Here is a 144,179-nt window from a genome sequence, read left to right as displayed (position 1 = left end):
ATATATGATATATGATATATATGAATATATAGAATATATGATATATAATATGATAAATATTTATGTTCAGTATTCTATTCATAATCTGTGTGTTGGTCAAATAATATCAACATTACGTTTAGAACAGAATTGCACTCCAGAAATTGTATTATGCTGTTGTCCCAACAGTTTGTCTAAAGAACACACAATTTTTTTGGGCACCCTACCATTTGTTAGTCAAGTGATTTTTATTTAAACAATAACAGGTCGTATTGAGTAATATACTACTGACACGTTTAATACCAAGGATGCGCACTTAAATGCATACACATAGATGCTGGCCATCCTAGCATCCAGCGTGCATCCTGATGGCAGGGTGTACACCATATTACAAGGATGATGAGTACATGCAACTCAGCTAGCTGGTAAATCATTAAATGAAGGAGCACACTTCTAATGCCTGATGGGCTGATTGCTACAATGTATGTGTGAGTATATATATATATATATATATATATACATATTGTATCATATTATTTACGCATTATATATATGCATACATATATACAGTTAGTGTATATATGCGTGTATATATATATATATATATATATATATACACGCATCCCATACAGTGATCATATATATGATATATAATATATATGAATATATAGAATATATGAATATATAGAATTATAGAATAATTCTTTGTTCCCCCTCTTTCTCTCTCCCTTCTCTCAACATATGATGCACCACGCGCTACCCCGGGGTATCGTAGTAACCCGGGGTACCACGTTGTGTAGCGCCATCTCACGTTCACTCGAGTACAACCGCAGAGTTACTGCGTTACGTATGCGCACTGTACTGACCCGTGGTACGGTGCGATACTCAGTATAGCGCTTCATGCACTGACTACAAGCACTATTATAATAGCCCGCTAGCTGTGCCAAAGTTACGATCCCGTAATTTTGTAAGCTTTGTGCACTTTGTGCCGAACAAAATATCCTTTCGCAATTAGCATTAGTACACAAGATAGCTATTTCATGGGGAATCAATATAAATAATAATACAGGGTGTACAAGTATCATAACAGCATGAAACAATATCAATGATACACTGTAAAATAGTTACTCATAACGTTAACAAGGGATTAATTGAGAAAACTACAGGATGAAGAGGGTTTTTTTTACAAGAACAATGGCCATAATTGAATGTTGAAGAATTAATCACACACAAAAAAATTAATTTCCCACTTTTTGGTAACCCAGGGTACAGCCCTAGAAAAAAAAAAAAATAATTCAACAAAATGGCCGATTTTTTTCTGGTACCCCAGGGTACCATTTATGTCATCATATTCTCATCTCTCCTCTACTTACCCTTCCTTCGAGAGATTATAATGTTCTTTCTCCATTGATTCCGCATTCCACAGCCACACTATTCACCGACTTCGTTCTTCTCTTGGTTTCATGAATCTTCACTTCTCTCCCCTATCTCCATGATTCTCCAACATTCAACTCCTTCCTCTTCCTCTTTCCTTCTATTTCATCTTTCCCCTTCTAACAATGTCCGAATGTCTTACTTGATTCTCACACTATTCTTCCTTACCACTCTCTCTGTTCCTTTCTCTACCGTCTCCACTAGTGCAACTTCAACTCCTAGCCCATTACTGTCCCCCACTCTTCACTTTTTGCCCTCCTTACAACCCCCATATGTCGCTTCCCTCTTCATTTCTCCTCTTTCTAGGCTCTTCTGCCAAACAACGATCTGGTTAAGGACTACATACACCTGGTGTCACCGCAAATCTTTCTCCCTTGAATATATGATATATAATATAAATATTTATGTTCAGTATTCTATTCATAATCCGTGTGTTGGTCAAATAATATCAACATTACGTTTAGAACAGAATTGCACTACAGAAATTGTATTATGCTGTTGTCCCAACAGTTTGTCTAAAGAACACACAATTTTTTGGGCACCCTACCATTTGTTAGTCAAGTGATTTTTATTTAAACAATAACAGGTCGTAATGAGTAATATACTACTGACACGTTTAATACCAAGGATGCGGACTTAAAGGTAGGGAATCCCATTTGCATGCCTTAAATGAAGAGTTGTATAAATACAGTGGTATGTTGAAGAGAGTATCATTTTAGAAACTCCCATAAAGTATTGAAAGTGGAAGGTAACATTTAGTACATTTTTATTGACTTTATTGAATTTTTTTCGGGGCTCACCGTAAATTCCAGTACATTACTAGGCTACCTTTGCAGACCCATGCACTGCATGTGTGTCCATCATGTATATTTTGTGAAGAAAGTTCATCAAAACTTACAAACATTTCTATATACATTCTTGCCACACACTCTATATGTTATTACATCAGCTCTTATACTTTTAAATTTGTGTTTATAGATAAAAAAAAATACAGAAGACTGCAACAAAAAGGCTTACATAAGTGTGGCTGACACACAGAACTACTGAGTAGTTGAGTTTTGTGCATTATTCAAATTGTAGATAACTGTTGACTTCCAAATTTCTCAGCAGTGGCCTAAACAACTCCCCTGAGGTTCATATTTAATGTTTTGCTGCATTTTTTGAGGTCTGTAAAAGGTATCCCCTACCTTTAAATGCATACGCATAGATGCTGGCCATCCTAGCATCCAGCGTGCATCCTGGTGGCAGGGTTTACACCATATTACAAGGATAATGAGTACATGCAACTCGGCTAGCTGGTAAATCATTAAATGAAAGAGCACACTTCTAATGCCTGATGGGCTGATTGCTATGTGTGGGTATATATTGTAAGAGTGTGAATTGTGTGTCCCTTGTCGGGTGATGTAGCGTGGTACAATCACAACTCTTACGTTCAGACGCGAAGGAAAACCAGGTTCATACCATGATATGCAGTTTAGACAAGTGCATATTTATTGGTAATGAACTGTCAATAGAGGAGTCTGAATTACTTACAGAACAAAAGAAAGGATTAAGTATTAAGTTCATTGCGGATCACTAGAGGAAGGAGTATATTGTGAAGGTGGGCTTTTACATGGGAAGTTTGCTTGGTAGTTTGATGACATTGGTAATGAAAGGGTATATAAGAACTATTAAAGTGTGGGAATTGTAAACAGGAGTTTACAGGGAAGTTCAATGACATTGCTAATGAAAAGATATATGAACTTTGAAACTGGGAATTGTAAACAGGGTTTGGGGTGGACTGGATTTCTAAATGAATCAATGTTCAGGGTAGCATCTTTCCGTCTTACATTCGTTTCATCTTTCAAAAACGTCCTCGTTTCATGATTATAAACTGAGGGATATTGATAAGAAATCAGGACATTGCAAATGGGGGAAAAAAAAAACTAAATAGAAAAAAATGATAATCTAAAACCAACATCAACATTAATTTAAATAACATTGTCCATATCATCCTCTACACTTACTACTGGATTGTCTAATCCACATGGTCAATGAATAACATATATACAGCAAATATCAACTTAGAGAAATTAAAACCAACCAAAAGTTGTTTAAACTGGTTTAAACTGGGCAATGAGATGATTTCTGAAAAAAATGCAATATAATATCTAAAATTAAAACGCATGGTGAAAACACATTTAAACAAATACATAGGTGAGTGAACTGTAATCGGAAAATGAACCATATATGAAGCCAACACCCTTTCACTATTACTACTGATAATATATTAAAAAAATGAGGGAGAAAAAAAATCAAGGGAGGGAGAAAAAGATTGGGATTGAGATATACAATAACCAGGTATGCAGAAGGAAAAGTGTGATACGGGGATAAAGAAACGAAAATTATAGGAAAGGTAAACAGATGAGATATAGGGGAAATACAATGCTTATAAAACCCGAAATTACTTTCGAAGATATGAGAAATTAAAATTCAATAAATACATGTCGTGATGAATTAGCAAAGGCTAAAAGCCAGGAGATAGCCATGAGCAATACGAGAGGCCAGTTATGAGTGTACTCTTACAAAAGGTTGTCGATATCACAATGTTAGGTCGTAAACGTTTAGACCATGCTGTTCATGTGTGACACCAAATTAAAGACACAGGCAAATCCAATAAAGGGAATTGTGCTTGAAATATTCACCTCCAAAAGGACTGAACTATTGCGCAATGCAATGATGAACTAAAACAGAAATAACATAATATTCTGAATAGTATAATGATATGCATAACACTCTAAGCCAATACAGAGAATATTGGTACAGTAAAGCAATCAGAAATAGCGAAGCCATAGCATGCACACAAATATCAAATTAAACAGAAGTACAAGAGTCGCATTTGATCATAAAAAAAAAAAAAGATATGAGTATTTGAAGTGAAAACACATTTACAAGCCCATGGCAAATGCAGAATCCTATGATCAAAACATCAGATCAATACACTCAAAAGATGTGCAAACGCTGTAAACAAAGATGTTTACAAAATGATAACCACAGAGATCCCCAAGCATGGAACAATGAAAAAGGAGAATGGTAGGATGTGATGAGAGACATTAATGCAAGGATAACAAACACAGGGTAAAAGAAGAGACTTTAAGTGGTGACACGTGATTAAAAGAGATGTAGAATGTATCGACCATGTGAGAGAGACGGGGTATGCAGAGAATCAAAACAAATGCGTGGTTGAGAACAGGACCCTAAATGCAACGCAAGTCCAGCAAAGAGTCTCATAGGAACTGATGACACCACTGCATCAAGGCAAAGGTGCCATCACCAGAAAAATTAGGAGGGAATCATATAGGGATAAAAGCACCAGGGAGGGAGGGGGAGGTGGAACCAATGTCGGAGTCAGGCATTATTGTGTAGGTGACCAAATAACGTAAGTTACAAAATTACAAAGATAGAAAAAGGCTATGAGAAATAAAACTAAGAAAATGGGAAACAGGGAACTGAAGGAAGATGAGAGGCACGATATACTTTGCAATGCAAAGCTATGAAATTACATGTGAAGCACTTAGTAAAGTGTCTGCCCACAACGCAAGTAGAACAATAATAGAGCGAAAATTTATATGGTAGTATGCAGTAAAAGCAAACTACAAACTAGACGTAACAAAATAGCGCAATCTAACATATATATGATTAAATGTAATTGCGATGATCAAAAAAAAAAATCATAAACATTAAAACTGAAAGTAAATATATACAAAAAATGCAAAAGGACATAAATGTAAAATTAGCTATACTAGAATACACTGTAGATAAACTATATAATTCATATACAATAGTCGATAGACAGATGAAAAATTAGAAGGTAGACTCATCAATTTGAAGAGAAAGAGCAGAAGAACCGGCGGTGGCTCCCACGAAGGCAGGCAGCTTCAAGGCAATATCCGGTAGCACAGATCCAGCTCAAGGATGACCAGGATAACCACAGTTGATGGAAGATGATGAGTTGACTGGAGATCACCCGGTAGAAGCCGAAGGTAGACAGGAAGAAGCCGAAGGTAGACAGGAAGAAGATGAACAGGATCCCAGAAAGTCGATGAGAAGAGATGGCCAGGGGGAGTTGGAACAGTAAACACAGACAGAGTAGACTCGAACACTGACTAACCTGAGTTAGTCAACAGCAGCAGAGCGTTCAAAAATTATTGTACAATTGTACAATAGGCAGGAAACATACCAGGCTCATATAAATTGACGTGGATGTACAGCAGCACGACGAGAAGTCAATCACGCCAACGGGTTGCAGGTCACCGTTTTGCTGCTGCCACCAAGTGTATTATACGTCGAGCGGGTAGATGGCTCCGCTTCACCGCTGCCACCAATTGTAAGAGTGTGAATTGTGTGTCCCTTGTCGGGTGATGTAGCGTGGTACAATCACAACTCTTACGTTCAGATGCGAAGGAAAACTAGGTTCATACCATGATATGCAGTTTAGACAAGTGCACATTTATTGGTAATATCTATAATGTATCCAGCGTAGAATAACAACAAATGTATCCAGCATAGAATAACAACAAGTGTATATTATGCACGCAGACTCCCTTATTTCACTTGGTAGCCATATAGCTACCCATGACGATGGTCATGGGTATGGCTAGGGAGTATCGCCCCTGAGGACTTGTCCCCAAGAGGGGAGAATCCAGAATGATCCATCTAACCATGTGAGGTACTATATAAGAGATGGGTCTTTGATGAAAGAATTACTTTGGTTACAATAATGTAGCAGAACTGGACAAAGGACTGACTGTGGGAACTGTAAATACAGGAGTCTGAATTACTTACAGAACTAAAGAAAGGATTAAGTATTAAGTCCATTGTGGTTTACTAGAGGAAGGAGTATATTGTGATGGTGGGCTTTTACATGGGAAGTTTGCTTGGTAGTTTGATGACATTGGTAATGAAAGGGTATATAAGAACTATTAAAGTGTGGGAATTGTAAACAGGAGTTTACAGGGAAGTTCAATGACATTGCTAATGAAAAGATATAGGAACTTTGAAACTGGGAATTGTAAACAGGGTTTGGGGTGGACTGGATTTCTAAATGAATCAATGTTCAGCGTAGCATCTTTCCGTCTTACATTCGTTTCATCTTTCAAAAAGAAACGTCCTCGTTTCATGATTATAAACTGAGGGATATTGATAAGAAATCAGGACATTGCAAATGGGGAAAAAAAAAACTAAATAGAAAAAAATGATAATCTAAAACCAACATCAACATTAATTTAAATAACATTGTCCATATCATCCTCTACACTTACTACTGGATTGTCTAATCCACATGGTCAATGAATAACATATATACAGCAAATATCAACTTAGAGAAATTAAAACCAACCAAAAGTTGTTTAAACTGGTTTAAACTGGGCAATGAGATGATTTCTAAAAAAAAATACAATATAATATCTAAAATTAAAACGCATGGTGAAAACACATAAACAAATACATAGGTGAGTGAACTATAATCGGAAAATGAACCATATATGAAGCCAACACCCTTTCACTATTACTACTGATAATATATTAAAAAAATGAGGGAGAAAAAAAAATCAAGGGAGGGAGAAAAAGATTGGGATTGAGATATACAATAACCAGGTATGCAGAAGGAAAAGTGTGATATGGGGATGTAAGAAACGAAAATTATAGGAAAGGTAAACAGATGAGATATAGGGGAAATACAAAGCTTATAAAACCCGAAATTGCTTTTGAAGATATGAGAAATTAAAATTCAATAAATACATGTCGTGATGAATTAGCAAAGGCTAAAAGCCAGGAGATAGCCATGAGCAATACGAGAGGCCAGTTATGAGTGTACTCTTACAAAAGGTTGTCGATATCACAATGTTAGGTCGTAAACGTTTAGACCAAGCTGTTCATGTATGACACCAAATTAAAGACACAGGCAAATCCAATAAAGGGAATTGTGCTTGAAATATTCACCTCCAAAAGGACTGAACTATTGTGCAATGCAATGATGAACTAAAACAGAAATAACAGAATATTCTGAATAGTATAATGAAATGCATAACACTCTAAGCCAATACAGAGAATATTGGTACAGGGCAATTCCATGAAAAATGTTACCCGAGGGTGGAAAAATTAAAATCAAGAAACAACTTTGTTTTACCTTGGAAAGTATTCAGGAAGGGTCATATCAAACTGATATGATGAAAAAATTTGGTACAATTTGAAAAAAAAATGTAATTTTTTAGGTATTGAAATCATCAGTTTTTTCTAAGACATTGCAGAAAAATTCAGTATAATTTGCGTGTAATTCTTCTGAAGTAGAAATTTTCCCTTTAAAATGACTTTCAGGCAACCATTTTTATGCTATGATAAAGCTGATGACTCATTGTTACATCATCCTTCTTGGTATCGAAAGAAAATAATTCTTTCTTAAAAGATGAGCATTTCAATTTTTTGAATTTCCACCTCTTTCAAAGTGTAATGTCCGTAACGTTTTAGATGTAAAAGTTCTTGTAACACACTGTGTTTTGGTCTAATTTTGTTCTAAATTCAAACGCAAAGCTAAAATGTGACATCGCACAACATATCCACACAGTTTTTCCGGAACCTGCATAATTCCTTTTAAAAAGCGTTACGGACATTACATAACCAATGTGTTACGGACATTACACATTTTTGCAAAAGTATTAGCTACATATGATTGTTAGGAATAGTTTGGATTCTACCCTACAATAATGATATCTGTCACAATGAATGCCCTAGCCCTTGCATGAAAATTGAGTTGGGACTTTACTCAGCAACAAGTACAGTGCTTCAACAAGGTTTTGACTAATCTTCTGCATTCCTTTACAATCTTCTTTCTTGTGTCTACTTATTTCTACCATGAAATATGTGTACATGGATGCAAGCTATCTTACAGCAACAGCATATCAAGTTGAGTATAATTATACTATGATGGCAAGAATGTATGTTAAAACATTGTCAAAGAAGAGAAACAGTCAAAAACATCTCTGGACAAGGCCTTTTATACAATGTATGGTAAGTTGTGGTCTGACTTGTCTGTTAAGAAAATACAGTACAGTCCAACCTCAATATCTAACCATGTCCTGAACGGTAGCCATCTGGATAAAATGATAATGCTGGATAAGGGAGATATAGATGCTCATGCATGACACTTGTAAGCAAATTGTGTAGGATATTATTAATTGACTATTCAATATTATAATTTACATGAAAATTTCATGTTTTATTATTCAGTAATGTGGAAATCAAATGGAATGTGAATGAAATACACTTTCTCATTATTCCTTCTACCAACAGTATTTTGGTTGGTAGAAATATAATGCTGTACCACAGCGATTAACATTTATGTCCTGAATCACAATTACTTTGTCAAAAATAAAAAAAGTGTTATGTACTTTTAGTAATATTTTGCACCGAATTATGCAAAGAAAATCATGTGCCAGTCCATATAGAGCAATCCATATAGAGCAATCCAGAAAAGTGATTGCTGGATAACTGAGGTTGGACTTTATGTAATGAGGATAGTCCCTCGATTATGAAATTTCTGAAAAGACAAGGATCCATGAATATTTCTTTGAATGTAGTGAAGGAGAGCCATTTTTAGAATAGAATGGAATCATAGTATTAGACCCTCTCCAACAATTGGTCAAGAACACCTTTCTTGCTGCCAAGGTGACTGATTTGGAAGCAGAATAAACAATATTCTCCAAAACAGACTTTTCTGACCCTGGAAAAGACTGCAGTTGTACTTCAACAAACTGTAGAGGAAAAAAAGAAAGTAAAACTAAACAATCATTGTGTTGAAAATACATACTGAGCATTTGTTGAACCATTATTTTATTTTATTTTGATTATGCATTAGTTTTGATTGAATAAAAGTTGTTTATTCATGCAGAGTTATACTCAGTGATGGCTATGTAGATGTGAATAAAAAGTGTAATGTCCGTAACATTTCTTTAAAATTACATTTTGAGTAATTAAAAGTTTGAATATCATAATTTAAAGTCAAAAGGCTCATATGTTATTTATAGATCACAACTGTATTGCAGGCATTAAAAAGTTGATTAAATTCCATTATGATAGAAAAGTCAACAAATTGTTAAAGTAGGGGTCCATACTGACCAAATAGTCCCCAAATTGGCAACTCCTGAAATAAAACATCTCATGAAAGGGCTATAGTAGCATTGTCCAATGTGTATTGATTACCATCCAAGTGAAAAGGATAAAAAATATTAATACTTGCATGTGACTCCTGCCACGAAATGAAAGTGGACAAATCTGTAATGTTCGTAACGCTTAGAATGTAATGTCCGTAACGCCACAATTATGGCTCTAGGAGGTACATGTGCCATCTATTTCACTAAATTTGATTTTATTTTCTTTAAACATTTCATTTCCCTTCAATTTATTCCTGCATTGGTCTAATCATGTGCTTAAACTCACAGACTTTTCAATGATTGTATAGGCATGCAAAAAGTCATGTCCAAAAAATGTAATGTCCGTAACGGCCAACATTTTATGCAGTAAGTGCCATATGGTGTGGTGAAATGGATTGAAATTTTCACTGTTTATGATTTAGCCTCATATGTGAGTGGTTCCACTGTATGAGTTCAGAATGAAAATATTTTGTTATCTTAATGACCTTTTGAAGTTGCAAATTTTGTCTGAAATGTAATGTCCGTAATGCTGGAACTGCCCTACAGTAAAGCAATCAGAAATAGCGAAGCCATAGCATGCACACAAATATCAAATTAAACAGAAGTACAAGAGTCGCATTTGATAATTAAAAAAAAAAGATATGAGTATTTGAAGTGAAAACACATTTACAAGCCCATGGCAAATGCAGAATCCTATGATCAAAACATCAGATCAATACACTCTAAAGATGTGCAAACGCTGTAAACAAAGATGTTTACAAAATGATAACCACAGAGATCCTCAAGCATGGAACAATGAGAAAGGAGAATGGTAGGATGTGATGAGAGACATTAATGCAAGGATAACAAACACAGGGTAAAAGAAGAGACTTTAAGTGGTGACACGTGATTAAAAGAGATGTAGAATGTATCGACCATGTGAGAGAGACGGGGTATGCAGAGAATCGAAACAAATGCGTGGTTGAGAACAGGACCCTAAATGCAACGCAAGTCCAGCAAAGAGTCTCATAGGAACTGATGACACCACTGCATCAAGGCAAAGGTGCCATCACCAGAAAAATTAGGAGGGAATCATATAGGGATAAAAGCACCAGGGAGAGAGGGGGAGGTGGAACCAATGTCGGAGTCAGGCATTATTGTGTAGGTGACCAAATAACGTAAGTTACAAAATTACAAAGATAGAAAAAGGCTATGAGAAATAAAACTTAGAAAATGGGAAACAGGGAACTGAAGGAAGATGAGAGGCACGATATACTTTGCAATGCAAAGCTATGAAATTACATGTGAAGCACTTAGTAAAGTGTCTGCCCACAACACAAGTAGAACAATAATAGAGCGAAAATTTATATGGTAGTATGCAGTAAAAGCAAACTACAAACTAGACGTAACAAAATAGCGCAATCTAATTTATATATGATTAAATGTAATTGCGATGATCAAAAAAAAAATCATTAACATTAAAACTGAAAGTAAATATATACAAAAAATGCAAAAGGACATAAATGTAAAATTAGCTATACTAGAATACACTGTAGATAAACTATATAATTCATATACAATAGTCGATAGACAGATGAAAAATTAGAAGGTAGACTCATCAATTTGAAGAGAAAGAGCAGAACAACCGGCGGTGGCTCCCACGAAGGCAGGCAGCTTCAAGGCAATATCCGGTAGCACAGATCCAGAGACAAGGATGACCAGGATAACCACAGTTGATGGAAGATGATGAGTTGACTGGAGATCACCCGGTAGAAGCCGAAGGTAGACAGGAAGAAGCCGAAGGTAGACAGGAAGAAGCCGAAGGTAGACAGGAAGAAGATGAACAGGATCCCAGAAAGTCGATGAGAAGAGATGGCCAGGGGGAGTTGGAACAGTAAACACAGACAGAGTAGACTCGAACACTGACTAACCTGAGTTAGTCAACAGCAGCAGAGCGTTCAAAAATTATTGTACAATTGTACAATAGGCAGGAAACATACCAGGCTCATATAAATTGACGTGGATGTACAGCAGCACGACGAGAAGTCAATCACGCCAACGGGTTGCAGGTCACCGTTTTGCTGCTGCCACCAAGTGTATTATACGTCGAGCGGGTAGATGGCTCCGCTTCACCGCTGCCACCAATTGTAAGAGTGTGAATTGTGTGTCCCTTGTCGGGTGATGTAGCGTGGTACAATCACAACTCTTACGTTCAGATGCGAAGGAAAACTAGGTTCATACCATGATATGCAGTTTAGACAAGTGCACATTTATTGGTAATATCTATAATGTATCCAGCGTAGAATAACAACAAATGTATCCAGCATAGAATAACAACAAGTGTATATTATGCACGCAGACTCCCTTATTTCACTTGGTAGCCATATAGCTACCCATGACGATGGTCATGGGTATGGCTAGGGAGTATCGCCCCTGAGGACTTGTCCCCAAGAGGGGAGAATCCAGAATGATCCATCTAACCATGTGAGGTACTATATAAGAGATGGGTCTTTGATGAAAGAATTACTTTGGTTACAATAATGTAGCAGAACTGGACAAAGGACTGACTGTGGGAACTGTAAATACAGGAGTCTGAATTACTTACAGAACAAAAGAAAGGATTGAGTATTAAAGGTAGGGATACCTTTTACAGAACTCCTAAAATGCAGCAAAACATTAAATATGAACCTCAGTGGACTTGTTTAGGCCACTGCTTAGAAATTTGGAAGTCAACAGTTATCTACAATTTGAATAATGCACAAAACTCAACTACTCAGTAGTTCTGTGTGTCAGCCACACTTAAGCCTTTTTGTTGCAGTCTTCTGTATTTTTTATCTATAAACACAAATCTAAAAGTATAAGAGCTGATGTAATAACATATAGAGTGTGTGGCAAGAATGTGTATAGAAATGTTTGTAAGTTTTGATGAACTTTCTTCACAAAATATACATGATGGACACACATGCAGTGCATGGGTCTGCAAAGGTAGCCTAGTAATGTACTGGAATCTACGGTGAGCCCCGAAAAAAAATTCAATTCAAAATCTAACGGTCAATAAAAATGTACTAAATGTTACCTTCCAATTTCAATACTTTATGGGAGTTTCTAAAGTGATACTCTCTTCAACATACCACTGTATTTATACAACTCTTCATTTAAGGCATGCAAATGGGATTCCCTACCTTTAAGTTCATTGCGGATTACTAGAGGAAAGAGTATATTGTGATGGAGGGCTTTTACATGGGAAGTTTGCTTGGTAGTTTGATGACATTGTTAATGAAAGGATATAAGAACTATTAAAGTGTGGGAATTGTAAACAGGAGTTTACAGGGAAGTTCAATGACATTGCTAATGAAAAGATATAGGAACTTTGAAACTGGGGGAATTGTGAAGATTATCAATTAACCAGAATGGAAGTTTATGTGTATAAACTTTGTAGGAATTTCCGAGGAAGTATGGTTCTCATATAAATTTTATGTCACAATTGTCCTTTGAATCAGAGTGGCATAGAGTGCATTCAGAAGAAGTACTGTAAAAGTGGAAATTCTCACGTTGTTGAAATTTTTGCTCATTTTGCACAACCAGAATCTAGCACGAAAATAAAAGCATGCGAATATTTTTACTTGCCATGATATGTGCCTGTAGTTGACGTCTGGATTCCGCGGAATTAAAATCACGCGAAACTCTTCTTACCCTGTCGAGCGCGAAAAATTAGTCGCGCGAAACTATCCACTTTTACAGTACAGTTGGTACTATACAGCTGTATGTGTTATATCCTACAATGCCAAGTTGATTATGATATATACGGTACAATAATGCATCCTTCCTTGATGTATCCTAATGAAAAAGCATACTGTGTATTGCATTGTAGGGTAGAATTGCATGGCAAACACTACTATGCATTTTAAATCATGAGAAACAAACCAGTATAGTTAGAAATTAAAAAGTTTTGGTGCTACCTACAATTTGTACAGTGTATTGTTTGTTTGTTTAGAATACATACTGTAAGTAATAAGATTCCTATCAGAAGATTTGAACTAATCACTACAACAATAAACAGTCCAGAATCACCACCCTTCTTAGAAATCATCATCATCATCATCATTTATTACTGTAGCTGATTTAGATAAAGACAAAGAATTGAAAAAAAAAACCCACCCCACACTCCAGTTTTACTATTTACAGGTTTTTGAAACAGGCAGATATTTGACACCATCGCACACACGCATACACATGTTGATTGGTAGTGTGATTAAAAGAGTTCACTTCACCAAATGTTTAGGTGTTTTAATAGATGAAGAACTGAAATGATCTAACAAATCGAAAATGTATGTAAACGTACCCATACAACTAAGCTACAAAAAAATTAAAAAGAGGGCAGCAGGAATAATATTGGACAAAACATATGACACACCGTCGGCTGATTTATTCAAAAGTCTTGAATAGGTGACACTAGACAAACGTTTTGAGTTCAGTCGCATTATGATGATACATAAATGCATTCATAACTTAGCACCTTCTTTTACCTTCAGGTACACTTATTTAGCCTAGTGATGTACATGAACATCACTCAAGACTAATAGACAGTGGAAGTCTACGTGTGCCAAGATTTTGCTCTGATTGTTACAAGTGTAGCCCAATCGTATCTTCTTCACTTGAATGGAACAAACTGGGTTTTTCAATTAGATCAGCTTCTTCCATATATTAAAAGAGATTGTTTAAATAAAGTTGTTATTTGTAAGACACTAAATATATTCTGGGCTAGCTAATCATTCCTGTATAATAGCTTTTTAGTTGTTATATCGGCATTCTGATGAACTCTTGTGGCATGATCAATATACACTGTAAATATTACTTTGCAATGTACAGTATGTATTTACAATGTTATCTTCTGTATATATATTTAAATTGCTATTTGATGTACATTCATTGTATGTTCATCAATATTATTCAGGGCTCCATGGAAGACCGCTATTTATTGGTGAATGCGCTATCTTGACAAAAGATTAGAAATAAATAAATAACTAAATAAATGAATTGGCAGGCCTACAGTGTAATTATATTGAACCTTAAAATCAAGCATTACCAGTACATTGTTGTTTGTTTTGAAATATTTCTTTTGAGAATTGAAAATACGTACACATGTCTTGTACCTGTGGACTTACAGTGTATGCAAGACAATTAGCACAAGATTTCTACCGTTGGAACAAAAAAAAAAAAAAATCATGTTGACATTTGCAATTTTTCTACTTGTAAATGTTGACTTGCAACTGTACATGTACCCCCCCCCCCCCAAAAAAAAAAATCTAAATAGTAATAACATTTATAAGGCAAAGCATATTAATGAAGACTTTTTGAATGTATTGACTTTACATATTATGGATTTCTGTGTGCAAGGTTTACTTTGTCATTGTTCAGGTTAGTACATGAGCATCCCTGCTAATAGGAGTTGGCACTGTTTTTGTACCAGAGCCATTGTGATGTGTGCTTTCATTTCTGTCTTGATTGTAAAAGTTCATACTACATTGTAATATGTCTTCTCTGCAAGATGAATGTAAGATTATGGTGTTTATAATAGATGCATGGTTCACGAGCAGGTTGAAAAATAGCCTCTGATTTATATTGTATTTTGCCAAGTGATATACTTGGATGTGAAATCATTATTTTGTGTGCCGTAGACAAGCAAACAAGTGTATTTGTGAAGCTGTGTATTTGCACCAGGTGACATTTTGTTACTACAGTATGATTCAAAGTTGACTTTGTAAAAAATTTTTGGCCACATGAGAGAGTAAATGGTATCATTTCAAATATGAGAATCTGAGAGGCTCAGTTGATTTCCAGTCATGTATGTGAACAGCCTCTGTGGTAGATTGTATATCCATATTTATACAAAGGAAAATAGTAATGTGTAATTCCAACAGCTATGATGCAGTGCACTCCAATTATAACAAACACAGTTAAAACAAAGCTCTTGTTACAACAAAGTAAAAATTCAGACCCCAAAATTATTGCCTGTATTATCTTTTCTGTACTTATTGTTCATTGTCAATGTAACAAAAGAAAACTGCCAGTCGCGAGGACTTTGTTATAATGGGAGTCACCTGTAGAGACATGTAACGTTCAAAGCTGTATTTACAGTAATTCATGCATTCAAGTCTCAGTTGTAAGAGGGGACTCCCATATCTTCCAATATTGCTCTTTGTCCATCTCTTCCACTTCATCTTTCCTCTGTAATTTTGTTTTTCTGCCTAGTTTGTTGCCTTTGCATATCTTCATGCATTTGCCATGTAATGCAATATCTCTCTCTCTACCTGCATCCCTCTTTGCACTCCTGTCTCCGCAATAACTAGTTCTGCATCCCATTTTTTTTTTCAGGTGCTGTACACTTTTGGATTTCTGTGTCACGAATGAGTCACTCCCTGCAGGGACAACAGACCAGAGGATCTTTGGAAGAGTCCATCACCATGACAACCACCGCACACTCTTGACAGGATTGCTTAGCAGCGCATTAGTTACCTGGTATGATCATGATGGCCATCAAAGAGCTTCACTGTGTGTACAAGTGATAAAGAGATTAAAGTTGTCACTATCTGGGTTGAATTGCTTCCTAGTGAGTAGTGTGACTTGTACGTAAGTGGCAGAGATGATTTCAGTGCCATATAATTCCCACTGGTTGCTACAGATGCAGGGGCACAGGTGTGCTACACACAAACGTGCATATAATTATGCTAATCAAGAACAGGCACACGCAGGTACAAAATATGAGGCATTTTCTGAGTATGCATTGTGTGTCTAAGATAGAAGTGCCAGGAAATAATTAGTTGCCCCTGCATTTGGTCACTTTGGAATCAATTACTTGTGATCTAGGAGTGATGGTTGAGTTATGGCAGCTTTTAGGAGTCCTCAAGGCCATGTTGTGTGAGTAAATGTTATTTTTGTAGTTTTTTTTTTTTTTGGCGACATTTATTTTATATCGAAATATGTATGTTTTTAAAATGATTTTCATTTGCTCTACATGTATATAGATTGATATCAAGACTAGACATCGTATATAAGTTAAAAAAAAAGACTTTGTATGGGGTATCTTGACCCTTACTGTGCCATTGAAACTTGAAGCTGTTGGTCAATTTTGTGTTTCTTGATTTTTTTTCCTATCAACCCATGGAAGTCCCCATTTCTTTTAACATTAAGTTCGCTTAGTTTACCACTAGTGAGTGATAAAAAAAATTTGATTTGTATTTCCCTGTAAGTGCACAGACATCAACATTTTGATGCGTTGTGCAGAGCATGCTGTTCTGCTTTCCTGTTTGCTTGAAGATTGTTATAAAGATGGATGAGTAACAATATGTTTTGAAAACATAATGTGCTTTTCACTATTAGGCCTCTTAAGCTGGTTTATTTTTTTTTCTTCTTATGATTACTAGTAGTGTATCAATGTTATAAGAGGATGAATATCTGATATGTGCTACTTCAAAACAGTTGAAATGTAACAGTGAATTCTAGCCACTTGTGTTTCAATTCTATCACCCCTACATCAAGGTCTCAAAACAAGATTTGACAACATGACTTTCCAATGACTAACACCTGTCATTAATCCTGACTGTGGATGGTGTGTTTTCATGTATAATTGTCACTTACAGCCATGTTTGTTGTTGTTGTTGTTGTTGTTTCCTGCAGGATGTTGCTGTGGTAATTCTGTGGCCTCTCTTCATGGGTTGCAAGCACAGTAGGCCTGGAGTCAGTGCAGGGGTCCATCCAGTGGACAGTATCCCAATCAACAACAACAACTCTGTCAGTCATCATGTCAAGAATGAGCCCATTCTAAAAAACCATTCTGCTCTCCCTGTGGAGAAAGAAGTCAGTGGAAACCGGACAAACAATTCAGTCAAGTCTGTCTCAGATACTGCCATGGCAGGGAGTGGGAAGGCCCAAAGTGCAGCTCCTTCTCATCAGAGGATTCTGCCTGTACTGGAGAAGGATAATGCAGGACATCTTACACCACAACCAGTTCCTTGCCCTGAGGAAGTTGAAGGCTTCATGTCAGTGCAGGAGGTGTACAACTCTATGAACGATGGGCAGCGGTCGCCGTACCTGCACGACCCGTGTTACATGCTCATTCTGGACTGCAGAGATAGGGAAGCTTTCAATGAGCTGCACATCACGACAGCCAGACACAGCAGCGCTGTGGACACTGAGTACGATTGCCTGTTGGCCCAGGGTAGACTGGAGAAGTTCATGATGGTTGTCGTGTATGACGATGCCAGCACCACGCAGAAAGTTGAGCCCGGGCTGGCTGATTTTGTTCAGAGGTTGAAGGGAGCAAACGTGGATGTGCAGATCTTGAGCGGTGGCTTCTGCAGTTTTCACAAACTTTACCCCTTTCTGTGCAACAACCTCACCATTCGCTCAGAACAAGACAGAATGCGGCTGTTCAAGTCCTACCCCTCCATGGTGCTGGATGGGGTCCTGTATCAGGGCAACGTCAAGCACTCCTTGGACGAGGCCATTCTTAAGAACCTGGGCATCACACATGTCCTCAATGTCTCCAAGGAATGCAAGAATGCTTTCCCCAAGAGCTTTGCGTACCTCCAAGTTGCTGTGGAAGATGAGACATCGGCACAGCTGGAGCCAAGACTCCAAAGTTCTGCAAACTTTGTGGGTGAGGCTATCTCTGGTGGAGGTCGGGTCTTTGTGCACTGCGTCCAGGGGAAGAGTCGTAGCTCCACCTGCACCATTGCCTTCCTGATGTCGAACATGGGGTGGACGCTGAAAGACTCTCACGACTACCTCAAGGATCGGCGCTCAATCGCAGCACCCAACAGAGGATTTCTTCTTCAGCTGTCAAAGTTTGAGAAAGCCATTTTTGGGAAGGTTCTATCTTCAGTGGATGATCTGTACTTCTAATATATATTAGAATTATGTGAGAATTGATACTGTAAAACAAGAAACATTCACGGCATGAAACTTTTGCATATTGGAGCTGACAACCTTTTTTGCGGCGTGAAATTTTTGTGAATTGCCAACTAAAAAATTATGAGTATACCTTGTGTGTTCGTAGTAAAGAGATATGTTGAAATTTCCTTGCATTTCATTTTAAATCACAAATCTTGGCTCCTTGCAAAATTTGCCAAAGTTTCATTCTCACAAATATTTCTGGTTTTACAGTACTGTATTGTATATGTGGCAGACTGATATGTGGTATATTCGGTGGCATTTCTATTTTTCATGCAATTCACATGATTAACAACTTACAAAACTATTGCCTCTCAAGACAAAAATGCACTGTATGGGAATCCAAGGTGGAAAATGATGGAGTTTTTATCTGGAAAGGAATGATTCTTATCTTTCTTTCACTCTTGCTCTTGATCACATAAATGTGCTGTAAAATTTAGAATTGCTGTAGTCTTACCGTCCATGAACAAATCCATGAAATAGGTAGTAAGTTTACAATTCCATGTGTATTTGATATCAAGAGTGAAATACATGTATACATAAGGTGTGAAAAACATGTATAGTTTTGATAAAAGATATCCCACATTTTGATATTCATATATGAATGGAATGTGACATCATGATAACTGTTGAGTCTTGATTGATAAACTTGTATTCTAATTTCTTGCTTAGATTTTCTGTACTTAAAGATATGACCCATTTTAGTGCTGACAAAAAGCAAGAAAAGAAAAAAAAATTATAAAAGTTTGATGAGTAAACATGTACGTATCTCTGTTGTGAAAAAAATACTACATGTTTTCCTGACTAGCCGAGACATGATTTTCAGCTGTAGTGAACTCTTTCTGCATGAAGATCCCAATGATGTCTCTAAGTGAGAGCTACACGTACAATCCTGAAATAATTAGTTATATAAACACTAAATGTGTCATGTACAATGTATGTATGCATGCATTGCTATATGATTAGTGCGCTTAGAAACATTGTATTAAGCACATTACAAATGTAATGTATTATTATTATTATTATTGTTATTATTATTATTATTATTATTATTATTATTGTTATCATTATATGTGTATGAATGTGTGGGTGAGTTTGTGGATTAGTATAAAAATGTGGATTTCGGTACAAAATGATTATGCATGTTGTTAGTGAGGGTGGTATTGGTAAGTAGCTTACAAAGAAAGGCATTTGAAATGGATATCCACATTCAGTATGTAGAGATGTGGGCTGGTCACAGCTTGAATGAACTAACATACGCGTATTGTAAAACAATATTTTCGTGACATGAAATTTTCGCTAAATGGAGCTGACAGCCTTCTTGGCAGTGTGAAATTTTCACGAGTTGCCTGTAACATTCAATGCGTATAGCGTAGACAAGAACTTTCACATGCATTTTGATTTCGTGAATCTTGGCTCTCGCAAAATTTGCGAAATTTAAATGTACGCCAACATTCCTTATTTGACAGTATGAAAGTGTAAGCGGCATAGATCTGTATGTGTGGATGTTTGTGTATGTTCGTATGCGTGTGTGTGTGCGTATCTGTGTGTAAGTGCACTAGGCAGTATACATGGCACCTTGTCCATCGTGGCATTTTGAGTGACATTGTTGTGATTTATTTCTTCTGTACCTAAAAATCAGGAAGGCCAGATTGTAAGTAAGTTTTGATTTTTCCACTTTGGACAATACATTGCTTATTAAAAGCAACATTTCATCATCTGTATGAGTTGTACCCTTGGCTGTGAACATGCCATTTTGCTATTCAAGGGCTCAAGTGCTCTTTTATACTTCAGGCGATACATTTATCCTAGTGTGCTTTACCCATATCCAATAAATCTTGCAGTTGACATTCGCTGGATGGGACCATTAAATCATGTTGATGTTGGCAATTTTTTTGACTTATGAATGGTGAGATATGTCAAGAATTTTGAATCAAATGACATCAGGGGAAGATAATGCCTTGATCTCATTGACATAATTATGCTAGGTCAGTAGGCCTATATGATCGATAGGTTTAATGTAACTTAATTGTTTGTTTTCCATGCACACATTATTACCTGCATTTTGCTTCCCCTAGCACACATTTTAAAGCATTATGAGTGCTTATTCTGAAAGATAAGATTAGTCTTAACTGGTAGTGGTGTTGCTGTTTTTTTAATCACATGAATTACTGTCATTGTACTTTTCTTTCCATCCATTCATGTTTTCCTAAAACAAATAATGTCTTTCAAAAATTTCAGTGCTATTTTAAGTTGGTGCAAAGTATACAGATATTTTTATGTTATATGATGAAGGTTGTCACTCTGATTATGCAAGCTTTGATCACGACGTCTGTCAATTTCTTCATTATTATCAAAGTGTATAAAGTAACCATAAAATATTAGTTACGCCCCCCCCCCCCCCTGCAGAATTCCTGGATCCGCCCCTGATATGACATAAAATGCATGTGAAAAATAATTGTGTCTGTACACATATAATAACTTCATAGTAGGTATCACGTTTGTAAATCTAGCAGTGGTTACTTGCAATCTTTTGATTGTAGTGAAATGTTGTTTAAGCAAGCAATTGAATTTGTGTTTAATCTTGTGCACATGTTTTTATGTAACACAAGGTGATGTAGGGAATATTTATCAAGTGATTTAAAGAAAATGGTGTCTCTGAAAGTCATGTCAGGAGTGAAAGAAAAATGGTATTAGAATTAATTCATATACCAGCCTCTAGTTGTACTTATGGGTTTTTTTTTTTGCTTTCTACTTCAGTGTAATTGATTGAGTCTGAGCAAAACAAAAATGCAGAATTGAGCATCATAATGTAGGAAGGTTACTTTGAAGCTCGACAGTTGAATTTGCAATGATTATGAAACTGAAGATTCAGAAAAGAGGACACAATAGAACCCATGTACCTTTCTTATCATTTCATTCATTTAATGTCTGAAAATGGATAAAAGTAATTGCATTCATTCTATTTTAGTGCCTTAATGAATGTCCCAACGTGGCAAATAGTTGTCAATAGTGTGAATTTAACACTTGTATTATGTATCATGTGCACAAGGCTAATAGGTGCGATGTACACTGTAAGCTTAGAACCACCAAAATAATCACCATCTTCCTGCGCAGTTTATTATCTATAATATTGCAGAAGTTGAGGAATATTTTCACTAGGAAATGCAAGTAAATGTATTGTGAACTTTGTTCAGTCCGTGTACCTACCACTGATACAGTAATATAGTATCTAACTTTGTAGCTGAATTACTTCCATGATACTCATATAATGCTTAGTCAAATGTTTTGTGTGGATTGTGTAACAAAGACATCAGGTTCTACAGTCAGGGAAACATATCTGCCTTTCAGTGCTGAATTTTATTACTTTTAGAAGATACCAATTCTACAGATTTTTTTTTTTTCAGAGTTAATGCCCATCTGTTTTGTAAGGAATGAGTAGAAATTCAGTGTACCAGCTGTGAGCCCCACAATATCCAGGAGTTTAAGTATGCTTTTCAAATCTTCACCCCTGATGACATCGACAGTTCAATCATGCAATTATGCATGTCCTACACAATTCATCATGAAATCATGCGAAAGACAATCTTAGCCTGTGTGTCAGTGTATCAATAATGTCATTAATGCTACGTGATGAAAAATCACGAAAATGCAGAGATCATGTATTAAAGGTTTTTTAATGTGATTAGATATGCACATTGTGTGTGGATGTTGTTAATCGCGTTTGCAGTACAACCACCAATTTTACTGTGTTTAGTGTACTTATGTGTATAACCTGCATCAATAAGAGTAATTCTAGCAAATCCATCATTGTTATATTTTCATAGAGGAAGGGGGAGATGTTGAGGTTCTTTGTGCATTCATAATGTGTCTTTTGTTTCAATCCATTTCATTTGTTCTGTCTTTACCAACCTTCTCTCTGTTGAACATATATGATTATATTATTAGTATGAACATTACCATTCCTGCCTCCATTTCTTTGGGCAGGGTGTGACAGGCCTCACAACTGAATATTTATACATCTCTTTACAGTTCACTTCTCTTTACGGTTCACTTCATGTTAGTTCTTGTGTATTGTCACCCAAATGTACAGTACAGGTGTGTTGTTTGTTGGTTTTTTGTGTTGTTGTTTATTTGTTTTTCATTCCAATGCCATTTGACATTACTGGAGACCCAACATTTGCTCCTGCAATAATTGATCTGGTTTTATTTTCTCTAAGTGTAGGGTTAGGGTTGTGATAGGGTTTTATTGTCCCCGCCGAACGAGTTCGAGCAGGGGACTATGAAACGGGCTCCGTACGTGTGTGTGTCCGTGCGTCCGTCCGTCCGTGCGTCCGTGCGTCCGTCCGTGTGTGCGTCCGTGTGTGATCAAAATGCTCAATTTGCTACTTCTCTGTCATTTATGAGCCAATTTTGATTCTGTTTGCTTTATATGATAGCACTACATGGGAGCTTTAAAACTTCTACACAGCATTTCAGTTGTGTCCTTTGACCTTGACCTTTGACCTATATTGTACATTTTGCTACAAAATGCTACTCCTTCGCCATTTCTAACCCGATTTCGATTCCGTTTGCTTTATGTGATGGCACTAGGTGAGGGCTTCAAAACTTCTACACAGAATTTTGACCTTTGACCTTGATTTTTGACCTATATTGTGCATTTTGCTACAAAATGCTACTCCTTCGCCATTTCTAACCCGATTTCGATTCCGTTTGCTTTATGTGATGGCACTAGGTGAGGGCTTCAAAACTTCTACACAGAATTTTGACCTTTGTCTTCTTTGACCTTTGACCTTGATTTTTGACCTATATTGTACATTGGCTACAAAATGCTACTCCTTCGCCATTTCTAACCCAATTTCGATTCCATTTGCTTTATGTGATGGCACTAGGTGAGGGCTTCAAAACTTCTACACAGAATTTTGACCTTTGACCTTGATTTTTTACCTTTATTGCACATTTTGTTACAAAATGCTACTTCCGGCGGGGACATATATTACGCACCGCGTAATTTCTACTTTTCCTTGTGTGTAGTGTGATGAGTGGATTAGGATTAGGGTTACGGCTATGTTTGTGCTTAGGTTTTATGTTTTTCTTAACATGCAGATATTTCATGGGAGCAATTGTCGCAGGAGTGAATGTCATGAATCCAACTTTAGTATTTCTCCAGCGTCCCATTTTGATATACATTGTACACATTGTTATACTTGGAGTCATCTACAGTATATTCAAATGTGCTTTACATTTTGATATCCCTATGAGAGTGTACCAGTATGTGTTTATAAGAGTGCTTCATTAAATTAACTTAATGCACACTGAAATTGTGATACAACTGTATTTAATCAATAAATTTTATGCTTACAATTCACTCAAAAGTTTCTTGCTATATTTTTTATAGGTACAGGATGTATTAAAGAACCCCCCCCCCCCCCCCAATCCTGAGAGAATAAGGCAGCAAGTCATTAGCAGCATTTGTCTTATTTGAATGTCATGAACTGTGTGCAGTGTTGCTAATAATTCTATGCCTTATTCCCGTGGAATGGGGGGGGGGGGGGGGATGTAAGTGGCCATAGACAGCAGGTGGCCACTATAGACGGGCTTGACTGTATACTGTAAAAGTGGAAATTTTCGCGGTGTTGAAATTTTCGTGCATTTCGCGCTACCAGAAACTACCATGAAAATAAAAGCATGCAAATATTTTTACTTGCCATATGTTCCAGTAGTTGATATCTTGATTCTGTGGAATTAAAAACTATCTCTCTCTCTATCTATCTATCTATCTACATGTATTTATCTATCAAGTAATTATCTGTGTTTGCAACAGGGTACCTATTTGCGGCAGGGGGAGTTTCATTCATTGATAAAACAGCTAAAGAGTGTCAAGCGTGCTTAGTCTTACTTAAGAACAAAAGTGGGAGTTGTTCGCAAGTGTTATGGGTAGAGAACTCTTGCACCTGATTTGGCCTTTTCATCAACAAATGAAATGGCCCCTGCTGCAAGTAGGCACACTGTTGCAAACAAGGATGATTATATTTACATCATGTGCAAATATTGATGTGTGAGGTTTTCAACTTGCATCCAAAATTCATTGTGAGATTTATATTACTACATGGTATTGTAGAAATTCAACCTTTGTGCAGGTGAATGCAGTTAAATATAGGATCAATTACAACACAATAAAAAATATAACATTCTAAAAATTTAGATGTGGACCTTTATTTTACAATTCGACTATATACATTATATACATGTGCCATTATGTAACATGAAGATAAAAGAAGTTAGATACTTCATAATTTAGACAACACAATGCACTATTGAAACAGACATTTCAAGGGCCAGCAAAATGAACTGACTCATGTCTTGCATTTCAGAATCAATTGTTTAATTATGACTTAAAAAGAGAAAAAAGGTAATTGAAATGAACTACACATGAATTTTGAATGTCATGTCATGCCATGAAACTCTCACTTACCATGAGGTTAAATTCTCAAATGCTTTATAATAACGTTATGAATACGACTCAAAACATGTAGTATAAACTTCATGAATCATCAAAGACATGGCAAATTGAATGCACATAAATGAATAAGTGAAGAGCAATCCCCTCTAAATCCTTTCCAGCAAGACAGAGAGTCAAACTAAACAAAACTTCTCTCAACAATTATATCATCTATTAGTCCTGCATAACAAATGACTTGATATTCTGTGTTTCCATTATCTACATCAAAGTTGATTATATATAAGCTTGGAGAAGAAATTGAATAATGGCATGACAGAATATAGGAAATTTCTGTGATTTTATTGTCTGGAATTCTTTTCAAGGGACATACACACGTACACTCTACAGCATAATGTTTCTATGCATCTTTGAATATTCAGGAATAAAATAAATGCTGTCACTGGAGTACCAAACACTTCCATCAATTGAGAGGTGAGAAAGGGTGTTATCTCTACAGATGTTCCACTGCTTTACTCCCCTTTTGGCTCTCAACTGACACAGGTCACAGTTCAATATAAATACACCTCTCTGTCCATCCAAATGATTAGATGACTTCGCTGCAGGATTTACTAAGAATGTGTCGAGGAAATGGCTAATAGAAAATAAGTACAGTAAACCTCATGAAAGTTGTTATGTGTGAGACTGTTGAAAATTTGTCAACTTGATGTGAAACTCAACAAAAAATAATGAACAAATAGACAAATTATGGACTTTTCACTGCACTGACACAATGTGTCGACTTATGCAATGTCAACTTTCATGAGAGTTACTGTAATTTGATGAATGCCAGTGTACTACTTTCTTTGGAACATAGGTCTTTCTTTCTGTCAATAGGCCAATGGGCTTTAAACAGTTTTGATCAACAGTGAGAACACTATACAACTGTGTCTGCAAATAGAGTATATTAATATTTTTGGATTCCTTTACAACATAGTGCCATGACATAATGGTAAGACACTCAAATACATGTGTGGGTAAATCATACTTAAGATATACATGTATAATGTATACATGTCCATCCAAGGAAGAAAAAGGATTGAGCACAGCACCCAACCAGATCACTTCAGGCTGAAAAACTTCTGAATATCTCTGTTTGCTTTTGAGATGGCACTCCAGAACCTTGGTTTCATTCCTGAACTCTGCATTCCAGGGTGACACTTATGGATTACATTATCAAGGTCATGATGAGGCAGCAGTTTTCTCTGAACAAAAGTCTCTGTCTCTAACAGTTGTACATCCTTGGTAAGAGAAAGTCTATGGCTCCTCAACAACATATGGCTCATTCACTGTAGGTTTGTTGGGGTTGTTCACAAGCAGCCAGTCAGCCAGCCAGATCTGCACAGGATGTGACAACAGCAGTGCATATATTTCAGCGAGAATTCAGTTATGCAGAGAAATGCTTCTTCCTGACAAGTTTGTGCAAACCCATATAATCACCTCACACATGCATTGCGCAGTGGTAGTTACAGTTCTTACAAATACCCTCCTAATGTCAACAAAATCCATTGTCCATGGAAATTAACATCCACATAACAGTCATCTTATCTAACTGCCTGACTTATTATTTGGCCATGCAATTACAGGTAGTGTAAACTTGCCAAGCACTTAAAAAAAAAAAAAAAAATGCCATTAAATAACTTCTCTTTCCCATCCCCTTAAAAGAAAGAACACAGAGTACTGGTAGGAAGAAGACGAACAACAAAAATATCAATATACAGATAAGTACATGGTACTTGCAAGTTGGATAAACCAAATAAAGCTTCAAATGTCAAAGTGCTACAAGAAGGCCACCATATTCATGCTCAAAAGGCTTAATAGAAAGATAACATCATTATTCTACACTGATACCGTCATCCACACTCATATACATGTACACAAGCACAGCGGAGGGATGCACTGGTCTGCATGCAAAATACAGTAAGGTGTGGTAAGGTTTAGAGAGGATCGTGCTCACTTACCACTGGATCCTTGGGTTTCTTCTTACAGAGTTCTGTGAGTCCCTTGAGGAGTGTTGGGTTCACCACCTTGGCCAGATAGTCTTTTGCTGCTTGGCCAGCAGGTATGGGCTCAATCACACCTGGATAATTTGATAAAGACAGGGTGTTATGGATGGAATTTGAGTCCAAACACTGTTAATTACAATATCTTACATTCATATCTGTCCAACACATTCAGGTACAGTGGCATGAGTACATTCCATATTTTGCTCTTTTTTTTTCTGTTTTCACCTTCTATCTTTTATAATTCTCTCCTCCATCCAATTTTAAACCTTTGTAACCTGTGTATAAAACAAACAAACACACAAACAAACAAACAAACAAACAGCATGCCATAATAATTGCTTGATGATTTCTGTTTGGTTGTCATGGTGTTTTTTGTACAGTTCTCCTTTCTCAGAAAGTAGAAATAAATTCTCAAATTGAAAGCAGAAAGAACTGCCTGTGGTAGATATCAAAATGCTCAACTGTTTGCTTGAAGTTGAAAATACAAAATAAAAACGTTTTTGCTGACTTCCATCATTATGTCTTAGACTGAAAAGGAGAAACAAATCTATGAATGCTTACCTGAAATATTAGCATACTAAGAATCTTATGCCGACTGCTGCTACAAAGAAGGTGCTATTTGCGCTTGTAGGAATTTATCAGTTTTATTTCTTTAGAAGTTAGCTATTGCCTGAATTTATTAGTAATTAATTATCAACAAATAATCATCACCTAAAGACATTTCAATATTATTATTGCATAAAGTGAATGCAGACAGTCTAATAAAAGTCTATAAATGTACTTACTGTCTGGAAACATGAATCGGATTTCCCTCTCTGCACTGTGGTAGCCATCACTGCCATGGACTGCATTTTGCTGGTCATCCACACCATACATTGCACGGATACTAGAAATCATCGATTAAACAGAGTTGGAATACTTCATGTAACTTGTTTGAATCACACACACACACACACACACACACACCCACACAAAGTACTGAAACTGCCGGTATGTGATGACCATGTACAACACTGTCAAAACTTGTATCGTGGTCATGGTAAAACAGGTTGTGGATTCTCTACCCCCCCCCCCACGAAAAAAAAATAATAATAATGATCAATGAATAAATGAATAAATAAATAAATAAATGGATAAATAATAACAATAACAATAATAGCAAAAATAAAAATAGGGGCAATTCATGATAATACATTGTAGCTTGAGAACGAAACAAAACCTGGGAACTCATTATGCAAATTAATGAAAAGCAACTTCTGATACTTTGAGTGAATGCATTACAACAAAACAGCAAAAAGACATGCAAATGTAAACAAATCTTTGAACAAATTACTCATGCAATTATGATGGGATGTTGTACATGTATGTTACCATTATGACAAACAGATTACATGCAACTGTAAATGCGCATTATTCTACTGTGATTTTTAAGACATTCAGCACCCATTCTTTGCAAGATCTAAAGTTCTCTACAGGAAAGAGCAATGAATTATGAATGAAAACCAACTAATCATCCCATTATTATGAAACAGGCACTACTTTTCCAAGATATTGTTACTGCAACCATTCCTTTTCTCGTTTGACAGCATATTTTGGTGGGGGCTAGTCTGTTCTAACTGAAGAGTACCTATGAAAATTTCTGACTTGCAGAATACACAGACAAAGAAATAAAAAGCAAATGAAAAAACAAAACAAAAAAACTTCAAATACAGACCTGTCTGGATGTGTTTCTCTGGCCTTGATACTGTTTGTTGGTCCACAGAGCTCCCTCCAGTACCCAATAGCATTCTCTCTGGCCAGGACCATTGCAATGATTGGACCACTGCTCATGTATGCCACCAGACTTGGGAAGAACATCTTTCCAAAGTGCTCAGCATAGAAATCACTCATCTGTTCTGGTGTCAAATGGACTCTCCTTTTCTGCAGATTGAAAGACCAGTAAGGTGAAACTCTGAGTAATGAGCGCAGTAATAAATGAATAAGGATGCGTAATTGTTTCTGTGGGCAAACACCGAGACAGACAACTGTACTATATAAACTCAACTCAACTCTAATGTCCAGCAATGAGACATTTTCAAGTAACCGGGAATCAAAGTGCACATGATTAACGGCATATTGAATGAATGAAGACGGTTGAGAAATTCAGTTCCTACAACACACAGGCAGACACACACACACAGTGACACACAATTCTGAAGTACGGGTCAATACAGCGCAGCTCCTGGTTACTAGAATCTAGAGCCCTAGCCCGACCAGACACTGTTACGCTATGCGAAAACAGCGTCTGACGCGCACGGCATGCAGCCTCGAAGTGAGGAACCTCAACACAACTACAAAACTTAGGAACATGTATACTTTTCTCCTTTAAACAAAATACTTTACTCACGTTAAATGCATGTTTCTATTACAGAAGAATAGTTCGCCACACTGGGTCCATGGAGACCACTTGCGATAAGTCCGTGGAACAAATAAATGACACTTTCTAGCGCAATTCCTGACCGTCGGGCTTCGTCGTTGCAGGATTCAAAATGGCGCCTTGACTTATGCGCATGCGTGACCGGATGTGCTCCAGAGCGAGCGCGTGTGCGTTGAAAGTGTCGAACAAACCAGTACAGTTTATAGCTGTATACTAGTAACCGTGCGTACGCTGCTTGAAAGGGCATTCACATCACGTGACCACCCGATATCTAAGCTTGGCCTGGCGTGAAAGATTGTGTATGGTGTGGACATGCTGGATATGATGATCAATTTCGGTAAGTTTCATTACGTACATTTGAATATATATAGCATCAGATGTAGAGTAAATATTGAAGAGTATACTCGATGAGTTTGAGGTGACAAAAATGATCGTAAGTATCAAAAGTCAAAGCTATCGTGATACGATTACGTCGCTCTCCTAGTGATTGGTGGTCGCGCGCGTACAGCCCTGTCGCGACGTACCATGTACAGCGACTGGGCTGTGTATAGTTACTAGAGCCCCTACTACTAGCACATGAAAAACACATAGATGGCTAATTTCAGTATCAGCAATGTAGCTACAAATCAACAATGCTACAATCACGAATTACATTTGTATTTCTCAGACTCACAAACCCAGAGGGGGTTGTTTTGAGCGACAACATGAAACTTTGAAAGTCAATGTTGACATCAGTGCTTTCCAATACTTGCACACACTAAAATTGGGATTCTAACAGAATAGGTTCAAATTTACAAATTACATGAGTACTTTAAAATAGACAAGCTAGAATTAAGAATTTCCTGCGATTTCGGTGCAATTTTGTTTTTGTTTGTTTGTTTTTTGAAGTCACGAGCGACACAGACCTCAAGCAATAACGTGGCTTTACAAAACTCTAAAGCAACACTAAAAACAGGGCTGTGTAGACTCTGGTTTAGGTCTACCTATACCAAATGCAGCTAGACTCTATTTAGATTGGTCTAGACGTGGGTGCCGTAGTAGGGTTTCTAGATAATAATTTTGTCTAGCTCTACAATTGACCCTAACGTTAGAGCGAGCCTAGATCTAGCCCCTAGTTCTTAACACAAGTGATTAACACGTTACCCAGTGTATGGGACTGAAGGCGCAGTAGCTCTACCAACCTGTAATATTGTGAAGCCGGACTGTAGTATAATTTCTTCGATTTCTTCCGCTTTGTCGATTGCATCTGGCTTTACAATCGCAAGAGTTCTTTCCACATATATCTGTGGTGGTTCCATCATTCTATTTTCGATGTCGTTCTGCGGCATTTTGCTGAACTTTTTCTGCTAGGCCTACAATCGGAAAGAATCGCTCAACACGTACGGGGTGATCTGTGGTAGTGTTGTTGCCAAGTAACACTCTGCCTTCGCCTGTTAGGTATACCGCCCCTTACGGCTGACAGTAGCACAATATTACTTTGGGTGAGGATCACAGAACTTTTAAGAGTTCTGTGGTGAGGATACTGCACCGATCTCTGTACGTATACCCTATGACAATAAACCCGTCTTTATCAACCACTCTGAATTAGAGCTGAATTTTATTCTGTATGCCTGGAGGAAGTGCCTTCCCTTTTGTTCTCAATTAATTCTCTCTTATGTGGCACACACCAGCAGAAGAATAACTACTTTCCCTCTCCTTCTTTCTCTTCCCCCTCCCTTTCTTTCTGTCCTTCCATTTTACCTCCATCACTAGCAGGGTGAATATTTTACACTAGGCAGTACATGTGTCTTCAATAATGAAGAGAAATCTGCAGGGCAGCTCTGATAGAAAACATCTCATGAGAAACTTCAATAACAGACTAATATTTTATAGCAGGGATCCGGGTTATATTATGCATATTTAACAGGAAGATACAGATACTGTAAAGGCTGTTAATTCCTCGAAGGAATTTCACAAATAATGGTTTGCCGCTAATTTAACAACACATGAAAATATCGTGAACTATCAGGCATTAGTGTGCATGTACCATAGCCTTGAAGTCAGAATCGCAAAAAAGAAAATAAAAAATAAAAAAATAAAAACTCTCGCGAAAATGTTTGTGACCTGATCCTTATTTGCAAAAATACATCTGCATGCTCTGTGTAGAGAGATGGATAGAGATAGGGAGATAAATAGATAGATAGACTAATAGATAGATAGATAGATAGATAGATAGATAGATAGATAGATAGATAGATAGACTAATAGATAGATAGATAGATAGATAGATAGATAGATAGATAGATAGACTAATAGATATAGATAGATAGATAGATAGATAGATAGATAGATAGATAGATAGATAGATAGACTAATAGATATAGATAGATAGATAGACAGATAGACTTTCTATAGATAGATAGACTAATAGATAAATAGATAGATAAATCAATAGATAGATGGATAGACTAATAGATATAGATAGATAGATAGATAGACAGATAGATAGACTTTCTATAGCTAGCTAGCTAGATAGATAGATAAATAGACAGATAGATACATACATACAGAGAGAGAGAGAGAGATTGAAAGATAGACAGGTGGATAGACAGATACTTTGATGCGCAGGCCGATGAATATATATGGCAACTGGTAAATCACAGCATCAAATCAATAAGTCAAAAGTGTTTATGAATGTGAATACCTACACATTACAGGAATACGGTTTATTCGGAAATTTAACATGACAATATTTCAGGAATATTTCAAAGGCATACTAGATTAAGCAATGGCAGTTTTCAGCAGAAATTCATGCAGAATAGGAAACATACATAGTATATCATATTTCATCTCAGAGAAGGAAGAAAATTTGATACATTTAAAACCAAGTGTAGGCATCTAATTCTAGGGGCCTGAGTAATAACAAGCGTCGCGGGGGTCTCGAGCTAACCCAAGTATTGAAAGTTCACCTTCCATGCATTCTTGCAGGCTCTTAAAGGGGCCCTGAAATCCAAATGCATGTTGATTTGTGTTGATTCATGATACCCTCAAAATCACTTTTGTGGTGAAATGAATATCTAGAAACATTCCATATATTTTTAACGATTTTTTTTCTTCTATTTTTCTTCAGATTACTTGGGAACGCCCACAAAACATCCTTCCAAACCAATCAATATTAATATTCTTGAGATGACATCATCTGTCAATCATTGTTAAAGTACTGAAATGTTTAACAAAAGACATTGGAATGCACCTTCCTCTCGACTCGGCATAACTTGCATGTTCCCTCGCCATGTCTTTTGTTAGTCACATTAATATGACTTGAAACTACAGTCATCAATGTAGGCACCTACTTACCAATAGTATAAAGTTACAGTAGCTCTATCACTTCTGATTCTGGAGAAGATTATTTTTAAAGATTCATTATTAATATTATTTTTTTTTGGGGGGGGGGGGGGGCAGGAGGCACTCAGGGGGATCATGGTGCCCATTTGAAAAAATTTAAATCCTATCCCCCTAGGGATGATACCTGCCAAGTTTGGTGAAAATTCATCGTGGGGTTTTCAAGAAGAAGATGAAAATGTACAATTTAGGCCCCAATTCAGACCCGGATTCGCTATGAACACTCTTGAAATTACAGACATCAATGTACAATGTACTCAGAGTATCAACTTAGCTCTATCACTCTATCAATAAAAGGTTGTTAGTACCACTTCATTTCACATATTTTACCGTGGATATCTCAGTCACTTCAAAACCGATTTTCATCAAATATACTCTGAATTTCTCTTAAGGACGCAGTACACTATATGACTTTTGGTCGCACAACTGACCAACTTTGGATCCGAAATAAACAAGCATGTTTATTCTGAGGCTATTGTGATTTATTTCGGATCCAAAGTCGGTCAGCGATGCGAAAGTCGTATACATGTAGTATGCAGTGGCCTTAAGAATTGCAAGTTCTTTAATATTTCATAAGTGGCTTTTAATTATATGTATCTTGCACAAAGTTAAAATATGAACCCTCCACCTCAACCAAAACAACAGCATCCCTTCAAATGTGGAATACAGCTGCCCAAGCACATACACCCCCAATTAAACAGAGGATTAAAACAGAAGATGACAACTATAAAACAAAACTTCTTTTTTTCAGTCAGCATGATTTATTCGCAGCAAAAAACAAAAACAAAAACAAAAAACAATCATTCTTCAACTGCACACAGACCCTTTTTCTGCAAGAATTTCTAGCCTATACATATTAAATTTTGCACAGAAATGTACATATCTATAATTTAGTTCTCACTTTGAACAATTACATACTTTACACCCTTCTATTTGCAAACAATATAGGATGGAGCTTGGCAATACAAAAAAAAAAAGAAGAAAACATTTCCATTTTCTCATTCAACCATGCTACACTACTAACTGGAAAAGCAACAATAAAAACAAAATTACTGAGGCAAACTACTACATGGTCATAATCTTTCAGCAAAGGAAATTTCTTTTGTCATGACATTCTTTATTTTTGACACATTTTTAAATAAATTTGTCTTTCCTGTGTGCTCTCACATATATTTCAAATATGGCTAACTTTTCTTTCCACGGCATCCCTTTTCACCCTACAAGAATGTCTACAAGCATTTAATAAGTGCCAAGGAAACAAAAGCAGAAAAGAAATCTTGTTATGAAAACATACGCAAGTAACTAAAAACACTACAGACAGTGCTCTTTGGTAGGTACAACATGGTTTCATAAGGCAAGTTACGTATCTCGGGAAGAAAACGTCATTTCTCTGGCAGTGGAAAAAAAAAAGAAAAGAAGAAAAGAAGTATGTAAGGATGTAAATTAAGGATGCTTGCTTTTAGGTCCGAAGTAACACACATGCGCATATGCGTGCGCGCACACACACATGCACACACTCACGCACGCACACACACAAACACGCAGACAAATAAGAGTACAAGTTCAAAGCACAAGAAACAGGAATTACATGCAAATGCATATGCATCATGATGTGAGCCTACAGCCGAGTATTTCGTAAATCTGCCTTGCTATATTGTAAAGTTGTAAAAGATATGAAATGCACCGAAGAGAATTCAAATCTATCAGTGACACACGCAATGATCCTGAACTTAACTTACGGATTTTAAAAAGCACATGATTGAAAGAGTATTTGCACCTTTATAGGGGACTTTTGAAGAAAAATGACACACATCAAAACTTGAATATCTTCACCTTTCTATATACATGATGTCATTTTGCAACGTTAATACGCCATTTCTTTTCAGAGAAATATATGCTCATGTCAGTCAAAAATCTACACGGAGCCAATGCATACTAAATATACAGATCAATACCCTATAACTGTCACTTACATGTAACTTAATCATATTAAAGTAATTTTTTGTCTCATTACATACTGCACAAAAGCAGAAGAAGAAGTCATGAAAATAGAGTCTCAGATCTAAGTTATGTATATATATCCTCTCTTTACTTTCTCTTCTCTCTCAGCTACAAAACCTTAAGGCAAGCATATCGTTAGTTACGTTATGATACAATCAATCAATGTAATCATAACAACATTTGGATCTCAGTGCTAAATCAAGTTCTGTTTCACAACAACGTAAAGCTCGAGAAATGACAGATCCTTTCTCACCTATTGAGTTTCAGTCTATGGCACTTTACAGTTGTTTGCTCTTTCACTGTCAGCTAGACAGGTTAGTCTCTAGTCAAGCCAGAAAGAGTAATATTTGCTGTTGACACAGTGTGAGTCTTATCAAAGGCAACTGTCTACTGCTGCTAGTGGATGTTGATAAGTCTTACACATTTCATCCTCTCAACTGGCCTTTTTATCATGTAAGGAAAAAAATCCAATTGAAATGAGCTGGCTCAACAGAGGATGAACTGCATGAATTTTTATGCTTCTAAAACATTAAAAAAAAGATAAAGTGTGCTCCATAGGTTGTGTAAATCTCTGACTGAAAGGGATCCTTGACAACCACATCATTTCAAAAAGAGAGACATGGAAAATAAAGAGAAATCTATTACGTCATAAAAAAAAAAAAAATATCTGAGTGTAAAAGGAAAAGATATGCCACAAAACACTTGATGTGGTATGATTGTCTGTACTTAAATCTAATGCTTACACAAAACTTACATTTCAGTACATGGGTTACAAATGTATTGTATTGTTGGCCCCCTTTGTGTCATTGGCCTTTTCATTCACACTGCTATGTATGTGACCCTGCATCATAAAACCAACAAAAAGTTCCATAGCATGATTTTACACAAGGACTCAACACAGGTGAAACGGGTCAACCTAGGTCAGTCTTGAGTTTTTCGTATATTCTGAAAGAGCAATTCTTCCTCTTCAGCTTAAAGCTGAATCTGCCTTTAACTAGAAATCCATGTTTGACAAACTTTATGCTGGTTTTGTGGTGCAGGGTCACAAATGATGTCAGTATAGCCTCACCAGTAGAAAGATCTCAAGTGCAAATGAATGAGATTGAAGAAAAACCAGAATAATTCACAAGACATATTCCTTTTTGATTTTCAGAACAAACTCTGAAATGTGCCCATGGAAAATAAAAGAAGCATTTTCCAACAGAATCCAGTTCAGTCTTTAGATGGTAGACAATCAAACATGTCATCTAAGAATGTCTGAACATTCATTCACACAAAAAAACAAACAGACAAATTACTAAATTAATTGATTAAAAAAACTTAATAAAATGAATACATGAGAAATAAATTAAAATTGTAAGAACAAAAAGTGGCAAGTAAATAGCTATTCTCTTCACTAAAATATCACAAGGTATCTTGAAAGGCTAGGAAAAAAATGACATGAAAAACATTACAACTACAAATTTAAATGGAAGTACAAACTTTCACTCCTCATTACTTGCAAAAATACTTGCAATGATTCTGAATACACTAGCACTGAGTGATGCTGAATACAATTCACTGACTTTATGTGTATCGATATCTTCTGAATACTTGGAAAATTCCTTATATATTTGAAGTTTAAATGGCAATGTGAATGTCTGAATACCATACTGAGAGGCAGAAATCCTATCTTTGGACTGACCTTGCACTTAAAATATGAAAACTTAAGTCAAAGCATACCTGAATACACATCAGCATGACTTCTACTTCCTGATTAACCGTCATTTATTACATCATGGGTTTTACAACCACCAGAATACAAACCATTATGAAAGCCCGACTGATGGTGACGTTGTGTCATCTCAACTTCAGATATCCTGAACCCTTAATTATATAGGCCATGGATATGAATCTGAAAGGACAGTTTGATGCATCACTTTGATACAGGTTCCTTGTGTCAGTCTAACCCTTTAGAATCATCTCTAGCAATGCAAGAAGTACAGAAAAGGTTACGTGCTTTGAAAACCTTCTATTGCCAGAATAGTAAGATACTCAGCAAACTAGTGGAGTGTATCACAATACCTTTTTTCTTTTTTTACAGCAGATATGTTGCTAAGGGTCCTTAAACCATGTGCTTACATTTTTTATTTTTAAACTCCTAAATGATTATGGCATTCACAATATCTTGAACAAGCTTGTGAATGGAAAAAAAGTGGTTCAAAAATGTTGACAGTATTCCTTAACCACAGCAACAATCAGAGGTTTACACTTTTCATTACACCATGGCTGTATAATATAGTGACATGGCGATTTGAGAGAACTTACGAAGAATACATCATAGCTTCTCTGGTGCCCAAAAAATGTATTGTACATTCAAATCAAGGGTAAAGGTTAAAGATAGTCATCCATCGCAGGAAGTAGTTTCTTGCATATTCTTCTGCATCTGTGTGACATGGCTTACAATGATGGTAGGTGACTATGGATCGTGATGCTTGTTTATGGGGGGTGACATGAAAACAAAAAGACACGCTTATCGCACACGAACACAAACAACTAACTCTAGCTCCCGTAGTGATCGATTGCATGATAAATGGTCTTGTGCCACGATACTATGCAACATTGTATGAACCCAGTATCTAAGAGGGTTTGAAACACATATCTCACCTGCAGTTCATTCCACTCTAAATACTTTCCACATATCACAATGAAATAATGATGACAGCAAATAAATTCATGAATCTGTGAAATAAATTAAGAAATCCATTCATTCAAATAATTACCATTCTTCTTTTGCTTTTTGCTTTTCTTTTTTCTTTTTTTTTTCTTTTTTACAAAGGAGTGATTATATCACATCTTGTGTATAGAAAATATCATGACTCCATGCAGTCTCAGACATATTGTTGTTTCAGAATTTCATTATTCTTCATAGACTATTGTGCTATGTGTCCACACATGTACACACAGGCTACACACAAAAGTGCATACACACACACACACACACACACACAAACACACATCAATTTTCCTGGGTTACAGAAAAACCTTGATTGCCACTGAATTTATCTTGTGTAAGATCATGCTACCGTCAATTTCTTGTGAAGACAGGTTCTAGAAAATAAACGACAAGTTTTACAACAATGTTCTTTTATGTGTGAGACAGGCAAATGTAAACTTTGCAAGTTTACGCTACAATGACGAACACAAGTGGCCAGTCTTGGACTGCAGTTCTTTCACACATAGGATGAAGAGAAGGCTTAGTTGCTCTCCTCCTAACTACAAGTGAGAGATGAAAAGTTCTTTAATAGCTGTCCTGTGCTTGGAGATCACAAGGTAACCCCAGGATCTCTCTCTATCTCTTTCGATGTCTGTGCAACGGACGCGATCGACTTCAGGCAAGTGTTTTCTTCCAAGCAAACGTCTTTCGAATGTATACGGCAGAGTCATTCATTGTCTATGTCGGCAATGACTGAACAGAATTAATGATATCCTGGGTATATCCATCTAATCATCCTCAGGCTGCATGCTGGCTTGAAAAACATCAGCAACTCGTCATCAAATGATAAATTGATATGCCCAAAATGACATGACCCTGCGCTGCTGCTGGACAGGTGGCCAAAGCGTGATAAGTGTCCAAGAATAGTGCACAAATTGTGCTAAAGTGCTACAATCTCCACATGACAAGAAACCAAATCACCACGCTCCTGTCTGGAGTGCGAACGCACTGGGCACGCAGCACAGGGTGGTCATCGGTCAGTCAGGACTGGCTGATGGAATGACCGTTGTTACCAGGGCTACAGCATCTGACTGGATGGGATCCAGATTGGTCTTCGCTGCTCAATGTCAATAGTCTTCTTCACATGGTTGGAGATGCTGGCTAGGTTTCCTCCATGAATGATTTCTGTAGAGAAAAGTCAACCACAGTCACATTTAGCCATGGCACTAATGTCCATTCCTTCCACAAATAACTGGCCCAACATCAAATCAGTTCAGGAGTTTTGTTTTGTTTTCTTAACATAGTTCAATACTGCCTTATAGAGATTGCAAGGACCACACAGGTCACTGCTTTCATTCATAATCATACATTGTACAAAATATTACAGAGATTATCAGTCTCTGTATAATATAGAGTTGTATAAATCAAAATGTAGAAGCAGAAAATAATAATAATAACACATAAAAAAAGAGAGATCTTAGCAGTGGGACAATTTGACTGCAATAAAATGTAACAAGTGTAGAAATCTAGAACTATTTGAAGTATAAATACTTTGGAATTACATCTTACTCAAAGTTCACCATTTTCGCTTTTATTCGTATAATAAATATAATCAGTCTCTACAGACACATTTCACATTGGGGGGAGGGGGACAACAGCCATACATTCTGGGTGACTGCGGCTCACCTGTGAAGATTGACTTGTATTCCTGCTCAATCTTGCTGGCCATCTCAAACATCTCCTTGGCCTGTTTGTGGGTGACACGCTCACGCAGGAAGTGAGGATCTTTCTGCTCCCTGAGGACAAATTCAATTCAAGTTCATTTCATTTCAATTCAATTCAATTCAATTCAATTCAATTCAATTCAATTCAATTCAATTCAATTCAATTCAATTCAATTCAATTCAATTCAATTCAATTCAATTCAAGTCAATTCAATTCATTTAATTTCAATTCAAAACATTTATTTGCTAATAACAATCATTTGAATATACAGTATAAAATGTTTACGAAATGTAACAGGTACAATTCAGCAAAAGCAAGAGGCTTGTAGAATGTCCTCTAAAAATTAAAATTGTACCCATATTACAATCTAAACATTAAAGTACCAAATGATAAAAATTTCCAACAATATAGAGGGAGTATAGAGAGAATAAACATACTACATTTCAAGTTTCCCATAACATCAAATGCAAGCAATTTGTGAAGGGAAAAACTGAGTGAAGGAGAACAAAACAACAGCGAAAGTACACATAAACAAACGAAACAAATTAAGAAACAATAAAATGCCAATGTCCTAGCCCACAAAACAAAGAAGCACAGCTTACTTGATGCTCTTGAGGGACTTAAACTTGACAAAAATGACGATGGGGTGAAGCTGAAGGCTCTTTAGTCTCTCAGCTACGGCTGGGTTGACATTGTCCATCATACAGTGACATCCCTACAGGGAAGGCATGAACAAAGATAGCATTATACCGAGGCTAGTACAACTGGAATGCAGAAGAGTTGGAAGAAAAATTATTATGTAAACACACCCTACTCTACCCTCACAAGAGTCGACTGGTGTATGTACAAGATAATTTCCCTTTGTATACGTTATTTTATAGTACATTCATCAATTCAAATATGGATAAAAACAATGTTTACACTATCATAAACATCAATCCGTGACTGACTGATGCTGTAATTGAACCGTTGGTGCTTTATCTCCCTATCTACTGAAAAAAAAAAAATGATTATGAAATGATTCCTGTAATACATAATGATTTCAATGCACTTATACAAAACACAATATTGGATTGAAATGCTTTCTTGCTAGCTTTTACTTTACAGTTGTATCTGCATTGGGAAAATGATGGCAAAAGTTATTCTCAGTTTCTTGCAGCTGTCTCCTCCAAAGTCCTTGTACAAGAGAGAGTAGTGCTTTAAAAAAGAAGAAGCAAAACTCACCTTCTTGCAGATGTCCTTGATTGTGGCCGTGTAGATGACCTCAAACATGTTTTCCTTGCGCTGGAAGTCGACGATCAATCCACTCTCGATGTCTTTCTCAAGCAGTTGGTGGGGCGACTGGTCCATTTCTGATCACAAAGAACATGGAAGGGTAATTGTTAACTTAACGATCAACAGATAATGATAAGTGTACCCTAATCAGACCCGTAGTGTAATTGAAAGACACAATTTACAACAACAACAACAACAAAGAAAAATATATGAAGGGGCATAGTTTGTATTTTATGTGAAGGAACCTGAGGTAAGGCAAATATCACTCATGTCTGCAAGGTTTGATATTACTGAAAGTTTATAAAGACACTCTCTTTCGTCTCTTCACAAGGAAATATACAAATGTTTATTCAATAATGGTGGAAACTTAAGTGTTTAACTTGATCAAGCACTTCTTTATTTCTTAGCTAGCCACTGAAATACTGTCCTATTAAAGACTATGTGACATAGCCATTGATAATGCCAACACCTCAATGCTGCGCAAAATGAACACTGACACATTCAAATCTATATTAATGCACTTTACAGAGCTACACTGTAGAGTTTGATTTGATTACTGGAATTCATTAGCAATTTTTGTACCTAGAGAGGCCTAGCATGTCATAGATATTGGTATCATGTTAAAATGTGAAGTTTAATGCAACCTATTCAGTCTTTCTAATTCACACGCTCATAGCAGGAAAGCATACATACAATATCCTTGAGTTTTCCGACATGAAAGATAGAGTTCCTGCTTCAAATTTAGACAGTGTAAAGAACGGAAAGACAGCCATTGTTTGTGCTCCTTTTTGCGTGACGGCAAACACTGTAAACCAGCCCTCTTTCAGGGAATTACAAGGGGTGTGACACAACCTCTATCAAGTTTGCTTCGTTCGATTGACTGCACAATGAAATCTCAATGACAGGTTTTTATTAAAAACAAGGAAATTACACAGCACAGCGAATCCAAAGTGTTGAGGGAAAAACAGACCGAAGAAAACCTTTTAACAAACTACTTTGTGCTTCCACAAGTTAATTGCTGTGAGTACAAAGCTAAGTAGATACAATACACTTACACATGGCACTTCTAAAACCGGTTTTAGCCCTTTGCAGATGGGCTGATTTCACTGCAACATGTACTGTATATGCCGAATATTTTGCGAGCCTTTTATTTTCGCGAATTTCGCGAGTCACATGCTATTTGCGAAATTAAAGACGCATGAAAATAATGACTGATCCCAATATGAACATTATGCACACGTATACATTTCTCCGTTCAGTACAGTTCTCTACAATCACAAATTTAACCACATGCGAAATCGTCAGGAAGTCCCAATTTGCAAAACTTTAGACTCGCTTAATATATGGCGTATACAGTATTTCCCAAAGACACTTGCCCGAGTATACTCGGGACTTGTCCTCAACAGGTTAATGGAAGCTTTTAGAGGAAGACTATGCTGTCACTTGACTGTTACTGCTCATGTATTCACACATGAAACCACAATTTACTGCTTATCAAAGGGATTTTCACTATGTCTGTGTTACTGCTTTAGATATAACAACAACACCTTTATTTGACACATCATCATGTCATATATGACATCACAGCAAGAAAGAACATGTTGGTAATTTCTGACATCCAATGTGTAATTGTCCAGGGTAATAAACATGACACTTAGAGTATGTGACCATGCCACGCATTAGGAGGTGCACAAAAGGAGATTCACAGAATACTGTTACTGAAATGAAATGTTGTAAGCAGGTCCAGTATTTCCTAACTTTCATCACGACATTAAGAATGACTTTGTACGTAGAGTTATGTTTCCCTCTAACCCGTTGAGGACAAGTCCCGAGTATACTCGGGGAAAGTGTCTACGGGAAATGCGTGTTGTGGCAAAATCAGTCTGTTCTCAGCGGGTTAAGCACTTGAAAGAAGAATAACTACCCAGGCATATGGGCATACTCACTGGAGTGGACCCGGGTGTAGAGATTTGGGGACTCGTCCATGATCTTCAGTGACACTTTCTCCACCAGTGGCCCAAGGAGTATAACTGGCCGCTTGATGTGCACTGTTGGGCAGGAAAACAGAAAGCGCTATGTTTAGAATGAGCTATGCCAAAGGTTGTCACTTTCTAAATTGGCAACACAAATGCTACATTCACTGCATACTACCAGCAGTCTTGGAATCTACCTAAAAACCAATAAGTAAACCTTGGCTGCAAAGATTCAAAGGAATATTGGCAATGAAGGCATGAATCTTCTCTTCACAAACCTGTCATTGTGTTACATCACATGTGTCTATAAACATAGTCATGTCTTGGAATGGGCTGTATTGTTTCATTTGTATAACAGCTTTACCTCAAAGCAGAATTCCAAACCAAGAAATTCCAAGAAATATACAAATGTATGCAGCATTACTATTGCAAATATTCCTCCATAATAGCTAAATGTCCAAGAGCAAATGTGGTGCTCGCACATTCATATGAAGTCAATATCGGCATACTGGTTACAGCAGTAATAATACCTTTATTCCCATAGTGCATATTTACAAACATTCCAATCATACAGTGATATGAACATTGACTTACTATCTAGCCGCTCCACACGTTGATAGGTCATGATGGTTTCTGCAGTGATGAAAAGTGAACACAATGAGAAGTTTATTAATTCTTTGTTTCGGCATTGCATATTTCCAAGATATTGTTTTTTACACAGCATAACAAACTGGCATTTATTTAGTGCATAATCAATTAAAAATTGCTCCGTGCACTTTACATACATCTTTCCAATATCATTACATTACAATGAAAATAAGTATGTCTTTCAAAATTAAAGCTAGCCTCTTCTTCTCTTTTTGAAATAACTCTTGGAATATGTAAAGTTGAAGTGCACTCTGGTGACATAACTATTCACATTGATAATTTTACACTTTTAACTTTCACTGATCAAACAAAAGTGGTAGGAAAAAGGGGAAGGGGTAGGAAAGAAACAGAGGTAGTGTTTGGGGAAGGGTAAGGAAGAGGTAGGGGTTGGCTAAAAGAGTGAGTGAGGCAAGGGAAAGGGGGATAATACATCAGTTCGTAGTTCCACTTTGTGCAGGGGGCAGAAAATTCTTATTAGTGATAACAGACATGTCCGGATTTTAAATACACAGTGACAAGCATATGTAATGATTATTCATAATGAAATCCATTTAATTGGCACTTGCCAGAACACCCAACTGACAGCAACAAATTGTTTATCAAAGCCTAGTATTTGGCAATAGCAATAGAAAAGGTTTTGTTAATTGCATTCAATGCAAAACCCTGAAATGGATGCTTCCCCATGTGTAAATTGATGGGCCATTCTAGTCACCTGGTCTACACAGGTTCATTCTTTCTTTGAACATGAATTCCATAAATTGTTAACTTGGGAACTGTAATGTCGCTTTGACGAGTGAAGTGCCCAGCCAACTGAGAAAAAAATAAAGGTCATTTGTTCAAATGTGCACACAAGCCAATTACGAACTGGCTAGCAGGGAAAGAGGTAGGGGCCGGACAGGGGTTCATGCCGGGGAAGGAGAAAGGGAAGGAATAGGGGTGAAGTGGGGTTGGAGTAGGGCTAAGGGTAGAAACAACAGAAGACAGGGGACCTAGGACTTACCCTCGAGGATAGGCACATTACTCATGGACCCCTCGCTGAGCTCCCGGCTGTCCTTGGAGTTGTTGTGCTGGTGCTTGGGTTTCTTGCGCTTGAGGAAGCTGCGGCGGGCGCTGCCTGAGATCCGGCCGTACTTCAGCTCCTCCTCCTGGTTGCTCTCGGAGCGCAGACGCCGCGTCATCATCTCACGCTGCATGCTGGAATGAACAAATAACAAAACAAACCATGATAAATACGATCTTATGGATCAAGGACAGCTCTCAAAAATATGTTAGTCCTCTTACTTTAGACTGCATTGTTTATTAAAATCACGTCAAAGCAACCATCACAATTTCTTTTCCCCCATTATCTTTCTGAATGCATCATATCTATTAAAGAATATTCATTCCTTACACTACAATTCCAATGGAGCTGGTAGACATGTTTAACTGCTGTTCCACTATGAAACAAAGAGGAGTGTACCAGCCTCACTGGCAAAACTAAACCATTCCATATCAGAATGCTACTATGTTGGAGCAGGACAGTACAGCAAGAACACAGGACTACAGCATTTTCTAATAAATGAGCCAACACTCTCTGAGTCTCCTCTGTATTCTCACCAGCAAGTCTGAGTAGAAGTATCTTAATTATGCCCTTATTTAACTAGCTGAGCAATGTTAAATTCAATCGCTACATAGCAATACATGTTTGTACACTCTTTGTGCAAAAGAAGAAGAAGAAAAAAACCTTTCAATTTCAGTGTTCCACCCTGAACTTTCCCAATCAATGTGCTCATTCCCTCCCACACAAGCCATATGTGCTACTCAAAGGAAAAAAAAAATATAGGGGGGGGGGGGGAGATGGAATTTGATGTGCTTATTTGCTTAGTAGAAGCATCACACTGAAAAAGACCATTGTGTGAAAATAATAAGACGGAAACATAAAGGGTAAATCCAAATAGAGTCAGGTGAATAACAATGCAATCAAACAAAGAGAGAATGAATTCATCAGTGTGACATTGTGCACTCAGGTACTTCACGAATTTAATAAAGAGCCGGCATTGTTTTGGTTTGGGGTTTTCAACACACAAAAGTGCAGAAGAGCCCACTCTCCTTATGAAGTGATCAAGATGACACAGGCAATTGGGAAAGGTAGATTTTGCCATGATCTAAATTCCTGACTTTTCAGAAATGTGGTACATGCTAAAGAAACTTCTGGCTCAAATAACTTGAGAAAGAAAACAGTTGTGTTGGTGGAATATATTGCTGTTTATCTAAATGTTTCAGTTTTAGTAGTCATTGACCTGATGACAGTATTTCAATGTATATTTTTCTTGTTTGTTTGGGGGTTTATTTTGCACTCTTTGGGAAAATCAGACCCACAATCAACCACCAAAGTCAGCCCAAACAAAACATGAAACTCATGCTGTCAAATTACCTGAGAGCTACAGTACAACTTCAGGGGTTCACGGGCTGCTATAAATGGACAATGAAATTTTGATTCTCAGCAGTTTGCCAATTTCATCAGTGACAATGCAATACATGATGAACAAGCTTTGTATGAGTTTTAACATAGGAGCTGTATGTTGACTCAGATTTTTAGAGTAACGCTACATCTTGTGTCAAGTTCAAGTTCTTTGTATTATTACCAAAAAGATTCTTGTTTTCACAGGGAAACCAATGAGACAGCAATTAGTTAAGTGACTGTAAATGCAAACTGCCCATATTCCTATACGTGGTAGCAACAACTATACAAGACATGCACATAGTGTCAATAACTGAAGAAAAAATAGTTGAAAAGAATCTTCAAAGTTAAACAAATTAAAAAACAAAAATTATTAGAATTCATACTTATTTTCATTATGCATGAACTTTAAAACAAAGAGTAAGGGCGCGTTCACACCAAGCACAGTACAGGCAATGGTCCCTGTTTTTGCTATGGTGCACCAAAAGGAATCATGTCTGGTTCTGTTAAAAAGAATCAGTAATTTGGTACAAAATCACCCAAAATGTTATTCTCATGTCCAAAATCAAGAGCAACAAAATCATCAGTAGAAGATTAATTTTGTAACAAAATCATTAGTGGGGAAGTGATATTGTAACAGAACCAGACATGGTTCCTTTTGGCGCACCATAGCAAAAACTGGGCCTGTTGCCTGTACCATACTCGGTGTAAACAGGCCTTTAAAACACAAATTTTCCTTCTCAAACACAAATTTATCAAAGCAGAAGATGAGGTTATGTTCCTGCCATATCAGACAAAATCATACCCATCCACCAATACCTAAAATGCAGCAGTGTTTTCGTGTGAGCAGACGTAAAGGACACTTACGCCGATTTGCTGGGAATCTGGCAACACTTCTTCTTGTGCCCCTCCTGGTCGATGAGCCAGACGTTGTACGTGCCCATCACACCCTTGTACATGGTGTCATCCACCATCATGATATCATCCCGCTTGAAGCTGAAGTGGCCCTCCTTCTCACTCGGATTGTCAATAAGGGCCTTGATAAAAAGCTTGTCGGGGTGCCGGCTTTGAATCCTGTTGAATTCTGCATTGCATGTTAAGGAGATTTGCAAGGGAAGGGGTTAAGTTTCTGCACCATCAAAGATTTCAAATGTTAAAATCTACTTGTACACTGTTCCAGTGTAAGGAGAAAAGGTCATGATAATAATAATAGTAATCATAATTATAATAATTTCTGAAACATGCTGAGGACAGATTTTGTCCAGGATAAGAGACCCATGGGTACGGCACCAAGCTAAGCAGAATTCACTCTGCCTCAAGCAAAATATCAAAAAATCTGTAGATTTGGGCATTGCTGTAGGTCCCTCCTAGTATTGGGGTATTTGGGCTCTGCCCTAGGGGCCCCTGGGGGACACCCCTGCCATTTGTACAAACTATGATCCCCCTTGGTGATTCTTATTATGTTTGGTCAAAATCCAGCCAGAATTTGTCCATCCCCAAAAGAATCTTCTGTTTACAGCTATTCCTGTAACATAAGAACTGTCAAGACATGGCAACCTAAATCACAGAAAAGGGTATCGCTGGTAGACTGATGTCAGTATTTACATAAAATGACAAATAGCATGTAGGTATCTGACAGATATTGTGTTTGTTTTGTTTGTGTACTTGTCTTTTTCAGGTGTGCCTGTGGCAGCACCTCCAAGTTATTCTTGCTTGCTATGAAAGCATCATGTACCTCCAATGTTGTACTGCACCAGGATAGAGATTTCCTCTGCTGGTTTCTGTAGCTCCATGGTTGCCTGCTCTGCAGTGGCATTCCTCAGGTTCACTCCATTGTACTGCAGTAGACAAAGACAGGACCAGATGTAAGCACACACCAAATGATATCAGAATATTAATTAGTTAACACAGGGCATTCATAGTTCAAAACAAAACAGATCACCTAGATGCATTTGAAGGTTTTCATGATTAATCAACTTTCCACAAAAATTTACTGCTTGTGCAATAATAGGGGTAGGGATGAGAGGTTCCAAGTTCAAGTCTCTGCAGCAGCAGCGTTTGTGTCCCTTGGCAAGGCACTTTATAAAATGGGTTCTAGAATGTAGCCAATCAAAAGTGCTGAAATGAGTCGAGTGTGCGTTTTTTTGTTTTTTTCCTAACATGCTCGGCTGTGCAAAAAGAGTGCAATGAAAAAATATAACAGCACGGCGTGTTATCCTTTTGGACATTACAGAGAAAGCCTAACTGCAGGGTCACTGACGTCACAATGTCTACACTAGCAGTGCGCATTCAATCAGTTGTTACAAGCATGTCGCACGGTACTATACGCACTCTCAATCTTGTAAACAACTTTGAGATCGGGCCGCCTGCCGGCCTTGTGCATGAACATTGTGCCTTCGTGTATGCATTTTACATGTGTGACACATTTATACAAGTACGCAGGATGGAGGTGAAAGGAGATAAGGGAATAGGAGTCCTACCTCAAGGATTTGGTCTCCCACCCTGAGACCATCCGGCTTGTTGGCGATGCTTATGTCTCCGATCTCAGAGACAAAGATCCCAACAGCATTGCCGCCGTAGATACGCAGTCCCAAACTTGCCCCGGACTTCTTCAGGAACACAAACCTGGGCTTGCCCGCCTCTAGGTAAGAGTCCGCTGATAGCATGCTGGAAGGACAGAGCGGATAACAAAACTTGGATGATATTTGGTTTTGGGAAAGGAAAAACCATGTGTCAAGTCATCTTCTGTCACATACCTTCTGGGCTAGCTCCCCTAAAACAAACCCTGTTATATACTGCTGTGACTCAAATTAAGGAAAAGACTGTCAAACATGATAAACTGAGCTAGGTTATAATGTTCAAAGAGGTGCAACACTGTGGTCACAACTGGATGCATGCAGGGGCCAGTGATATATTGCTCTATGTTACGTCCAATTCATTGAGTGATGCATCCTCGCAGAGCATCAACTTGGTAAAAGATTTCACAACTTTTGTCCTTTGAGGAGTCGGTAAAAATTCTGAGGTGAAAATAGTTGTGGTATATCTTTGCAGAAGTATATCTGTCATACAGGAAAAACAAAGTCCTTGCCTGGCTTTACCCCTTAATGTTCTGTTAACTAATTTCACTGCTGATTTTATCCAAAACTCCTTCACTTTCCTGTTTTCAAGCGAGCAAATTTGACATGCATCTGTGTTATTCTTGCATGATTTTAACCCTATTCTAACTGGGGGGGGGGGTCAAATTGACCCCCCCCTCGACGTTTCGCGCCACGATTTCGCAACGCGCAAAGCTTTTGCCGCGTCGTTTCACGACTTTTTTCATTGAAGTCTCCCGCATATTTTGAGACCAAATTTGCGACGTCCGGGTACACCGTTTTGAAGTTACGTAATGTTTTGCATATGCATGTCAACCAAAAAACAGCTCAAATTCATGATATCGTGTGCAAATCCAATGCAAATTGTGTTTTTTGGTTAAATTGATATAAATTAGATTATTTCAACTTTTAACCATTGAAATTAATCAATTCTAGTGTAGATAAGCCTAAAAAAGTGCCTGCAACAAGTTTTCACAAAAAACAATGGAAAACAAAAGGTTGAAAAAACAATAAAATACATAAGAAATTAACAAAACAATAAAAAACAAAAGAAATTAATTTCAATTGAGCTATTTTTTTACACAAAAATTGTTTGATGTGTCTTGAGGAATTCTGACACAAAAATTTAGCAATCCTCCAGTCTTTTTAATGGAGTTATAGGTGAAAATATGATTTCATGCACAAATTTGCATAATTAATTTATTAAAAATAGAAAGGCAATATTTTTCTACTGTATGACAATGTAATCTTGTAGTTGACATCCAGCTCTATCTTCAGGCAAAATTTTGTGGCGATCGCGCGATTGGTGGCCGAGATCTGAAGGGGGGGTCAAATTGACCCCCCCTCAGTAAAAACTTGGTCTCAAATAGCCCAGTTAGAATAGGGTTAACACATTGTGATTTCAAAAATACCTGAGACACCTGCAAAATCATGACAAATACCGGTCTTGACTTCTGTCAGGCAGGTAGCCTCTCTCGCTCTCTCTCTCTCTCTCTGCACTTCACTTATCATTCACACAGAACCAGAAGAGATTTAACTTGGAAGAAAACTGGGGAAAGTTAATATGAATTATGTACCTCTGGGTGCGACTGGCCCGGGGGGTGGGCGGAGTTATGGTGGGCGTGGGTGAGTTGGTCCTGGTACTGGTCTGAGATGCGATTGGCGTAGACTGTGTGCTGGAGCACATGGAGTCACGTTGACGATCACCAATTTCTGCAATGAAATCAGTAAAATACATGTTGTTTTTTTTCACATCTATAAAACTAGGTGGATGACAAGCAAATACTTAAGTCCTACCTGTACTATGACTATCATCCCACCCCCACCCCGAAAAAAAAAGATAAATAAAAATAAACCAATAAATCAACTAAAGAATTAAAAGAATCAGCATCAGAATTATTGAATGTCAACCTTTGTGTGTCCAAGCACTAGCTTAACTTGATGAGCTTTTTCATCAGCATGCCATCATCAAACAAGACTTGACCTAGTTTAGCCCATTCTGGTGTAGCAATGTGCCTCAGTATAACAGCCAGATCACAATAGAGATTAGGAGGCTAAAGTCATCTCTATTCATGGACAATACATTTCAAGATATCTGTGCCACATGGCGAACAAAGCACAGGAAAGGTGAAAGCAGATTTTGCCGCCTCCAGACATTAAAGGCATAATTTACCATTTGCAGATGAAACAAAAACCTAGCATTAGTGCTTTAAAATACTTCAAAAATGTGAGTTAGGGACAGAAACAATCACTGTGAAAATTTGAATCCGTATAATCGATGTTAAGTATCGTTAAATACACAAAATGCGAACAATACTTATGATAAAAATGTTTCCAGACTAAACCATCTACAGTTATGGTTTATTGAGAAAAATACTGATATCTCCTTACATTTTAGGTTTTATTGTAAAAAAAAAAACAACAACAATATGGTGGTAGGATGTTTTGTGATACAACAGACCTACACATATGCATTAAATGTAACATCTTGAACATTTTTTAAATCACTGCTCCCAAAGGTAAACAGGACCTTTAAGGTCACTAGGGGGCCGTTTCATGAAGTCATCATCACATTAAAGTCTTTACATAAATTTCGGAATAGCCAACGTCGCTCATTATGTAGCTATGAGAGACTGTCAAATCCATTTCATGAAGTCTCTCAAAAGGGTGTCTTATGAGTAAGAAGTCTCTCACAAGACTTTCATGTAAACGGACCCCTGGATGCTGGCCATTTTGTGGCAGTCATTGCTGGCGCCTTTCACACTCACTGTTTCTGTTGTACTGCGCCATGATACTGATGCTGTTACCAGGACGGGTCAGTATCTGCACAGCCAAGTCGTAGGTAGCTCGACGTAAGTTGATTCCATTGAACTGTAATGGCATGAGAAAAATAGATGGTTATTTGTCATCATATGTGTGGGCTGCCATGTAAGGTATCCCAAATCACAGAGAACTTGATAAATGTCAGACTAGAACAACTGAGATATAAATAGAGGGTCTCATACTCTAAAACAACAATGTAATTAAAAGTCAGACTAGAACAACTGAGATATAAATAGAGGGTCTCCTACTCTAAAACAACAATGTATTTAATTGTTAACTTTTTCTGTGCATAGCTATGCACATTAATTAAAAAAAAAAAAAAACAGTTTAACCTATCACCACACATCAGATACTGTATTACACCCATAACATAGAGCTTGCATTGTTGAATGTTATCACTTTTGTCACATAAATTATTTCAGAATTCTGTGCTGATACCACAACATCAGCTTTTTTCTCGACAGATAGTAGATCTGATCCTATTCATCATGGCTCACAGTGTTCTGCAAATAAAGGCTACTATCTTCAAAGCAACGATTTGTACAAAGTTTCATATTGTCAGACCAAGAAAGAATGACAGTATAAACAATTACAACAGTAAAAAAAAAAAAAGTGGTATTTGAATATCAGCAGTCTGGTACATTGGGCTGTATCACAGAATGAGAAGGAGGAAGAGACAATAAAAGAAAAATTGAAGGGAAGAAGGTCAAAAGGAATATTGGTGGGGGTTATCTCACCTCCAGTATCTGGTCTCCATACTGCAGCCCACTGCGTGCGGCTAGGCTATTCTCAGTGACAGTATTGACAAAGATCCCACCACGCGGTCCCTCCTTGATGGTGAACCCTAACGTCTCCAGTGTCTCCACCGTCTTCTCAATCACAATGTGTCGAGGATCATTGCGCCCCCTACAGGTGATTCCGAGAACAGAGAAACATGTGACTTTGATTGGAACATGACATGCGAACTAGGCACCTTTCGTTTCTGCCACTTTCCTTCAGAGCAAGTAATAATTCTTTACACTGTCGGCTCAATGAGATCTGTGATGATGACGTCCTCAATACTGAACTTCAATTGACTTTTCTTCCAACAGAAATCTAATGAAGAATTTCATGTCACTTAGGTGCAACAAGAATCCCAATGACATTATAGTTTTAGCAGAATAGGAAAAAACAATGATGTTGAAGGTAGAGGCAAGGTCCTTCAAAACAAAATGTTAAAGGTAATGAGTGCATTGATAACTCACTACTAGCATCGCAGTATACATTGTAAATATCATTGACCATATACCATCTCGTTAAACATACTTGCACATTGTTAAATATAATTAGATGCAATCATCACTGAAAAACTTCAGTGCTCACAAGTGATTGGATGAGAAGAGCTTGAAGAGCTGTACCTGTTAGGGGGACCAATGGTGATGATGGGTTCCAGGGAGCCACTGGACTGATACTGTGAGTCATCCTGGAGACTGGAGGATGTGGGACTGCTGTTCCCAGAGTTGCTCAGGGAAGCTGTGTCAAGGAGTCAAAGTGAGTCAAGTAAGTGATACCATTAAATTCTAATTACAACCCAAATTTGATGTGATGTTTACTTTTATTACTTCATTATGCATATAAAAACAAACAAAAGCAAAACAAACGGAATGCTTATTGGGAGTTGTACTGGGGAAAAAAATTGAGCATTATACAATCCCGGGGGTAATAAGATAGATAGATAGATAGAAAGAAAGAAAGAAAGAAAGAAAGAGAGAAAAAAAGAAAGAAAGAAAGAAAGAAAGAAAGAAAGATAGATAGATAGATAGATTGATAGACAGACAGACAGATAAAAAGATAGATGAATAGATTGATAAATTGATAGATAGACAGATGGATAGACAGACATTTACACTGATAGACAAATAGATTGATGAATAAATGGATGGTCAGCAGCTGGACTGATATATGATTAGATCGACAATGACTCTCACATTACCTTCCAGCAATATAACAATACTTCTGACGACTTACTTGAAATATCGATTAACAAGAACAATTCAACGAATCAGATAAATCAGTGACTAATTTTGCATTCATTACAGCTGAAGTACATAAACACTAAGATAGTAAAAGGGGATCACAAGGAAGCTCAAGAAAAAGATTTTGAATTGAACTCACTAATGTCAGAGGAGCTAGACGGCCCAGGGCTGGGTCGACATGGATAGCCTGGAAGACGTATCCTGTCAAACTTGTTTGGCAGAGACATATACCCAGAAGACCTGTGTGGGATGGGGTACGCATCCAGGTGCAGATCAGAGTTTGTGCTCAGACTTGAGCTCTGGTGCTGCGGTCTGTACTCTGGCAGTGATGTTTGCGATGGGGCCTTTTCTGGGTAGATGTGCTGGACAGGGAAGTTCAGGTGGTCAGGCGACACCCGCGACAGCTTGTAACTTGAAGAAATGTAGCTGGGAACGATATTGTTTGGCTGGACAATTATCTGGGCAGGAGTGGGCTTTGACTGCTGAAACCAGGAGTACTGCCAGCCATTAATCATGCTTGGGGTGCTTGGCTCGGAACCACCAGGCATTGGGAAAGGGGGAACGGTATTGACAGGAGTTGCGTGGAAAGTCTGGAGGGAGTCCTGGGCTCGTCTGGGGAATAACGTGGCGGGCAAGGAAGCCTGGAGCTGCCCTTCCTTAGTAGGCACTATTGCACTTTCACCGCTCAGTGTGTTGTTCACTGGAGGCACAGCTGGAACTGATACCGGCTTGAAGGCAGGGGCTATGGCGTTGTGGAATTCAACGTTGGTTATGGAGAGATGCTTGCTGTTCCTATCACGCCGAGAGTAGTCTGGAAAGCCCGACTCCATGCTCGTTGCTCCTTCAGTCATGTTTGACGTGTCCGGTATGCTGCTCTGAGAATTCATCAGAGGGCTGAGAGGTGTAACTGTGACAGTCGTGCTCTGAGCTGGCAATGATACATGTGATCCTTGGGTCCTGATACCAGTCCCTGTGGAGGGGGGAGACTGCCACCGACATTCTGAACCAGAGGACGACTCTGATAATGAAGGGTGGTGCCGCTGTGAGGCCTTGAAAGATGACACGCGTTCTGGAGGTTTCGGTTTGGCAATCTCTGGCTCATCAACGAAAGGGGAATCTGGCCAAGAGTCCTTATTTGGGAGTGGATTTCGTTTCCGCCTCTTGTGACCTTCTTTCAAAGCATCTGGTGGAACTCGAGTGGGCCAAGTACTGTGGTCAGGAAAGGGACTGCTGTGCTTCTGGCTCTTTGTAGGCACTGTCTTGTTATCAGAAAAGTCCTGCAAGAGGTTATCATTAGTGTCACAATTTGCATCCCATTCCCCAGAGAAATCAGTGTTGCAGTGTGGCTTGGCGGAGTGCCAATCCCTCCCGCTACTGTTAGACAGGCTGCGGTAATGATGCGGCGACTTTTGCTGCTGTGAGCTGCTGTCAAAGGATCTGTGGGGACCATGGGGGGACGATGGGTGAGCCTCCCTGTACGAAAAGTCCTGTGATCTGGGCCTCACTTGTTGCACATTCCCATTAACATGATTTGGCGCTTTCAGCGCTACACTAGGTACACTTCTATTGTTGCACTCATCCCAATTTGATTGGCTTGACTTGTTACTTTGTCCTTGATGGGGCATGGGTGACGAATATGGTGGTCTGTTTTGAGGACCCATCCTGTAAACATGCCCAGGATGCCGCGGGTTCATGCCCCGCATAACATCCCTGCTACGGAGACTCTCCCGTCGAGGATCATTTCTGGTAAATTGTCCTGAAGGGAGATTTTGAAAATCCTCTATCGACAGCGGCACATCTCTCTGGGAGTGACCATGAGTATCACCATTGGTGAGAGGGTAGGCATCACTACCACCATCACTAGAGTGCATGCTGAGCCGGTGGGCATCTTCTCTTGACAGGGATACCCTGGAGGCATCGTTGCCATGACTGGATTTGGCACCAGGGTAGACATCATCAAATGCTTGCCTCTCATTCATGGTGTCATGACTATGGAAGCTCCGGCGCTGTGGCAATGGCTTGGCATTCATAACAGACAGCATCTTGTGCTCATACTCATACTGGCTATTAGACTTTCTTGGCTGGTGCGGGGACTTCACAGACAATTCTTGATTATCGTGTACCACGTAGGACCTCCGGCTGCTGCGGTGCTGTGAGTCCTCCCGTTTCAGGGAATTCTGAGAATACTCCGTCCCATTGACCCCCCTCGTCTCACGATTGGTGTCATGCATGTGGATTGGTTCTCTGACAGAGTTCTGCCTGGACAGGGCCACAGGAGTGTGCTCTCCACTGACAGCAGAGCAGCTCTCCCGGCTGCTCTCCCGCGAGTGTCCACTCCCCTGATGCTGCAGGTAATCCTCTCGCTGCGCACTCTGCATCTTCTCGGTCTGAGCGCTGGTGTGCTTGCTGCTTGGATGAGGGTTCCCGTTCTGATCTGCAGTCTGGCCCAGCATCTCCATTGGCAATGGGAACATGGGCGTGGTCAGGCTGGACTTGGAGGATGATGTCTCCTGGCTCTTGATGGACTCCACAGTGGGGCTGGTGCTTGATGAGGTTGGCATCCCAGTTATCCTGATGATACTCAGCATCACAGACTCACAGCTTGACGTCAACATCTTCTCCACCTCTGGCACAGACTTATCTTCTACCAGGTTGCCGTCAACCTGTGAAAAGAAATAGAAAATATGTTTTACCTTAATAATTCATTCATTGCCACACACTGAATTCAAGTGCCCCCATAATACAATGAAATTAGGCTTTTAAAACATTCCAATCACCGAAATTCTATATAATCCACTTTTACATTTTTCAGGAAATCTCTAGTTTGAATAAAAACATTAGCCAGATTTCCCAAATATTATGCTTGCTAAGCCATCCCTAAAAATAACAGAACATACTCAAAACCAAAAATCTGAATTGTGGGCATGGTTTGAGATGTATGATTTCATGGTTGGAGGACATGCTGACTTTGGGCCATACAGCTGTGTAGTCAAGTCATAAATACAGGATGATAATTCTCATTTACCGATGTCGCATTGACAGTCAATGCCATGGGATGGATTAACTGTGTATCAATCTGGCAAAGATTGCACAAATATTGTCCTTTTGGGAAGTCAGTATGAATCATTGAGATCAAGGTAGCTGTGATATTATGTTCACGAGTGGTGTATCCGTCATATAGTAAACACAAAGTACTTGCCTGTTGGTATCTCTTAAAACTAGCATTTTGTCCACACAAAAAAAACACCTGAAATTCATAATATTGTTCTCAAGCATCAACTTGTTTAACTTCATTTATAAAATGGGTTCAAGAATGTAGCCAATTGGAAGCGCTGAAATGAGTCACGTGTGCGTGCATTAATTTCTTCAGGTATGCACTAAGAAGAGTCTCTCTTCCACCTCCCTGGCCTGACGTACGTCACAATGTTTACACTAGCAATGCGCACTCAATCAGTTGTTACAAGTGCGTCACGCGCTACTATACGCGCTGTCAATCCTGTAAACAACTTCTAGTTCGGGCCGCGGGCTGCCACAACAGCCGGCGGCCTTTCTTGTGCATAACAGTACGTGGCGTACGTATACTCTTATACGTACGTACAGTACTTATGTGCGGGATTTCTGAGTGCGACGTGCGTAAATGTTTGGGACGAACTTCGGACATCTTGACTTTTGAGCGAGTGCTACATGTAGCTGACTGGTATTGACCCACAAAGGTACGTGAATAATGCTGTTAGTTTTCGACCCATTTTATAAAACAAATGATGCACAGGATTATTTCGTGGCGTTAGTGAAGGTGCGGCGCACTCTCGAGTATTGACAACGGTTGCAAACATGCACTCGGCTGTGCCTCGTGCATGTCGCACCATTGTCAATACTCTCGAGCGCGCCGCACCTTCACTAACACACTCTATCCTGTGCATCATTTGTATAATATTCTGGTGGCAGGAATGGAAAATGAATGTTCACATTCACTTACATAGAGTATTCTATCTCCTGGTAGAAGGCTTCCCTCGCTGGCAGCAGCCGAGCCGGGAACGATCCTGCTAATGAAGATACCCGTGTCAAGCACAAGACCATGTTCCTTGCCTCCATAGAACAACTTGACCGGATGATGGCGAATCCCAGAAGGGCGTCGCCGCTTGACAACCTAAAGAGAGAGAGAAAAAAAAAGGGGGTGGAGGGACACTTTTTCTCAGTTGGAGACACCATAAACTGTTTTTGCAGAGCAGGCTTTCATGCTTAGTGATATCTACTTTAAAGTTGTGATTAATTTTGTTTCATAATCAGTTCTGTTTGTGAATGAGAGCTATTGTTTACAAATGTTGACTTAGCATAGGAAGCAACATGTGTGGGAGTATGATTTTTGAAGTAATTGTGCTAAAAACGTCATTGTTCTCTTGTTTGGTATCACTCCCCTTTCATAGCTCAAACAAAAAATGTTCTTCCATGGGAAAATAAATAAAAACGAGCAAATATGTCAAATGATCTACTACCACATGACCATGCTTATTTAATATCTCTGCCATTTGACCATTCAGCTGTTCACTACATGAAAGTATATCATCATATGACAATGCTTTCTGAACCATCCTCATCATATTAATATGATGATATACTTTTACGTAGTGAACAGCTGAATGGTAAAGGTGAGGATGTTTAGGAGGGTAGGAGGCAAAGGGGAGGGGGTGGGGGTTAAGAGCCAAGACGGAAAGGTCAGAATCTGTACCATGTTCAGAACTCCTCTGCTGTTCTTCACAGCCTGCGCAGCGATATTGCAGTCACCCCCGTTGGTCAGATCGACATCGTTGACTCGCACAACACAGTCATTCACCCTGCAGATGGCAGAAAAATGCACGAAAACAGACAAAACTTTCAACAATGTATCAGCCATTTATGCTACAAAATAAATCAAATAGAGCCACATATTATTCTGCTCGCCATGGTTCTTCAAGCAGTTGGGTCAATTACAGTCTTCGCATACATTTACGGCAATTACTGATGTGCAAAGAAAGTACTTAAATTACAAACTTCATACACTCTTCATGGGAAATAGCAAATTTGATGATATCAGATCAATGCCTTCAAAAGTCTTTGAATGCTCTGTGACTGAGGAGTCTGTGATAAAATGATGGGAGTAATCATTTCATCGTTCACATTCCGTGGGAGAATAAATTCATGCTCTTGAGATGCCTAGCAAAGTCTAGAATCTATTTGGAGGAAAATCTATGAAATACAAGTTTACATACATTCCGGGCTTTATTCATTAATAACAGAGCTGCATAAAACTGCTGAACAATCATTCCTTGAGCATTTAGCTCCTCAGGCATTAGAAATACTGATCATCATTTGTCATCTAGGACAAAGGGTGACTTACAGGAAAGTTTCATAGTACATATCCCGCAGGAAGTGTTTGTAGGATGTGGAATAGACAATAAAAGTCGAACCGACAGTAAAAGTTGAACTGACCTCAGACGGCCGTCGGCCACACTACCCTTGTCCACCTTGGTGACCACCACAGAGCAGTCGTCAGGAAACTGGTGGTCCTTGTTGCAGTTGCCCATGTCAAAGCCGAGCATGGACATGTCACCGTCATCCTGGCAGGTGAAGTTAGGGTAGAGGATGGACGTATATAATCATCACATAACATTAAAAGACACTTAATATTCTGACAGAGAGTATCATTGTGTGTATTATCGAACTGCAGCAGTAATACCAATATTCTTGCTTAATCTCTCCTCCCTTCTCCCTCTTTCTTCTCTCTCTCTCTCTCTCTCTCTGTCTCGCTATGATTTATCCACCAATTTATCTGTCTCACTATCTTATACATCTTTGTCATATACACAAGCTAAAATACACACATTCAATCATGTACCAAAGTCTGAAATTCCATGATTTTTTTAAGGTAGAATAAGAGTATGGTTAGTAAAAGAGAAAGGATACTAAGGAAGGAGATGGGGAAGAGGATAAAAAGGATATAAGAAAATATGGAAAGGAGCTAAAAAAAACCACCTCACATTAACACTACACACGAAAAAAAAAGAAAAAAGAAAAAGGTAAGGATATGTAAATGGAAGGGAGACTGATAGGACTAAAGATGGAAGGAGCAGGAAGGGGAAGGAGCAGGAAGGAGAGTTTAACTCTATTGCTGCCATCAGCAGCTACTTTGCATAAGAAGTCAATGCCATTTTTCAAAAGGGTGGCTCTCAGCGAGTTAACATATGGTACGTACCATGACCGTTCCCAGCTCGACGCGCTCCATCTGCCACTCCTGGGAATCAGCGTCGATGGCCGAGTCCCTGCTGTGGGCGATCAGCTGACGCATTCTGGCCCCTTCTTCTTCCTGCTGCATCACATTTTGCCTGCAATTTTGAAAGGGCAAAATCACCACAAAAATATTAAAATATATTGACAATTTTATATTTCATCATCCCTATCCCCCTTCCCCTCTCTTGCTTCTACTTATAAGGCCCTTAAAATTGTCCTCTGATACTGTAAACATGGAAATAATATTTGCAGTACATTAATTTTCTCATATTTCACGCTTTTTTTTTTTGGCTAGCACACATTCTATAATAACCTGTGAAAGCATCTTCAAAATTTTCTCTGCACATTTTGAACAGGTTGAATCATATACTTTGTCAGAGGTGCCTCCCTTGTACGAGTGTGTTTGGCATCATGATAAACAAACATGATTTATGTGTGTGTGTGTGTGTGTGTGTGTGTGTGTGGCAGAATCATTGCACAAGCAATACTTTTTCCCTTTTTCTTTTAGGAAAAAAAATAGTATACTGGGTACTGTTATCACATTGAATAAGAAATTTCAGTGACATGGCACATTGAAGTTTTGTGAGCTACAATGCAATATACAAAAATTAAACTACTAAATATAAACCCAATAAAAACCATCGATCCTTGCATCTAATTCAGACAGTAGGGAGAATTAAGCTCTGAGGCAAATGTCTGTAGGAAGAGCACTGTCATAAATGTTAATTTACCATGGTGGCTGCATTTAAAAGGCACTGCAGGAAATGAACTCCTTTCATATACTAACAAGGTGCAAATGATATCCAACTCATAAGCGCATCTGATGTGATGTACCCTGACAACACAGCCAAGGCTGCATTAAATGTCAATTAACACAGCTGACTTGCAGTCAGGCCAGTGTGTGGCAGCACCGACGATCAGTCAATATCATGGCCAATGCCATCATAAATGGACCACAAACCACACTACCATGGAAGACATATTGTATGTTACAAACTTTTCCGCCCACAACACAAACAAGCATGCAGGCCTGTGAAACGTAACCCATTGAGGACGGGCTGATTTTGCTACAACACACATTTTCCATAGACCCTTGGCCGAGTATACTCAGGACTCGTCCTCAATGGGCTTACTGCACTTTACCAACACAATGCTTCTACACCTCACCTCAAAGTCCGTACTTGAAAATAAAGAATAATGGATTAACAACCATCACCCTAGCAAGCACAACTGAACACCATTCTTCCCCTCCTTTTTTTAACTCTATAGAGTATTACATTTCCAAAGTGGTATGATTGATTTAAACCTGAGATAGTTGTCCACTGTCTGCAAGCAGAAATAATTTAAAGCAGTTTAGTACTTAACACAATAATATCTCCATAATTGTGTGAATCATGCTCTGAACAATAACACAAAATCACATCAATCTTTTTTAAAGGATGTGAATGGTCTACAATACTTGGATGATAGTCATATCAATGAATGAAAAATGTGGTAATAATTGCACACTGCAAACAACTCATTGTATCAAGCAAGACCTCCTCAATTCAAAAACACAGGACAAACTTATTTCATTGCATCAAAGTTCTCTCAAAGAATGGCCAACTTACATTACTTGGTTCAGTTCTTTGGTGACTTCGTTCTTCTTCCTCTCCACATCATCTGTCTTCCGCAGTGCTTCGGCATAATCGCTAACAGCACGGTCGCGCTCTCGTCGTAACTTATCGCAGAGGGTGCGGATACTCTCTCGCTCCTGCACAATCTTGTTCCTTTCACTGAAGGCCCGGTCACGCAAAATCTTTGCATCTTCTTTTTGCTGCAATAAAGGGGGTAAAAAAGAAGAGCAGTTAGAGTAAGTTGGAACAATGCTGCTTTAATAAATTCTCAGACACAGAATTTCAAATCGAAATACTTCATTAATTCTCACCTTATTCTCATGAATAACAGGCAACTTCATTCACACATGTACAGACTATATAAGTTGACTCCATGGGAAATAAATTCAAATGACAATTCTTATGACAAATTCTCTCCCATTTTAGTTTTTACACAGGGTTATTGGTAACCAATATATGGCAGGATCATGACTCTTAACCTGTTGAGGACGGGCTGATTTTGCCACAATGCACATTTCCCATAGACATCTGCCTGAGTATACTTGGGACTCATCCTCAACGGGTTAATGGTTAAATATCTCACCTTGACAGCTTCTTTGTAATCTCTCTGCAGGGTGTCCACTGTGCGTCTCAAGGCCTCCACCTCCTTGCTGACCTCCTTACACTCATTGTGGGTCATCTCCTGCTGTTGCATGGCCTTGTAGTTCTCCTGCACCTTCTCTTCCAGTTGGTCCAGGGCCTGCTTACGCTCCCGACGTGCCACTGCGACTTGCTGTTCATATTTTTGGAGTTCCTGGAGGATTCTCTCCCGCTCTTTCTTTGCCATCATGGTGTTGTTGATCAGTTCCCGGTAGCGCTCGGAGTACTCACTGATTTGTTTCACTGCTTGGTCATGGCTTTGCCCAGTTTCATGGAGCTTCTGATGTAAGCGACTGTTCTCAGCTTGAAGGCTGTTCAGTCTCTCTTCTGCCTTCTTTCTCTTGGTGATCTCCATTTGCACCTCATCCTGCACTTTTTCATTCTCCTTGAGGACTTCAGCACGTTCGCTCATGACTAGACGGTGCTCCCTCACTGCTAGGTCACGTTCCTCCTGGGCCTTTTTCAGAAGTTTGACATCATGAAGTGCCTTGAAGCGTTGTTGCCTGAATTCATCATGCTCCCTTCTGCACTTGTCAAACTCCCTCTTGGTAGAGGCATACTGCTGGCGCAGCAAGTCATAATCCTTGAGGATTGACTCCCGGTCACTTCTCAAACTATCAATCTGGTGCTGCATGTCCTCCTGCAGTCTGTCCATCTTGTTCATGCTTGTTCCATGGGTACCCTTCAACTCAGCATAAAGCTTCTGCAGGGCATCATAGTCCCGCTTCAATGTTTCATATCGGTCCATGGCCTTGTCGTACATCCGTTTCACATCTGGCTGTCCCATCATGCCAACAACCTCGCGGCTCTGTGCTCTAAGGTCGTTGAGCTCCTTGATGTCGTTATCGTGCATCTGTCTGATGTCGTTCATCTCCAGCTGCACCTGGTTGCGTTCAGCCATGAGTTGCCTGTACTCCTGCTGCAGAGTCTGGAGCTCGTTCCGCAGCTGGTCCCCATTGCTGGTAGCCGCTTGGTACTGCTTGCAATAGTAGTCTGCCTCCTTCCGTGCCTGGTCGCACTCCTTCGTCAGTTTTTCCAGCTTGAGCATTGCCTTGTGGCAGTTCTCCTGGAGAGTCTCATAATCTCTGTGGGGAATCCCCCTATCGGACCGCTCCAAGGAGCGGTCGGATGGCATGCTCATCCTCTTTGAGATTCTGTATGGCTCATCGATATCACTATCCAGGCTGCTCTGCTTAGATGCCCCTGTCTCCCCTGGCCTCCTGCCCACTGAGGCAGGAATATTCCTGTTCATGGGTGGAGGAGGTATCATCATCCTGGGGCCTGTAAGGAAAGAGAAACAAAGTCATAAATGATGTATTTCATTACCAAAATTTATGCCTTTTCAGCAAACAAATTCACTGGAGAAATCAATTGCCACATGCTACAATGATTAGAAAACTTTGCTTTGGAATTCTGAAGTGCTTCAAATGGCTTTTACTTTTATATCAATGCATGACATTTTCACATATTTGGTTACAACTTGCTCAAACCTATCAAAATATCATTCGTTGTGGGGGGGGGGGGAGGGAGGAGTGAAGGAAGAGGGGAAAGAAATGCTTTGCCTCTATCTCAAGGTAGAATCTGGAATATGATAACCTTGCTCACTGCCTGATCCTATGCAAAATTTGATGTACAAACCTGAACTTTATTTTCAACAATCAAAGAATTTGTAAGAAAAACAGACAGACAAATGAGACAGAGCCATTTCACTAAACTGTGGAATCAATATATTTGTTTTACATTTTTACAAGAGTGGCAAAACCAGTTTCATTGTGACCTTGCTTGGTTGAGACAAAAATGGTTGAATTTGTTTGTTTTGCCTACGATATGGTTTTCCCTTTTTTTTTTTGGGGGGGGGGGGTGGCTTCCCACTCCAGAGCACTCCTCTTGATGAAACATGGCACATTGACAGTGATAGCTTTTCCAAATGCTGGCCTGAGTTTGGGCAAACCTGCCACATCTTGTAGCAGAGATCTCCAGACCCCTAATTGCCATCTCCTGCCTTGCTACGTGAGCACAATATCAAGTGACAGTTGAACTGGTTACCACACACCACAAGCTAGCACGCCATGTCTCATTATGTATTCATGATCGCAGTAGTGGCTATTCAATCAAATAGACTTGCAGCAGATGCAATGCAAATCTCCAGCTTCACATTCAATTTATGTGGGTTCTTTCTTCTTCTTTTTTTTGAAAGAGAGTAATTATATCCTAAGCATTTGCCTGCTTCTGTTTACAGTGAGTGTTCAGTATGTAATCTTGAACATTTGATTGAAATTTAGTAACAAAAAAGAAACTCTTTGCAGCGCATTCATTTCATGCTGCCTTCCCATGTTTACAATGAGATAACTTTATATATATCACACATCACTTTACTCTATGTTGGACACAAATACACAAATACGAAAACCAAAAGTCTATAATGATAAGTGACTTATCATACTGTGTAAGAAATATTAAAAAAAAATATGTATAATGACATAAGCTACATAATATGTATAATGACACTCAATGAAAATTCTGTTTTAATCCAACTGTGGAGCTTGAAACCCTTAAATGTTCATCATCTCGAAAAGCCTCACACTTAAGGACTCAGAGAATGCACAAATATCCACTGTGTCTGTTCATTCTTGTTCCCACATCATGCAAGACCAGTAAGTATGTGTTGCACGACGGTTTTACTTGAATATGCATAACATCCCCAGTGGCTGTGCACGCACATCACGTTAAAACACACTCATCTTTGCATCATCTACAATTGGCTACCATTTTTTTTTTCTTTAGAATATGTGAACATATCATGAGGAAATTGGAAATGAAGAATAGGTAACATCATATACCGGTAAATCAATATATGCAGAGTGACTGTATGCAGAGAGCACAGTAATTAAAACTGTCTCTGCGCATCTAATTAGTCAGAGCTGTTTAATGGGTAACCACACAACATATAATGTGGCATCTTTGCTGTCATAGTGCTACTGCTGTGCGCATATATAAATTGATTCTCTTGCATGCACCCTCATCCTTTCCCTAGCAATCTCTCCCTCTCTCTCTTTCTCTCTATAACTCTGTACTTCACTATATATCTCTACTCATCTTTCTCTTTCTCCCTCCATTTATCTACCTCTATATCTCTCAATCTACCTTTATCTCTCTATTATATTTATTTATCCCTTCCCCTATTTTTTCACTCACAGACACGAGTATATGGGTAATATAATATGTATCACGAACAAATCCCACCTCCCCTGGTCTGAATCAAACGGGAGTGGCTCACATAAGCCAGGTGTAATTGTGCCATGGCCACTGACATCCCTGATGATTATCCGAATCCTGTTAACTCCCAACTGGGGATTGCTCGTGCTAATGAATGACCTTCTAACACATAGTAGCTTCATCGTCATCCTCCATTCGCTGTTGTTTTATTTTGTATATGGCAGATAGAGGAAATGAGATTGAGTTTTACCAGGGAGGTGGGAACCCACCTCCCTGGTTTTACCAAACTCATGAATAAATGACATCCAAACCTGTGACTCTATGTGGATAAAAGACATGTGAACTATTACTAATATGTGTCTTGTATTTGATGGTGGTGTTACCTAGAATTTTGACTCGAGGCTGGTATAGGTTCAACAGCTAACGACATCTTGTGAGTTTATATCTCTCCATAATTAACTGACATGACATTAAAAAAAAAGTCATGTTCAAATTTTGCACAAGAAGCTGATATTTCTGATTATCATATCAATACATAAATTTGAAGTATGATAGGGTTGCAACTTCAGTAAATTCAGCATGGATATACATAATAGATAAAGATATGAATAAAGTAATGTCTTAAGTTCCTTGTGTCATGTACCTCTGTTTCTACAACACAATACCATTACAATTAAAGAATACTACAAATTATTGCAATGTTGCTCATTTCCAAATGAAGCAATGTTAAAAAGAGCTCTAACTTTTCTGCACCTGGAATGGCACTGTGTGACAGACACGGCACATTAACCCGTTGAGGATGATTTGATTTTGCTACAACACGCAATTCCCATAGACACCTGCCCGAGTATACTCGGGACTCGTCCTCAACGGGTTAAAAGACTCCATCATTAATATGATTATCAAGGCAAGTCTAGTATCATTTGCTACTCCAAATTTACAGTATTTTGGGAGAAAAACTTGAGATTTTATCAAAAAAGTAACACTGATTGCCATGTCTAAATCATTTGAACAAAGCAGAGCGACAGAGGCAGATAGACAGTCCCACAAATTGACATTCAGCCCATATATGCAATGGACTGGCTGTCTGCTAGTTTGTATGTAAAACTCATACTGCTGGCTGCAATAATCCGTTCAGGGCTAATCAAGCACATCATCAGGCTGACTGCATGTGATAAGAATATTCATTATGAATTCAAGGCATCACAAATAAAAGATAGGAATCTGCTTTTTGTAAGGCAATACTGAGAGACAGAGAATATAACCTACATTTGTAGAATCTATGCAATCGCTTCATCCTTAGTTAAACAGTGGTTTGCTGAGGTAAATCAACTGCATACCTGCCAACCCTTAAATTCAGTAGATGGGAAGAGGCTTAAAATATGGCAAAAAAACAAACAAACAAAAAACACATGAATGTTCATCCATCTTCACTGCATTACTATCAGCAGAGGGTGTTGACAAAAATAGGAACACAAAGTTGAATTAAGTTTTTTGTTACCTAAAAAATAGAAAAGTTCCTATCAAATGGAAACAGTTGACAGGTATGCAATTTTGATTTATAAGAAAGTTATCCATGCATTCTGTACAAACTTGGAGGCATACCGAAAAAGACACTGCCCTGCCCAGCTAAACTTTGGATAATGTCAACATTGACGGCACTCAACTGCATTTCATACAATGCAAAATCTTCTCCACTCAACAAAATCAAGTTGGAAATCATTTCCCTCTTTTCCAATTTCTGTCTTCATTTGTTTTTTCTCTGTTCGACTAAGCCAAAAGCCAATAACTGATCCAATCAAGTCAAATGATCTAGGCTGCATAGATATCATCAAGCCTTGAGGCTCTACAAAATCCCTATTTCCATTTGAGGCAGCAGCTGGTGACTGGTTTCTTCTGCCCCTCCAGCCAACTAGTCTACAGACCATGAACTTTCCAGACAAATATTAACCCTCATAGTGCCACATCCTAACATTTTAAATAAACATACTGAAAATAAAATAAAATAAAATACTGTGTTGCATATTGTTGTGGAAGATATATATTACTAAAAGGACAACAGAAAGTGATGGTTCTCCGTTTTCAAAGTAGCCAAGTATGCTGACAGACTGAATATGATTTGAGAATGCTGATCAACCAAAAGAGGAAAAATTCATATAACATTATTAAATATATGATGGGCTGAGACTATGACCTGGCTCACTGAGCAGGCTGGTATAACAAGAAGTATCAATGATAATGGTATCAACTTGAACAGTAGAAACTGCTTCATGCCTCAATATAAAAAACAAACAAACAAAAACTTTTCTCTGTTTCAAAGCAAAAGGTACTCCAAAGTTTCAATACAAGGCACATCCAATTCTTATGAGGTAAGCTGTAATTTTGAATCATGTAAATTTGGCATCAAGGTAAAATGGAAATAGCTATTTAAAAACGTGGAGAGAAAAAAAAGACTACTTGCATAGTGTCAAGGAAAACTCATTACCTCACACTTGTAAATGTCTTGTGGGAGATCAGGATAGAGACCACAAATACAGACATGACCAGATGACAGTGTGGTAACTAATACCTACTTGGAACTTTCCCATCCTGATCAGCCATCTCCAGGAAGTAGAAGGGCTGATTGCGACGAAGACAGAGTTTCATGAAGTTGAGTCGCTTTCTCTGACAGAGGGATGAGAGGGGCTGTGACCCGCAAGAATACAACAGGGATGCCGCACCAGCATTGAAGTTCTCGTCAAATTTCCAACTCTCTAAAATGACGGAAGGGTTTGCCTCGCTGTCAAAGCTTGCAGTACCATTGACACAGATTTCAGCCTTGTTAGCATTGTCTGGGAGAGGCTGATTATCAATGGCTGTATGACATTGATCAGAAAGCAAGTTTTTGTTGGTGGTGTTGATGTCACTGTTACAGTAATTATTTTGTAGCCATCTTGTCACAGAAAGGGCCCCAGTGGGATGGAACGCACTGGTTCCATTCTGTCTAAAGTCAGCATGGTACTCCAGGTGTTCCAATTTCTTTTTAATGGCAGCTGCATTGTTACGTAACGACTGTTCAAAGTTTGAGAACTGATGTGTATTGGAAAGTGGGCTGGTGTCGTTGGACTGGGCTGCAAATTGATGCTTGCTGCACTCACTCACACTGTTCTCCACCTCACAGCCCTTGTCAGAAAGCCGTCGAACCGTCGACTGCTTTGCTTCCAGATGGAAATCGCCAATGCTGTGAAACACCAACTCAGCATCACTTTCCTCACCAACAGAAGACCTCTCCAGCCGCTGGCGACCCCTGCTTTCATGCAGGCGCCATGTGCCCATGAGCGGGATGCGCTTGCTGGGGTTGTGCTGCACCACTCCAAAATTTGGCACAATGACGGAGTGCCCAATCCCATCCTGAGGAGAGCTGTCCCCACTCGTGGACACCTGGTCAGAATCGGAGTCCAGCATATCTGAATGTCGCTTGAGGATAAAGGCACTCTTACATGCACTTTGGGCCATCACAATGACCTGACTAATTCTCCTTGAATTTGCCGCTACAAATTGAATACAACCATATTTAGACGCACACCATTCACATCATTAAAAAGGATGCACCGGCAATCTTCACAGTTTCTTGATATCGGCTGCAGAGTGCACTTCATTAACTCATCAGCTGTCACAATACGCTTCTGCAAACTACGACCGCTAAATGGCGCATCCCTCAGGCTATCAGCACGTCGCGGTTGATTTCCAACAAACACTGGCACATGTCTCAAATGGGCACATTATTAGCTCCCTCTCGGACAATACTCGCATCTGTGTTTCTCGTCCCTGCGTCAGTGCGAGGGGGTACAAGCACTCTTGAATCCCCAGATAACCACTTTTATCAGTCAAGGTGGATAAAGAGTCAATTTACAGCAAGATTGCTTTTGTTCCACAAATAGAACACATCACTTCTTTCCAATCCAACTCCCGTCTGTTCAATCAGAAAAGAGGACACTAAATTGAAGGCAGGAGATATTGCCTCATTTTTCTTTCCCTCACTTACTTGACAGTTAGATCTCTGTTTGTAACTGTAATTGTCACTTTACCAGTTCCTGCCGAGGTGATCATCAAAGCGGGATAGCAAAACACCATGACCTTCTTCGACGATGCTGATGGCATTGTCCATTTCCCCCATGTATAAAGGGCTTCAAATAGATTTCTTTTATTGGTTTTATTATTGCTGTTTACATACCGCCTCTATACCTCTTCCTAAACCTGCTGTCTCCCCAGTCGTGAAGGGCAATCAATTCTCGAGAAGGCAGTCATCACACTCTAACACCACATGACTGATGTCACTGGCAATACTCCTCTGCACCAACCATAGGTTTCCTCCAACATCTCGAGAAAGGAGAAAAACATTCAGCGACAGAGCGGTCTCTCCTCATTCCGAATCTCGTCTGCGCCCTTGAAGGAAATTCATTTCACACATGCCTGCATCCTGGAATTACACTACGCTGCAGTGGCTCCGCTCTGAAGCATCAACTTATTGCCTCCCCAAGTGAAAAATTACATCCAGAAAAGAACATGGATATCTTCGTATAAAAAGTATATTGCGATCCAAAGGCACTTCTTTGCATTATCCTATGTTATTACTTGTTATATCCTAACTGCATTCTAAGAACAAGACAAACGGTGACAAAAAGTTATTTGGATAGGTTCTTGTAGGCAAAAATATATTAACACTGCATACACATTGTGCTTTCCCGGAGGTATTACTGTTCCTACTGATATCTCCTAAATGCCACACTCAACTCTTCCTTAGACTGCACATACCCATTATTTCTCGACACTGATGATGCATATGAAATGACACTGATGATGTTTACAGATGGGACAAAAATGGGCTTCTGCTTCCCTTCCTGAAAAGAAAAACTAAAAATTCCATGCTGTTTCTCTCTACAGGTGCATAGCGATTACTGCTGCTCATTCCAGAGTGTGGTGGCGACTTTTCCTTCCTCCCAATCTGGAGTAATTAGTCCCTCGGACTTCAATTGGTGTGCTCCTCTGGGCGAGATTCTGCGTGGAAGATTGCAAAATGCAATCACCGGCCACCAGCAGAGAAATATGAAGCTCCTATCATTGTGAGCTCACTGATGAGAATTTCATCAGAGGGGGGTCTCTCCTGCGTCTCTCCCGCTCGCATCTCGACGTCAGAGAATCGTCTAGCTTCGAAATGACGCCTGGTAGGATGCTCTACGCAGCTCAGAGCTCAACTCTCCCTCTCTCCTCTGTGTGTCTATCTGATGAGTTTGGCACAGAAGACGACCTGCCCGTTTCTGACTGCTAGTGCACACCTTTCTCTGATTTCATCTCCCTCATCGTTGTGACATAATCATCATATATCATCCTCTCGGCGACTCCTATGTACTTCCCTTCCTTCGGCGTCCTTCTGTCATGCACTCTCCAACGCTGCCGCATCAACGTCCACATTCATTCCTCCGCGACAAAAGCCTCTCAACTCTGCACAAACCGGGGGTAAAAAAAAAAGTCGAGATGTTGTTTGATCTCTCCCTCGTGACGAGTGCTGGTGCAGCTGAGTGGCTATGATGAGGTAACATATGGAATTTTGCACGCCGCCCACCTCTTGACGTGGTTGTTGTGCAAAAACGCTTGCATAACATTTTAGGTGCCTTCATACGAAAACGGTCAACACAAAACGATCATGGACAGGTGGCCACTCCTCTGGAAGGTGTGCCAGGAAAACATGCAGAGACTTGCTTTACAGAACAGACTACTGCACAAACAAGACAAAGACAAATAAACTTCTTACTGAGTTACTTCACTTTACTGTCTGTTCATTGCAGATGTTTGACACAGCCAGTGACAGAGACAGACACAAAACTACCATATACTTGGGAAGTCATAATGCACTGTCACATGGAAATATGTGATATTCATTTCACGAGATTGCCACAAAACCTGCATAAGATTGACCATCCCCCCCCAAAAAAAAACGGACAAAACAAATAAAAAAAACCTCAGATTTTCCTTACTTAAGAATTCAGAGCAAAAATAAAAGCATGCAATTGTTTTTGCTTGATTAACTTCCCAGTAGTTCATGTCTTAATTCCGCAGAATTGAAAACATGCAACACTCATCTTACCCGGCCGATCGTTAAAATTAACTCAAGCGAAAATATCCACTTTTACAGTACACAAGATGTACACTCGCTCTCTTTGTACACCTCTGCTCTTTCAGTCTAAACTTTAAAGCTATGAGTTATTCTTTTTCCTGGTAAGGTTTGTAAGTCTATTCTATGAATCAACTTATTAAACTATGGCATGAAGTGAAGAAAGACAAGACATATTTACCCCATAATGGCATATCTGTCTGCATATGTCTCTGAATAAAAGAGAAAGCGTAAAAACCAGTCCACCTCTGTACTTCCAATGAAAAAAGGCCAACAGTGTCGCTTGTGACAGAGAATTATCACTCAGATGACATGCCATGCTAATCACTTCCAATGTGGCCACAGTCTGTGGGTGGAGCTGGGATATTTCACCCCTCAATCCACTAATATCTGGGAAAATCATAGATTTATACTCACAAGGGCAAACAATCATAACTGCTATCAGAAGCAAGATCCCAAGTGAAAAAAACAACAATGAAAGCTGACTCACATTAACAACAATTAAGATTAGAGTGGAAACGTTAAGATTTATTGAGATCTAGTCAGCGACACTGACTGTCACCAGGGACGGAAGAGATCCAACGCTGAGCAGAAAAAGCTATTTCAGAGATTATCCCTCACAAGAGAGCAGGGGTGAATCATGCAGTGTTCTTGGTTTATACTCCCATGATGGAGGGGAATAAAAATACGAAGTGGCTGGCGGCGGAGGCTGGTCTCCTACACCAAAAGGGCTGTCGTCGTCGCATTAATCTTGGCAAGGCTATTTTGGGAAAACTTGAGGACAGACGATTCCATGAAAAGAGGCCATTAAATTGCTGCAATGATCGACAGTATTTAGGTCTAATTGACTTTATTTTTGACGACTGCAGAGCTAATCTTGGTGCCATTCAGCAATCAACTAAAAGGCAAACAAATGTAATCTGCCTTCTTATGACAGTAAAAGCCTCATCAGAAATGTTGTCATTGTTGAAAGCAGAATTTTGAAGAGAGAGAGAGAGAGAGAGAGAGCTTGGAAGTGGAATATGACTCTGCAAAATCGCCCAATTAATTTCTAGCTGATCACAAATTGACACATTTATCTTCATCACATACATATTCATTCAGCACAATGGAAAATATTTTTGCTGTTGTTGCCACATTTGTTTGATTGCTACATATTGTGCCACTACAAATGATTCTCAGTAGTCATTCCACTCCAGTACAACCTTGTCAATGGTAAGCTGCAGATCTTTTCATCACCTTCGTAAGGAGAGTGTATCAACAGCAGTAGCTTGATTTCAGAGCCTAACAGTCATAATGCTCAGAAATGTGTTTCACTAAAGCTTACATTTCATACCTGTATAGTGTATGTGTAAAAAGGTCTAACTCGTGTCTATGAGAAGTCTAGCCAAGTCGACATCCAATGCTGATGGTGCACTGTAAGAATAACTCCTTTACACTACAGACAAGACTTCATGATCAAATATAAGCTTTGTAATCATTAAAACCTATCTCTCACTTGTCCTTTTCATTAGTGTCAACATCCATTATTTTTTTTTTGTTCTGTCAGCAGTTAATCATGTTAAGTACTTTACCACTTTTCCAGCTCTCTTTTCTTTTCCTTTTTTTTTTTCGTTGAAGATTAAACTGAATAAGAAATGGGGATATCGGGGGTTGTGTCTCAATGAACCAAGGGGCTTCGGCTTGCTATCAAGATATTGCTTGCCAGGTTATTAAAAATCACCCTAAAAATTGACCTATGGAGGAGGTCGTGGCAAAAAGCTTTTTAGATGGAAATGAGGCGTCTATTGTGGTTTCAAATTCCAGTCAGTACCCGCAGAAGTCGGAAACTGCACCACAAGGGAGCTTGCCGCTCTCTGGGCCCAGTAAAATGGCTCATATTCTGGAAGCTCAAGTCACGCCATCATATTTCAAGACAACAAGTTTCTCTCACCATTTTTTATAAGGGGGGGGGGGGGGTAAAAAGGAAGAAGCATCACTGCAAAATGAGCATGAATTCCTACACCAACTGGGAGTTCCCCTAGGTCTAGTATTTCACTTAATGAATATCGTAACCATGCTTAGTCATATTCTTCTTTTCTTCTTCTTCTTCTTCTTCTTCTTCCTAGGGTAAATTCAGTTATAGACCAGGGTGGACATGCACTAGTCTACACAAACGCATACTGGCTACCTTTTCATTTTACTGTCGTATATGTTACACTATTCACTTGCTTTGACCGAATTACTCGTTTTATTTGATTAACTCCTCAAAAAATTTGAAAGAACTGGACAGATTCTCCTTACATGTCCTCCATCCAATCCCATTTCTTGCTTGTTTTCTTCACCATTTTTCATCCCATCCATCCATCTCTCTCTATCTCTTTCATCATCACTGAATTACACCATGAGCAAAGAGCGAGAGATGAATGAGGGGATGAGCTGCAAGATACGCCATAAGGAAGAATTTAGATTCCAACGCCTATATAAAGTTTAGTGGATTTTTTTTTTTTTTTTAAGGCAAGAGCCAAACGAAAGGCATATCAGCGTACCGGATAAGAGGCAAGTGGAATCATGCCTTTACTACGACACACTTAACTGAATCAAGCAGGCACCTGTAATAGCAGCACTGATTTCTTATTCAATTTATGTGCCCCTGGGTTGAGAAGTGTGCGAAAGCCAAGCTCAGTAGCACCATATAGGATTTCTTCTCCCGTATATCTACCAAGAATTCATCGATTTTTTTTCCCCCTAATCCGACGGCAAGTGATCAAATACATCCTAAATAGATATAGGAGAGACAGCAAGAGCGCATCATTGACTTTGCACACATGAAACTTCATCCATTCTTTTCTCGGGTGGTGGGCAAGCCACGTTGCAAATTCAAAGGATCCACTGCAGTGAACTCGCAGTTTTTCAAGACATAAAACTGATTCTTTTCTTTGTATGCTCATCCAAGTTTGTTCTTGTTGCCAAATGCATAATAAATCTGATATGACAAAACAACTATACTATCCGGGAGTAAACACAGCACACTTGTAGTCCCATTCTCTTCTCTGTTTGTTTGTTTTTTTTTCCACATTTATCTCTCATCTGTCATTTCATCTTGGTGATTAACTTGCCAGAATATCTGACCAGATGAGTTCCAAAAAATGCTCTGGGAAATTTCAAACAGAGATTTCCTGACAGGAAATGGACAGTCTAAGCACTAAACATTTGTGATTACTTACAGTCAATTCTGCCTTCTCCATGAAAAGAAGAAACCAAATTTTCACTTCACCACTTCCAAACTTTCTCGCCCTCTCTCTTCCTACTCCTGTATCTGTACATGTTATTTTTACCCTCTCTCCCTCTCACACACTTTCCCTTTGCCCACATGCTCCATCACTGATTACTGCTTGTTTCCTACAATTTGTCTCGCATTCACTCCATTTGTAACACTCCCTGTTTACAAGGTGGTGAAGTGCCTTTCTCACTGGACGACTGATCCTTCACGTTTTCTCTCTTTCTACCATCCATACACCACTTTCCTCTGATATTTGTGTCCATTCATCACCCTCTTTTTTTTTTTTTTTTTTGGTCTGCCCTCCTATTTCATTCCCTGTACCAATCTGTACTGTCCATACAATATCCCTACATTATATCGTCCTACAAAATTATCTGGTATTATGGTATCATCTTAATCCTTTTGCTATCCAGGAGTTTATGTCCATTTGGGGGATTATACCATTACATGGAATAACAGTATGTCGGAAATTCTATGATTAATTTTGAAGAAGAATTGTGGCAGCTAATGGAAGAAAACATGTCAACTGGGAGTCTAGGATACAGACTATCATCCCCCTCCCCCCCCCCCCCCCCATGCCCAAAGTATGATCCATGCCCAATTACTGCAAAGCAAAATTCTTAACAAGCTTTTATCTTGAACCATTAGGATATTGCTTCAAATGCCAAGTGGGGATAAGCTCGGTCAGAGGAGAGAGAAAACAAAAAAAAAAACAATATTTTTAATATTCTCTTCTTAATCCCTCTTAATTCAATCTTCATAGTACCCCCCCCCATCTCTACTCAGAGTTCGCTTGCCCCTCCGTATCGCAGTTCCTCTGAGAGTTGTGTCGGGGTGATCATGAACAGAATCAATCACAATCTACTTATTCCTTGGCTGACTACTGCAACCCTTTGAGATTCTACTGTAGGAAAAACAAAGAGTGTACAATCAATACACAAGCAATAATTTCCTTGGGGGAAACAAAAGAGTATACCGAGTTCTCAGTCTCCAAGTCTGAGTGGGAGGCAAGAAATGACCTCTATCTTACAATATGTAAATAGTCTGACTCATTACTAATTAAGCCAAATATTTCGCGAGGTTTTTTACTTTCGCAAATTTCGCGAGTTGGGTGCTATTCGTGAATTTAAAAACACACGAAAATATTAACTCTGATCCTGACATGAAATTAATGTGCATGCATAATACTCTCCCTTTAGCCCTGTACTCCATAATCATGAATTTAACCACTCTAGAAATTGTGGGGAAGTCCCGAATCGCCCCCCCCCCAAAAAAAAAAAGAAAAAAAGATGCTAAATAGATGGCATATACTGGTACTGTAGGTGATATGCTATCAGCATATTACCCATTGCTCAACTTTTGTTTTTGCTTGTCAGTCAATGTTAAATGTGGAAAATGCACACACCAATTCATTGACGGAAGGGTATTGAATCTTGACTGGGAGCATCATCTCAAACATTTGACCTGTTCAAGATGGGAGGGGTTGTTGTCAATGGACATTTGTGTCAAAAAAAGTTCAAAAATATTCAATGGGCTTCAAGTTTTCAAAGAAAAGTGTATTTCTATTAATAAAAGAGGCAAAAATTGATTTTCTTTGTTTACTATTGATGTACCTGCAGTCATCAAACTACAAAGTAATGATTCTATAAAATATGTATGATATGTTACACAGTAAGATTTATAGTCAGTCACATTGAATACAAGTACAAAAAAAAAGAATTTACATTTTTGAGACAGAAATGACTACATAACTTGTATCTATTCTATGTTGACAAAGCAGTAGAGTTTTGAGCAGCTCTTACACTAAAACATCTGAAAAGACTATTTATTATTCTGCAATAACATATTCACAAAAATGGCAAAACATGAAGAATTCTGGTGTACTGCAATCCACTTTAAAGGTGACTGACATATAAATATCATTATGGGATAAGCAGAAGACTTCAGGCATGAGAAGAAAGATTATTGCATTAGCATCCCACTACAAATGCCAGAGGACATGTCATTTGGTAAGCAGTCTCACACTGTTATGAATATGTGGGACTGTGAAGACATCTCAAATTTGCTGCTTCCAAGACAAAAAAAAACAAAAAACAAAACAAAACAAAAACCAACACCCCCAAAACATGAATTTTAATGCCTTGTAAATGTAATGTCATTCTACGAAGCAGAATTCATTATATTCAGCTTCTACTAGCGATACATTTCCTTGAAATCAAAGCACACATTGGAGATAAAAGGGTACTTAGGCCCCTCAGGAGGCAGAGAAAAGCTGCACTTGTATTCCGTGTGCGCCAGCCACATACATACATACATCCATCGACTGGTGTAGAATTTCACGCATGCAGCAGAACACTGGTGGCATGTATTCATCTTACAGCTCATATTCCCTGCCACTGGCATTGATTCACATTTTCTGTATCCCGCAAAAGTGAGCCAAGTACACTCTTTCTTTTTTCAAAGCAGTATAAACAGCTATCATATGTTTTGTATTCTTGATTTTGTTGTTGTTGCTGTTGCTATATAAAAGAAAGAAGAAAGATATTCCAATTGCCTCATCAGATTTTCTAGATCTTTTAGAAGAATAATCTAGGAACTCACATTTGTTGATAACTCTAAAGTTGATTCCCTCATTTTCAAATCATTGTCATTATATTACTGCAACATTGCACATGGTTTGCAACATACAGATTGTACAAGAAAAGCCATGGACGAGAAACAACTTACTCTGCCACCTACGCAATCTCATCACTCACAGCCTTATAATCAATAGCCCAATTACGATTACACCGCGCACCCCTCTGGCCAGTAAACACATCTTGGTGCCGTTCTTCCACACAGCCTTCCATGTCAGTATACTTGGCTTTAGCATCCATGCCAGCTTTCTATCATTATCCTAGCAGAACTAGCATTATACACACAAACACAAACAGAGCAAGCGAGCATCAGGGGGGCATTTCATGAAGCGTTTTGTACGACAAATTTGCTCTCAACCAATCAGATGCAAGGATTTCAGTAGCTTAAAACAGTATGCCAGAACAAATATCACATAAAAGGCTTCATGAAATGCCCCCCCCCAAACTCTTAACATTGTACTATTTTGTGTGTGTGTGTGTATATGTGTGTGTGTGTGTGTGTGTGTGTGTGTGTCTATGTGTGTGTGTGTATGTGTGTGTGTGTGTGTGTGTGTGTGCATGTTTATATAACAGGAACATTATTGAAATCTAATTCAAGATGACCAATCAAAAATATCTGGAAATTTGTTACATCATCACTCTTCCATTCACGGTGTTGGTATTGGTAATAGCAATATATGTTGTCAAAATGGAAGACTGTGAAACATCGCGCAGAAGATATTATGGGAAAAATGACAGTGTCTAGACGGCAGACTCTTGGCTTGGGGCAATAGACTGTTAGGTGGAAATTATCACAACTCTGCCATCTTCATTTCAGCCTTGATGCATGAATCTTTCATACGGAAGGAAGTAAAATGTATCATGTAAGGCATGGAAACTTATCAATGGAAGGACAGCCAAACACCATTATAACAGTGACAAAGATGATAAGAGGCAAAAAGCAGGTGCAGACTGGGTAAATGAACATTGTATGTTGCATTAGCTGTGTGTATGAGTGTGTGTGTGTGGTTTATCATGATCAGAAAATTCAACACACTAGCTTACATGTTTTAGACATACGATGTATAATGTACACCTTGGGTCGAAACCACACACACACTTTTGTTCTCTGACATGAATGCGCATTCGATGAATAAGTAATGATCTGGACACCTGTACTTACTGCATGGGAACTGCATCTACACTTACATTGGCAGAGTGTATTCATCAAATGGCAACACTATCACCATCTGCCTCCCTTTGGTTTATGTAATATGTAATATATACCGGTAGCCCTAAATTAGACCTTTTTTCGGGGGGGGGGGGGGGATCTAGAACAGACCAGGAGGGTGACTCTTTCCCACCTCCTAGAACAGATATCAAACTGGCTAATTTATAGCTGACTGTACATACATATTATAACTCCAATCAGTATTTGTGGCTTTCTGGTAATTTAAAAATCTTAGAAATCACTTTTTCACTTAGAGGCAGCTACAGTATGCTTTCAGCATCAACAGAAAAACAAAGAGAATTCAAGGAATTTTTTTTTTCCAAGTCTTGTCTTCAATATATGGAATGTACTGAATTTGCAATTTGACACCAGCTATTCATTTGCTAACTGGTCACAAGCAGATGAAAAAGTCATGGATACTCAGATGGCTAGCCAGCAGGAAATGGCCAAGGCCCAATGTGGTGAAAAGAAAGAGGCCCAACGGGCTTGTATGTTTCAATAATGCATTACCCAAACAGTCCCAAGATGCATATGATACCTCAGCGCCACAAACTCATCATGAGCGAGGTACCACGGACCGAGGCATGCCAATTACAAACAAATGCTATGCGGGACAAGCAATTGCAGGTGAGGATCAATACCCAGCAAAATGTAAACACAGTCCTGTTGGACAGTGAGGTATATGGGTTACACAGTGACACCAACGACAGAAGTACTGCATTGATTGGGCGTGTAATGGCCATTGAATCCAGTAGACAACCATACAGTGACCCTCACAGAAATCATTGGCGACCTTCATTGGTAGCTATACCAGGGCTGCACACTATTTTTTGTACTGGTATGACCTGTCTGTTGGACCAGTAGGTACCCAGTTTTTCCATTTTTTATGGATCTAATCTAAAAAAAGTTACTGGTCTGACAGTGATTTTTACTGGTCAGGGACTGTAGGACCAGTGCCAGTGTGCAGCGTTGGCTACACCATCAGCATTGATGATAAAATGTCATCGGTAAAAGAAAGAAATAAAGTTTGGTGACTGTATCACAAAAAGCATTATTTTTCTTCACATATTTACATTTGTATAAATGCTTAAAAACCTTAAAAATTCTTCAAAAATCAAAAGACATTTATACTGTTCCATCTAGCATGCTCATTTGTTTGAGGAAATTTAAATCTTAGTATTATCCTCCAATATACTATGAATAGCTTTTCAGATATAACACTCTGGCAGCCTAGTTTCACATCAGGATAAGATAACCTTATGCCTGTAAGAAAAGAGCAAATTATTGTCTTGCCAATTTCATTCCCTTATTTTATCACACAAAGTTTCCTGGATAAACTAAAGGAACCTCAAGACAGAGCTATTGCTGGCTAGCTGGAAAAAAAAAAAACTCATTTAACTGCATCATTATTAGCATTTTTCTTATCTTTTCTTTTTTTTATGCTGCTTCTATGATCAAAATATAGTGGACAAGTCAAAAACCGAGAGAATTGCATTTCATGGCTATTAAACTCAGATGTATATGAGGGCAAATATGTTTACTTCCACAGTCAGACCACTGAGTTACTGATCACTGCTGACATTCTTGGTGGTATGAAGGAGAATTATAGACCTGTTTAGTTTGGGTGCCATTTTTTAAATTAATGACAATTTCAGCAATAACTAGGGGTTTCAGCATGCCTAATTACAGTTGATTCATGCACTGACATAGCAATGCACCTGACTCATCAAATAACCCATTGAATTAACTTTTCTACTTATTTTGGAAGCCCTCCAGTTACGGCCACAATAAGTTTCAGTGGTTATAGGTCCTACAATGAACAGTCAGATAAGGTATCATCCCAAAGAAAACTACTAGCCTGTGTCTTAGAGCTATTCAATGATACTTCCTCTTAATGTTTTAACTGTATAAAAGCCTATCTAAGTTTCAACTGAAATGTAAAGCATCTGGTTATCATTAAAAGAAATATTCTAATTTAGAAAATTTTTTTCATAATATATGGTTCAGACTGAAGAGAACATTAAAATATTGACACTACTGATTTGAATACAGGTTTGCTTTGGTCGATAGTTGCTAGATCACATCTTAATCGAATACAAGCAATGTCGATGATGATCATGAAATTTCAGTAATGCTCATTAAGGACTAAAAATATAACAACCCTGAACTATCATTTCTTACATCAAAAAGCAGTGTTTCCCCCATTCATGTATCCTTCTTATAAATAGCTGTAGTACTTCATGCATCAGTTGCTGTTAGACACTAGTCATGGAACATGGAATAGAAAGCAACATTACTTGCTGAAAGGAATTATTGGCTACTGTATTTGCATGACCTCAATATTACTACATTAACAATCACTAATGATAAGAATATAGAACATGACAGGTAGATTGAGATCATCACTTTTCTTTGATTGAAAATTGCCTTCTAGCTATGTCTACAAGATGCTGTGAGTAAGCACCAACAGTCAAAATGATTTCGATGAGAAACCTCTGAAGTCACTTACCTTTTCCACAAGGTATCACATGGCACAATGTAGGAATTGTCCATTAACTTTCCTTTCGAACAAACTCTTTGTGTCATTCCATATTGACAGAGATAATAATTGTAGTTTTACAATGCAGGCAATAGCAAACAACATGAATGGGAAGAAACAAGCATTCACAGTGAACACACACAAATACATGTTACACATTAACACATGAAGGCACCTATCAATTTCCAAAACGAATGTTACCTCTGCCATGCTCGGGTCCTTTTGATAAACAAAAGAAGAAGGAGAAAAAAAAAAAACAGTTTGGAGCTGTTGCACCAGCACTGCCAGGCACGGGCACAGAGCGAGATGAGAAAAACCTGGGAGATTCTGAAGCACCATTAGAGATTCTGATCTACTGAAGACGGAAACTCATCAAGCCAGCGGGGTGAAATATTAATGAAACGCTGGCTGTCGAGAATTAACCCTGCATTGTCTTTAGGAAGAAGCTGGATGTTGCTGTCAACGGCAACCGTCTCCACTGAATCCTCCTGCATTTTTCATTCGCGCGCTGGAGTGGCAGGTCTACTGAAGCATATCCTGGTATCCTGGAAGTTGTGTATACGTTTTCGAGGGGACGGAGGTCTAGCTGCCTCAATTAGGTATTCATTTATTCGCGACGTAAGGGATGAGGGGGGATCAATATGCGGAGAAACCCTCCGCAACCATAGCCAGACCCCGAGGGGTGGAGCCTTCATGAATGATTCATAGTGACGCAATAAAACCTCATGCATATTCATGACGAGTGTTCACACTGCCCTCAGTGCAGGCATTATGTTGCTGATGGTCTGGAGGTACATACACTGTGGGGGAGGTGTGGATAAAATTGTGTATTTATCTGTGAATTTGTGTGTGTGTACAGTGTGTCTGCATGTTTGTGTGTGCATCACTGGAGTGAGAGTGTCACCTCACACACACACACACACACAAGCACACACTAGATTATTATCATGGCTGCCACATTACCTGCTCAATGAATTCAATGCATAGTAACAGTTTTACAGTGTCTTATACCAGAGAGCACAAAGCTCACATCTGCCTCTCTTGCACGCATGTCTAGCTATATGCATATCTAAACAGCATTTATCATTAATAAAAATGCCACTTATGCTCAGCATTTTGATTCAAGATTTATACTTTTCCATTTATCTTCCAATACGACCCCCTTGCTGCAATGCGCAATGAGTTTGGCTCACACTTACAATGGAGCCAGAGGCAAAATAAAACCACTCTCATCCCCCCCCCCCCCCCATCCCAAACCCCTTCCCATGGTATTCTGCCCAGGACAGCATAGCGTAGCGTCGGCACCCATTTGACAATGATTGGTGGTGAGTGGCGATAACCCAGCCCCACTCTCTCCCGAGTAACCCTATCCTCTCCCTACCATGAGTCATCCTAAAAACACAATACATCTCCCCCCCCAAAAAAAAAAAATCGAAGAGAGAGAGAGAGAGGAGTATGCTTGATAACCAAATACTCACATTTATCTTCTCTCTCCCTCATCACCACCACCCTTCAGTCTCAACCAGAAAATGATTAATCCCTTCTTTATTTTTCAATAAATCTTCCTTGGCCGAAGCCATTCCTTGTGTGCATGTATTGCAATGTTTCATCTTTTAACAGCCTAGCTTCTGGCTTTTTAAAAGAAACCCTCTGGTGGCGCTCTCTTGGCACCTGAACCCAAGTGCGTCACTCCGCACGGCCACGAGGAGGCATGGAAAATTAATGCTGGTGATATCTGCGTCAGGGGAAATTATGCTACATACCCTGAATAAACAGCACCATCTCTGCCCCCCCCCCCCACAAAAAAAAAAAAAACCCTACAGGGGCCCTGCGCATTGTATTCAGTGAGCATGCACTGCTCTGCACGCTAAACCAGCAGAAGCCAAGAGGTACGCAAATACAGAATGCTTATTCAGATCCGGACAGGCAAGAGTCGTATCCAATTTGTCCATACTTCACCATGCACATAATTTCATGATTTCGTCTATGTTTACACTACTCATCCCCCTGTACACCCAAGAATGCTTATTTGCCAAGGTGCCTGTGTGACACGACTGGCAATTTGCTGAATTAAAATGTGCAAAACATCTCTGATTTCTACCCTAGACAGGAGCTGCCATCCCTTTTGCAACCGCCCTCCAATAATCATTCTGGTATGAAATGTGACTCATCAAATGTTTCCACTAGGCTGAAGTGAAAATCATCACAAAGTAGAATGGTCTCCCTTTTTAATTTCTTTGTGAAAGCTGTCCAAAATATATCAGCATACAACTGACATGTTTAGAATTCAGGTATTAGTCATCTACCCACAAGTCGCATGATACACCATCTTACTTGGGAATCATTAAGGAGAACCACGTTTCAAGTCACTTTAATCAGATCTACATTGTATCCAAACCTACAATGGCCATCAAGGAAGCTGAAATTGAATTTCTTCCCCATCATTCCCAGAGCTGAGTTATCATTCATATCAAACAACGGTATAATTGGGGCAACACCCAAACTTGACTTGGGTCTCTCACATTATTGCCATTAGGAAGATAAACAAGCCATAGTTCTTGATTCAATCAATTGAGTCAATTGAAATCTTTTATGAAACAAATCAGCACAAATCAGTGGAATGGGATTTCTGATAACTCCATACTTCTAAGCTATTACATGCATTAAAAGCCACATCATCTCTGAAAATGTAAATCACTGGTGATTTGCTCCTAAATTTAGACAAAAAGAAAACCACATAAGGAAGACACAATCAGGAAACGTTAACTTGCTGAGCATTGTTCAAGCCACTGTGAAAGTTTTTCCATTGATTTCCATACCATTACGCCCTCCACAAAACCTACTTGGTATAATCCAATTAGCCACCAATCGATGTCTCTACCCTACAGTGATCGGAATGGCTAGGGACCAAATTAATATGTGCTCATTAATAAAGGAGGTGAAAGGGCAGGCTACAAAGGGGGGGGGGGGGAGTATTGATATTGTGCTAAATTGACCAACCATGCATTCGGCCACAGAGATTTGTAGCTCACTGAACACGATGTGTGTACCAAACTGAAAGGGCCAGGTAAGATCTTGGTTAGATTCGAACACATTTTCAGTCAGGCTGACTAAACATTTTCTTGTATTTAAAGTGAAAAGTTGGAAGGTGTAATTTCTTGCTAGATGAATCAACAGAATTCTGTGAAAATGACACCTTGCTTATGAAAGCAACTTTGTAGAAAATGATTTCTTAGATAAAGGCAGTATCATATGGCATAATAATGACATACAATAAGGGACAACTTGAGATTCCACCTAAACCTGGTCAAATTAAAAATAAGACTATGCACAATGTGGAAAGCACCTACATGATAGTGATTATGACAGAAGTAATTTGTATGCAAAAGGTCATTACATTGTATATAAAACTTCCCACCAAATGTTGTCACAAATCATTATTATTTTTGCAAAATATCTACCCTTTAACTGGACTTCTCACTCTGCTAGTCTTTCCATGCAGCACAAATTTACTGGATGTAAATTCATGATTAAAGGACAAGTTCACCTTCATAGACATGTGGGTTGAATGAACGAAGCAATATTAGCAGAACACATCAGTGAGAGTTTGAGCAAAATCGGACAATCCGTAAAAAATTATGAATTTTTGAAGTTTCTGCTCAGTCACGGCTGGATGAAAAGACTACTATAGCTTGTGATGTCAAATGAGTACAACGATATAAAGAAAGAATAACGAAAATTCAACATATTTCCATTTTTCTCGCATAACAAAAGAACACTCAACTTCTCTCTTTCAGAAGGCAGGGGGAATAATATTAAACTTAACATACGTCAGTAGCAAGTCGAAGATATGTGCGCTTTATTCAAAAAGTATGTAAAGTTTTGTGAAATTCTCTTTTTATTTTCCTTATATAGTTGTACGCATGTGACATCATACACTGTAGTAGTCTTCTCTTCCAGCAGTGACTGCATAGATACTTAAAATATTCGTAACTTTTGAACGGATTGTCCAATTTTCCTCAAACTTTCACTGATGTGTTCTACCAATATTGCTGCATTCTCTCAATCCTTATGTATATGAAGGTGAACTTGTCCTTTAAGGCAGTTGACAAAAGAATCCCTTTCATACCAGCCACTGAAAGAAACTTGACAAATTACAGATACAGGGAGGGAAATACTGCCATTATTACAGCCCCACAAATTCTCTCTTGAAAACATACCTCCAATATTGGAAGTAGAGCTTCCCATCTTACTTTAATCTCTCATTCTCTCACTGGGGAAATTAGGATTGTTTGATATCATAGAGTGATGCATTATGACGACTGTCACACAAAGGTTTCTCATGGCTGCATTATCATATTGCAATCTGTCGCCACTGTCTCCATAGTTCAATGCCCCCCACCCCCATCCCACATCAATATACAGTATCCTTGGTAACAGCCAAGCAAAATATTATCACATCTACACCCAACATTAAGATCGCACTAACCATCCACAAGCAATATGAGTGTCCCCATTGATGTCACTTGGAGGAGGATGCTATTTCACCCCAACCCCCAATAATACCCTGCATCCGTATCTAATGGCAACCGCATCCCACAACAGGGTCACGCACTCTTACACCTCTCTGTCATCATATCGTCCTAAATGGAACATTAGTGCACAGCGATGACTCACCCAGTTTTCTTAACTGGGTGGATTAAAGAAGCAAAAGCTCTCTCCACAAACTAATAAGATTGTGCTTCCCTGATGGTCCTTAAGTAATTTGTTTTCTTTTTTGAAGGAGACACTGAACAGACTTGAAACATAGAATATGCAAATCAGAAATGGAAGAGCTCTCTTAATGCACTCAAGTTTGTATTTCATTGTATAGTAGTTGCCTGAGAGCTGACGTCAAATGAAATCAGAGTATAACAATCTACTTGAGGTAAAAGTCCTCAAAACAGAAGGGCCAGACAGGATTACTACAGGAGATGTCTAGTCACATGACCAAAGAGGATACTCTTATGGAGCCATTTGAAATGATACACTGATATATACAAAAAGTCAAATCTTGCAATTTTTTTTTTGTCTGATGTTAAAGCATGAATTTCTCTACTCTCATGCTCACTATATCCCTGTTCTCACTTCCAATAACTTTTAGTCTTTGCGACAAATCCTACTTAAATCTTCCTCACCAGAGTAAAACTTGAAGATGTCCATAACCATGACATATGCATCTACATAATAGGTAACAGATATTTTTCCTTCTGACACCTTAAACTAACCAAAAAAACAAAACAAAACAAAACACAATAACACTATTTTTCTTATTCCTTTTGACTTTGGATGCCATTTTGGGCAGTGAAAAAAAAGATGCTGCCAGTGATTAACTGCCATCTTTGATGCTAAATTCACAGCACGCCATGGCAAGAATTGAATCATTAGCAATTTGGCTGGTGACTCACTGGCCTGCTGGTAAGGAGCTCAAGACTATTGCCTTGCAAGTGGAGCCAGACAAAGATCCAACCATCCCATGGTTAATAGTCTTTAACATTAATCTCCCCAAAGTGTCTTCTTCTGGCCACTCTATCTCGGAGATAAATACAGCCCCAGATGGATGTCATGTGTCTTTTATAGGCAAACAAGTTCTTTCTTGTTGTTCTTTTCTTTTTCCTCCCTGTCTTCTTTTTTTTCTCTTTCTTCTCGTTCTTTTTCTCCATCTTCTTCATAATCCTTTCCTTCGTCATTATTTTTATTTTTCACTTCTTCTTCTCTTCCTTCTTTTTTGAATTTACCTTCCTGCAATAACAACAAAGAACAATGACATATTCTTTATTAATAGTGACACCATTTCACGTAAGTATTTGAGATACATTTAGACTACAAACAAGACTAAGTTTGAATAAATCAAATTTAATCAAGTTTAATCTCAAGTTATCCCATTATCTGAGTCTGATTACATTGAATAACTTATCACGACAATAAAAAAGGAAAAATGAGCAATACCAAAGCACTCCCTGCATTTAGCATTAAAAAAGAAAAAAAGAAAAAAACAAGCAGTTCTTTTGATGAATTACACTGACAAAATATGCGACAATGTGTTAACAACGCATGAATATCATTTTTGCAGACTCCGGTAGGAAGTCGTGCATCGGTATCACATTCCCAAATGATGGGCCACTCTATATCATGTCCCTGTTCTACCAGACACTGTCACTATTGTCTGCACTGGAAGGGAGAGAATACTGCTTTCTCCATCAACCCAGCACACAACGATGACATCATCGTCACCTTCAAGCTGCGACTGATGTTTTCAGACGCGCATGCTATGAATTAAAAGCGGGTCTCTCCAATCTATTAAGCATCAATCCATCGGGAGAGTTTTTTGTCTTGAGGTGTACTCTCCGCACTAATAATGGATAGCCACTGGAAGATCTGCAGGCATTTTTAACACCAGTTAAACCCCAGAGAAATGAAGAAACCACCAATGATAACCACGGCAAATCAATTATGTATCTCTAAGCGTCTTAAGGGTTAACATCTCTTTAGCTTTCTCTCTAATTCTTCCTCTTTTGTCTTCTTTATATTTTTTCTCTTCTTCTCCTACTTATTCAGTGCAACATCCCATTTTATTGTATCTTTATTTTCTTAATTTTCTAAGCTTACTGAGCTTAGATGTCACTCAAACTTTTATTACTTTCCTCTGAAAATTAACATTTTAACTAAACATTTTCTTGCATCATTCAAATGATTTTGTTAATTATTTTTTTGTCACTAGAAAGTAATTTCACAGGTGAATTATGTTCAGTGTTTATAAGATTACAAAGACAGGATTCTATCACTGACATTTGCCTGGTACAAAATGGATATAAGCTTAGACAAATTTTTTCCCAAGTGTCTCCATTGTGAAAGTCTGACTATAGATCATGAGGTGCATTCACTAAAATCTGATTATGTTTGACATTCAGGAATTCAAACAACTTGGCTTCTCTGATTCATTTTCAGCATCGAGGATGGAGGTTTTTGTTTTGTTTTGTTTTCTGACAGCATATGGTATCTTAAAATCCCTTCCTTATCTCCTTTCAACAATACATACAGCACAAGCATGAACTGAATAAACCTATTCAAGTGTTGCACACAGTAGACACAAAAGCAGTCAGCAATTGACATCGCGTGACAATAGGCCCGTTCACACACAAGGGAAAAAGTGAGATTTAAAAATCGATTTTCTTATCGCGATCAAAATTTCGAAATTTTTTCCTGTGTGGACAGAAAAATTTCGCTAATTTTCGCGATCCTAATTGCGATCCAACTCGCACTATTAGTGCGATTTTTCAGAATAATCGCAATTATTTTGCCAAGCGTCATGCATGTGAGCTCGATCGAGATTCGGAAATCGGTATTTTTAATCCCATCGTTCGTAGCTCGTGAACGTCAACATTATTGGGACTGCGGGGTGAGTCTTCGGTCATGCAAGTTTCGCGCATGTGCAATTTGGCCACTGATCGTTCTTTCCTTGCTGCGAAGTGCGATTTTTCCTTGTGTATGAACGGTCGGAAAAAAAAAAAATCGAAATTTGGATCGCGATTGTAATTTCGATTTTCGTTGTGTGTGCATGGGCCTAATAAGTTCAAAACTACTACTACTGGCATTCACTAACTGGAAACAAATCCTTTGGTATCAGAGAACCATTGAAGCTTTAGCAACGAAAGCATATAACACCCTGAGGATTGCATTGCTTAAAATGACACATGACCACAAATCACTACCTAACATACATGTACCACCATTTAACCCTTTAACAACTGAAGATTCTGTACATAATGAATTATTGTTCCCTACAAGGTACAGCAATATCACTCTCATTTCGACAACTATCTAAATTATGTACAATAGCTCACTGCATACGATGTTTAATTTTAAGTTATGTTTATTTGAAAGCCCATCAAGACTTTACCAAGAGAATGGTGTGTCACAAAAGTAATTCTGACATACTTTTGTTGACCTTTGATCTCTTTAAAACTATGCAATTATATGTACTATATGAAAACAATTAAAATGGTAAAGCATAAAACCATAAAAAAGCAAATTGGTGGTTTCTGGCATTTTTAAGGAGTAATAAAACAGGCAGTTTTGAGTGGTTCAGTTACTAATGGGTTTGAAAGCATGAGCCAATGACTAGTGTATTCACATTAGAGCCGACATGGGTTTTCATGCCATATTTGCTTATATCATGCCCAATTGGGGGGGGGGGGTGCATCTGAGATTGTTCAGAGCTCAATGAACATTGCTTCACCATCCTCTGGTGAACTTCAGCACAAAGAGCTAAAGAGAGGAACCATTTGGTATGAATTCTTGGAATCAGGAAAAATAGAATAGCATGACAAAACAGAATACAAAAATAGTCATGTTGCCATGTGGATTGTCAATGCAGAGTCGCACAATACAAAATGGCATTATGACATCACGGACATATATTTGCTCATAGGTGAAGGAGTAAAAGCACACAATGCATATAGCACTTCAACATGCTAGCAAGTACGGATATATGTGACCCTGCACCTCAAAACAAAAAGTCGCCAGACATGAATTTTCAGTTAAGACCATATTCTGAAAGAGCAGACTTTAAGCTCTAAAATGATGTATAACTCAAATCAAATGGACTCTTCTAACCTATCTAAATATTGGAAAGAAAGCACAAACTCAGGAAAAGTGTGAACTGAGAAAAGAGGCTCTAAAGTACAGTGTCTATTCAAGCGCTTAATCTTTACCAAACCATGCTGGCTGTGCGATGAATGGGACAAAAAACAGGAAGTAAACCACCAGAGTAACAACAATGAAGGGATTATCAGATTAAAGTGAAATTAAGCATGCCTCATTAACACATTCTATCCATAATTAATGCCAACTTTCAAAGCAGTAGCACTATCCTTTCAAAAGTTATTAGAGTTGAAAGTGAAGAGTGTGGACAAGGTTTTTCAGAAATGAAAAAGGGATTCTAAAGACACACCTAATCACACTATTCTACCAAAAATATTCGAGATAAACTGCTAAAAAACATACTTTCCTGCCCATTTTATGATACCAAATTTTAGCATAATGTAAAAGAAGACCCGCTCTTTCAGAAAATATGAAAAAGTCAAGTTCGGCTAGGTTGACCCATTTCACTTATTTTCAGTCCTCACGCAAAATCAGTGTGTACGACTTTATGTTCGTTTTGAGGTGCACGGTCACATATTTTCTGTCCACAGGAAAAAAAGAGGCAGCACAACATATCTTGTAATGTTCTATGCTGTCAATGACGGAATGGCAGAGAAGTCTCACATCACGATAATGGAATAAATCAGGTGTATGTTTAAATAACATCCAAGGATTACACTTCAGACACCTTGAAAGCACCACATTTCATGGTGGGCTTTATCCTATCAAATGTCACAGGTAAAGACTGATATTCATAGCATTAACAACATACCAAAATACCATCTCCCACAAGAAAAATGTATATAATCTCAAAGGTTGGAAACACCCATGTCTCATTTTTTCACTGTAGCCCTAATTTCCAAAATTAGCCTTTCCCAGAGCAACCTCACAGGAGCTAAATTCAAACAATCACTAAGCTGGTGAAATATATGGCATAAATAAGACATTTTTATTATTATTTTGAAGGAGCCACAACCTCCACCATGACAAAAGAAAAACAGCTTTGGATAGAATGGCATGCTTAGGGGACAGCTTTCCCACAGGCCTTGATTGAAAAGTAATGTCATTTTTAGTAGTATACAAATAGCTTACTGTTTTCGAAACTTGAATTTCGATGACAAAAACACCACGGGAGATCCAAAATTTTGAAGGAAATAAATTCTTCAATAGCAGCTAGGGATTCATATTCAGTAACACTGGTGATATTTCAGTGCCATCTTTAGCTTGGAGAAGAAAAAAAAAATGAAGCATATAAAAAATCTCATCCAGTCACCATCTGTCAGTCAGGGGTATGATATGCATGATTTCATAAATCAATGAGACTCAACACAAATATATCTCCACAGAGATAAGACAAATTGGACCTGTCAGGCACATCAAATGAAGACTAATAAAAAAAAAAAAAAAAAAAACTCTGGAGAAAATGGGGAAAATAACCCCCCCCCCCCCCCACCATGGTGGTATGAGTCACACAAGATAATTCTATCTTGTCTCATTCTCATGAGATATGAATATTGGAGCGGCCCACAGAGCAACGCCAAGTGTGAACCAGCCGGATCAATTGCATCTTCAAGAAAGAGGAGTGTAGGCATGGGCCCCCGAGAAAAATGGATGCGGATCAGGTTACCAGGGGCGACGCTACCATGGGGACCGATCACAGGAAGGAGAAACTTTGCCTACCAACAATCTACCACATTTTTTTTTTAAAGATAATAATTCAATATCACAAATAGCTCTGGCATGAAGACTTGGATTCTACCTTTCTTTACTTCTGCGTACATCTGTGTATGTGTATGAGAGTGTGTGTATGTATATGTGCATATGCATGTGTGTGTGTGTGTGTGTGCGTGTGTGTGTGTGTGTGTGTGTACACAACTAAGGCTGAACAATGCTATGACTCACTGATTCTAGTCTGACAAGAAAAAGACTCTTGTGAGTTGGAAACTTTTGAGTTTTCAGGGAATATTGCAATTATTCCTATTATATACAGTCATCATGAGTGATCTCATACAATTTCATTAAATACTGTTCCACCAATAAATGAAAAGCTAGTTAAGATGATCATGCTAAATTCACCATAGAAACATCATATGATGGAAAATGTACTGTTAAAAAACAATGTTTTGCATCAAACAACAATGCCTTATTCATAACATTGCTAAATTCAGAAAGATTTTGATGGTCTGTCTGTAAATCTCCCTTTTGGCTAATATTGGATGAAAATACTGTTCAAACTCTACTGGTCTCTGGCCTGACGTTCTGTCTTTCACAGAAACATATATGAAAACAATCCTTGCTCTGTGAGAAAATGCCAGAAAAATAAAATAATGATGCTGTTTGCTTTTAATCAGATTCTAATCATCACTGGAGAGGAGATGAGCATAGATGGATTTTTACAGTGATCTTCTTCTGAAGATTATAAACTTCTATTTGCATCTTTTTCATCAAACTTTTCACAAGAGAGTATAAATTGATGACACTGAATGCATACTCCATAAACATCTTTTGAACAAAAAGCTAATAAAAAGGTTTACAACGTCTTTTAAACAAAAAAAAGGTGAAAAAATGATTCAGTTGGTGAGAAAATTACGGAGTACTGCACCACTAATCATGCACTTGAAGCAAACAAAGAGGTCAAGGTTCATAGATACCACAACAACACGAATAAACAAACAAACAAAAAAGAGAGCTGTAAAATTTCTATAATGAAAATGACAACAAAGAAAACAAAAACTATTCTTTAATTTTAAGAACTGAAAAGAGGACCCCGTCCTCTGAGAAACATCTCCTCCCAAAATTCAAACAACAGTTTAATAAGTAGGGCAAATAGGTACATGATCAAATAATCATGTCAATGATGCCTCCGTTTCTTTACCATACATTCATCATCTCATACCTGGTACACACATAATGGGCTTCCATGGACATATGAATCATTCTCAGAGAGATTATTATGTGCATACTTAATACTCTAATGTCCATCAATCTAATCCAAGGACCCACCTTAATTAGCAACATCATTAAACAGACAAGGCCACACTTTAGGGGGGAAATGAGAACCAAATGAAATAATCATAACCAAACCAACAGCTTGGGCAAAGTGCAGGCAACATGTCTCACAATGGAACACTGCCCTCTTCAGTTCATTGTTGGATAACTTTTGTGAGTGAGTCCTTATCGGTGTACGAAAGGAATTACACCCCGCATCTGTCAAACATTCTGAAACAATATACTGTAGATGCCATATATTTTGCAATTAGATATTTTCATGAATCAGGAGTTGCAAGAAAACTGCTTCGGTAGTTGAATTTGCTATCAGGAATGACTGCGAATTGCATGCGCTCAGCATATAGGCACACATGTGCATATAGTAGGTTAGTCATCTGTGTCTAGCTGCTGCCAGCAGCACGTACATACATCAATCTATACTTAGCACTAATGTAATGGGAGGCAAGATTTTCATGGTTTGTTTAATTTACAATATTTTCTTGACTCGCAAACTCAAATAAAGAAATAATCCCCCCCCAAAAAAAAAAAAAAAAAAAAAAAAATTTATAAAAAAATAAATAAATAAAAAATTAGTGCTTCAGACAAAATACAGTGCAGCTCTACTTATGGTAAGGGGGAAATGTACAAAATTTACCTCAAAACAGGTAATATCCTCCAGTAATTCAACATTGGCAATCAAAGAGGACTATTTTTCTCACCTCTTTGTCTAGTTTACTAAGAAGTCTTTCACACTGCATGACTGCTTAGTAATTGGTACTGTCTTTGATTCAGCTAACCATGACCTCTGCATTCTATGATATCATGGTGGCACAATAAATCCGGGAAAAGAAGGTCTTTGTTTGAGTAGTATCAAAGTACCGATGTATACAAAGGGTGTTTTCCACCTAGCAATGGCAGACACATCTGGCTGAGCTGCCCTGTGAACGTGACGGTCTGCTTCACAGCACACACACACACACACACCCCAATGGCTGCAACCAAGCAAAAAATTTACAGAGCAACAGCACCCTCTCTTGTCAAAGAGAGGTACAGTCCATATTCATGGCTGAACAGAGCTAGAGCCCTGTTTTCTGTATTGTGACAGCATTGCACAGCCAGACATTTTCCTTCTCTTTGCCAAGAAAAACAGTGACAATTGCCAAGTCTGTAATGAAGTTGTCAAAAGCGGAGGTTACAGTGTATTTATTGACATCAGAGTTGTGCAGACGCATGATCACTACACAGCAGTGACTCAATACGGATACCTAAAGCCTGATTTTCTAGGTCCATTACTAAAGCTAAACAAGACCATCTATCTCTCCTGAGCATCACATGTTTTCACACACAAATGTTTCTTTCATCAGTTCTGAATGCAGATATATAAGCACAACTCATAACGGAAAGTCATTAAGTTATCTAGGTTTGTATTTGTTCTGATGCATATCTAGGTAAGGTTTGATCATATCATCCATCAATTCAAACTTTGTTCACAGAAATCAAAGGCACCTTGGCTACAACGTCACACTGAATAACAGTGATATCCTGGGTCTTGAGATGACAGCTACAATGTAACCTCACAAATTTAGCACAGCATAGATCTCAAAGCAACAAGCATCACTTGTTTTCAGAAAAGAACCACACATGTGAGAAATGTATCATGTTTTTAAAGAACAGTGAACATTGTGCACCTTGCTCTATAAAATCAACTTCCAGTGACAGAAGAGGATCACACCCTAATTTCCAACTTGGATTAGAAACTAGATCATGTTACCAGTGATCGTAATTATTCACCAATCAACATTGTACACAAAGTGGGGGAACAACTGCAAACATGACTTGTAACACAAATACAATGTACTTTCTGATTTAACTGTCCTCAATAAGGATCACTCCAACATTTTTCAGGACTCTACACTTCACATTGCTGAGCAAAAGCATTGATGTTACATGATAGCACAAAGAACATGTCGATTGCAGTCAGAGATCATCTGTCTTGAGAAACTGGACTCTTGGTCTAGCTTGGCTGTTCCACTGTGAAATATCTCCTAATGCAAAGATCACGCGAAGAGGACTACCGAAGGTGGGGGGGGGGGGGGGGAGAGCAGAAGGAGCTCTGAAATGTTGCTGCTTCTGTGCGAGGGAGGGCCCCTGCACTCCATTTGAAGGCAGTGAGCGGGCGGCGATACGTCCCTCGCACAAAGAAAGGATTCATGGGACGCTTCCCACTCCTTTTCACGCCAGCGGTCTGGATCATCAACCAAATCTCCTCTCCTAATGCATGTACTATGTGGGCAGTCACTTGTAGAGCAGTGCTGGTGTTGACTTAAGGGTACATTTGCCATCCCCCCCCCCCCCCCAATTTCCAATTGCCTTAACACATTAGCATGTGCAGGTTATGCTTACTTGATGTTGAAATGACTTACAACTGTTACATGAGTATATGCAGCATGTATAATTATTGCACTCTTATCTCCTATTTCAGTAAAGAATAAAGTATCACTAGCTTCTCTTCGTGAATGTCTCGCAAAGCAATATCAGAATTTAATTATCTTGTACTTACATCAAAACTAATGTGGTCTGCCTTTTGGGGAGCTTTATATTACCCTCAATTAAATTGATGTAAGCAAAGTTTTTATGTTAACAAAACAAGAAAATCATGCAAGTACACACATGGCTCCAACAGGATTACATATGCCTTCTGATAGCTTAAGATTTTACATCAATATCAAGTAAGACAGGAAATTAAAAAGAAACCTAATTAAGGAATCTACAAGAAGGTAATAGATTTAGGACAATATGAATGATTGGTATGACATGTCTATTACAACTTATAGACATTTCACCGTGAAGGAGGTGACCAGCTTAGTCACACAGAACTTGAAGTTTAGTAGGAGACTTTGAATAGTTAGGTTCACATGATGTTCTAATTTTACCCTGCAAAGATTAACCGAAATTTGTAAAGCTAATAGTTTAGCGTGGAGCAGACACACTCAAAAGTAAGCAATCTTAAAGATTAGTTGACAATCAGAACTACAATATTTCTAGGGGTTTACGCTCTATCCACAAGCTGCAGGGGGTCCCCACATGTAGTTTAGCCTCATGTGGACACAACAATCAATAAAACTGAAAATTAGCGTGACCACGGCCCTGTTTTATGAAGAGTTCTGACTGATTATATAGTTGATTTCTATCATAAGTCTACGGCAGCCTGTGTGTTAAGGAAATTTATAATCGATTGTATCTTTTGATAAAACGGGGCCCAAGTGATTGTTAGTGTGGTGTGCATTCCTTCTGGTTCTGTGGTTTAATCTTGGAGTGGGACTCTCCTCAAAAGCTTAATGTTAAAGATTATGTGTCATGTTGACATGCATTTAAAACTACAAGCTAATCATCAAAGACAATTTGAAGACAACAAACAATGTGTGAACCTTTCTTTTAAGAGGAAATAGAATTCCTCTCAAATTGCCATCTCTTCAAGACATCGTAATGGCACTCCGTCACGCCTGTGGTTCCTACACGATACATTTTTTGGTGAACTATTTTCTCTCATCATGAGATGTGTCAAATGAATTTGTAAGCCCCTTTCTACTCTTTCCCCCGTCTACAGCTCCCTGTGAGTTGTTTCTCTTGATCCGTCCCTACTCAGGTTACGCAGAGGAAATCATTAAGTTCTTGGCAGAACCTAAATTTAGAAACAGAAAGTAGTGTTCTCCCACTTCGAGGCATACCCTCCTTGGAAGGCCTGCATTAGATATGTAATTCCAGATGGGCATCGGACAGGAGTGGGAACTCTGATTGCTTTGTTGGCTCAAAATATCTATATTTTGTTCCTCCTCATTTCTCTACCTCCCCCTTCCGCTGGAAGAAAATAATCTCAGGTCATGTTCTCAAGGTAGTGACGCACAGCTGCTGTTGAAATTCATATGTGACCGGCGACAACGGTTTCAGGCAAAAGTCGCGAATTTTGAAAATTCATTTTTTCACTGAATCACATTGCCCATTTCGTAAGCTTTGCATTGATATAAAACACTTGTATTCTTTGGCACCATAAGTGGGCATAGAAAGAGAAATAAAATACACTTTTTAAGTTGTTAGCCTGACAAAATTGCGAGAAAACAGGCTTTGAAGATTCACCTCTTTCTCAAAGACAATGTCCGAGCGGCGATGCGAGGGGAGAATCACCCATCCGTACGATGGTGCCAATTGATGTTAAGCTCCGCCTCTAGCAACCACATCGCCTTCTGATTGGCTCACTGAGAGAGTCAAATTTCCCGGGCACCTTCCTCGGAGCTCAGCGTATGGAGCCGAAAAACAATGCGTTTCGCTCGGGTTTGTTTACCAGTACGTCTTTCAAGATGGCGAATACGATAATTACACGTATGGTGTACATGTACATGTGTATGGTGCACGCATTACGCAATGGCATCCACACGCCATGTCCGTGTGCATGTAACAGGAGCGGTGGCGAATCCACACATTTACAAATCGCGTTTTCATTGTGGTTGATTTGTCTTTATCATTGGCGACCCTTTTGAAGGCAGAAAATTGCTAGTGCTGACAAGGGTCACGCTTCCTGTTTGTTTTGCTTTTACAAGACATGCATATAATGTTGCTTTGATCGGTGGTGCTAAATGAATTAAAACAAACAAACAAACAAACAAACACGACTCGTAAGTTTGGTGCGAACTTGACGTGTAGTATTTGAATATAATTGGTCACATGTGACCGCTCCTTTCCTCTCATCTACCTTCCATTGAGTCAGTCTGCTGTCATAATTTATACTACATATACAAGTAGACAAATTTGAGAATATTTACACTGTAGTTTTCTTTTCACACGATTATGTTATCCTACATGATTTTTGTTTCATTTCCGTTGTCGAACATTGCGGTAGAATAGTTTGGATAGAAAGCCAAACGAAGAGCACGCACTATACAGAGCGAGCGTATAAACCACTATACCAAGAACAATGGAGCATGTAATCGTGCACGCGTGGACAAAGCATTCCCCAAACGCTGCAACTGGTGTCTCCGAAAGCCGAATTATGTAAATGTGTGTGACGCACCAGCCAATCGCGTGCGAGACCCTGCGCCGTAGCAACGCTGGGGATATTGGCGCGGCGTTCGAAAGAAGCTCGAAACTGACGAGTGCGATCCAACATAGGGTGCTTAAAATTCCATTTTCGATAGGAAAAACTTAGTCTTATGCAATGAAATTTAGTGAAGATGTAGAAAACAATTCAAAGATTCGATTTCTGCAAAAAACCTAAATCGACAAAAATAATGGTCAAAATCTTTGTACCCCGCCTAGGAGGGAATTTGCTCTTGCGACTTTTGCCTGAAACCGTTGTCGCGGGTCACATATGCTGTATGAGCTATTATTTTTGCAAGGGTATAATTTTCGCGAATTTCGCTAATCACTGTTGGACCACGAATTTAATAACATGCAAAAATGTCGCCCACACACTGGTGTAATAGTGCACTTAAGACAGCTTCCGTGTCAATTCGCGAAAACAACATCTCACGAAAATGTCCATGACCTCCTTATTCATGTAAATAATTGTGCAAAAAAAAATAATAGGTCATACAGTAGTTCTTTCCAAGATATGTTTTCTTAATTGATTATGTATACTAAAAATTTACTTCAATTTTTTTCTGTGTGTTAGAACAAATCTGAAATAAATGTCTGTACACCTATTGCATTGATGCAAAGTCTTTGTTCCGAGGCCTAGAATGAAATCCTTTTAACTGAAATGTTGTGCTAATGAATATATGTGTATGAGAATGGTTGATTCCGATGATGATAATTGATAGCAGTAATATCAATGAATGTTTGTTGAGAGCAAACAATCATAATCATTCACAAAAGATCAGGGATTTATCGTCCCTCATTTATCTTTTCTTCTCCTTTAATTTATCTCATCTTTTGCTCGTCTGCACACAAAGGGGACTTTACCCTGTGTCTGAGCATTTGTAGACATTTTCATGCTCACATTTAATGCTGCATGTTGTGTTTTTGCCTCACTGCTCCAAGTGTCTCGACCTTCTCAGTTTGACTCACAGCTGCCAGTTTGCACATCATTTGCATCTCAATGCCAACAAACTCTGGGAGTTTTTTTCTTTTTCTTTTTAAATGACAACCATGACATGGCTTTGCCCGACCATCATGACTCAGTCCCACACACAGGTGTTCATGTGTGTAAATTACATAAGGAATTAATTCAATTTCCTGTCCAGTGAGCAGAGTGGACTTTAAAGATGCTTATGCAGCTATCATGTGGAACTATAAATGAATCTCAGCACATGCACAAAAGGAAGAGGGTGGAGACGAGGGAAGGGAAGGAGTAGGATTAGGGATGTATCCTTACCATGCTCTTCTAGGTCTGACTCCGATGTTGACACTGTAGACCGAGATGAACCTGTATTTGAATGATACAGATACAAGAAACAAAGATAGAGACTCTTTATTGCAATGGTAAAATCAACAATTTAAATATATTCTTGATATTCATGCATGAGCAACTGATGAATAAAGATATTTTACATTTTTCAAAGATGGGTAGATAAACGCGGCACCATGAGAATAGCATTTCAAACCATGCTTGCAATCATCATTCCAAAAGCGTTTTGAAACGTGACTCTCTCTCTCAAGTTAGATAAATGCAGCCTTCGACTCAGACACTCACGCTGCAAGTTAAACGTACAGTTCATTTTGTGAATTTTGATTTCACTTTCTCTCATATCGTGCCATAGAATCCATCATTAACTGACAGGTTAGTAATAGTCCATCCCAAATGAGTTACATCCATTCATAATATAATTGTCATAATAATCTCTAATCATTAAATTATTTTAATATTAAAACTATTTCATCATCTGAAACTAAAGATTAAGATCTCTGATAGGATGACTTTTAGAAATTATCATTATTTGACATTATCATTCCATATCAATATTTAGATGTACAGACAAGGCTTAGTAACATGTCTAAGATAAGTTATCTTAGACATGTTACTAATACATGTTACATAATAAGTTATCTTAGATTTTTTATAGCAAACAACACAATTGGCAGCAAGCAATTGTGATGGAGATCAAAACTGTATGCTTGAGAAATTGATGGTATATCTATCACCTTTCAACATAAATGTTTCTGGATATACATGTATCTCCTTCAACCCCTATGAAGTACTAGAACATGATTGCACAAACTGGAGGGGGCGCCATTCGACTAAACATACCCCATGCAGCAGACAATGGTTTCCAACTGTCCTTTGACCTCTAAGAAACTACAACATGCGAGATGAATCACCCATGTTCCAATGTTTGCTCTGGTGCAGGACCGTGTGATATCCCTCCAATGGCAAATCTAATCCAATGCAAGAAAGAAGTGAGCGGGCAACCACTGCTCTCATTTGTCAGCCCATTCTTAATCAACCCCAATAGTTACGAATTTTAAAGTATAGATTGAGCTTACGAGCCTTTGTGGCTGAGAAAGAAAAAAAAAATCAAAGCATCTCATTTGACACAAGGAGCCATAAAACTGAGGACCATTTTTGTACTTATTTTTTTTTTTTTTTTTTTTGGGGGGGGGGCAAATGTGGAAATGTAATTTTAGTTATTATTTCCCCATCTTCGTAGAACTTGTAGTCACTCACTTCAAAATAGACATCAGATTATCTTTTATTATCTGTATATTGAAAGACATAAATTAAAGAAGTGAACACCGGACAATATTTACAGGGCACATCAGGTATGCTAGCAAATATGGTGTATCATACAAGATTTGCAGTCAATCATGTAGGCAGTCCCTTCGTACAGGACTCAGAACTCTCTCTGCCTCACTTCCTTGCTCTTCATATTAAGAGGCTTGACCCTGAACAAATGTTTTGGAATCAATTTACACGAGCATCACAAGGTTAAATCAAACCATAATCAACTTCTGTCATCCTGTATCTGATCAAATGTAAATATATCAGGCAAAGCTGATGGCAGTATCTTCATAATCTAATGTTACTAAATATGTATATCTACAGCTGAGTGCTGTGCATCAACTACTGTAACCTAATCTACCCCCCAAAATAACCCCAAAACTGCAATTCAATCACCCCAAATCATCCAAAAACTTTGCACTCATTCTCAACATCAAAAAAACAAAATAACATTGCAGACATCACAGAACTTCAGCTTGTGGAACTTTAAAGCACATCAAATGTGCATATAAAAATAGATAATGAATGAATGATTTCAAATCACCAAAGTTCTCATCACGAAATGAGAGTAGAAATTACCTCACGGCAGCTCTTTGTCTCATACTGGAGATGACTATGTTTAGTTGAATCACTCCATATACATTTCTTATTCAATCACAAGGCACATATCCACCTCACTACAGATCCATGACATGGTACATTGAAAGAGTTAGGCCAAGCTGTTGTTACTAAACCATACTGCAGCAAGCTTGGCAGTCCAATACTGCATATTGAACCCGCTCCTAGCTCCCAAGCATAGCTTATTGCAGTAAGCTTGGTTAGTACAACACTGCAAATGAATTTGCTTCTAGCTGATCAGTATAGCTGCTGTATCAACGACTCACTCACATGCTCCCCTATAAGCTCATTTTTTCCCTTGTAATCACATTTATTACATTTAATTACCCTTCAAAGATAAGCCTTCTGAGCACATAAATATAGGGTGAAGCATAACCTGCTTGATAACAACATCAATCTCCAAATCGACTTGCACAACCCAAAACCCTATGTAATCCAAGTTAGATCTTTCTGAGCTTCTAATAATCTCTTAATCCTGTGGAAATCCAAGCCTCTCCAAGCTCCTACAAAAAAAAAAAAGAGGTAAAAAAAAATGCAATCTGAGCATATCTCTCGCATACACAGTCAGATAGCTTGCACATTTACACCCTATGCACCGACTCTTCGATGACAATATCACATTGGATTATACATGTCTTTTATCACTGGGTCAAACCTCTGGTTAAAGAGAAAAGTGTATCTTAACAGAAGTGGTAAATACTGTGAGTCATATCTTTAAATGCCAGGTAAAACGGCAAGGATGAATGTCGTCTAAGAGGATATGAAAAGGGTTTGAAAATCGAGACTATACGGGTGGCCTACACATCTCTCCCTAGATCCACGTCTCCCTGTCACATGGTTTTTGAGCCCGGGCCTGACGAGGCTCTGAGTAATATCTCTGCCAACCATGAACTGATGAAGTTTCAGGCAATTAAGCATCGCTTCCTCAATCTTGCTGGTGCGTCACCTCGGCAGACGGCTGTTACAGACGACGCGCATCCCCTGCAAGTGATGCCAAGACGTGAGGCCCACGAGTGCTAAATGGAGTGCAGAAGTCCACAATCCTATGACAACTGGCAAATAATGGACATCCAGTTGTTCCACTTTACAGCCATCTCAAAAATGGCAATCATCTCTCAATTTCCATGCATGTGGAATGCATGTTTCCACAGAATCTTTCTGAGTTTTAAAAGTACATCCCTGTACCCAAGTTCAGACTCACTTCAAATGAAAGCAATTACAAAATGTTTATTTGTCATGATAAATGCTTACTTTAAAAATGCTCTGAAAAACATGACGGGCCAGAAAGAGGAAAAAGCGCTAAATTTGCATTTTGCATTGCAAATCTTCAGCTAGCTTTGCATGTTGAGTTTGGAGCTCACCTTGAAAGACTTTTCTTCTCATCACTGTTTGTTGTTGTTGGTATTTTTTTTTTCTCTTGTCACTTTGAAAAACTTTTTGTCTTGCTTTGCACACATGCTAGATAGGGGTCAAGGAGATCTGCTCCAGAAAACTTACATCCACTAGTTTTAGAAGTAAGAAGTATGTTGAAGATTGCTGTGGAACATTAATGAAGACACACATGACATACAGTACCCTTGGAATAAAGGGGACTACATAGTGAATCATCCTCCAAGGTACTGAGCTAAAGATATCTCACTAAAACCATGATATGACTTTGAAATTGTATGTGCTACTTAAAGGCATAATTTACCATTTGCAGATGAAACAAAAACCCAGCATTAGTGCTTTAAAATAGTTCTAAAATGTGAGTTAGGGATAGAAACAACCACTGTCAAAATTTTAATTCGCATAATTGATGTTAAGTGTTGTTAAATACACAAAATGTGAACAATAGTTATAATAAAAATGTTTCCAGACTAAACTGTATACAGTTACGGTTTATTGAGAAAAACCCTGATATCTCCTTATATTTTAGGTTTTATTGCAAATATTTCATATGGTAGGATGTTTTATGATACAACAGACCCACATATATGCATCAAATGTGATATCTTGAACATTTTTGAAATCACTGCTCCCAAAGGTAAACTGGACCTTTAAGTTCATTTTCCACAAAATGATATCTTTCACAATGAAATGTGTGGCTGTGTAGAAAAAAAAATATATCAGAAAGAGCAGAGAGAGATAGAAAGATTGATAGATTGATAGACAGATAGATAGATATATAGATAGATAGATAGATAGATAGATAGATAGATAGATACAAAGATAAATATTGGGAGAGGTGGTTGTATGTTAGGGTTTTTGCTTTTTTGCTTTTTACAGCAAAGCTTGCCTATTTTTATGGTGTCAGATGCTTTGAAAGTACTGTTTTGCCTTAATAGGAATGCAGCATTTGTTTCTGTGTTAATGATTGAAAAACTCTGAACTCACAGGTAGATTTACCTTGAAGCACAAGTGTCATAAGTATTGGGCTATTTTCATTTCAGTTGACCCCTTCCACTACCATCACCTTCGCATGGGCTAAGACTCTCCTGCCCTCTTAATGACCCGCACAATCTATTAAACCCTTTCACAAAGTGGTGTCAATGTCCGACTCCTTTTCGTGAGCTTTTCCTCTTGGCTCTTGCAACTGCGCCCAGATGGGTTGGGACATCCCTCCTATTCTTTAGTCTCTTTGGGGGGAGCTTTTCAATTATAGAGGGGGGAATGGAAGGGTAATAATGGCGCACCCATTGTGCAGCGACGGCATTGTCGCCCAGACACCGAGAGATGATCAAAGGATGGTTGAAGCTCTGGCTGTTAGCCGATCAGAACTTAATAGCAAAACGCCGGTGCACAGGCACAGGGAAGACCTTGCCTTAAAGGGACAATGCCTGCTGGATAGGTGCCGGACAGGGTGTTTGCTTACACAGAAGATCAATGCATCGATTACCTTGTCCTTCAAAGGGACCGAGCCACATTAGTCTGGGGGGAAACACCTTCAGATGGGTGCATGCTGAATAAACCATTTGTGTTGGGAGGAAATGTATCCCCACCACATTCTGTTGTCTATTCTTTGAGTGGTAAATGTCACCAATATTATGGTTTCATCAGTGTATTATGATCTAGTTGGATAATACAAACGCCAGATCATGGAGTATGCATTCCTGAAAGAAATGACAAAGAATCTATTGAATTTCACCTAAAAATGCAATCAGGATCCCCTTTTTTTTAATTGGAAAGCATACCTTGCAGAATGGGGACTTTTGAAAAGAATGATGCTGTAAAATGTTTGCTTTGTATCCTTTCACTGATTTATATCCTCAGCATTATTTACTGTCTTGACTGCATTTACTCTTAACCTGGTGTCGTAAGCTATTCATGGGTGTTTGTATGAATGGCCACTATTCAATTAAAATATTGACCATTTACTTTATGTTGCTCACAATTATGTTGATAAATCAGTATGTAGAACAAAACAATGAATGAAGGAAATATTTAGGCAAATGGTTTAATAGCCCATCGAATGAAATGGAAGCTGATAAACACATGACCCACAATAGAAATGATTACAGAGTAAAGTCACCGTTGTACTTCTACTTGTGTCACACCATGATTTCAAGTCCCAATACAACATGAAGGTATCCTCATGTTAAGTGGACTGTCACTCATCATGTAAACAAGTTGGATAAAGAGTTTCTCACATCCCATTTCTCCATTCATGTAGACTGTTTTCACACTGATCAAGAAACATAACTACAATGCTGAATTACAATTAGTTTTGCAAAGTTTATGATTTGAATTATCATCTGCAAAACATGAGCCAGAAAGGCTTCATGAATTCTGTGGTTTTGAATTTCAGAGCAAGGAGGGGAGGTGTGGCTTCTTTCTGAGTTCCCATTAATCACTCTTGAACGATACGTGTAAGTAGTTTGTGCTTTGACTGCAGTGCGAGAATTTGAGGAGCACATTTCTTTTTGTGGAAGTAGTTGAAAAGTCACAATAAGCTCTGCCCCAAAAACACAATTTTGAGTCAATCCCTATACATGACTGTTTTGTTTTGAAAATCTTGCCAATAGTGATTGGAAAACACCACCACGATTCCAGTTTGCATTAACATGGCAAAAATGTGTCATTTAAATCATGATTCTAGTGATGCATCATTCCCATCCCATTTTAAATCATGTATTCTCTGTATGTGTGAAAGCACGATAGTTTACCAGCCTACCTCCTGAAAATTTACTGTACACAGTTCAGCTAGCTCCCAAACCCTCATGACATTTTCAGAATCTACCTGTAGAGGCTCTGTAGCTTTAGGGGTACAGTCACGACCACCTGCTTGCAGTAAGCATTACTGGACAACTTGCCTGAAATATGACAGCTGACTGCAACAGATAGGTTTTCTCTTTTTCCAATTCTCTTTTTCCACAAAGAGTGACCAGCCTCAGAGTGACCGCATGAGTCTGGTGACCAACCTGCTGGTGACCACTATGAAGTGGTCAATAAGACAGGCTTCTCGATGGTACTTATATCATCTGTACATTCTACACCACACAGATATCATTTTCATTATCATTCACCATATAGGCCTGTACCAAGCAATCTCTGTTCAATCTGATGTGGGCTTTTCCAAGAAGAATACCATGAAGAGTGATTTTGACAAGAATAGTCTTTGTGCATATAGACATTTTTTCCCCTAAATCTTTTTGAGTCAACATTTTCTTTCGTCAACATTTCCACTGACTTGAATTAATGTCTATTTAATCCATTTGTAAGGCTTCCACAATAAAGGAAGCATTTGGATCTAATATTGATTGATACTAATGGCCATGGAGAGGTTCTTGCAAGCCTGCTACGTTGTAGCCATATAACCAAGGATATTTAGTCTCTATTGAAGTCCCTTTTTCTTTTCAGCAATACTAATACAAAAGACTGCCACCAGTGTCTGCAGTACTGCTTGACACACATTTATGTATTCTTGCTTTCATCAAGACAAATCATATCATATTTTTTGACATTAAAGGAAGCAATATAAAGTTGGGTCAATAACTTATCCAAAATCCATTATGAGCACATATTTCCTGGCAAATCTGTTCGGTACATGGTTACAAAATCAAAGAAATTTCAAAAGTCATTATACAGTGCATGTATGGCTCACTCGAATACTAGCAAATTGCAGCAGTTGATTAAAAGTGTCCTTTAAAAAAAGGAAAATCAACAAGCCTTCAAGAGAGACTAGATGTGGACTAGGGGTAAAAGGGCAATGTCCTTAGAAGGAGAGACATACACAATGGCTGCAAGGCAAGAAGAATAGACATGGAATAATACCCTGGCATAGGCTATGTCCACATCAAGCCTATTTCTGCAATTGATGTGGCATAAAAGACCACAGGTTTCCTGTAATAGGGTCTGGGAAAGCCATGCTCTAGGTAGGATTAGTGCATGGGGAAAGTCCTACAAGAAAACACACACGTGGAACTCCAGTGATTGTGCTAATATATATCATACAAACATTCACGAATACTGACTTCCGTTCCTCTGCCACTCAGTGTGAAGATGACCTTTACGTTGTAGACCGAGTTCATCTGGCAGTCAAAGGTGGTAGAATATGGCAGACGTATATACGTAAGTTGACTGTAAAACTAGAAACATTCGTGGCATGAAACGAATTGGAGCCGAAGGCCTTCTTCGCAGCATAAAATCTTTGCAAAGCAATGACTGGCATTCAATGCTTTGAGTAGAAAAAAAAAACCTTCACATGCATTTTACATTGCACTTTCACGAATCCTGGCTCATCGCAAAATTCACAAAAGTTTCGTGCAGGCGAAAATTTATGGTTTTACAATAATGTGCAAGGAAAATCTTTACCCAAAGTCACTCTGAGGAAGTAAAGAAGGGGGACAAAGGGGTCTTCTCTCATTCTCAATGAAAGAACACTCCTGATCATCTTCTTCTGTTAAAATTATATGCCATGAGAAGATTGCATTGACAGTGTTCATCAAACAAGTCAAATTACCGATTGGATTCACATCTCCAACTTCACCCCCTTCTCCCTCTTTCCCACTCAATGCACTCTAACTCGTCTCTCAGCCGAGAAACAGACCCTCCCGACATCACGTCAACTCTACTGATAGAGAAGACCAGCACTGAGCCATGGGAAGCGATGCATTGATGAATTCACATCACCTGCAGAGTTAATGGCATCTCACCTTTTTCATCTTTCTCAGCAAACTTCCACCTCGCAGACAACCCCTCCCCCACATCCATCCCTCTCATCCAAACTTTAAAATATCAGTTTCTACACATACACTGCAGGTTCCAATGTGCCATGCACCCTGGTCCTGGAGTAACTGTAACACATACACACTTTTCAGTGTGTCCGTCGTCATAGAAGGCATACATGTTCAAACAATTCCCACGTGCACGGCACACTATTGGCAGGATCTTCTACACCGCACACTGACACAGTTTATTCAGTTTTCATTGTTATTCCCTGCCCTGCTAACTTCTGGGTTTCCCACGCACAATCTAGCACATATAACCAGGATCTACAAACACAAATGAGAATTGACAACAGAGACGACGAGAGCAAGGGGAGAAAACAAGAATAACGAGGACAAAGGAAAGAAGAGGAGAAAAACAAGAAAGAAGTAATGTAATACTTGAAAGGGCAGACATCACACTGATCACTAAATTTGTGCACCTAATGACTGAACAGTGTCTAACACATGATTCTGTGTTTCATTCGTCCACAACGGCACACATGATAGAATGACAAAGTGACTTTCCATATACACTGATGCACGTCTGTATGTATGTTGAGAGAAGTACAAATAGTTTGTAACAGAGATTCAGTCAAAGGGTACATTTATCAACTCACTTCTTATCAGAATTAAGGTTTCCAAACAACTTTCAGGAAGTTGGGGGCAGTTGATGAATTATGCAAAGCTACTTTAATGATGGGGTTAGAAATGCGTTTCTGAAATGCCAAAAAAAAAAAAGTAAATGTAAAATTTACAGGCGGCCAACAAAGTCATGAGACTTTCCCCTCCCCAATACCTACCTTGGCTCAAACTTGCTGGAAATGATAACAAAAATGTCATGGTACCCAGATACAGTGAAACCAGAAATTCTCGCAGGCATGAAATACCCTGATTAAATAGTGGGCAGGTTTCAGAGCATCCTCGAGGAGGTTTAAAAGCCCGCATGAAATAGCGGTCTCTTTTCCGTTTATACTGCACAGACTGGTTTTTGTCCCGGGCAGGCCCGACTGGTTCTGTTCCCGGGGTAACCAAGTTCCCCTCCAATACATGGCACGTGCTTTTGAATTTCTTACATAACTGCAAAACGAAAGTGCGCAAGTTGTGCAGCCTTTATTAGCGGCAAGGTCACGACGGCTTGTTTGTCTACTGTAAAACACAATATTTTCGTGGCATGAAATTTTCACAAATTGGAGCCGACAGCCTTTTTTGCGGCACAAAATTTTTGCGAGTTGTCTCTAACATTCAATGCATACAATGTAGACAAGAACTTTCACATGCATTTTAATTTTGTGAATCTTGGCTCTCGCGAAATGTGCGAAATGAAAATGCACGTGAACATTCCTCGTTTTACAGTATGTTTTCTGGTGATGACCTTCAGTGATGACTTCTGGGTCGGCAAAAAACGGGTAAGGGATTACAATGTGATAGCATAAGACAAGTCTTAGCATCAGGTGAAACGCCTTGATGTCATACTGATTCAAACCCAAAATAAAAACCAATATCAAGAGCAATTTGTATCAAATGATAGCTCTGTTGACGAATGTACACGTATGTCAAAAAGACTGCTAAAAAAAAAAAAAAAAAAAAAAAAAACTATTACAAGAATTACAGGGACCATCCAAATCTAAGTTTACAGAAAGATAAACACTGTTACACATGCTTGGGATATGCATTCCCAATACTATCACAGAATGGAGAGAAAACAAAAAATATGAGCTCGTCCATTCTTTGTCTTTGCACTCCCTACACTCATGTAAGACATGAAGATTTGACAGTTTGATATTCTTTGTTTCTGCAAACTTGACTCATATTCAAGTGACTACACAGTCATTTGAAGTATAATCTTGATAATCTCATTTCTTTACTTTTATACTGTAATAGGCAATTGAATAAAATATCCCTAGAAAAAAAAAATCCTACCATGTAACTGTCTTTTTTATCAGATTTGTGGAAATAAACTAAATTGAATTGAAATTGAAGTGAGAAATATACATATTATCTATTACAGGCATTTCCATTCATTTCACTTAATGAAACTACAGAAAAGCCTATGAAGTAAGAACATGGAGTGTTACATGTTTCATAAATCTATCTTTTGCATCTTCCTTATGCTCATACACATATCGCATGGCCATTTCAAGCTTCACTCATTCACGTTTCAAATCACGAGGTCCAACATTGAGATAGTGACTCATTATTTAATTAGTAAAACAAGTGTAAATATCAGTCAAACTAGGACAAGTACTTTGCAGACAGGCGCAGGCCTGACCAATTTCGCACGCAAGAAAGCGGCCATGCCATCAACTCTCTTCATTTTAGGACCCTCTTATCACCTCTTTACCAATACCCCATTTCACTTGAAAAAGAATTAAAGCAAATACATTCTGACTAGATTTTGTTTGTTTGTCTGATCTGCGTGCATATACTATATCAATCAGAAACTACATTTCACTGCCAGCAAGGAATACGGATCTCATATCTCAAATACAAATCAAGTTTTCAATCATCATGCATGTTCATATCAGTGCTCTGTTTCAAACAATTATAGAAACAGTTGTACTTGGCAGTATTTCATACATGAAAATTATTGTCAGGGTTTCTCTCTATGGCTGACTGAATGCATACAAAGGCAGTCATGATCAACTTTTTTTTTCTGTTTTTTTCACTACCCCCTGAATCCAGTATATATATGTAACAAGTTTGCATTCATTATTTGGTCTCATGCTGTTGTTTTTTTTTTGGTTACCTTTGAAGCTACAATAGTTTTCCTCAAGGCGATACTATCATTCTGCCATACTGTATGTTCTATAATCATACAGCTGTTCAAGTACGTAGTTCAAATGTTTCAAAGTGGGTTCAATGAGCCAGAAAGTGCAACATTGGTGATCAAGACATCATGAATAAATCCACAAAAATTTGGCAACATGATAGGTTATGCCAATGAACAAATGCGATGAAATTCATCCACTTTTGTTCTTTCCTGTGAAACTTGAATATGAATCAAACTCTTTCACAATATCAACTATTGTATGGAAATTGGAGTCTTAATGATGAGTTTGTGTTGCTCCTTAAATTGGGTTGAATGAGTATCAAATTCCAAAATGGTACATAATCAGCGCATATCTGAAAGTCAAAGATTGACATCTTATGGGTTATAATGCTGAAGCCTAAACATCATGTGCATATTTACTTGTTACTCAGTGCCCATATCATCAGGTGAGAACCACAAGGATATTCATGTGTTCAAAGATTTGAGCATAAATAGAAACGAAACACTCAATTTTCATGAAATACATAAATCATTTAATCAAATGTGGGTAGATTTATAATCATTGTTCAAAATACAGGGTTAGATTGCATCCTTGTGGTTATGATTCTTAATATTTAACTGAAAAAATAATTTCAAATTTCAATAATTCAATATTCCCAAAACTGTGCTAAAGCCCATCTGGTTCTCAGATGATAATATGCAAGTTTTTCTGAATAACCTATGAGTTCCTCACTGTTACAAACATATTTTCTACCATACTTTTGAGTGATTCCCATCTATAAAACAAAAGAAATCCCCAATTTTTTGCTTCAAGGTCTTTAGTGGACTTTAACATCCACTGCTTCCTTGCAATATTCAGTTGGACAAAACTTTACTGAAATAACACTCGGTCATCTTTGACAGTGACTGTACCACAACAGAGGATGCCCCCCAGTCAGGTGAGGGACTGGGATTACCCGGGGAGGAGGGAAGAAGACACACCCCTTTCAATCAGTGGGAATTGATTCTTATTGCCCAACATGGGGGAGAAGTCTGACAACACCAGTTATATGTCTGAATATATTATGCATATATACATATATATGTACAATGTATGTGTATTATTTTACATGTATGTACATTGCATGTAAGTTTGTGTGATTATATTTGAGTAATATATTTTTCGTTGTTTATATCCCACCAATGAAAATCAATTTCTGTCTCAATGAATAAACAGACAATAAAAACTCATATCATCATATCACTCATATCATATCATGGCGGACCAACCTTGCAATATCCTTATCAAATCTTTACTCATATATACCCACCAATGATTGCATCCTCCATTCATGGAAACGTAATTGAATGACAATTTATACACAGATCAAAGCTTATCCCTGATGAGCACTCAGCTTTTTGATGAATAGAAAATAGAAAATACCCATTTTCTTTCCATTTGGCTTTACAACAATCACTTTATGTACATTAATTTGATAGACTCATAGTATCCAACGGGGAAGGGGTAATCCAGCCTTCCACAAAATCACAATCAATATTCTTTTAGAAAATTTTTATTTATAAGGAAATAAGATTACAAAAAAAAAAAGGAGAAAAAAGGTGGTTATTCTCAATGAGGGCATTGTACTTTTTATATCCCATGACTTGTGATCTACATGAAAAAAAAAAATGTATGTGCTAAATACTGGACTAAAAAAAAACAAAAAACAGTGACACACCACAATAAAATCTATTGAATTTCTGAGATGGGCCATGGTCCCGGATGATGACAACAAGAGTGAATGGAAGGCATATCTCCGTTGTTATCCTTTAATTCTTCTCACTTCCATTTTTATGATATATTGAAATGAAAACCCCCTGGGTATACGCAACAGCTAGTCTAGTTGTTTTGGTTTCTTTTCTTTCTTTTTTTAGTCACTCTTCTTCTGTGACCCCTGATTTTTTTTTTTTAAAGTCAGAGTAAAACGCAAAAAGAAAATATCTTATATCCAGCCAGGCTCCCTCTTGGATACGTCTAAGATTTTTTTTTTCCCATTTTTTTCATTTTTTTTCCCTATTACTTTGGACACCTGAGAGTAGCATTATGCTAAAAATATATGTATTACTCTTGAACTAGGAATAAACTGACCATGACTATGACAGTAAATTGATTATTGTCTTATGCATACTTAAAGGGCAAGTTAATCTCAATATACATAGGGATTTCACATCAGTGAAAGTTTGAGGAAAATCAGACTACAAGTTCAAAAGTTATGAATTTTTGAAATTTCAACACAGCCATCACTGGATGAGAAGATTACTACAACTTGTGATGTGGATGTGTAGAACTATATACAAAAAAAAAATAAATAAACACGTTTAAAGTTTTCTCACATGATAAAAAGGCACTTGACTTGTCCGTTTCAGAGGGCTGGGGGAATAATATTTCTTTTAACATAAGTCAGTACAAATTGAGGGAATGTACACTATAACAAAAAAGAAATTTTGTGGAACTCCTTATATCGTTGTACATATATGATGTCATAAACTCATGATAGCAGTCTTCTCCATCCATCAGTGACTGAGTAGATACTTCAAAAATTCATAACTTTTGAATGGAATGTCTGATTTTCCTCAAACTTTCACTGATGGGTTCTACTGATATTGCTGCATTCACTCAATTGACATGAACCTGTCCTTCAACTAGCAGACTTACTATGTTATACTAGCTAGCATGGTCTTTTCCATTTGAAATCATCTCTGTGAGTAAAGATAAATTCCTGGGCATTCTCAGAATATTAAAAGATCACAAAACATTTTGATATTCCACTGCGTATGTGACAGGCATTAGATTAGTATCTATTCTGGTGCTCTTAACCATAAATGCTATGTTAACCACCCCCCTCAAAATATTAAGCAAAAATAAATGAAATGAAAAAAAAAAAAAACCTTACATATAACAACAACAAACTAGGTCTCCCAAAGTTTCTCAAGCATACCCTCAATGACAACCATGGGGTCTGGTCAATGGAGACTAGCCATTTGTAAGTCTTGCATGGAGGTGACCTTGTACATTGGTTGTGTACCATGGTGATGGCTATGGATCGGATCTGTGGCTCCTAGCTAGCCAAGGTTCGCCTGCTGTACAAGTCTTTGTCGTTCACTGCACCACAGTGAACTTGGCTTGCGGGCACAAAGTGGAAAGAATATGTGTGTATATAGAGCACAGAGGAGAGAAAGAGAAACTAAGACAAACAAGAGGAGAGACAGAAAGACAGACAGACAGAGAGAGAAAGAAAGAGAGAAGGAACTGTCCCACATAGAGGGATATACCCAGTAACATATCAACCAGTCCCTACTACCCCCACCGGCCAGGGCAGTATAATGCTTCTTGGAGCCCAGAGTACACTGATCATGGCTCACTCTGTAGGGGACCACGCAAGGGGGGAGACCGAGTGTCTAGCCAATGCGACTTTTTCTTGTGATCAGAGTTGTGTGACATTTTCACCTCAAAATCCAGAACAAAGACCAAATTTGATCAATATGCTCACGCACCTGGTTGACAAAATGATGCTCTACTTCTAAAAACAGAAACTCAAGTTTTAAAAATATTATTAATTAATCATTATTCCACACATTAACATAGTTATCTCATAAAAAAGAATTATATATACACTGCACATAATATAGAATATCATAAGCAATGATATTCATGCTATGAAAAATGTACCACCAACAAAAATTTTAAAATTTTCTGTTCTACCATTAGGCTACTTCTCTCATCTGACTTTGGTTTGCATGTAAGTAACAAAGTAACAAAGAGTTCAATAGAACTAGCACATTTCTACTACCAGAGACAAACAGTAGAAAACACGCCTCGAAAAAACAGAAGTACTGTTGCAGTAAATTTGGCAATTATATAGTGATTGACAAAGAAGGGCGTAATGGTACACTTTTTCTCTGGTCCCACTGGACGAAGATTTCAGTGATCACATGATGACTAATGGACACCTATTTAGCTGACACCCATGACATCTGTGTACACTCTTTTTGTTTTGCATGCTGCCACCACTGGCAGTGTTGTTGTTGTCTTGGCGTCACTGGGGCGATTACAATGGGGGGTCAGGATTTTCTTTGACGGTCACACCTTGGGAGTCAACCAAGTCCCATAATGGGCATCAAACTGCCCCTAATAAGGGGCAAAATACAAGTAGGACATGTTTCAGTGAGGCCCACCACCAGGTGAGATTATAAGCCAGACATCCAGCTGAGTTTTCTTGACACAAAGTCTTGTAGAACAGTACTTTGTTAGAAGTCAAAAGAGTCTCCATACAGAACGATGAGTCAACATTGATATAGTAATTCAGGGACATGTATTTAACTGCTCCAGTTGTATTGATAGAGTGAATTTGCCAGGTGCACAGTGTAATGTCTGACATTAATTTCATGTGACTTTTAGACATTGTAGCACAGTAAAAACTAAACAAGCAATCATTCATGATGAAACATACAGGGCCCCTATGCAACATTCTAACAATCAACTTTACTATCTATAATCTTTTTTTAATGTTCCCTTTTCCACCATTTGGCAATTAAAAATCACATACTGTCCCAATTTTCGTCTCCATTATAGTATACACGACATCCATAGTGAAATAAAAAACGATTCCACTGACACACATGGAAAACTATACAAAAATAACTTCCTTCAGAGAGTCATTAAATCACCAATTCAAGGAATTTTGTTACGCAGAGGCACTGCACATGAACAGAGCTGCATTAGCAAATTTGGTCTGATCATATCAGTCATGAGTCAGCCTTGCTTTAATCATTTTCCATATCCCTGGATGTCAACACACACAGAAAGAAGACCAAGAAAAAAAAATACAGCTAGGCACCTGTTGTACAACCATGTCATAATCTCATGATCCTCTCTTGTAATCACAGCGCTGCCAAAATATGACGCATATCACTAGATTATTACGAGAAGTCAGTTGCATATTCTCTTCTCCTCGACATCTTCCTCCACAGAAAATACCAGATGCACAGGAATTTGTTGGTTTTCAAATATAAAATCTGACTAGGTCCTACACACTCTACACATATTTAGAAATGCCATGGTGATCAGTATTACATTGACGCACATGACAGTAAAATGGCGTGACACAGAATGTTAAGAAAATGGTCATAAACTCTGAAAATGTTTGGCTTGCAAATGTTCTTACTGACATCGGAGTTCCCAATATTTCAAGTGAATATTATGAAATCACTTAGTAATAATTTTGATAAACATACATTCAAGCTTCATTATGTAAAACTACTTCACACCAAGCATTATGTTTTTGATCTGCTGATTTCTTTACATGTCAAACATTACTTCATTATGATACCTAAAATTTGTTGTTTGAAATTTTGTTCAGCGCACTTGTGTATGTGGTCACTACCAATATCACCACTTTGTTTCATTATATGTTCTTTAAACACAATCAACTTCAACATGGTATGATTTTGCTCTGTTTATTGATCAGAACCTCTACCTGTAGACTTTAAACAATTTTTCACTAAATTAATAAATATGGCCATATCTAAATCTTGGGAGCTGAAATTAAACGTTGAACAGATTCCGACAGAATTCTCTCGATTCCGAGTCCCTTTAGTGCAGTCAAAGGCTTCTGAGTGGGACTGCTATGCACCATCAACGTATATCAAATTGAACATATTTGTTTCTCTTGTTCAAGGAAATCCCTCTATAACACATTTATCTTTACAATTCCACAGAAAACTCGGTAGGTGACTTTAAAATGTTCATACCATCAATGAACGCATAAGATGACAGATTATACATTGTAAAAGAAATTACATACACTCAATGTACAGTTGATAAAGGGATGATATTTCAGTGGCTACCTATAACTCATAATCTCCATCAAACTTATTCTGCCATGCTGTGAATATCTTGTAGTACGAGAGCTCAATTTCTACATGTACCTCTCCTAGTCCCCAAATTACCCCAAGATGAAATTGGAAACAATCATATCAGGAGACACAATCAAAGCATTTCTTTAAAAAACAGTGCACTTCCTGCCCTGTGCACAGAGTTAACAACAGTATTCTTGGTATCAAATGTCATCATCTATCACAAAGAGAAGTACAAGTCACCTGTCTTCTTTTCTCTGAGTAGTAATGTTACCATCTCTCTCGGTCATTCCTCCTCCCCCCCCCCCCCCAATCAAGTCACATGATCTCAATATTTTGCCTACAGGTGTACAGTATGTACTATGCTATCATACAATATGACAGTATAAAAATATGTATTTTTTTTTTACATTTTTTTTTATTCAGTCATATATCTAAATCATTCAGGATACTGGGAACACAATATACAGTATGCCCTGGAGAATACCAAGAAAGGGAAGACTTTTTCATCTCTCCTTCCCATGAACAGACACAGTTGGATCTCAGAATTCAACCATTGCTAAAGAGCCATACATGAATGCTTCACCAGAAAGTAACAATAGGAAATAGCAGATTCTTATCTCTGAAACTTCTGTCTCTACACTGTCTTGGCTGTAATCGCATGCTTTTAGAGTTTATTGAAGCGCTGTCGGGTTGCTTCTGCTCACCTGAACGAGTTCTCAGCACACTCTGCTTGACAATGCTCAACCGTATCCTCCCCGCCATCTTCCTTGATGGAAGAAGAACAGTCGCAATGCGGACGCTGTCTTCCTTTCAACCCTGCCACTGTCACCTGATACGCGGCATGTCATGTGACTAAATCACTGTGTCGTGTGGGCTAATTAGGTATCACACTTTCGCCCTCCCGTCAAAGCGGGGACGACTCCAGCCGTGGTTGAGTCACAATAACCCCTGTTCCCACATTGACAGAGCCTGTCGAGGAGCCCTATTTATAGTGTCGATTCTGAAATTTACAAAACTTTGCCTTTCCACCTTCAGCTGTCCATGTGGTGTTGCGAGGAAGCAGCTCGCCCTGGGAGCACAAGCTGTGCATTTCTTGGCACGGCTAACAGAACGGCTATGGCTACCCCGGGGATCGCCGCGAAAGCCATGTCAGGAGTGATTGCTTCAGAAGCCTGGTTAGTGAGGTTGTCTTTCCATATGAATATAGTCTCGGAGATTAAATCCAACCTGCGCAAAGGCTGGAACAGTTGTTAGGGTTACTCTGGCACGCTACATCAACCAATGTTATCCTTTACCCCAACATGAATTGCTCATACCATGTGACCTTTGCCAGATCTGATCCAGGCAGCATCAAACTTGTATTTCTTACAGCATCAAGTAATGATCAGTTTCTTTTCTTTCTTTCTTTTTTCATCCATTCATTTCCTCCCTAGTTTGACAATGTGGCATTTAACTGTGGAAATCATTCTGTCTTGTGTTTCTTCAGTATATTTTGGTCCTGCTTAGAAACACAAGAATTTAATTTGGATATGCCACATACATACAGGAAATTGATATAAATTCATAGTCATACAAGATACAAATTGCAAATGACCTTGATATTCTGTTAAAAGTAGCTGAGAAGTAACATAATTGAACTGAGTTGAATTAATTAAATATATTCCTTTTTGATAAATGTTTGCACTAAAATACTTACATTTTTACTATAAGTTTCTAGACTCCCCTCAAGGATCAACTTTCTAATTACAATGACCTAACCTTTTTCAGTAACCCTATGTATCCTGTCCTATTCCACTTCCAGTCCCATCCCTTCTTCTAGCCATCTCCTTCAGGAGATTACCACATTAACAAGTACACATGGCTGGTAGACAAATTTACTGCCAGTGATACTTTGGCATCCTAACAGCAACAACATACTCCTGTAATGCATCCATGTGACTGGTAGCTACAGGAGGCAGTCTATTTGATTTCACATCCTATCCAACTTATCCAGGACAGCTAGTCTCTGTTTCAGATACCACAAATTCTCTACATGTGGTATCTCGCTATTAGTCTCTGAACAAGGCTGGAAAAGTTCAAGAAAAGATGAATTATACAGACAATCTGTACAGACATCATGGTACATACTTTCCTGGAATGTCTTACAGCACCTAAATACCTGGTACACCGAATCCTCAACTCTATATTCAAAACAGCATCTCGCATACACTGGAAGTAATAGACACTGGTGTAAGTCGTTTCTCTGTCGAGAGTGTCATATTATCAGGTCACTGTACATGATCTGTGTTTATATGGAAATGAATATTACTCTGCACTCCTCCCCTGCTTCAGGGAAGCCGAGTTCAATCAGGCAGCTAGGGTTACTCCGTGCTCAAATGTGAAATTACAGTGTAAATTACACTATTTCAAGCACTGGCAAGCCGACACTTCACACCAGTTTCAAGCACAAGGTTAACTGAATAACACTTACTAATTTTCCGGGCAGGTTCTCTCCTGCCAAGTGAAATCAGATCAACTCTGGCTGGGTGTTACCAGTCAGTCCTCTTCCTGACACTTTGTTCTGTCTGCCTACTTCAGCAGTAAACTGGAACTGTCAACTTTCTGTTCATATAATACTTTCTGAAAGATTGCCTTTATTTTTTTTCATGGTAATTAAACCACTTTTGAATGAAATTCACAACCATGAAATCAAGCAGCGTATACAAACTTGTACATTTAGAAGGGGAAATCTAGGACACGATGAAGAAGAAGAAGAAGAAAAAAGATCACTCCTCTATGCAACATCAATGTAAAACTGTAAAATTTCCCGGTCTACCATCATAACCTCCCTCCCAATATTTTTTCTCTTTCAAATTATATGTGGCTGCATTCATGTACACACTAAACACAAACAATCAATCAATGCATGTATGAAAACTTTTTTGTTTTGTTTGTTTGTTTTAGTTAAAAATGTACAGATCACAATTCTTGCAACTGGGGGTTTTCTGCCTTTATCATACTCCATGACTCAGCAAAACTGAAGTCCAATGAAGGTTACTGCTTTTGAGTCCTTGCCTGCGTCATCTGAAATAATGCTATCGATCGAGTACAGATGATTCACAACGCACATTTACACTGAATACACAAAATGTCCAAAATCTATGGGGATGTTACATTTTGGGTTTACCTTCTGGGTTGGGTCACGACATTCACACAAATCCAGAGAGGAGAAAAACATTATGAAAATTAGAAACTGTGTGCATACATGTTTAGAAATACACTTGCAGTACGCAAACTGAGGGCCCGGGATATCCACGACTTACAGTTTTCATTTTCCTATTCAGTAATATTAGAAGAGGATGTTCATATGCAATGAATGATTATTGTTACTTTGCGTTGTTTGAGATGCTACTTTGTCATTAAAAAATTTAAAAGATGCAGCACATTTCATTTTGATGGTGTGACAGTGGTTTTCTCTATCCTCACTAGATTGTGCCCCATCTGGTAAAATGGGAAGACATGCTACATGGATATAAATATCCACACATTCAATTTCAGCATCATCTGAGATCCAGAGACATCACCTACAATGTACTTGTATAACGCAAAGCTTCCAAAGATAGCTAACAAAACTGACTTGAAAGCAAAAATACAAGGGTCCTCCACAGCACATTGAGATCATTATGTCGTGGAAAAGGCACATCAATTTTGCATGGCTGCAAATGAGCAGCCAGTGCACAGCTGCCGTGATGGAAACACTCAATGTCCATCATTATCCCACCACGGGGTTCACCCCGGCAACGGCTCGTTTCCTGGTGTTAAGTGCGACATCAACTTGAGGGAGACAGTAGGAAGAAGTGGCGGAAGATGCCTCGACAGTTTTCTCCCGGAACGAATCTCATCATCCCACACCAGGGACAAATCCTGGAAACTGAATTATCTGCCTTAAAAATGAGCCAAGACACACTAGATACAACTGTAGAGTATTGGTGGGACAGAAGATGGTGATGGAAAACTACTTACAATATTGCACATTCACGTCACCAAGTATTCTTGGTTCAATATTCAGTAAAAATCAAGTTACAACAATTGTATCAATTGATTTGTGTTTTTCCTAACGTCACAACATTTGTCTCCATGTTATCTCCTGATAGCTGTTGATGTAGGCCTATGTGTATTACTACATACATTCTGATAATATTATCTATATCATCTCAATACATTGTGGGAACTGTACAGTACAAATTTTTTGAACTTTGTAGAAATTATGTGGTAACAGGCTGTAGTTTTATATAATACATATAAATACAGTAGCTTTCTCATATTCAACTACAATATGATAGTAAAAAAAACAAGAAAATGGTATCAACAGCATCTTTCACAAATTAATTTCAAACATTTTGACATCCTAATATTCATAGTTTATACTACAGTAGGCCTATACTGGTTCAGGTAGTTCGCTAATTCTTCATCATGAAATATTATGCCAGAATTTTAATTGTTAATACTGAGTCACAATAGACAGTTTGGGTATTAAAACCGCTGATTACATGGTATGATACATATCTGCTTGCAAATTGGAGGGTTTCCAACACTGAATGTACCATTGACATCACTTATTTTGAAAGACTCCAGATTGACAAGAACTTCATGTTTTCAATGCCTGATGTTTTATAACAGTTTGACATGAAAATTGCTGGAAAAAAAAAATCTTTAAAGAACATTGCAGCAGCACTGGAAAACAAAGTTGGAAATGTGCCCATTGCCACCCTACTACTTGGTGGTTTGGTTACCACCAAGCAGAATCTTTAATCCGAGCAGGTGACGTGGCAACCCAATCTCCCCCAACTTAAAAATCAGTTCTATAACAACAAGAAAAACATTGCTTGCCCACTGCACTTGGCACACTTTTCTCTGGCAGGTCTGTGATATGCCAGACTATTGATCACTTCCATTAGGGCAAATATCCAATAACAGATGCATGTCCACTCATTTTGGAGCTGGGCCACATACGAGTGGAAATAAAAACCGGGCCTGCAGCTTGCTTTCAGTCACTAGACATAGGAAATATTTGTTGGTACCCAAAGACAGATATAATATGAATAAATTGTGTTTGCTTGGGAGGGGGAGGGCAGAGGGGGAGGGAAGAGAAGATGGAGACAGGAGTAAAAAGGAAATGATATCTGGTGCTCTAAATGCAAAATAAAAATTACCGGTTTCCTCCTGAACTGGGCTCAGCTGTATTTGACAGGTTCCCGATAAGCGGCAAAACTGTTCCGTCCTCATGGAACAAACACATGTCACAGATGGGATACTTCTCATTAGTACATCCTCACACAACTAGAAATGTATAATGGCAAACATCATATTGAGGAAATTGAAGACTGGTACTAGAGTAATAGTACCAATAGTGATTTTTTGGTTGATTTGTTGTTGTTGTTGTTGTTGTTGGTTTTGTATTCTTTAAAGGCAAACATGAGGATCATATAAGCTTGCCGAACCCTGGATCGTAGTATAAAACTTTGGGCACACCCTTAAATGAATGGAGGTTTTATCGTATTGGAGCATGCAAGCAGCAATCCCTGCCACAGCTTCCAGCAGCGTTATGAGAGTAGCAATTGTTTTGGTTACACTACATTAATTTGATGGTGACTTGGTTAATTGAAGAGGATTTAGAGGTATAATCCTACAATCAAAACATGGCGTAACGGATGCACTATAATTTTCCAACACATATCAATTCAACAGGATTTTAACAACAGGATTTCATAATGATGTTTAATTCTTGAAAAAGAGATAGCTCTTCAATGTACATCAGTGACAGGAAAAGTTGCATTTTTTTTTTAGTCACATACCGCTATTCAATTCTATTTGGTATCTTGAGGTGAGATACATTGTAAATCTGGTAGGCCTATAGGCCTATATTTACTGAATACACTGTTATTTTCACGTACAGATATTTTCGTGAATGAGGAGGTCACAGACATTTTCGCGAGATGTTGTTTTCACGAATTGAAAGAGGCCTACATAAGCGCACTACTACCTTAGGGTATGGTGACATTTCCGCGTGTTGTTAAATTTGTGGTCCAACTGTGATTCGCAAGTAGTACTAAAGCATTACAGTCAGATATAGCGTATATTGCATAAGTCCATGAAATTGATTAAATCGTAACTGCACACTCAAGTAAGCAGCCCAAACCGTTCTGCTCAAGACAGACAGAGTGGGAAAGAGGATGGGGAAAATGGACATGGCCCACACAATGCCAAAGTGCATTTGAAGCAATACGTCCTTGCTCTCAGACACACAGTCTACACATGGACGCCAATATCAATAATGCATACTGTACATCTATCAAGCAATGGCTATGGTAATCCTCCTGGTCAAAAACTTGACTTTTCCAGGATTGCTCCTACTGCAATAACACACTGCCTTCTCCCTGTGATGACAGTCACAATTTTCTCAGTGCTGGTTTTCCTTTGGATGCACAGATACTGTATACAATGTACGCCATGTATTTTGTGAGTCTAATTTTTTGTGAATTAGGACTTCCCAACAAGTCGTGAGTGGTTAAAAATCACGATTATGGAGTACAGCGCTAAATGGAGAAATTATGTATGCATGCGCTTTACATTCATGTCAGGATCAGAGTAATATTTTTGCTTGTTTTTGAATTTGAAAACAGCACCCGACTTGTGAAAATAAAAACCTTGCGAAATATTTGGTGTAGGCCTATACAGTATAAGAACAAAGTCTCCTGGCATTTTGTGAAAGGCATCATGGGTGAAAGGACAAAATAGTTTATATGCTATGGGCATGTTCAAAGTGGCTTCTGGATGCATTATGCTCTCTCAACAAGTTGATAGTATGCAGTTTTCGCAACACACAATTTCTTTTTTTTTAATGTGTTTTATTGGAATAAAAAACAAATCAATACATACATGAACAAGTAAATAAGAACAATCATCGGGAAAAAGAGAGAGAAAAAAAAAGAGGAAAAAAGAAAGGAAAAAAGCAGCACTACCCATGCAATAGCAAATAGTTCTAGATGTGCTTTAAAAGCAGTCACTTTGTCTCATACTGGATATTATCTATGTATAACAAATATGATACGATATATATTCTTAAAGAAAATTAAAAGTAGATAACACAAAATAAGATTTCTGAAAGTGGGTCACATGTTTCACTTTATTGCACATTAAGAAAAAATATACGACTAATCATGTCAAGTTCATTTAGATCAGAGCGCTGGAGCTTTGATCAGTTGAAATATAGAGAGAGACTGTCAAATCTCACAGATTCTGAGCTGTTTTGTTGCAAAAGTGCAGAGAGCAAATGAGTAGGATCAACTGGCAACAGACAATCTTGGTGTATATAAGAATAAATGAGCTTTGACCCCTGCAATGCCCCAGGCTTCAAAGTTTAGTGATTACTGATGGTCAACAGCAAAACACCTGCACAGTGTTCCATATCTGAATGTACAGCAACACTTGCCATGCCCATGTCATATGACCACTTCGCTTACAGCATGTGTCATACCTTCCAATACTGAGAACAGGTGAATTTTTACCAAGGTTGTGACTTGTACACTTGCAGGGTTTATCTATCAAAGCCAAAATCACTGTATTTAAATGTACTGGTTGCATTGATCTATTCTTTCTTCTTTATCTTTATTTTTTTAATTCAATTATCTATTTATTTATTTTTTTTTTTTTTTTTTTTTGGGGGGGGGGGGGGGAGATGTATTGATCCACCTCTCATTCTTGGCTCATCCACACTTGGACACACACAAAAAAAATGCCTATAGCAATTCACGAAAATTTCATGCCATGAAAAAAGGCTGTTGGCTCGAATTTGCAAAAATGTAATGATGTGAAAATATCTTGCTCTACAGTACCTGGGAACTGCAAATCACACACCAAGCACATGTATCCGTGCAACACATCCATCAGGCATCACTGAGCATTTTATCTACGTCCACCGTAAGTGATTTGGGCAAATTTGATCTCAGTCGTCAAACCACGTCATTTGATTTTTATCCTTCCCTCCCCATTCCCCCCCCCCCCCACAAAAAAGTGCTTCTACTTAAACAATAATTCCAATTTACAATGGTAAGTCAAGATTTCATTAATCCAATCCTGTCCCTCCTGCTAAAAAAACAACAACAAACAAACAAACAAACAAACAAACAAACAAACAACAACAACAACAACAACAACCAACAAAAAAGCTATGGCACCCTGATCCAGATCTCAACTGGTTGAGGCCAACGGTTGACATAAAACCCCCTCATTACCTACAAATAGGTTGACCCTCCTCCCCATAGGCTTGGTGCACTGGAGAGATCAAGTGCTAAGGCCACCAGCAGTCATGAAAAAATCAGTAAAGGTCATTGCAATAATATGAAAACACTCTCAATCAACACGTCCACTCCATCGCCTGATAGGGCACTATCCCCACAGCTCCCTCCTTGTGTCGCTAGGGCACGTAACCAGTTCAAAGATAACACTTGATCATATTTCCCTCTCGCGCATTAAGTCATTTGATACTTCATCAGATCTGGCCTTCCCATAAACTCTACCTGAAGATACTCTGTGACAGATTAGGATACGGATTCGGCATGGCCGTGAAGTGGGGCTGCCCTGGTCTACATTCTACTTGCTTTACAGTGTGGATTCTGATGTTCATTTTCATCCTCACTAATCGCTTCAAACATACTGAGCCACTGCACCACAACAGCTTCCAGATACTGACACTTTTATATAAATGCTGCAGTCATAAAAGTAATATTTGTTTTACCTACTTTGCATTTGGAATCAAATTACACACTCTTCCCACTTGACAGACTCCATTCTATGTAGAAGGCCCTCAGAAGAAGAATTAAATATGAAATATATCATAAGAAATGCAAAAACATATAATTGTTCCACCTGTTCATAACTTTATAAGTGCTGTCCACAACATTATATTTCATAGGACAAAACTATTTTTACTAATTGTTTCGCTAGCTCATCACAAATACTGATTACAAACTATTCACTTAAAATCTTATTTTTAGACAGAAACTTCAAGTGGCATCAGAGTGTATATTAAGAAAACTACAGCACTTATCCATCTCTCCCATCCCCCCCCCCCAAAGAAAAAACAGAAACAAATTTTGTTTGCCTCCACTGAAAAATCTTATCAGGAGAACCGGGACAAAGTTCTCAATGTCAAAGTCTAGATCAGATTCTATGTGTCTGCGTCCCCTGAGGAGACTTACAATGCATTTCTGAATAAAAGCAATTACGTGTAATGCAAAGGGCAAACACAATCATGTTCAATGTCACTTCAAAGAAAGGGGAAAAAATGCATCTACAGCAAATTAGACCAGGGACCTGTTTCATAAAGCTGTTCTAAAGTTACGAACAACTTACGAGAGACTGGTGATCAGTTCTGATGTGCTATACTTATCAGAATTTCAATAATTCAGCACAAGAACTGATCACCAGTTGTTCGTAAGTCGTTCGTAACTGTACGAACAGCTTTATGAAACACCCCCAGAACTGTTACAGTCCTGAAGTGATGTAGTAAGGCAACGCTGCACACCAGTTGACACTGGTCAGACAGTCGCTGACCAGCAAAAATCATGGTTGGATCAGTAACTTTTTTCAGGAATGGACCAGTAAAAAATTGGAAAAACTGGGTACCTACTGGTTTGACAGACAGATCAGGCCAGTAGAAAAAATGGGTTAGTGTGCAGCCCTGAGTAGGGCAAAATTGTGTATTTTCCTATGGCCAGCCAGTTTCCATCTCACGAAAAGAAATCTTCAGATGTTGGTGAAGTAATTATTTTAAACTGCTATTTGAACCAGAAAGATCTATTGCAACTGATTGACAGATTGCCCTACATCGACGTAAATAAAAAAAAAAAAAAGATCTAGTACAATATGCATGTTCTATTTACCGACACCACATGAGCTGGCGAAGACTTCAAAAGGCTTTGTTGTACAGAGAACAGAGTGTTGTATACCTAGAATGTTTGATAGAATACTTTAGTAAGCTCTATTAGTACAACTAGCATCTCTGCTGCATACAATGCTTATAACATTGGAAAGTGCTGAAGTACATCCAGAGACAGGTCATGAAGGAGTAGCCTTTGTTAGGTAGGAATCATGATCAGCTGTTCTAAAGCATTTACTCGACCTTAATTGATCACTCAAATAAAAGTAGTATTGCTTTGCTCATTTTGATGCACTATTCCCAAACAAAAATACTGAAATACCCAATTATGCAGACAACATTGACAGAACATTTCATATCCTACAAGATGGAAAAGAAATGCCCTGTATTCTAATGAAAGTGAGTTAGTCGTCACCAAATGTTTTCTCTCCTGTATTGTATAGTTTGCAGCAATTCATCACTCTTTGAAAGACAAAAAGAGAAAGTATGTACAACTTTGTGAAATGCAATGCAGTCTACACTAGTAGGCCTACATGTTTCAACATAAATTTATATATTCAATGATAAATTCTGCTTCGTAAGTACAACCCTTCCACAAGTACAGGTGTAACTAATGCTTTCCAGGTTTACCTCATGAATTCTTGATAAATTCAGAGAGGAAAAAACAGTTTTCTTCCCCAGCATGACAGTCATTAGAGCAGCAGTTTGTGAAAAATTTTCCCCAGGCTGACTGGCCTGGAAGCACTTTACCATCCATTACCGCTCTCTCAAAAGTGTGTTGACAATCAATCGTCTCTGCCATTTGAACTTCGCACTCCAGATACACTCATACAATTGTATAAAAATGTATTGAGGGCTCATGTCATTAAAGCTTTCATTTTCAATAGATAAAAAAAAAAACTTGCCCCACACCCTTTTCTTGGTTTCCCTACGCCATGCTGTGTACTGAATACTCAAGAGGCCAATCCATTAGTCGTCGTTGTTGTTGTTGTTTTCCCAACAACTTCAGCTAGATTCGCCAAGCCCCAATCCAGAAACTTTCCCAATAATATGCAAACACCTGCTCGGAGGGAGAAAATTTATCAATGAAACTATTGAACTTATCACAGTGAACATTGCACCAACACACAACACTGTTGACATTGCCTGCACATGAACGTGCAGGGATAAAATCTGGAGGCCTACCTAGCATAGAGCGCGCAGCAAGATTGTGCCTGCGACAAAGCGCTCCAGATGTGTGCACTTGCGTGCAGCACACTTGGGCGCAACACATTTGCACGTAGACAAACGTGGGGAAGGACAAACTATTAATGCTTTGTCTGTTACTCTGCCCTCCTTGAGCAGCCTTGAGTACAAAATGAAGAATTAGGGAGTATGCAAACAATCCTAATTTGTTCTTTGGTTGCCAGCTCCCCTTTTCCCTGTCGCATTTATGTTTACATTGACATACACACACTGTACATGATAACATACAGAGATACTGGACAATTTCTACTGTACATTTTCCCTTTTCGTCATAATTGTTATCATCTTCCAACTTCATCACATAACAAGCAGATATAACTGAAGCCATCAAAAGTTGTCTCATTTGTGTTTTGCTACTGTTTTATTTCGTCTCTGAAATACAGAATAGCATATAAAATAGGATATCCCGGGAAATGGACTTGTTTCTGTCACCAAATGCGAACAACAATTTTCCCTTTGCGTGTAATTTACATTGGGTATATTCATAATTTGCCATTACATTGCTATGCCATCATTCATATTGCAAAAATGGTACATACAATGAACTACTTTTACAGTGGTTGTTTCTATCCTAAACTCACATTTTAGAACTATTACACAAGTATGAACCTAATTTCAGGTTTCTAACATTTTTTTTTTTTTTTTGTGAGATAATGAGAAAACTCTTATGAAATATGAAAGAGCATGTAATTCTATGAGGAATTCAATGTTTAATTGATGAAAATTGGCTTTGAAATGGCTGAGATATCCCAAAAAGAGCGATTCTAATAAAGTGTGGGACCTACACTTTACTCCGATCACTTTGTTTTACTTTGTTTTTAGATGTTTCAGTCATTCCAAACCTGATTTTCATCAAATAAACTTTGAATTCCTCTTAAAATGGTATGCTCTGTACTATATCATGTAAGTGTTTTCTTGGTATCTCGCAAAGTTAAAAGCCCAATTCTCATCTCCACCAATACTGTACCATCCCTTTAATGTTGGGGTTTTGTTTCATCTGCAAATGGTAAATTATGCCTTTAAAATCATGACGCATTATTAAACTCTATCTTCAAACTACAATAGTTTTGTAGATTTTTCTCAGCAATAGTTACGTGCTGGAAAAACAGATATCAAGTTAAGTTCTGAAAATTTCTATTGTGAAGTGACAATGTTTTAGCCATGATGAAAAAGGAAAAATTAGATGTGGTTACCCCTCAGATGTTTTGCAGTGTCTGCTACACAGTATACTCAGCATCAAAACTGCACAAGTGAACACCAAAAATACGACCCTGCTTGACCTCCATGTATTCCTCGTGGGTGTGCAAAATCACATCATTCATTTGCATGTAGAGTACGACCAGCGTATGGACCAGACTACTAGTGACGAAATGTTGACAGTTATTTGCAATAGGGAGAATTTGGTAAAACACCGACCAGGAGATGGTGTTGGGAGCCTGGCTACATAAAATGTAACAAAGCCTTGGCGGCACTCCAACGGAAAATACCATTCCTGAGCAAAGGCAATTAATATGACACTCAGCTAACACTGTAAGGGGAGGAAGTTGGAAGTTTCATTCATATAAGATGCACTTTTTTACCTATTAGACTTTTGTCACGTTTTCCAGTAGGGCTTATGTGAACAGATGCCCTCACTGACAAGTCTTCTCATTTTTGCGACAACAGACTATGTCAACTTGATATAACACACAGTGCTCATTAATGTTCCTTTGAGACTATGTTTCAAATTCTTGTGTAACATACTGCATATCGAAGACTGGTTGTGAATTTAGCTTACCGTGAGCTTTATATTGTCTCTACACCTATCATGTTTCCACAAGTATGCTTTTACAGCATACCAAGGAGTACACACATAAAGAAAAAAAGACATATTTTGGGGGTGTTTTTTTTGAACGAAAGTGATGTCTTAACCAGCAACCATCAGGCTAGCTTCCCTAATAGTCAGGAAAAGATTTTATCACAGTTATCTTCTTTTTGTGAACACACATTTTGGCAAAGGTTTTTTTTTTTTCCCCTTCTCTTTTTGTTCAAAAGTCAGTGGAGGAGTAAAGAATAAAGTTTTGGTAACTTTACAATTCACAAAGTTCTCCCAACCCAATCATCATAAACTTTTTATGAACGCCCACACAGCAAACACGACCACACAAATAGGTATAGGTAATCATATGTGTGCAAAAGGAAGTGAGATACACTCCACTTACACCACTCCACAGGGAATACCATAAGAGTTGGACATGGCACTCACTGGAACATTCACCTCTAACCACCCCAACCACCCCCCCCCCCCCAAAAAAAGTCATGTCTTACAAGTTTTGTCAGTCACAGTATCCTTGGCATATATCATAAGTCTTCCATAAAACATAATTGTCATAAAAATGTGGGAAAAAAAGAATATCGTACATGACAAACTGAAAAAAAAATATGCTTCCAACATAAAGAGTCACATGACCACAAAAGTTTGCCGACATCCATATTGAATGCTGCGTCACATGGTGTACTCACCTTGAAATAGTAAGAGCTTTCTTTATCTTCCTTATTGTTTAAAAATGTTCAAGCTTTGTGAACTTGCTGCTTTTGTTTCATAACATCCATACAATATGGATCTCTTATGGTAAAAAGTTTCCTTTCAAATATATGATAAAACATGCTGAAAACGGATGTGGTATGCTACACAGTGAATGAATTGTTGACATAGCCACTAAGTCAAAGCAGATGATGTACAAACAGCCCAGTGAGCTAGTCAAAGAGCTCCAGTTTGCTTAGTAACCACAGGAAATAGAAAACTGCTTGACTTGCTGCTCATTAATTTCTTCAAGTTTTTCACTGCATGAATACTTTTGTGACATTCTCACTGTCAATGTAGTACAGTACATTGAATAAACTTCTCATAGAAAAAAAAAAAATCTGTACAGCACATGGTAATTGTCATGCTAACACTCGTATCTCATTTAATATTAAATCTTTGCCAGAGTTAAACTGTTGAAAGGTAAATTTAATACTGTAATAGCCTTCAGTTCCAATGATTCTATAATACCACACTGCCATGTGACTTTTAGAGGTCAGACAGAGTAAAGTAACGACTCTGATATGAATACTGAGAAGTCTTTTTCATAAATCATAGCACTCTGCACGTCATAAAAGCTCATGTACTGGAGGCGGTAAAAAATTCAAGCTTCTGCTTCTTCAGATCACCAGTCATTGGTACACTCTAAAAGTTTCCTAAAATGTTTTTTTTTTAAATTGTTGTTGTTGTTGTTGTTATTATTATCATTATTATTATTATTGTTATTATCATTGGTATTATTATTATTATTATTATTATCATTAATTATTATTATTATTATTATTATTATTATTATTATTATTATTATTATTATCATTAATTATTATTATTATTATCATTATTATCATTATCATTATTGTTATTATTATTATTATTATTATTATTATTATTATTATTATTATTATTATTATTATTATTATTATTATTATTATTATTATATCATTGTCATTTTGGACTAGCAGCATAAATGCAACTTCTAATCAAATTACCTTCCCTCTGCACCACTTAATTTCTTACTCTAAACTAATAGTTCAGGTGATTTTTAGAAATCTATGACTTACCTAGTACTTATATGTGAACACACCTATTTTTTTTTTTATCCTAACTAAAATTACCCTGCAAAACAGAATCAACTATTATTTTATGTATACAAGCTGACTCACCACTTAAACATATTGGGAAACTTGCTTTTGTCCCAGACCTACGCTGAAAACCGGATGAGGGGTTCTGCTTGGAGGTGGAGACAGTAACCTTTGGCCCAAACATCACAATAAGATGTCAAAGTCTCCCGACTACAATTTTATATCATTCTGAATGATAAGAGCCACTACAAGATGAACTGGTTTCCACATGTAATAGGCCTATATTCTACGTCGTTGAAACATTTGTTGTATACATTCTATGATGTATGAACTTTGACATGAGATTTCCTGCATGTGTTTTGTTGTGTTAATGTCTACAATGGCCAATGAATAGCATTTTACTTGACTACCGTAAAGTTCCGTGTATAAGACGCACCCCTACTTTTGGACCTAAAATATAAAAAAAAAATAAAAAAATACACGCAAATTTCCACGCAAATATTGTGTGTCATCAGCTCAAAATTTCTCTAGAATGCAGCATGTATTTGGTCAATTTTTTGTTTCCTTTTAAACTTTCTTTTCAAGGTATTCATCGGACATCGGCAAAATATGGAAGACGCAAAATGTGAGACTTGTCTCGGTACTCACTTGCTATTGTTTTGCCTTTCTATCGTGGGGGTACAAGGGTATGGTATCATCAAAGATCGTACTCAGAGTGTACAGTACGATCTTTGCTATCATACTCGCATATTGGCACGTGTCAGACTGGAAGCACAATGTTAGAGGGATTGTACGCCGAGACGTACGGTGCGTACGGTACACTCACTGTTGTTTCGCCTCGGATTACCAGTAACACATGTGTCTCTTGTACCATGCTTGTATGTAGTGCTAGCCTTTTGCAATAAGGCAGCTCGCTATCAGCACACGCACACAGACAGCAATGTAATGGACTTGCACACGCAGCGCGCAACGGGCAAGCTTGCTCCGATCCGATCGCTGTGTGCACGCGAGTCCATTGCGAGAGCCTCAGCTACCTTTGCAAAAGGCTATGTGAAGAGCAAACAAACGCCATAGATATGCATACTATAGCATGCTTGGCACATCGTTCACATTTTACGGTGACATTAAGTCGATCCTACTCCATATTTTACAGCTTTTGTCTATGGCCAGATTGATACTAGTACATCAATAAGTTTTACGGTATCGGTAATTTAGTAATGATACCTGTAAAACGCGTATTTACAGCTACTAGGTTGGCTGATGGTAGCTTGGTAGACCGATATACATCGGTAAGTTTTAGTGATACATTGTGTATTTACAGCTGTTGTCTATGGCCAGATTGATACATCGTTACTACACGAGGCCAATGTAAGTTTATCCCGTATTTACAGCTGTTGTGTGTGTCCAGATTGAGACATCGCTCGTTTATCCGTACGTTTTAAAGATTGCTTACACTCCGGATGTCGATGGGCGTAAATGGCCCCAAGTTGACTTTATAAAATTGGGTGTACGTGACAGATTTTTTTCCGTGATTTGACTGTACCCGTGTATAAGACGCACCCCCGATTTTTCATATTTTCCAACGGAAAAAAAGTGTGTCTTATACACGGAACTTTACGGTAATAGGGCTACATGAAAGGACATGAATGTAATAGTAATAGCAATGAGTGCACTGAATGCAAACACATATCAAACTTGCTCTCTGGAAAGAAAATTCCAGATCTCTCTAAAGATAATAAAAAGTTTTGGTACCTAAAAAATTTCCTTGTCTTAGTTTGTGTTTCAGGTTAAAGTACCTTTCATATAGCTAACACTGTGAGACTTACTCGCCCCAAAGTGCTCTCATGTCTTAGTAATCATGCAATTAACTGCGACCAGCAGCCCCATACGCATAGCGACCAGCAGTCCCATACGCATAGCGTAATCGGGCTTCGCATTGTAGCATTCAGGATCATGACAGATTTAGTATCGCGGGATAAATGTTAACTTAAAATCCCAAAAATTCTTCAATTTGAAGACTTACCAATTAAGGTGAAGTATTGAAAACAGGCTTTGGGCAACGTTTGGTTCTGCCTATAGTCCCTTTCTGTTCGAATTGATGACTGAATGTGACTAAGCCGAGAGGACCTTGGGAGAGCTACTGTACATACACCATGTACACTGAATACTACAGCCAGTGCATGCGAACACATCACATGCGCACAAATTTCAAATCCCATATCAACGGATAAGATGTTTGTGTGCGCATGCGCTGGCCGTAGTAGTCAGTGTATGCATCGGTCCATGGTGTATGTAGCTCTCCCAAGGTCCTCTCGACCGAGTCACATTCAGTCATCAATTCGAAAAGAAAGGGACTATTGGCAGAACCAAACGTTATTCGAAGCCTGTTTTCAATACTTCAACTTAATTGGTAAGTCTTCAAATCGAAGAAATTTTGGGATTTTAAATTGACATTTACCCGCGATACTAATTCTGTCATGATCCTGAATGTTACAACGCTAAGCCCCATTACGCTATGCGTATGGGGCTGCTGGTCGCAGTTAGCTATGCGTACAATGGGCTGCACGCTGCTGGTCGCAGTTAGCTATGCGTACAATGGGCTGCACGCTGCTGGTCGCAGTCAGTGGTTTCGTACAATATTTATCGACGCTGTACGGTGACGGCTCTGGTACGAAACCATTATTGCATGATTACTAAGACATGAGAGCACTTTGGGGCGAGTAATTCTCACAGACATCGTACTTTAACATGAAACACAAACCAAGACAAGGAAATTCAGGGAAACTTTTGAGGTACCAAAACTTTTTAATATCTTTAAAGAAAGAACAGAAATAAAGAGTAAAATATCTTATTGAGACTGGGGCATTATTGTGTTTGAACCAAAAAAAAAAAAATGCAAATTTCAATATTTTGTGTTCAAACTACAAGGAAGTTGTGGGGCAATGACATCAGCACCTCACTCATTTGCATAATATATATATTCATATTGACTGTTCATGAACTTTCACCGGAGTGTACATGAAGGAATGGAGGCATTCTGATGCTGGCTTTCGTCCTCTTGCTATTACGCTCAAAGTGGGTCACGTCTAAATCTTCAGACTGCAGCTGGCCTCATTTTTGCATAGCATACTTGTCGGGTGTGGCTGCAGAGAAAAATGAGCTTTTGATGCTCCAGCCCTTGAACCTTGCATCTTGGGGTCAGGTCAAGCTTTTTGAACCCCTTGATTCTTCTCACACAAATATGACTGTCCCAGAGATAAACAGTACAGCCTTAAATGTGTGTGTGTGTTTTTTTTTTTTGTACACTGTCTGTCTCATGTATTAGCAGTTTTGTGTGTCACGCCCAAATTGCAGTGAATTACGGTTTCACCTGTAAACATGTTTCCCTCACCGCCTCCACCTGTGGCACAGGTCTGTTGGACATCTGGGCCCGATTTCATAAAAGATGATACAATCGGAACTCTTGGTAGAATAGCAACTTCCCATAGCAACAGCCAATCAGATGGTGGACTCTTGTCGTTACCATGACAATTGCCATTCCAGCAAGAGTTGCTATCATAGCAACTTTTTAATGAAATAGAGCCCAGATGTGTTTGATAGCCCCATCAATCAATGTATGGAAATCATAGACTACTCACTGAATTCAAATTCAATTTCATAACTTCATATAAAAATGTTGATAATATTGATGCTTCAAAAGACCATCCTTTCTTTTTCTCCTTTTCGTTAGACAAAAATCATTTGTAATACACATCAGATGATATTCAAATATTTCAAAATGAGAAAATCTATTGCATATTTTGTAATAGCTCACCATTACTTTGTCAACTGCTCATTATCTTGATTCTCACTTTTAATTTAAGATGAAGCAATCTACTCAGTTTGGTCTATTTTATTACTGGACCAAACAGTACGGTCTGAAGAGTTAGATATGTACACTTATCAATTGATAAGTAAAAAAGGTGTGTAAGCCTAGAAATTTAGCAAGTTACCACTTTCTTGAACCAGCTACATAGTTCATGTTTAGAAGACTTTTTTTCTGATTCTAAATACACTAAAAACACTTTATGAGAAACTCTAATGCCACCAGTCTTTCTTACGCTGAAAACATTCCGGATTTCACAGACATTTTATAGGGAACTGATGTGATAAAATGCCAAGTGTTGCGAAGCAATGGCATTGTGTGACCAAAAAAACAAACAAACAAACAACTTGCAATTACTAGACAAAAAGTAATTATGTAGGCCTACTGCCTACTCCACCATCCATCCTGACTGGAGTTTGCTATTTAACATCCATGCCTGTGCATAACACCAGTTCCTGCTATATCAGGAAAATCATGCAACAACAACAAAAATATAGCATAGTTTTTATGGCTGATACAGGCAAGGTTTCAGAAGATTCACAAATCACCTACTATTATTGGATAATTAAGACAAGGCTGATACACATAATAAAACCTGTCTGCAACTTACATGTAGGGCCTATACCTTGGAACTTGATGACAGCAACATCCCCATAGAATAAGAAATGATCATGTACAGCAAGATTATTACTAAATTGCTTGTGAAATATATTTCTCACATTTTTAAACTACAATCTCAATGCATATATATGACATCCTCTTTTTCCAGATAGATTGCCTTTATAACATGAACTACATTTTTATAAAGAAACAGGGACATTTTTTGTTTAAAAAATTGGCACAAGAGGTCCAAAGACAACAGAGCAAGAGAGAGCGTCACTTCGGAAGTAGACATTTACCACGCACCAATTGACTCTCTCATCACCAATAAACCTATCTAATGGGATAACCTCTGAGGCACATCTGAGAACTAAAGTGGAAGCTGATAAAAATGCTCACAAACGTTTACTTTCAAAGCAATATTTGTTGTTGTTTTTCTTTTCCAGGGGCACAGGATACAAGAGGAATGACATTGACATAACTATGTACAATCAAACAGACATGTATTCTTTGAGAACAAGCAAACGTCTCCCCTTGGAAAATTATTTATGAAGTTGTTTAAACATGCAATGAAGTCATTTACTGAACATGCAAACATTTTCTTTTCTTGCTTGTTTGTATGGATTTTTTTTTTTTGTACAGTCTATGGCCACAAATGCAAAAGTACTTCATATCATTTTCATTAAAAAAAAAATACCATCACTGAGTCTGACTTTTGCTACTGGAATATAACTAACTACTTATTCCTCCTTGAGCACAGTAAATAACATGTGATAATTCACAATGTGCAGTTTTTAAAACACTTGAAGTTAATCCTAACTAAACAGGATTTTATCAACATAATGGCTGATGAACAACTAGAAATGTCGCTATGGCGACTGATGCCTCCGCCATAATGCATGATTCTCCTAATAGGCGTATAGTACAATGTCTTCACAATGTGTGATCCATGACAGTTTCACATAACTGGCAAAATATTGAAATGACAGGTTTGTCAGAAATGTCTTGAACTGAGTTTGCTATAATTTTCTAAGAGTGCAGGTACACATATTTGGGGAATTTTGGGAAAGTTTATGCAATGAGTAATTTCCAAGGTACAAAGAAAGAGTGTGATGACGGTACAAAATAGATTTTTTTTTTTTTTTTTTTTTTTTGGGGGGGGGGGGGCATTGAAACCTGGCCTTTGACCCTTAACCTTTGACCTTCTGGCTGGAAATTTCCCGGAGAATCTCCATTAGGTAATGCATGTATTAAGTTTTGAAACTAATAATGCAAGCATTGCATATACTAGTATATGAGGGAAATAGTAAAATTTTGAGGAGTTGACCTTGACCTTTGACCCCTGACTATTGACCCATGACCCCTAAATTCCCTAGATAATCCCTGCCAGACAGTACATGCATATGTACCAAGTTCCACGAAGATACATTGAAGCATTTGAGAGAAAAGTAATATTGCAACATTTTCACCTAACCTTTGACCTTTTGACCTTTGACCTTATGACATGAAACTCTCTCTGGAGAATCTTTACGCAGTAGTACATGTCCACACCAAGTTTCAAGAAAATACCTTCGGGCATTGCATAGATATGGGGGAAATTGCAACATTTGTAGCATTTGACCTTGACCTTTTGACCTTTGACCTCTTGCCAATGTCACTAAGATCTACTCAACTAATTGTCCCATCATACATCATCCTTGGACCAAGTTTGGTGAAAGCTGCTTCATCCAGTTTTGAGTTATCACGTAAACAGATAAATTTTAGGATTTGACCTTGATCTTTGACCTTTGACCTCTGTCCGATTTCACTGAAAAACTAATCAAGTAATTGTCCCATCATACATCATCCTCCAACAATGTCTGGTGAAATTTGCTCCATCCAGTCTTGAGTTATCACGTAAACGGATACAATTTCATGATTTGACCTTGACCTTTGACCTTTGACCTTCAGCCGATTTCACCCAAAATCTAATCAAATAATTGCCCCATCACACTTCATACTTGGACCAAGTTTGGTAAAATTCCAGGAAATATTACTCAAGTTATCGCGTAAACGAAAGCGGACGGACGTACGGACGGACGTACGTACAGACGTACGGAGTACGGACGTACGGACGGACGGACAACCCGAAAACATAATGCCTCCGGCACCACTTCGTGGCGGAGGCATAATGAAGGTTCCTGAATGAATCGATAACAAACCAACCCAAGGTTTTCTTAAATGTCTTGCAATAAGTCAGGCAAGTCGATTTTTTAGTACCATAACTGACAACTACATGCACACAAACTGAATGTACAAAAGAGCTGTCCCTGTTGTGGCTTACTTACTTCCAATTCAACTATGTTACAGAAAGGATTTCATAACAGAGAATCTTGAACGACATGAAGAGTATCCTGCCTACATTTGTAGGAATGAACAGGACTTGATGCTACAATGTGGGTATACTGTACCACTAAAATCCATTACCCCTGTTCTGGTGCATGGAATCTCACATGCAAGAAAAAGTGTGTAGGCCTAATGGTATTGTTATCATGCCATGTATAGTGTATGTGAGCTCTTTATCAATAGTCACTATTTACACATTTACTGCACCAGTATCCTCTAATTATTCATATGGCAACTGGGGAAGGTATAGAATGGTGTCTATCATTCTACTGATTATATCACAACAGAGTACAGTCAATACAAGTGCTCATGTATCATGACATTCTGCAGAACAATAATCGAAGCTGCCTTGTCCGAGTATTTATACTGTACGGCCTGACCCACAGGCATGACAACTGCACAACATACACATGGTACAGGTATCACATCTGATCTCCTAGTTATATTGTGCGTCCATTACAGAAGGGGAAAGATTGCATAGTGTGACCACGGACCAGACCAGAGCTGGCGGTCCTGTGAACAGGCTCACAACAGCATGTCAAGATCAATCACATCTCCCAGAGTCATCTTGCGGTCAGAGCGTGTCATTAGCATGGCGGGTTCTCAGGGGTTTGGTGAGGGGCACGGCCAGCTTTTCCCTTTTAATAGCACCATCCTCATGCTTCAACAACTGGAGTTAAAGTGCAACTGAGATGGGGAGATACACCACAGTGCTACGGAACTGAACTTGTGCATAGATATGCTTACCTATTCCTTCAGCCCTCTCTGTTTACCGGTACTACTTCAGATTCGATGACATGAATATAAGTAACAACATGCAGCACTATCCCTGAGAACATACACTAAAGGTTACGACGAACTCGGTCACTACTTAAAATAATACTGGAGGGCCACTGGCTGAAAAGCACTTAATTGAATGGTACACACTCCAATCAACACCAAATACCATGCATGGGACTATGCATGTCTTGCAAGTTTGTTTTTTCTAGATAGTCAAAGGAAATGCATGTTCATACTGGTACATGTACATTCCTTGACAAGTTCACAACAGTTTTTTCAAGTCACCTGGGTTAATGTTTAGCATAAAGCTACCGGTAGTTGTTGTTTCCTTTCTTTAGTATTTAGCCTAATACCTGGTAGATACCCTGCTCAGGTTGTAAGACAGTATTTGTACATTGTACAGTTAATAAATCAGTAAAGTAACAAAAATAATAATAATAATAATAAATAAATAATCTGTAACAAGTGTCAAAATATTGTTAAATGCAACAGAATAAGAAAAAAGTATGAGAATCTGGAGAATGTCAGGATAATCTAAGTCTATGCAAGAAATGTAACGAAATTATTTTTTTGCAAATAGTTCCTTACTTCGATCATTATATTCACTCAGTCATAGAAAAAAAAAAAGAAGTAAAAGGCTAATTGAAAGACCTTGATGGTTTATAGTACAATTTGCATCAGTATGGCAGTCCCTATGCCAATGAGCAAAATAAACAGAAAAGAAAAGGTACAGAACTTGAAACCAAGTTTTTAAAGCCCGCCAATTACTGTATCAGTGACAAGTTATTACTGGTACTTCCTCCATCAAGCTCACATAAACTTGATATGTTTCTCTTTTCTGTTTCTTCACAATTGTCCTCTTGAATGAAAATACTGCAAAGCTAAAAATACAATTACAAAATTGAATCTGCTTCTCTGAGGAAAAGAAGGAATCAAGAGACAGGTCAACAATGAGTTGCAAAATCTGGTGATCTGCCAAGAAAACATATTTTGCTGTTTGATTTAAATAGGTGTTGATATAGTATATATGATCCCAGGACAGGACCACAATCATCTTGAGAGGCTATTTCCTCCACTTTGATCTGGGCTTCCTGTAAGGATTGCTGCTGATCAGCGATAGCCTTTTTGTCAGGACACAAACACTGCTGCCTGTTTATAAACAAAGGACAAAAATAGACCTGAGCATGCTGTCCATCTTACGGATATTCCCTACAGCCTTTCCCTTATGATCTTCCAACCCCGTTACCCAACCCCCCCCCCTTCCCTCAAAAACTTTTTGGAACAGAAACACAGTCTTCTACACTTAGCTGAACTGTCTTGTTAGTCTGCTTCGGGAAGTTTGAACTATGAATGGTCGTGTGCTTCTTGCCAAACAAGTTTAGGGAAGCCTGCAGCTATTGCAGTACGATAAACATGAACATAATTGTTTGTATCTGGACTGTAATATCAGAAGAGAGTTACACAAAATTATCAGTATGCAAATCAGTGGTCAGTGGTCAGAGGAACTTATTCAGAGGAAGTACAGTCATGTCTTGTGATAAAGAGTTCCGATAAAGACCAATGAATTTCAGCAAAGACAGTAAGGAACCAAATCATTATCACAAAATCTCACTTCATATGACAACATTAAAATGAATTTGTTTTAAGTTGATTCATCTACTCACACGACTTGTTCAATCCTTTGATTATCAGAAACTTGCAAAACTGGTAAGGTCACTTTGCACAATCTTCCTTAGATGGTTAACCATGAATTATTTTGTCCAGAATTTAAACCAGGATCAGCTCCTGCTTCAAAAATACAAGCCACGGAAGCTTGCTCAAGATGAACCATCAAAAATGTTTTCCTAGTATTTAAGCAATGTATGGCAACTACAATAGTTGTATTTCAACTGTCACAGATTTGTTGCTCGAATTTTCAAACACATCTTTTAATGACAGCAATCTAATGATCTGGTAAATCTCTCACCCTGAACACCTGGTAACTTCAAGTTCAATCGTTGAATTACTTGAAAATAGTGGCAGCCTATTGTACTCAAATTCCTATGATTTCAAATCCAGTGTTAAACTGCCAGTGCCACATAATTTTGCATGAAAACTATCTCTGTTATTACATTATGCCTCATACACCTGGCCAAGCTTTCATAAAATCCGCAGGGGACCTAAATATTGGATAGCTCATTGCCAGTTTTCACGAGATCCATATCATGTATTGAGTAAGTGGCCATTTTTTATGCCAGTTGTATGAGCAATACACCACAACAGCTGATAACATACAACTGTCCACTATCACGCAACTTTTGAATTAAACTGCATCTCTTGGACACACTTCTCATTGCTCCACTATAATTTTCAGGATCACAAAACTGCATACAGTACTAATGAAATCTACATTTGCAAAAAGCTCCTACAAATATAGGCATTGCATACTTTACATTAATCAAATCAGTTGTCTTAACAGAAGTTGGTCATTCCACATACAGACTAGCTTGACATTTAGCTTTCCCCTTGTCAACGAAGTATTTTGTTTCACGATACAAGCTTGAGGTAGCATGGGAGTTCACACCTGCACAAGATGACATTTATAGAGGAGATTTACACCTTTTTGGAAAAATTAAAGAAAAGTGATTATCCCACATCACCAACTGCTTCCCTTGTTTAATTAATACAGTTGTATGTCCCCAAACTCAATATGAGATTGTTACTAGCATGCTTTTTTCCTTCTTTCACATCCTTCATTTCTCAATCATCATGACTTGTAACAGTAAAATTTACATCAACCTCTAGGAGAAAAAAAAATGATCTTGAAATGCCACAATTTGTGACTGCTTTATGGTTTCAGACCATTCTGACCTTCTACAGAGAATTAAAAATGTATTTAGTGTGAACATAATTTGTACCATTCAAAAGACAGCTGTCCACTGTACCATGACACTGGACTGATCAATAACATGTCCACTTAACAATTAACCTGTTGAGGACAAGTCCCAAGTATAATTGGGCAAGCATCTATGGGAAATGCATGTTGTAGCAATATCAGCCCATCCTTAACAGATTATGGGAACAAACGATTTGTAGTTAAACACCCCTCCAGTGTTTTCCATGTGTAACTTCAGTACATTGTGGTCATTGCCGTCCTTAGAAATATCTACTGTATGTAAGTTTTTTTTTTTCATTCATGTTTTAATGATACAATAGCTCATGAATTAAAAAGACTTCAAAAACATCAAAGACTTCAAAAACATACATGTCAATGATAAAATGATACATAAAAATTATCTGTTGTGTGAAAACAAGTTGCTACAAAGCTTACATATTTCTCGTTGTGACTACATGCACTGCATCGCCACACATGTTGACTGTTTTCACATTCGCTTAAAAATGTGAATTCACAATACATGTACTTTCAACTTCAATTTCATACACAGTCCCTGTAAGAAAAATATGAATTGCAGTGACTGATTAACCCACCTCAGGACACAATTCACACTGTAAATCAATCATCATCAGCAACACTCCATGTCTTGAAAGGTCTCTTCTCCAAAATAGAAAGTACTTTAAAATTCACCTGTGAGGGCTTCCACCCCCATGAATTTACTTTAGCATTGGATAATTTTTGAAATGCATGAAAAGCAGACTAATTTATATTTCTGTGCAGATAATTCATTGAGACCCCTCTTCAAAATAGAATTAACAATTTGATAATGCGAATGATAAATGTAACATCTGTGATCAGCACTGATTTTCATCTTTTGAGATTGTATGATCTTAAACTCCTTATTTTTTCAGTGTTGGCAGCTTTCACATATTTAATACATTCGCTGTCCCCTTTTGAGCGTCCTTGAACCTTGATGAGATAATCCCTGAAACAACTGGGATGGGATGTGCTGTGACAGTAGGTGATGGTGCAGTCAATATTTTATAGCATACAATGTATTTACATGTAGATGTACAGTAAAAATAGTGTTAGTGATGTGCACACTAAAAAAGCTTCCATCAATTCATAGCCACATTCATGGAAATATTTATGACATTCCTTCTAAATTTCTGTCTTCATTTTGCACTATTCACAGGTGATGTTGGCACCCAGCTCTCTTAATCATTATGCACAGTCACTTCTTTTTTCTTTCTTTTTTCAATTTTCATTCAATGTAAGCCATCTTTCATCCATACACTATACAAAATGTTTACCTGTCGTTTCACGATCACGGCCAATGCACATGACAGTCAGCAGATGGGGATAAGTTTTCTCCAATGCAAGGCACAAGTAAGTGAAGGCATTCTTTCCCTTTCCAGGCAGTATCTCAAGCAGTCTCAGAACCCTGGCTTCTGAAGAAGGCAACAACTTTATCTCTGTAGTCTCTGCTAACGTGATGATTTCATTCAGCATGGGGAACAGGCGTTCCACTGCTACCGACTTGGCGAACGTCTCCCTATTACGCCGCAACAGGGCAACATGTTTTTCATCCATGGTGGAGTCCATTTGTGCTGTCCACGTTTTCACTCAATTAGATTGTCATCGCAGAGGATATACAGCTGACTGTCTCCAATGAATGATGGCGAGCAATGGTTTAAGTAATGGAAATAAACACCTCTCATCAAAACAGCTGATCGCGCGGCGGCCATTTTGGAAGCCAACACCGACACACAGACTGAGCTAGCGAGCTGGTGATAACGGAAGACTGGCCCAACAGTATCGCTATGCCGCCGCGGAGAGCGCCAATGCATGGACACTGGTATCAATACCCGCATCAGAAAATAGAGACAAACATACGGACTTTTTTCAAATCCATTCAATCGGAAAGCACTACATGCTACCTGAAATTTAACTGTTCACTTCTCCTGGCTGTCAGTCCCCTTCCATGACAGAAGTTTTTACACCTAGGGCGCTCCGTGATGAAATTAATCCGTAAAGTACAAGTTCTCTTACTCCACTTTGGTTCGCCTACCAGTCACCCTCGCCTCTACCACCACAGTTTACACGGGTTGAGAGCGCGGATGTCAATCAAGCATGATGTCATCGTCATTATAAAAAGAGCGCAGGGGGATCACTGACGGATCTCTATGTAAGCTTTTTGTCTCGCCCCGCCTTCGTGTACAACTCGGGTTCGAGCTGCTTGTTATAGTAGGGTCCACAAAGTTAGGTTCGCCCGAAAAATGATTAAATCTACTCTTTATACTAAAGTTCTTGCTTTCTTCAATTCTTCTGCAAAAAAAACTTGCACCAAGGTTTGAAATTTGATTAGCAGATTTCACAAGATTTAGAAGCTCCATTTCGCCACCTCTAAGACGCAGTTCTGGGGATAGCAAATTATGAACTATTAAACCACCAAATTCAGAATTTTGCTCATTATTTTGGCTTGTTTTAAACAGTAAATTACTGATCCAACCACCTCTATATTTTGTTCACTGCTCAGTCACCGCTGTATAGGCCTAGATATCATTCATCACTTCATCTGCTCAGAAAAATGTCCAAAACTTCTTGTTACTATCATGCATAACAAAGGGTTCCAAACTTTTACTGATATTTGTTTATTTATTTATTCATTCATTTATTTATTCATTTATTCATTTTCACACCTCATACTCGAAGTCTTTGAAATAAGAGCCAGTTTGCTAATAGAATCGAATTACTCTGAAACATAATGAAGAGTCTCCCACTGCCGGCACTAAGTCATCTTGGCCCTTGAAAAAAAAAAAAATAGATGAATAAATGAATAAATAGATATAATTAAAAAAAGATAGCTCATCGTTGTACGATAGATGATGATAATTATGATTTAGTGTAGATCTATAGTGAGAAATAAAAATTTAAAATATCGGCCTATATCTAACATTGTCTTGAGGATTGTACACTAATTCGTCATTGTAATGCGATATCATGAATTATATCCTTGGAAGTGATAACAAATAAAGGCAAAAGCTCCGAATACAGAGGTCGACTATTTCCCAATGTCAAAAGATATAAGACGGGGGTGGGGGTTGGGGAGGTATTCTATCTTAGTGGCCCTCCGTCGCCAGATAACATCTGTTTGATAGAGAAGCAAGACACTGAAAAGCTGCTCTTTATGAAATTCTTTCTACGCCATATATCCGTTTGGGGTGAACAAGCCTAAATGTCCGTCGACGTATAATAATTTGCGTTGTACAATACCAGCTCCGGGGCGGATCCAGGAATTTCGTAAAGGGGAGAGGCCTTTACAAAACTGAAGGGGGACGCACGATCCCCCTCCCCCCCCCTCCTTTTTTTTTTTTTTTTTAATGCTGTTTTAGCCAAAAATAAAGAAGGGGCGCGCCCGATGCGCCCCTCTCTGGATCTGCTAGGCCTACATGG

General features: G+C 38.4%; 3 protein-coding genes across 3 annotated transcripts; 1 reads left to right on the top strand and 2 right to left on the bottom strand.

The window, feature by feature from the left end:
• The first annotated feature begins 17,288 nt into the window (after window positions 1–17,288).
• On the top strand, window positions 17,289–18,482 carry LOC140229227 (dual specificity protein phosphatase 2-like). Its single transcript, XM_072309501.1, has one exon. It carries the CDS (start codon window positions 17,289–17,291, stop codon window positions 18,480–18,482), a length of 1,194 nt encoding a protein of 397 aa, XP_072165602.1.
• A 6,254-nt stretch (window positions 18,483–24,736) lies between these two features.
• Window positions 24,737–30,840, bottom strand: LOC140229226 (nucleoside diphosphate kinase homolog 5-like). Its single transcript, XM_072309500.1, has 5 exons — window positions 30,633–30,840; window positions 28,750–28,955; window positions 27,821–27,921; window positions 26,991–27,109; window positions 24,737–26,367 (listed from the first exon to the last, which is right to left on the bottom strand). The coding sequence occupies exons 1-5, from the start codon at window positions 30,777–30,779 to the stop codon at window positions 26,287–26,289; spliced, it is 654 nt and encodes a 217-aa protein (XP_072165601.1). The 5' UTR covers window positions 30,780–30,840; the 3' UTR covers window positions 24,737–26,286.
• A 6,985-nt stretch (window positions 30,841–37,825) lies between these two features.
• On the bottom strand, window positions 37,826–142,778 carry LOC140228653 (disks large homolog 5-like). Its single transcript, XM_072308904.1, has 23 exons — window positions 142,037–142,778; window positions 98,592–98,642; window positions 61,485–62,821; window positions 60,896–61,101; window positions 59,251–59,380; window positions 58,488–58,615; window positions 57,748–57,853; window positions 56,998–57,168; window positions 53,161–55,684; window positions 52,404–52,518; window positions 51,744–51,912; window positions 50,952–51,054; window positions 49,761–49,896; window positions 48,070–48,256; window positions 47,325–47,427; window positions 46,457–46,673; window positions 44,150–44,343; window positions 43,096–43,134; window positions 42,475–42,576; window positions 40,478–40,605; window positions 39,856–39,968; window positions 39,215–39,324; window positions 37,826–38,713 (listed from the first exon to the last, which is right to left on the bottom strand). Exons 1-23 carry the CDS (start codon window positions 142,326–142,328, stop codon window positions 38,607–38,609), a joined length of 6,768 nt encoding a protein of 2,255 aa, XP_072165005.1. The 5' UTR covers window positions 142,329–142,778; the 3' UTR covers window positions 37,826–38,606.
• Between the last annotated feature and the right edge of the window lie 1,401 nt (window positions 142,779–144,179).

Source organism: Diadema setosum, chromosome 5 (assembly GCF_964275005.1).
Source record: "Diadema setosum chromosome 5, eeDiaSeto1, whole genome shotgun sequence".
Taxonomy (NCBI): Eukaryota; Metazoa; Echinodermata; class Echinoidea; order Diadematoida; family Diadematidae; genus Diadema; species Diadema setosum.
The sequence above is the reverse complement of the archived record's forward strand: the minus strand, read 5'-3'. Positions and strand labels throughout refer to the sequence as shown.

Coding starts and splice junctions, on each gene's coding strand:
- LOC140228653 (XM_072308904.1), bottom strand. CDS start 142,328: ATGGACTCCACCATGGATGAAAAACATGTTGCCCTGTTGCGGCGTAAT. Junction 62,822..98,591: donor GTCAGACCTAGAAGAGCATG/GTAAGGATACAT, acceptor CTTTCCTTACAG/GCCCCAGGATGATGATACCT. Junction 55,685..56,997: donor CAGGAGATAGAATACTCTAT/GTAAGTGAATGT, acceptor TTCTTTTCACAG/GTTGACGGCAACCTGGTAGA.
- LOC140229226 (XM_072309500.1), bottom strand. CDS start 30,779: ATGCCGCAGAACGACATCGAAAATAGAATGATGGAACCACCACAGATA. Junction 28,956..30,632: donor CCGGCTTCACAATATTACAG/GTTGGTAGAGCT, acceptor TTCAATCTGCAG/AAAAGGAGAGTCCATTTGAC. Junction 26,368..26,990: donor AGAAACCCAAGGATCCAGTG/GTAAGTGAGCAC, acceptor CATCCTGTGCAG/ATCTGGCTGGCTGACTGGCT.
- LOC140229227 (XM_072309501.1), top strand. CDS start 17,289: ATGGGTTGCAAGCACAGTAGGCCTGGAGTCAGTGCAGGGGTCCATCCA.